This window comes from Notolabrus celidotus, chromosome 5, assembly GCF_009762535.1.
Source record: "Notolabrus celidotus isolate fNotCel1 chromosome 5, fNotCel1.pri, whole genome shotgun sequence".
NCBI lineage: Eukaryota > Metazoa > Chordata > Actinopteri > Labriformes > Labridae > Notolabrus > Notolabrus celidotus.
Window position 1 is genome coordinate 38201964 of NC_048276.1, and position 132500 is coordinate 38334463.

The 132500-nt window shown below is 42.3% G+C and overlaps 4 protein-coding genes across 5 annotated transcripts in view; 3 read left to right on the forward strand and 1 right to left on the reverse strand.

Moving 5' to 3' along the window:
- Window positions 1-23585, forward strand: part of trim37 (tripartite motif containing 37) — a 44131-nt gene extending 20546 nt beyond the window's left edge. For both annotated transcript variants that reach the window (XM_034684546.1, XM_034684547.1), the window contains 16 exons: window positions 296-420; window positions 2697-2747; window positions 3386-3467; window positions 5026-5102; window positions 5431-5610; window positions 5768-5882; window positions 7628-7819; window positions 8795-8928; window positions 9084-9166; window positions 12650-12865; window positions 14328-14627; window positions 15033-15167; window positions 16281-16479; window positions 16611-16702; window positions 18168-18278; window positions 20546-23585. In XM_034684546.1, the coding sequence (XP_034540437.1) occupies window positions 296-420; window positions 2697-2747; window positions 3386-3467; window positions 5026-5102; window positions 5431-5610; window positions 5768-5882; window positions 7628-7819; window positions 8795-8928; window positions 9084-9166; window positions 12650-12865; window positions 14328-14627; window positions 15033-15167; window positions 16281-16479; window positions 16611-16702; window positions 18168-18278; window positions 20546-20592 (2139 nt within the window). In that variant the 3' untranslated portion in view covers window positions 20593-23585. The remainder of the gene's footprint in view (window positions 1-295; window positions 421-2696; window positions 2748-3385; window positions 3468-5025; window positions 5103-5430; window positions 5611-5767; window positions 5883-7627; window positions 7820-8794; window positions 8929-9083; window positions 9167-12649; window positions 12866-14327; window positions 14628-15032; window positions 15168-16280; window positions 16480-16610; window positions 16703-18167; window positions 18279-20545) is intronic.
- An 18237-nt stretch (window positions 23586-41822) lies between these two features.
- On the reverse strand, window positions 41823-103418 carry ppm1e (protein phosphatase, Mg2+/Mn2+ dependent, 1E). Its single transcript, XM_034683660.1, has 8 exons — window positions 103272-103418; window positions 102968-103161; window positions 48287-48408; window positions 43819-44018; window positions 43395-43583; window positions 43141-43284; window positions 42831-42924; window positions 41823-42751 (listed from the first exon to the last, which is right to left on the reverse strand). The coding sequence occupies exons 2-8, from the start codon at window positions 103150-103152 to the stop codon at window positions 41823-41825; spliced, it is 1863 nt and encodes a 620-aa protein (XP_034539551.1). The 5' UTR covers window positions 103153-103161; window positions 103272-103418.
- Window positions 102932-117201, forward strand: smg8 (SMG8 nonsense mediated mRNA decay factor). The gene is made up of 5 exons (XM_034683184.1): window positions 102932-106063; window positions 108864-109764; window positions 110027-110172; window positions 110895-111779; window positions 115542-117201. The coding sequence occupies exons 1-5, from the start codon at window positions 105440-105442 to the stop codon at window positions 115752-115754; spliced, it is 2769 nt and encodes a 922-aa protein (XP_034539075.1). The 5' UTR covers window positions 102932-105439; the 3' UTR covers window positions 115755-117201.
- A 9511-nt stretch (window positions 117202-126712) lies between these two features.
- On the forward strand, window positions 126713-130695 carry kcnj15 (potassium inwardly rectifying channel subfamily J member 15). The gene is made up of 2 exons (XM_034684266.1): window positions 126713-126838; window positions 129601-130695. The coding sequence occupies exon 2, from the start codon at window positions 129666-129668 to the stop codon at window positions 130686-130688; it is 1023 nt and encodes a 340-aa protein (XP_034540157.1). The 5' UTR covers window positions 126713-126838; window positions 129601-129665; the 3' UTR covers window positions 130689-130695.
- The last annotated feature ends 1805 nt before the right edge of the window (window positions 130696-132500 follow it).

The window sequence follows — 132500 nt, forward strand, 5'->3', positions numbered from 1 at the left end:
GGTGGTGTAAATGATGCCAGTTGATGTATGGTACATTTTAAGGCTCTGCTTGAATTCTTCACAAGATGTTATTTTTTTGCTGCTACTGGAACCATATCATATAAAACTCAGCCAGAGCAAGATGCTAATGTAATCTGTTTCAGTGGAGGAGTTCCACATAACCTTTCCAGACAAGTACTGCATAAGCTGTTGCAGTCATTAAAGAGCATGTGATATCTCACTGTTTAATAATGTTTAAACTACATTTTGGTATCAATCAGTATAAGACTTATTTCCCTGTCTGTATTTTGAACAGCTTCACTCCTGCAGTAAGAGTGAACTGATCTCCAAGAGTCCAGAGATCCTGCTCATGTTCCAGCAAGTCCACAGAAAACCCATGCAGTCCTTCGTCACCACCCCGGTCCCTCCAGACTTCACCAGGTACTCAGCTCAGAGCGGGGAGAGGAAATGTGGCTCTCTGTGTTTAACATGCGTATTACTCAATCTCATTGCTTGTGGTGCGTTTGAAGTAGGGAGGTAAACAATGAATTGAGTATTGATGAATTGATTAAGAAATTACCCGAAACGCACATTTTTGTTTTCAATTTTCTGTCACGTGGGGAATGTAATATGAGAGCACATGTTGTTTACATGTGGACTCATATTACACTCAGCTATCAGGGAGGTGTTTTAAGTTTAAAGCATGTTTCGATGTGAATCAGCAGCATGCGTCAGGTCTCCACAAGTGTTTTTTAAAGAGAAGCAATACGCAACTGCTGCCTACAACGACACGGAAACAAAGGTAGACGACTTTAAACGGGACATTTCCCCACCTTTGGATACAAAACCAACAGACTGGGGGAATTGTTAGTAACAATAATAATAATAATACATTTTATTTATGGGCACCTTTCAGGACAGCGTCCAAATGCACTCGATAAAACAAACAATATTCAACATGAAAAGAACACAATGAATGGAAGGGTGAATGCAGTAAAAAGGTACATGTGAGGAGTTTACAGAGAATATGCTGTTCTTAAAAGGAGGGTTTTGAGGCAGGATTTGAAATTTGGAAGAGTCTGAGTATGCTATGTTTGCAGACCAGCAACAACACATGATTATGACTCGGTTGCGCTCCCGGCTGACACCTGACCGCGTACACATGCTTACTTTTCTCAATAAGAACGAGTAGGCAGAAAACTGGACACTGAATCTGAAGTACTTTTCTGTTAGTAGTACAAGCCTTCCCTTTATAAGACTATGTCCACAGAGAATATTTTCATGAGCCTGATCGTCAGTGTTAAACATGTTGTTAACATGTTGTACCCGTATTCAGTACTGTCAGTTATATGCATTTTGTTGCTGTGGAAAATGTAATTTAACAACGTATTTGATATTGTTTTTGACATAACAAAACTTAACTCGTTAACATTTCCAAAAATCGACAACAGAGAATACTTCAAACTTACATCCCTAGTTTGACATTTTGAGATCATAAGTGAATAAAATGATGATTCAAAATAGTTGTTGAATTAATGTCAGTGTAACAACTTGGTCAGTCTACAAATCACTAGTGCTCAACATTTTAAAATGCAGAATCTTTAAGTCATTATTGTCTGTGTTGCTGAACATTGAATAGTCATTTTAATTAGTTCATTAACCCATTCAGACCTAAGGCTGCAGAAAATCATCCTCTCAACTTAAGAATTGTTTGAAAACAACATCCCAACACCTGCATGTTTTCCGGAATGAAAGAGATATATACAGGGTGTTAAAGTGGCAGGGATATTGCACGGTGTATTGTACGGTTATTGCACAGAGTACAGGTTATTGTTCAGTGATCAGAGGGAGGAGTTGTAAAGTCTGATGGCCACAGGCAGGAATGACTTCCTGTGGGGTTCTGTGGTGCATTTAGGGGGAATGAGTCTCTCACTGAATGTGCTCCTGTGATTCAGCAGCACGTTGTAGAGAGGGTGGTGGATGTTGTCTATGATGCTGTGGAGCTTTGACAGAGTCCTCCTCTCTGTCACCACCGTCAGAGAGTCAAGCTCCACCCCGACAACATCACTGACCTTATGGATCAGTTTATTCAGTCTGTTTGGATCCGCTCCCCTCAGCCTGCTTCCCCGGCACACCACAGCAAACAGGAGAGCACTGATCCTCCACAGACTCAGAGAACATCCTCAGCATCGTCCTGCAGATGTTGAAGGACCTCAGCCTCCTCAGGAAGTAGAGGCAGCTCAGGCCCTTTTTGTAGACTGCTTCGGTGTTCCTGCTCTTGTCCAGTTTATTGTCCAAGTACACCCCCAGGTACTTGTAGTCCTCCACAATGTCCACACTGGCCCCCTGGATGGAAACAGAGGTCACTGGTGTCTCGCCCCTCCTCAGATCCCCAATCAGCTCCTTGAAATGTGAAATATGAAAGCTTAACCCCTCAAGTCCACTAAAGCTTGAGTGGCTGTTTTCATCATCTGCATTCACACAGTTTGAAGTGAACTCTACAGACGTAACCATAGCTTGACTGTAAACATTTGGTGCAGACTTGAAACGAAAAAGGAAAGGAGCCAGTTGTCCAGTGAGAAACACAAATAAAATCTGCCTTAAGTCCTTTCAGTTATTTTGAAATATTTGGCTGCGTCTGTGTACGGATCTGTGGTATCCTGTGAGGGTCTTAAATCTACATTTGGTTCTTTAATAAATGTGTCTGTGTGTTTCAGTGAGCTGGTTCCAGCCTACGACTCCAGCACTTTTGTTTTGGTCAACTTCAGGTAATCTACTTCATTCAGCCATCATTATGAAGTTAACATGGACACGTTTGTGAGCGATGTGTATATAAGTAAATCCACTAAAGACTGTTTTTTGTTCTCCTTGAAGCTTGGACAACATGTTCATATCTATTCTAGTGTAACAGCCAAACCAAAGAAACCCATTTAAAATTCCACTAAGCCCAGCATGCTGCAGTCAGACAATCACTGGCACAGATAGAATGTTCTCTCAAATGTTGCTGAGTTTTATGAAAGTCTGTAACATTCATCTTTCATCGTTTGCCACACAGAGAAGGCTGCAGGAGCTGTAATCAGTTTTCTGATATTACGACACAAAATAATCCAGATTGAAATATTTAGAAGCATATATTCACAATGATAGAATCACCATGAGTACAAAGTGGAGGATGTTGTGGTTGCTTTCAGACATAAGAAGATACTGAGGGCTTCAGAAGCACATCAGCCTTCTTCAAGATGTTTTTAAAGAGTTTGTTTTGCACTTGTGAAAGTCCAGTCCTGTGTAACCCTACAACAAGGAACACAGTGAAACAGTAAGGTATAGAATATGTTCAAATGCTGCTGTTCAAAGTAAGTGATTATCAGGTGTGTGTATCTGTGCATGTATGTGTTTGTGTTTGTAGCACTCTGAGGCAACGGGCCGACCCGGTCTACAGCCCTCCTCTACAGATATCTGGACTCTGTTGGAGGCTCAAAGTCTACCCAGTGAGTTTACTGATATGTTCCATCAAAGCCCGCTAACATTGTTTAACATCATCTTTAGCATGTATCGTACAGATGATTGAATTTGAACAGTTTCTATAGTCCAGTGTGATAATCTCATGTTAAACCAGGGACTCTAAAGTTGCAGTGTGTGGGCATCAACTGAACTTTCTTTACATAGCACCTTTCATACGTACAAACATGCTTCACAAAAGAGCACAGAGACAGAAAACAACAGAAATGATAAAATAATGAAAGACATAATCATATAGAATACTTAAAAATAAATAAAATCAATGCAATCAAATTAATAAAATAAGTAAGGGTAGAAAGCAAAATCAATTAAAGTAAAGGAGATCAGATAAATACAAGAGATAAATAGATAAATAAATGTTGTTAAAACAACGATTATAATAATGCAGTCAAGGGATAAAAATAAATTACTCCAAATTAAAAGCCAGATTAAAAAGGTAAGTCTTGGACATTTTGAAGGTAAAAACTTAACAAATAGAAGATCATGCTTATCAGGCATCACAGCAGCTTCTTGTCCTCAAAGGCCACCGTCCTTCCACCAAAAAGAGGGGTGAGGAAGGGAGCTCTTTCATCTAGATCAGATTAGATTCAACTTTATGTCATTGTGCATGTCCTTAAGCAGTAATTAAATAACATGATACAGTGTATATATATATATATATATATATATATATATATATATATATATATATATATATGCACTGTATCATAAGTGACTATATCTACAGGTATTTACAGGCTATGAACAGGCTATGACTATGATTATGGTATACAGTATACAATAGCTACAGTATGTTTTACAGTGTGTATATACTGTTTATGCACAATCTAGAATCTGGCCACCAGTATCAATCATTCAGTCAATTAATCAATAAATGAAACAATCAATCAACCAATCAATCAATAAATGAAACAATCAATCAATCAGACTTTATTTGTATAGCACTTTTTAGACAATGATATTTTAACACAAAGTGCTGTACGTAAAAATAATCATGGTAGTATAAAATGAAAAAAACAAAAAAAGAAGACCCCCCCCACAATAAAATAAGAAATAAAAATAAAATTAAAAATCCAAAAAAGGCCCGCCACAATCAAATAAATAAAACATTTAAAAAAAAAAAAAGGAAGACCAGCTACAATAAAATAAAATAGAATTTAAAAAATCCCAAAAAAAGAAGACCCGCCACAATAAAATAAAATAGAATTAAAAAATCCAAAAAAAGAAGACCCGCCACAATAAAATAAAATAAAAAATAAATAAATAAAGAATACAAAAAAGACGAGCCACAATAAAATAAAATCAAAAAAAGAAGACCGCCAAAACCACCTCATGATCCATATGCATGGTTAAAAACATGATTTAATAATAATAATAATGATAAAATAATAAAAGTAATTCCCATTTCTACACACTGAACCTTTAAACTGTTTGTTGAAACTCTGGATCTCTCTCTGCAGTTGAGCTAAAGTAATTTTAGACACCAGTCTACATGTCACTGTGTCTGTAACGTGATGTTCCCCTCAGGATGGTAATGGAGTGGTCCGTGGAAACTACCTGTCTGTCTTTTTGGAACTGTCTGCTGGACTCCCTGAAACATCAAAGTATGATTTTTAGTTTTCATTGTCATCCATTTTTTCCCTTTAGAGTATAAATTGATGGCTTTTAAATGTAATTCGATTGTCTTTTTTATTGAATAAATTGTAAACAAATCAAAACAAAAATACTCAGGTAATTATGATCATAACAATAAGGATTATTACTGATGTAGAGGTTCATTTTATTTTAAATATTGTGACTAAAACTAGTTAATTCATCTTAAAATGATTGGCTTTTCATAACAACATAATAAAGAACTTAATCTCCTGGATCCTCTCCACACGCCCTGTGATGTATTCTCCTGAGTCTAAATGTCGTCCTGTCTCTGTGTAGATATGAGTACCGTGTAGAGATGGTCCATCAGGCCTCCAGCGACCCCACAAAGAACATCATTCGGGAGTTTGCCTCTGACTTTGAGGTGGGCGAATGCTGGGGATACAACCGTTTCTTCAGACTGGACCTCCTGGCCAGCGAGGGATACCTGAACATGCAGACTGACACGCTGGTCCTCCGGTGGGCTCTCACACACACACGAACACACCATCACCTCTCCATAGAGCATGCTCCTCTCTGCACCTTCACCACTCTGATATTATAGAAACAAGCAGCTGAACCGTTTCGTTGCCAGAGGCTTACAGAGTTTAATTTGATTCTTGTGTGTGCTGCACAGCTACCAGGTCCGCTCCCCAACCTTCTTCCAGAAATGCAGAGATCAGTACTGGTACATCAGCCAGCTGGAGTCAGCCCAGAGCGGCTACATCCAGCAGATCAACAACCTGAAAGAGGTACATGGTTCTCACGTGTGTTGTCTCCATCCCTTTGAGTTTGAAGTGTGAACAGTTTGGGAAATGTTTGCTTCTCTTTAACCTCTCTGACTCATTGATGAATTATTCAGAACAAACTTGTTGTGCTCCCAAACACTTTTCACATCCCATAACTAGGTGTCTGTTTCATTCAGGATGATAAAGGTTAAGTCTGTGTATTTATTTATATTTTTTTGTAAAACTGGCTGCTGCAAGAGCTGATCACTCACGACTTCATTTAACAATGATTTCCTCCATTTGTCCTTTTCATGGTTTGACCTTTTTAAACTTCTGAATTTAGGAAATAAGTCCCACTCCAGTTTCTCTGAATCCAAAGAGCAAGGCTTCACATTAAAGTACAGAAGAGGATTAGGGCCACTGAAAAAAAATAAAAATAATTAAGGTCAAATTTATTTTTAAACTATTATTCTGAGATTAAAGTCAGAATTCTGAAGATTTTTTTTCTGACATTCAGGGAGAGTGTCACTTTCACTTTTTGACATGCAGGAGGAGTTCAGCAGGACTGCAGTCAAGCCAGCCTCCACTTTTGAAACGATAGTCAAGCCAGCCTCCCCTGTGTTCTGCTGTGCGTGTTTAGAACAGGCATTGCGGTAATCGTGTGGAATCATGGATTTTCCTTTTTCTAACTGAAAGCAATTTGAAAGAGTAGAACATTGTAATGGTTGAAGCTCATTTGAAACTGATATTACAACAACCCGAATCAATACACTAGTGTAAAAAAAAACACTGAAAGGTGTCCACACTAAATTGTTCTGACTCCACATCGGGACAATCTAAGGTGGATTTTCACAATAAAAGCTGTCTGAAATATAAAAATGTGCGTGGTAATTATATATATTTGGCATTACAATAAATCTCAGTTTCCACTGATATGTTTTGATTCAGACTGAAAGGAGAAAACTTCAAAATGTGATGCTGCCAATTACAGCTACACCTGGAATTTCAAAATAAAAGCCATTGGAAATATAGCATATTAGTGATGATTTTGGATATTTTCAAAGTGAGATTCTTAAAAATCCCTGTTTCTACTGAATAATTTCAGTTCAGACTAATAGTAGCCAGAATTCTTAAGTTTTTTGTTTTTTTTTTCAGTGGCCCTAATCCTCTTCCGTATTAAAGAGGCGGAAACAAGCAAATATTTATTATGTTTTCTCGAAAAGATAAACAGTTGAGCTTTCATTTTCTACCAATCAATTCATCAACTATCTTTATGATTTCTTTGAGATTGTCCTTCTGTTCATGACACATTAGACATTTTTCAACGCGTCTTTGTCAGGAACACAAAGTTCCATCAAAGCTCTATTTTCTGTTCAACCTCATAGCTTCTACATTTAAATACATCATTTTAAAAATACATCACAGACTTGGAAATGTGATGATTTCAACATTTTAAGATGATTACAGAGTCTGATCTTAACATAGTGAAATCAATAAAATGTGTTGTTCAATGTATTTACCGTCTCTAACATTTCTCCTCTGCTGTTAATAAGCTTTAATTTGTCTGTAGCAGCTGATCTGATTTTGTAGTTTAATTTGTAAATTTTTTAATATCTTAAATCTTATTTTGTTTATCTATTTTTATTTTTACTTATTTTATTTTTACTTATTTAAACGTATTCTTGATGATGCTTATGTCTGGGTTGCTGCAACAACCGAATTTCCCAACGGGGATCAATGAAGTAATATTTTATCTTATCTTAATTCAGAGGTTGGCGATAGAGCTCTTCCGCCGACAGACGTCACGCAGCTCCTCGCCGCCTGACATGAGACTCGCTGCGAGCACCACAACATCTGAAAGAGACCCTCGCTCTGTAAAGAGCGACGACGACATTCAGACCACTCTGAGCAACGCTAAAAAAGTAGAAGAAGAAGAGAGGACTCAGCACGATGACTCTAATGTAAGTGGGGATACACATCACACCAAACTGAGCTAGCAGCTCATCACTTCTTACTGTCCATATGGTCAGAGTTAAGCACATACACAGAGATAATTAGAGTACTTGTCTGATAAACGGCCAAATTCCACCAGATCATTGTCCGGTCCTTCCTCGGTCCGTCACAGCACCAGATCTGATAGGTTTCTATTCTAGTCAATGTGTCAACTTCCACTGGATCTGCTCCATTGGGTTCTGGCTGCGTCTCTGACCTGGCAGGTCGGAGTCCTCCGGATCAGATGAACAAGACTTCTATTTTTGCCGGATGCTGGAGCACGACGCATCAATCTCAACAGAACAGATGGAGCGGGACAGGAAGTCAGGTTTCACCAAAACAAAATGAAAACATCCGGTTAATTTTCAGAATAAAACACTCTGTGTTATCACCAGATCGTATTTCACTTAACTACAACAACAAACCAAAGTCATGATGAGCGGAGCCAGACCTGGAGTCAACAGGTCAGAGGTTTTCAGAAGACCAGAAAGACAACATGGATGAGGAGAGGAGGAGGAGAATCCTTGATTCAGTGATTATAGAGGGAAAACCTCGGTCACATGACTCCAGCTGTCCGGAGGTCCTGCTCCGTGCTGCGTTCCGAAAACACAACCGGTGGGTGTTGACGTACGAGAGAGGACAGAGCCGGACCGCAGCGGATCAGAGACGGAGCGGACACAGATCTTGGGGAAGTCCCGTGTTAGGGTTAAAAACTTGATGTCACCAACCCTGATAAACGGACTCAGGGGATCCTTCCCAAAGTGATTTTAAACACCAGCTGTGATTCATGGAGGAACTGGAGTATCATGGTGCACTTAAGCTGCACAGGTTGTAGAAAAGCATGTTTTCAGCCGATCAAGCCAGATATGTCCGTTTAAGAACGTGTTTAGTTGTAGCACACAGTCATGAGATTTTAGTCATCATGATAAATCTGGTTGGTTTAGGAGCTTTCTGATGGTGACCTGGAGGTAGACTGTCTAACAGAGGAGGAGGTGAACCCACTCGACGGCAGCAGCACCTCAGGGAGCTCCACGGCCACCAGCAACACAGAGGAGAACGACATAGACGAGGAGACCATGTGAGTAGAATCTGTCAGGCATAACATCTCTGTGAGAGGTGCAGCAGAGTGACAGTCACACTAAGAGGGACATTTGTACCTCCTTTAATTAAAGTGTTAAATGTCATAAAAGCTGCATCATCCTTGAATACATCCGTATGTGTGTGTTTCTGCAGGTCTGGAGAGAATGATGTCGACTTCATTGGAAACCTGGAAACGGAAGAAGGAGAACTTCCTGATGACTTGGCTGGAGCCACAGGTATGATTCACACACTCCATATCAAGTTTTTTTCCCCCTAACAATAAATTATAAATTTAGATTCTGCAGTTTTAATCTCTGCTGTGTGGGAGTCGGGTCAGCAGAGGTCTGTCTTCCTGTTCGTTAGCAGATGCTGTATCTCAAAAACTTCTCTGCTGAATTCATTTAAGTGGTAGAGTGCTTGGGTTGAGGAATGACGATCAGATTACATTTCAAGTCTGCAAAACCTCAGAGCCTGCAGGACAAACTCTCTGCAAGAACTCTCATGTACTTTTCTTTTTAACAGATTGTTGCAAAATTATCAACATGTAACAACAGTAGACTGTATAAACACACTGATGTCACTCAATGGTTTCTTGACCACGTATATGAAGTAGGGATGTAAATTTCAAGTATTTTCTTTGGAAATGTTAATGATCAATTATTTATTAATCATTAAAAAAACATAAATGTTTGCCTTCAAAAACAATGCCAAATGCGTTTTTTCCCCATAATCAAATTTTCCTTCATGACACAATGTATATAACTGACAGTATTAAATCTCTACAGATCATATTGAGGTGTTCAAAACGTTAAACACACTGAATATCAACATGTGGAGCAGACTCATAATCTCTGCAGACATGCAGTCATAAAAGTGAAGGCTCAGACTTCAACAAGGGAACTGAACAGAAACATATTTCAGACTCAGTGTCCAGTTTTCTGTCTACTCGTTGTTAATGAGAAAAATAAGCATGTGAGTGTGGTCAGCAGCAGCCCCAAGCTGAGCGTATCCGCTGTGAGCAACACCTTCAGTCAGCTGATTCACATGAAACATGCTTTAAACTTCAAACACCTCCCTGATAGCTGAATCAAATATGAGACCACATGATGTTTGTTCTACGTGATAGAAAATCCAAACAACAAAATGTGTTCCAGTAAGTTCTTCAATCAATTAATTAATCCATACTCCATTCATTTTTGACATCCCTAATATGAAGCCTTGAGTTTGTTTGTAGGCTCCTGCAAAGTCTGTTTTCTGGAGCAGGAAGTGACTGTATGTAAAGATGGTTGTGTTAATGTCGAGCAGAGAGCCGGCAGCATTTTTCAAGATGGAGGGTTGATCCTTGGTCACAACTTCACGTGCCAACGTTTCATTCTCTGAAGAAGATCCATCTGTTTTCTGTGCACAGTATTATTTTCTGTATTTTTGTCCTACATAATTTTAGAGGTCATATCCTGTGATGCCTTTGATGATACTATTGTGACCTGCCTTGACAAGGTTACCCTTTTGTAAAAGAGGATAATTCTCATTTTGACCTCCATACAGCAGATCAGTAACTCCCTGAAACGACAGAAGACATCTTAAGATAAAGACAAATATCTCAATTTAAACTTTTTATCCTCTTCTATTTAAGCCGCAGCAGATTTTTCCCCATTTGCCCAGAAACTTATGAACACAACTGTGTATATGTGTGTGTATATATATATATATATATAAATGGTAAAAATAAGAATAAAACATAACCTAAAGACAGACATTTCAGGCAAAGGGTCAGGGCCACTCGTATAACCACGCTCCATGGCGAGCTCAGCTACGTTATGCAGATCGCATGGTTACATGTCCAAACAAACACGAACACACTTCAATCTTTGCATAAAAAAGTTATTTGCCATTTTTTGTTTGGTCTCCTCTTTTCATCCCATCACTCCTCTTTTGGTTCAGAGCATGTGTGTATTTCTCTGCAGCTCTTGGTGCTTGTCTTATGAGCATGGGACAGGTCAACACTGCTTTTTTGCTGCCACCAGACATGAGCTGCACTGGGAGGGTGTTACAAGTCCACACCATACTGTGCATGGAGCCAAACCAGTGTGCTAAGCTTCTTCATGAGGAATCTTATTTTTTCAATAAATTGATGGAGTGGTGCTTCAGAACTGCTGGAAGTGCTGTAATACTGCTGTTTAGATTATGCCCAGTATCATTTCATCTAATATTTTCTTGTTTAAAATTTTGATCTAAAAGATCATACAGTAGAAACAACAGTCACTCCCAGATTCATAGATCCAGATGGGATCTCTTTTGAATATGTTGCAAACTGGAAAACTATCCGGACAAAGAAGTAGCAAATCTGGACATTTGTGAAGCAGTAACCATCAAATATTTAACGTCCTCCTCAGTTGAAGTCCTCACTCTCTCTTCAGCTTAGGCAAACAAAAGCCTCACCCACTGTTTGAGATTTACAGAATCAGATCTACGTGTGTTGTTTGGCAGCAGCACAAGTAGAACATAGTGATACAATGGTGGGCCTCAAAGCGGCTCCTTCTGTGTGTTTGACTGTGTTGGTGTTGAAAGGTATGAAGAGGGTGAGTCATTGTTGGTGCCTGTGCTGATATAGAAACACTCAGTGTCTGTGTGTGTACATGTGTGTGGGTTGTGTGTGTTCCCTCTTAGATGTCAGAGTGGAGCAGAGTCAGAGTTGCTGCTCTTCCTGTAGGTCCCTCAGTGTCCTGTTTTTTTTTTTTACAGTGACCTTTTCTTTTGATGCTGTTAGAACAATAAAGTTTAGCCTCACAGTGCCAGTTGAAACTTTCCAACCCAGATATGAAACACAGGTTTTCAGTCTGGCAAAGATTTACAGAGGATAAACTGTTCAGACTGAAAGAAACAAACGTGATAGAAAAAAAGGAAGAATTTTAAGAAATGGTCTTTTTAGTCTTCATGGAAGCATGCAATGAGTTTTATTTAATAATACTGAATGTAAGCAGTAAATGTTCACCCATGAACCACGCAACTATTATCATGATTAGAAGCAGACAATATTAAACATTAGGGATGTAAGGAAACACTCATCCCACGATTCTGTTCGAATCCCGATTTTTGGTTATCGGTATGAATCACTCTTGATTCTGTAACGATTTTCAAGAAAACTGGATTGAACTCAAAATTTAAATAACTATTTTATTTCAGTCCTCAGATATGGACAGTAGGGATATATTTGTTCTCTTATATTTCTTTGTAAACAAAGTCATCCTTTTTCATTTTGAAGGTGTGTTGTAACTCAAATAAAACCAGTGCACACTTTTTTTCAGCACCTTGTAAAAAAACTCAAAATGAGCGTACAAAAATACCTTGTTGGAAAATTTCAGAACAATTCTAAAGAAATTTAAAATGAATGATTCCCAAATGAAAGTAGCAAAAACAGAGCGTTTGTTTGTCCTGTTGCTTTAAATCCCTGATGTGGGCCACTGAATCCTGGGTCCACATATTTCAATCAAAGGCCTCGTGCTGAGATAACGAGTGGATAATGGATAAGAAGTATTGATTTAAGTATTATACATTTAACCCCGTCCAACAATGTGAAATAGTTCCTGAAGGTCAGGTGTGATCACGATAATCGCCTCCACCGTTCTTTCTGAAGACATCAGTGACGTAACGTTTGGGACCGTCTGTGAAGAAAGAACTCTATGTAACCACATGATCTCTGTCTCCTGCCCGTCCTCAAGGTGGATCCAGCCCCAGCATGCGCGCCTTACATCGCAGCACTGCGGCCAGTCGCAGCAGCGGGGCTGCTGGTGGTGCTGTGGGTCAGGGCAGTAACAGCCTCCTAGAAATAGACCCGGTCATCCTGATCCAGCTGCTGGATCTGAAGGAGCGCAGCAGCGTGGAGTCTCTGTGGGGCCTTCAGCCTCGGCCTCCTGTATCCCTGCTGCACAGCCAAGGTCTGTAAACACTCTCTGCCCACTGACAACAAATCACTGGCACTAAACTGAGGATCAATACTCTAATTCACACCCAGGGTCTGTCCACACAAAAACAGACTTTGAGAGGGAAACGTTGACTTTGGGTTTTTTGCCTCGCTGCCTCTTTCACTTGAGAGAAAATGTCTTTGTTAAAATATCTCTCAGTAGAACATCTTAATGCTACTGATTGCTGCGCCGTGCCTTCCTGAACTCTGACACATTTTGACATAAAACATGTCGACGGAGGCACAGCATGGTTTGAAAACCCTTCTACCACAACAGTCAAATTTAGCCACTTGTAAGGGAACACCTTTTAAGGACATAATGATTCAAATTCAAATTCAAAAAATGTAATTTGTCCCAGAGGGGCAAAATTAAATTTAAACCTTAGAATTGAAATGATGAATGTAGGGCTATGTGCCATGGTTGTGGGTGGAAGGAGAATAAATTAACTGAGCAAAAATATATATGTCAATAGAGCAGTATAAATTAGTGTAATACAGCGTGTGTGAAGGGGTCTAATGAACACAGTATGGAAAGAATATGTAGAAGTACGATTGGAAATTAAATAAGTCAGCAGTGTGTGAAAAAACAAATACTGATTAAACAAAGTGGTCACAGTAAAGTAAAAAATAAATGCTGATGGTAGGGTATAGGGATGTAAATTTCAAGTATTTTTCGTGATCGATCTTTTGGAAATGTTAATGATCAATTATGGATTAATCATTAAAAAAGTGTATTCGTTGTGTGTTTTTTCCGCTAAATTTTCCTTCAAGACACAGTGTATATAACTGACAGTATTGAATATCTACGGATCATATTGAGGTGTTCAAAATGTTAAACACACTGAATATCAACGTGTGGAGCAGACTCATAATCTCTGCAGACACAGTCATAAAAGTGAAGGCTCAGACTTCAACAAGGGAACTGAACAGAAACAGATTTTAGACTCACAGTGTCCAGTTTTCTGTCTACTCGTTCTTATTGAGAAACATAAGCATGTGAACGTGGTCAGGTGTCAGCCGGATAACCGGGTCATAATCAGTCCGGAGGCGGAGAAACAAAGCGCTCGTGGAGACCTGTCACTCAGCTGCAGCCCCAAGCTGAGCGTCTCCACTGTGAGCAACACCTTCAGTCAGCTGATTCACATGAAACATGCTTTAAACTTCAAACACCTCCCTGATAGCTGAACCAAATATGAGACCACATGATGTTTGTTCCACGTGAGAGAAAATCCAAACAACAAAATGTGTTCCAGTAAGTTCTTCAATCAATGAATCCATACTCCATTCATTGATGACATCCCTAGTAGGGTATTTTTTGACCCATTTGAGTCTCCTCCATCTTACCTGAGAGTTAAATAGAGAATCTGTAAGTGGAAGCAGTTTTTCAATCACTGTCCAATCCTTGACTTCTTCCTCATGTCTCATTTCTCTTCCAGCTCATCCACACTCCAGGAAAGACAGAGAGCGGCGACCTCAGGTCGTACGACGATCAGCTCCAGACTCGGGGGTCTTGATCCGCCTCAAAGCCCAGATGGCTGAAGTCCGCAGTAAAATGTCTGATGTCAAAAGTCAAGTGCTGGAGGCTCGAGATCCCCGGCCCGGCCCATCAGGAGGCTTCAGCGTGGAGGAGGTTCCCTCTCACCACACTGACTCAGAGTTGTCAGCCTGTCGTAAACCCGGGGAACTGGACCTGCTGGGGAGAGGAGCTGCTGCTCGGTCCAGGCCCTGCCGCCCTGGTGAGTAGTCCTGATGATGATGTTGAGTTCCTTTACAGCTAGAGGAAGATGTCTCACTTCATGAAGTTTACAAAAACATCAAGAACTGAAACTAAACTGGAAATCCTTTTATTTTCAATCAAAGCAAAGTTTAAGGTCTGTCTTCTCTTTTTACTTCTGTTGCTCCATCCACCCAGACATCTTTACCTTCAGTAGTTATGAAAAGTCATTTCTAAGTTCTCATCTCTTTATGATCCCGTCCTGATTTCCAGCATCAGTTAAAAAGTGCAAAGTTAAGGTCCTAGCCTGGCTCAGGAGGCTGGGTCAGAGCAGGTCTTCTTTCCTAACAGATTTGGCATGGCCTTGAGCAGAGTCATCTCCACACACCTCACACAGTAACATGTTTATCTGTGTTTTTATTTACAGCCAGGAAATCTCTGTCCCCAGTTCTGGACAGCAGCGTCTCCGTGGTGGTGAAGAGGCGGAGTCCTGAGGAGATGGAGAAGGACTTGGCCACAGAGCCCAGCCTGCATCTTAAAGACGGGCTTGGAGCTGCTGAAGGTCAGTACTTATCTTATTTATTACACTGATAAAGTTCCTGGGTTCCTTCTGTGGGAGGTGGGTGGGAAGGAGGGACATTATATCAGAGAGTTTCTATGGCAGGCTGCAGGGACATTAGTTTTGAATTCACTCTGAGTTCGCCGGGGGATTATCTGACTTTTTAAAGGCATCATCTTTCACTGAACAACAATTCACTTCATTTATGTTTCAGTTAGTAACAGAGTTACAAAGTAGGATGAGATAGAATAAATTAAAACACAAGAATAATTGACAGAGATAAACTGTGTTCACTAGCATGTTGCTCCGTGTGTGTTTCTCTTCTTGTTGGAGTGTGAACAGCCTTCTCTTCACTCTGCTCTGTACTTTCCTCTGTGCTGTTCCGGTGTGACTCAAAATAGTTCCTGAAGCTCTAGTGGCTGAACTTTGATAATCTGTGGGCTGTTTGAGCACTACATCCTCCTACTCACTCAAAAGTGTGTCAATATTTCAACCAGTGTTTACATCCAAGTTCCAGACGTCCACTGTCCCAGAAAATAAACACTGAATGTGGAGATTTCACACCACTTATTTCCCTCATTATTAAAACACATTTCACATCTGGTCTTAAGTTCAAACTAGGGAAGTCAACAATAAATCAAGTATGGATTAATTGATTGTTAAGAACTTACTGGGACACATTTATTTGTGTTGATTTTCTATTACGTGGAACAAACATCATGTGGTCTCATATTTGGTTCAGGGGAAAAAACACATTTGGCATTATTTTTGAAGGAAAACGTTTACGCTTTTTTAAAGATTAATCGATAATTGATCGTTAACATTTCCAAAGATCGATCATGGAAAATACTTGAAATTTACATCCCTATTTCCAACGCATTCAACCCTTGAGGTTTTCAGCCTGTATTAGGCTCCATTCACTGGAGTCTGTTAAGTCTACAAACTCATGGATCTGCAGTGGTATCACACCTGGATTTCACTCTATCATGAACCCACTCAGCCTTCTTTAATGCTCTGCTGCTCTTTGAGTTTGGTTGGGCTGGATTGAACTCAACACTAAACAAAAGCAGACCCATGATTTTCCACTGTGTGACTCTGCACCTGTTTCTCCTGCAGGACTGCTGAAGGCTGACGGCAACCAGAGCTCCCTTATGTCTCTGAGCGGCTCCTTGGCAGAGCATGCCTCCACCTCCAAGCAGCAGTACTCGGTGGAGCAGCAGCTTTATGGGGCCCAGGGGTCCAGGGACGACATCTTCTCTTTGGGAGTACCGAGCTACGTGACTTCCAGCAAAAACTGTGGCAGTCGGCCCCTCGGGTGCGTCTCACGGACTCACTCCTTTCACACACAGCAGATGGCCATGTTACTCAGACTGCGACACAGAACTCTTCATGTCTCAATCTTTCTGCCCTGCTGCTCACAGAGCCTGTCGCTTCTCTCTCCTGCAGGGCGGTCACGTTGGATGATGAACCTGAGAGCTCAGGAAACTGTCATCAGTCCATGCTGGAGGGACTTTCTGCACAACCGCAGTCCAATGAAGGTGAACTCCTCTTCTAACGGTCAGGACTTACTGAGTGTTTAAATCGTGCAGCATTGATGGAGATGAAGGAAACGCTGTCGGCTGAGAGTACAGACTGAGACTCTACCTAGGAGTATCTCCAGATCTAACTTCTGAACACATTCTATCTCGTCAGTTGGTTTTTGTTACATGAGGTCCCGTTTACAGGGCGTTATATAATGGATTATTTTTTGGCCTTAAGCTGTTTCTATCTGGAGACTCTGCTGGTTCTCTAAAGCCAAGAAATAATCTGGCGTATCCCCATCTATTAACTGTCACTTCTGATTTAACACTTCAGTGTTTGTCAAATCAAATATAAAAAGATAGAATCTGTAAATTAGTGAGCTTGAGAAACGCTGGTAGGTGGATCAGTTCTATGCTGAGCTTTGCTCTGCTAGCTGTAGCATTGCAGCTAATAGAAAAATCACTGTGGGGGTTATTGACCCTCACATCTGATTCTGAGTCCAAAAGCTTGTTTGCTCTTTAGTATTTGTATCCAAGTGCACTAAATATATCGTTCTAAACTCACTTACATGCATGCATTGATTGGTATTTGTCTGCAGATGTCAAAGCATTGTGTTGTTTCAGGCAAGAAGGAATAATAGAACACTGTCAGAAACAGACTAGGGATGGGCATTTCAAGCCAAAATACAATTCGATAATCATTTTGCATCTATTCAACGATTATTCAAATAATCACCCCACACACACACACACACGCACACGCACACACACACACACACACACACACACACACACACACATACACAAATGCACACAAACGCACACAAACACACATAAACATACAAACACACACACACACACACACACACACACACACACACACACACACACACACAAACACACACCTGTCCCGTTAACATCCCGTTTGTGTGTCAGTCACATTAACCAGCAGCAGGACGAGGTGCTGCTAGTAGCGGGCACTGACGGCGTCTTTCTCGATCTTTATGTCTGTGTTTCTGTGACGCAGTGTATGTGTTTACATGTTACAGCCATGCTCAATATCTGAAACACGTGTAGTAGCTTGAGATTCAAAAATGGAGAAAATTGCTGCAACTGTCGCCAATGTTTTCTTCTTCTTTTGTTATTTAATGCAGTTAGCATTCTTCTTCTTCTGTTACTTAATGCAGTTTGCAAACAGCTTTAAGACGCTCTATAGCCACCGTCTGGAGGGAATACCGTATTACAACCAGGCACCGGTAAAAATGATGAAAAATTATACTTTTAAAATGAGAAAATATTTAAAGTAACTATTCGATTTTTACAAAGAATATTTGAAAGTCATTGCCCATCCGTAAAACAGACCTCAGGCTGCGTCCATTAACAGAAGTTGTTCTAGCTCTAAATCTCTGAGTCATTTTATCTTGAAGTGAGTAAACAAAGGTCTTTGAAAGATCTGAATCTAGTTGTCTCTTCCTCTCTGTAGATCTGTCACCGGCGGTCCTCGTGGCAGCAACCAGCAGCGACAGCGACACTGAGGACGAGGCCCTGCAGAGCAACAACTCTCGCTATGACAACCAGACGCCCCCCTGCACAGGTAGCCAACACACACAGAGTCCATGAGAACACACACGCATACACCTGAGGTCACACACACATACACCTGAGGTCACACACACATACACCTGAGGTCACACACACATACACCTGACACGGGACTTCCACCAGATCCGTGTCCGTTCCATCTCTGATCCGCTGCGGTCCGACTCCGTTCAGGACCTCCAGACAGCTGGAGTCATGTGACCGAGGTTTTCCCTCTATAATCACTGAATCAAGGATTCTCCTCCTCCTCCTCTCCTCATCCATGTTGTCTTTCTGGTCCTCTGAAAACCTCTGACCTGTTGACTCCAGGCCTGGCTCCGCTCATCATGACTTTGGTTTGTTGTTGTAGTTAAGTGAAATACGATCTGGTGATAACACAGAGTGTTTTATTCTGAAAATTAACCGGATGTTTTCATTTTGTTTTGGTGAAACCTGACTTCCTGTCCCGCTCCATCTGCTCTGTTGAGATTGATGCGTCGTGCTCCGGCATCCAGAGAAAATAGAAGTCTTGTGTCTCTGATCCGGAGGGCTTCGACCTGCCGGATCAGAGACGCAGCCGGAGCGGATCCAGTGGAAGTTAACACATTGACTAGAATAGAAACCTATCAGATCTGGAGATGTGACTGACCGGACACGGATCTGGTGGAATTTGGCCGTGAGGTCCCACACACATACCTGAGGTCCCACACACATACCTGAGGTCACACACACATACCTGAGGTCCCACACACATACCTGAGGTCACACACACATACCTGAGGTCACACACACATACCTGAGGTCCCACACACATACCTGAGGTCACACACACATACCTGAGGTCACACACCACCTGTGTGAGCTCTCTTACACGGTGCCTCGTTGTCCACTGTGAGGACTCAAATGTTTGTCCCTGCAGCTCAGGAGGAATCAAAATGTGATTTGAAATGAGGCAAAATAAAATGTTAATACAGCTGCTAAAAACACACCTACCCTCAGACTCTACAGAATTCTCTCTTTTCCCGACCCTCACTGTGGTCCACACTTGACCCTCCTCTTTCTCTTCTTTTGAGATGATTTGCACCGTCGTGGTTGGTTCAGTTTCTTGCTGAGCAGTCGGATGGAGAGGCGGAGTCGATGACATTTCTGTTTGCGTCTGACTTATAAAGAGAAATGCAGCCATAGGAACACACACTGTGTTTTCATAATACCCTTCCCGTCATATGACAGAAAACGAGGTACAGAGATGGATGTTTTTGGTCCCTCTCCTCTGCTTTTACAACATAATCCAGTCAGAGCAAATGACCAAAACATCCATTTCTCCAGAAAGCAAGACACTTCAAGGTCACGCTGTCTGATTTCTTCGACGAGACAGTCTGAGCCTTCACTCACATCAGAGATGGCAGAGCCCTTTCTGAGTAATTTAACAGCAGATTTTGTGAAACTGTGATTGAGCAAGGTACACAGTCTGTGATCGTCTTCTACCACACCACCTTCTCTCCACCATATTCGTCTGATACGCTTCAAAAACATCCAGTCTGACACAAAGCGAGTGTCTCTGTGAGGCATCATAATCAGGTCCTGTGATGTGTGTTACAATGTGACAGATTAAAGATGGAGGTTTGCTGAGTCAGAGCACTTTAATGTTTTATTTACACTCGTGGTCAGTGGCTGGACCGAGGAGGAAAACCAGGTTTCAGTTCTTAGATTATAAATAACTTTTTGTTTTGGTCGGTTTGAAGAAACAGAAACGAGCCGTGACCCGAGCTTCAGAGATGGTTATATCAGCAAATACACACTTGCGGGCTTTGCGCCTTCTTCCCGCCTGTCAATCAGGTCAGCTGTGCCTCTCATAATGGAAAACTTGTTATCTTAATATCTTTGAAATTGCAGCGTTAGGAAAAAATTCACCCTGTACAGTGTGTGCCGATCGAGAAATGATCTATCCAGACTACACTTGTTTTCTGAACCAGGCTGTAAACATGTTTATTTCTGCTGTAAAGATCGGCTTCTTTCAATGGGTGTGTATGTGGTTTCCTGTACTTCCGGAGCCAGCCTCAAGTGGACACTCGATGAACTGCAGTTTTTAACACTTCCACATGGGCCTCAATTCTTGGGGCCGGAGTTTGCCGCTTGGATTCAACAGATACACATTTGGAAGCACGCAGGTGTTAATGATCAGATACAAATGCTTAGTTCAATGTCAGAATGAAAGTGTTTCATTACACATGATGAAGGAGCAGTGTTACAGATGGGTTCTTTCTCCTCCTCTTCTTCCTCCAGGTGAGCAGCTTCTGTCTGATGACCTGAGCCTGCCCGCTGACAGGTGATTCCCCCTGAAGCTGTCCAACGTCTGGAGACGACACACGCGCTAGCTGCACACGTCTGTAGAGTAGAACCTGCTTGTTATGCATGAAGTCAAAATGAAGATGATGCAACAGCTCACCTGCCTGACCAGAATCAGAAGCTGTTCTCTTGTTTTCCTGAATATTTAGAGAATTCAACTCTGACAGAAACAACAATGATGATGATAGCCTGTTAGTGAGGTGGGTTTAGTTCAGTGACAGAATAACTTCTAACACTATCACGAATGAAACTGCCCCTTTGAGAGGACATGTCAACCTTTCCTCGACCACTGCCGGCTGTGTCTCTTTCAATATTCAGGGCATCCAGACTTTCATTCTGAAGACCTTAGCCGTTACTTACCTGGAGCGCAGGGCGTTTAGTCACTTTAAGTATCCTTCAGCACAAATCTGTTACCTTCAGGTGTATGAATACTGTTACACATCTGACATGTCAACAACATATTAACAGGAGTCTGAGTTAAATGATGTGTAGGAGCTCAGTCTTTTATAACGGCTTGTTGTGGATGTTTGATTCAGACTGTCTGGGCTGTTGTCTCCACTCCTCCTCTGCTTCCTTCACTCCTGTCTCCACCTCTCACAGACGCCGCTCTAAAAGTCTTAATTCATTCCTTAAACGTTCTGTTCCAGCGACACTGCAGCCCGTTGACTGCTCTAAGTCAGACCTTTTTATTCCTTAAGGTGAGCCTGTAGCGCTCCATTAGCTTTCCTGGTAACTTATGTAAATGTCTCCTCTCTTAATAACAGCGGCAGCAGCAACCGCAGCGTCTGTCTTTATGTGACATTTGAAAAGGGTAAACGATCACTGAATCACATGGATTATAAAATAGCTGCTGCACTGATGTATGTGGGCTGAAACTTTGAAGCATGCTGCAGATCAGATGCTCCGTAATATCTGAGCAGGTGTTTCTGCTTCCACGTCTGCTTGGACATCACCGACTGCAGCCACAGGTTTCAACATGCTTGATGGATTCCTCCCACGCAGAGCTGCCTCAAGAACTCAGGCTTCACTACTCAATCAAAGAAAATGAAGCAGAGAGGTAGATCAGTCTATCATCTGTAGAGTCAATATGAAGCTTCAGCCTGCAGCTTAGCTTAGCTTAGGGACTGTAAACAGGGGGTGAGGGAGTCTCGCTCCAGCAGCTGTGTTGTCATGAAAATAGATCCTCTCTTTCAGACTGGAAGTCAACACTGAGTCAAACAGTGCTGCTCTCTCACTGAGGGAGGGGGGGCTTGGAGTTGCACCTCTGGCTTCAGTCTGTGACGCTCGAGCAGCAACAAAAAACAGACAATAAGACCCTGCAGCCCTTTATCACTGCTGATGATTGGACTTATCTCAGCAGTACAAACACAACGCGTCTCTTCACAGTACCAAGAGCTCTGTTGTATTGAAGTGTACGAGTTAACAGAGTAACAGAGTGTGACAGTGATTCAGCTCGCACAAGCAGGGCCTTGAAACTGAAGCAGCTGCATGCTGTGCTGTTAAAGCAGCAGAGCTCTCTGTTCAATAGTTGTTCTCCCAGATTACAAAAATGATCCAAAATCCTCTTTTCTGCTTCGGTACCTGTCCATTCAGACGCTGTTTCATTCGTTTGGGTTTCCTCCCTCCATATGAATACAACAGTTTAATGTTGGGCTCAGTCTTTTATTCTTGTGTGATCGATTAATTTATCTTTTTCATACCATTTTGTCTTATTAACCATCAATAATCTGCTAACTGTCATTTTAATTCTGACTGGAAGAAGTGAGGAAAAGAGAAAACATTCATATACAAAAATTGGACTTCTGTTCTGTGCCAAATGTGCTACTATTGTTAGTGGACACCTTTCTGAAATCACTATCTGATAACTTAGAACAATAAGAAGAATATAATGTAAGAAATGTAACAGCCGGATGTCTTGAAGAAGAAACCGTCTGACTGTAGAAACAGTGTGGACAGATTTACCCGTCGTCTCCTCCTTCAGTATAAAGTATTAAAAACTGTCGACATTGTTTTCTGCAGATTACTCAGAGCAGCAGCAAAGTCGTCTCTGGAAAGAAATGTTACTGATACATTTTTCAAATGTCATTTTTTGTTCTGTGCTGTGAGCGCGACAGATGGCACCACAGACAGGCATCTCCAAACCTGGACTAATACAGCAGATATCTGCAGCATTGTGGACCAGTGGAGTGAAGAGAGGAAGTGTTTTCTGTAATTTGGGTGAACAACTTGTGGTGCGTTCAAGGTCCTCTTTAATTCTCAGTAAGCTTCACAGCGAAGGTTTAAAAATCCCTGCGTTATATAACATGTTCTCTGTGTTTGCTCCGCTGCGTCTCCTTCATGGAAGCATTATTCATCACCTGAATACACTCAAACACGTGTGGGGCTGCTGATAAACGGTGCACACTGTTGGGAGGACGCAGCATCGTGCTGTGTTTAATAGAACAGACCCTCTCTGCACTTTGATAGACTGTTGATGGACTGAAATGTTCCCATGAGCCATATCTTGTTTTTAAAGTCACTGAGACTCTGAATGAGAGAAACAACATTATCGGACTCTTCAACAGTCTTTAGTTTACGTTGTAAATATGTTACAGTCATGGTGCTCGCTGTAAATGTGCCTCTTAACGTGCATGGCTTTACTGGCTGAATCAAGGAGGAAGGACGTCTCGTTTGCACCAAGACACCCGGACAAACTGAAAGAACCCCCTGAAGGAAGGTTAGGAGTGTATTACCTACAAACACAGTCACCTGATCATGTGACCCCCGTCTTTCCCCCTGTTAATGATGCGTTCAAATGTTAATGCACACGACTGAAACGCCAGGCCTTCACTGTTAATTAATCTTCTCTTTGTTCTGTGTGCTTGTTCTGTCCAAAGCTGCTTTTATTTTGAATGTTCCCAGAATGCACTGTGCGTCATTCGATGTGTACAATTCCTTATTGTGTATTAAATAAAATGTTTTAAGATCACAAAATCTCCACATTCTCCTGTCTTCTTTCTCCAGTGACTGCATCTGGATCACAGCATGCACAACAAGGTCTTAGTCAGAAGGAACGTTCAAATTGAAAGTTAGCATTTTTATAAAAATGAGCACCGGCTCAGGAGGGTTGAAAACGAGCCAGAGGTGACCATATTTAGACAACCTTGTGGGTTAGCATTGACCCGTTAACACATAAGACGTGTTACCTTGGTGGTGACTTATTCACATGTAGCTATACCTTTAAGCACACCTAACTTCAGCCTGATATACTCTGAATGGGATCATGAACGATGACATTTATGCTTTATGAAGTAAAACTTGTAAGTCGTGATCAAGACTTAACTTGCTGAGAAACCATTGTCTAAAGTGGTCACCAAAATATGGATGTTATTCTCTTTTTTTTTTAAATCAACTAATGGAATCCCCCCCTGCTGGTCATTAGATAGAATGCAGGTTTCGGGTAGTTCCTCTTTAGCCTCGCTTATAAAATCTTTAGGCTACATCTGTTCACGAAACGGCCTGCTACATTCTACCTACACATGTCTAGTATGCAGTAGGTACTGCCTACTACATACTGTGTTTGGATTTAGTCTGTAGTCTGTCTGTTCTGTTGGATCTGGTCTGCAGGATGCTGGGTCAGACATCACTGGATTTACGTTTTTGGAAAGCTGAAGTAAACAACGACCAAGCTGATAGATAAATTGCTTCTTTAACATCCAGTTAGGATTTAAAAAGTTAAGAAGTGGTTTATATGGAATTTAATAATTTTCACAGCACATAAAAACTGAGTTCCCCCGTCATATACAGACAAAAGAAGAGGCGTAATGTTAGCGCTGTGCATTGTGGGAAACAGCACGAGGCAGACTGGTCCGCTGCAGACTGAGACATGTTCCTGAATCAGTTCGACATCCGGGGAGTTTTGACATACTGCAGATTTTGCTCTTGTTCACATACTACATACTGAGTTTAGACCACATCAGTACATACTGCTGGTATAGTAGGAGGTTTGAAAACAGCCGGAGACTGTATGAAAAATGGATGTCAGCGGGTGCCATATTGGAAATGCTGAATTCAACGGCTGTTTTCAAACCTCCTACTATACTAGCAGTACGTACTGATGTGGTCTAAATTTAGTAAGTAGTATGTGAACAAGAGCAAAAATCTGCAGTATGTCAAAACTCCCCGGATCTCTACTGATTCCAGAACATTTCACAGAATACATCGGACCAGTCTGCCTTGCATACTGTTTCCCACAATGCACAGCGCTCGTTCAGCTTTTTCTTTTTCCTTCTTTTTTGACGGGAGGATATCCATTTTTAGGTGCTGTGAAAGTTATCAAAATACATACAAACCACTTCTTAACTTTTTAAATCCTAACTGGATGCTAAAGAAGCAGTTTATCTATCAGCTTGGTCATTGTTTACTTCAGCTTTCTGAAACCTGAAATCCAGTGACGTCTGACCCAGCATCCTGCAGACCAGATCCAACAGAACAGTCGGACTACAGACTAAATTCAAACGCAGTATGTAGTACGTACTGCAATCTACATTAGTAAGTATGTAGCAGGCTGTTTCGAAAACAGCCTACCTAACTTCATCGAATCTACTGGGAGGTAAAGAGGTGGGCCTTTAGCCTTTTCACTAACAGCTACATGTTGCCCGCCTGTCAATCAAGTCAGCCATGTCCTTATTTGGGCAAAACTCGTGAGTTTAATATCTTAAAAAATATTAGGCGATAAAAAAATTCACCCCGTACAGTGGGTCTGATTCATGAAGCGTGAGTAAATCTGTGTGTAGATTTGCACATAAAAGCTCACACTACTAAAACTCTACTCCGGATTCATGAACGGCGCGGGAAACTCAGATTTGAACGTAAACACGTGTGTGAGATCCTGAATGCCAACCCATCATAAACTGACAGCCCGCTCCCGGTGATCATCAATTAGCTTAAATCCACGCCCATGAATATCAAATAACCACCATATAAGGACACAGACCTGTGCGTCTGGTCGGCCTGCCCTGCAATCATGGTGCAAGGAAAGAAGGATAGAGAGTGAAAAAAGAACTTCTCCGAGGTGAAGATTGAAATGATTTTGGGCGAAGTGGAATGTAGGAAGCACATTTTATTTTCTATGGATATAAAATGATAAGTCTCTACATATAAAACATGCATTTGTATAGAAGACTACATTCTTACCAACAAGCCAGCCGTCTCTCACAGCTCCATTCTCCAAACGGTAGCCAACTTATAAAGCTGTCATGCGTCCCACCGGGTCACCGAGCCACAACGTTGAGCAACACACAGTTTGCATCACATAATTCAATAATGCCGGCAAGTACCGCCGGTAAAATGCGGCTCATTGATGGCTGGGAGATTTCAGATCTATCTGCCATCTCCCGCTGGAAGGTCCCTGTGGCCAAGAATCCCAGCACGGAGAGAACCTGTAAATGTATGGCGTGGCTTCTTTTAGTTGGCCTCGTCAGATCAGGCTCCAGTTAGTCTGTGTGGTTTTTAACAAGTAGTTCACATTCTAAATAAACCTGATCTAGATCTCAAAGCTTTAATTGATAACTTATTTGTTGTAAAAATATGTTTTATATATTTCTAATATTTTGTCATTTTTAAATTATATGTCTCAAAGGCAAAGGTTTACACAGAAATTCGTGCTGCTCACGTTTCATGAATGAGACCCAGTGTGTGCTGATAGAGGAATGAGCTATACAGACTACACTCGTTTTTTGAACCAGGCTGTAAACATGTTTATTTCTGCTGTAAAGATCATCTCTTTGAATGGGTGTCTATGTGGTTTCTGGTGTTTCTGCGGTCAGCCTCAAGTGGACGCTCAAGGAACTGCAGTTTTTAGCACCTTCTGCATGGGCTTCATATTTGAAGATCATAGGTTGATCCAATTTGCTCCAGGTACTACATTTGGCTTAACATCCACATTTGGATATAAGTTCCCTAAACTCATGTGAAGTCGGTGAATTATAATGGACACACTTTGGATTTGCAGTTCATCTGTTTCAGTTCTTTAATCTTCTAACTAAGTGAGAAGTTAGGGGAGGACTGTGGGCTACAAAAAGCGATGCTACTGTGCTAGCTAGCATCTACTCATTACACAGGTGTTACCAGTGTTTCCAACTTAGCCACTTTGTCTCTTTATTTATTGAGTTTTCAGACGCCTCTCACGACTCTTCTTCAAAAAAGCGACTAGCGACAAATCTAGTGACTTTTTCTGGTGTTAATGGAGACTTTTGGAGACTGACGTGAAAGCATGCATCGTTCTTACTCTAGTCAACGAGCAGTGGATGCTGCTGTGAGTCCCTCCCAGCTGCATTCAGAGCAGGAGGCGTTCACCCCTCAGCATCCAGACTGTTAATGTATCACGCATGTATGAAGACACCGCTGGCTGATCCCGTCTACTGTCTCTTCTTGGTCCTTTAGATAGTTCATGTAGATTGTAAACAATAAACATGTTGAACATGTTCTGGTTGAAAAATGTAATGTTTGACTTTGATTTGTTGTCAGCTCCTCAGTGTAGTTATAAACATATTTAGGGTGTTTTTTAACCTCTCTTTGTCTCTCCCTCAACGTTACACGTCTCTCCTGCAGCGTCCATTACAATTACAATTATGTAAATTAAACAATGATGTCATTTAACGACTTCTAAGACAGCAAAGAGCTACTCTCCTCATTGAGGAGTTGGCAACACTGGGTGTTACACAGATGACTCCTTTCCACAAGTTGGTTTAATTTGAGGTGAGGGATCAGGTTCTTCCCTGGTAACAGTTTTCTATCAAGAAATAACTGACCGTTCCTGTTATTTTTGAGTATTGATAAGATAAGATAAGATAAGAGAGTCCTTTACTCGTCCCACAACGGGGAAATTCAAGTCTCACAGTAACAAAGTAGACAGTGCAAAAAAATATAAAAGCAAACAAGAGCCTATAAAGTATCAATTATTAAAAAGTTATCAGCAATTAAATTAAAGAGGTAAAAATAAGCATATCTTACTATATATATATATATATATATATATATATATATATATATATATATATATATATATATATATTATTGGTTATATAGTGTGACCACTGCTTCTTCCTGTCAGCAGCAGAGATGCTGCTTCCCCAGCAGACCACTCCAAAAGACCTGAGTCTCCTGAGCAGAAAGAGTCTGCTTTGTCCCTTCTTGTACAGCGCATTTGAGTTTTCTGACCAGTCCAGTGTATTGTTCAGGTGAACACCCAGGTACTTGTAAGATTTCACAATCTCAATGTCTGTTCCCTGGATGTTCACTGGTGTGGGAGGAGGGGGCTTGCGTCTTCTGAAATCCACCACCAGCTCTTTGGTCTGTCCTGCGTTGAGCTGGAGGTGGTTTCTCTGGCACCAGACTGCAAAATCCTGCATCAGTTCTCTGTACTCCCTGTCGTCCCCATTGGTGATGAGGCCAGCAATGGCGGAGTCGTCAGATAACTTTTGCAGGTAGCAGCTCGCTGTGTTGTGAGTGAAGTCTTCAGTGTAGAGGGTGAACTGGAACGGACCCAGAACCGTTCCCTGGTGGGCCCCCGTGCTGCAGACGATGGTGTCGGACTGACACCTCTGGGCCCTCACATACTGCAGACGATCAGTGAGGTAGTCCAGAATCCAGGCCGTGAGGAAACAAGTTTTTAACACCGGCGTTTAGAAATGAGAGATAAACCAAATGATTTGTCTCTAATAAAACCACAGGTACATGGACATAAGTATGAATATGAATGTACTTTCTGTGTATTAAAGACAGTATTCAAATCCTCTTCATCTTTTTAATCTTAATCTGTTTTTTCAGTAGGTTTTCAGAATAGAATTTATTCTTCCAAGATTCTTTGTATTTTTCTGATGGGAAGTAGAAAGAGTAAATACACGCAGAAAACCCTGTAATGTATGGATGATTTTTTTTTTCATTGTTATTCAATTTATTGTTTTATATGTAACTTAATAATATCGGGCATACCCTCCCTCTTTACCTCACTGTGTTCATTGGGAAGGCACTGATGACGTCATGAAGTCCCCCTGTGAATATTTTGAAATCTCCGTACCTGTCGGGGTTGAAGAAAAATGATTCAAAGAGAATAATGTTACAAAAATGTTGTTAATGTTTAGTGAATTATTTCACTAAGTTATGATCATCGAACAACAAACAGTAGAATCACTCCCCCGGTGGTTCCAGTCACATCCTGCTGTTCTTTATTCCACCTGAATAAGAACAGCGTTTCCGTCCTTCCCTCCTTTTTCACCTTCAAACCCCAAACTGGTCAGAGCGGAGAATAAAGGCAGATTATGAGTGGGGTGAAATGATGAGTCTTTTTATAGTATGACTGTGGAGGACTGCTCACTTTTGTAAAGCTGTTTATGTAACAGCAGACATGAAAGCCCTGTTACGGCATCACATCACTCCTCCTGGCATCTCACTCCGCTACGTGAAAACTCTTTGCTCAGGATTTCATTTTTCCATCTTCATGTTTCTGTGCAGTGACTAAACAGAAACTTTGGCTTCCTGTTGACCCTCCTGCTGTTTGATTCTCTTAACCCTGAAGCCTGTTTATCCAGGCTGGATTAATGGGTTAGTAAGCTAATCTGCGTTATGTTTCAGCATAGCACAGATGGTCCTTTTATATTATTACACTGCAAGGAGAGCAAAGAGAGAGAGCAAAGAGAGGGAGCAAAGGAGAACCCATTTATAGTTCTAAAGTCCTTGAATTAGCTGTGATTTAGACTCAGCTCAGTCCTTCGGTGCACATCATCCTCACTCTGTCCTCCTAATATTTCCTCTCTCTCTTCATGTCCTGTTCATCAGAGACAAGCCAACCAACACTCTGAGAGAAGGAGAGGCTTGGAGAGGTGAAAACCAAAGAACCACATGTTACAAATATCTGTTACATGATTCCTGCTGTTGAAGTTAGCACTAGCATTAAGGAGTGCTCCTATTGGTTTTGAGGGAACAATGTTCAGGCGTTGCAAAATACTCAACAAACTTTTTTCCTTCTACATTTGCAACATTAGCACTAACTCCTAACGTACTGTGATGCTTAATGAGCCAGAGAGCAAACATAACAGTTAGCTTTTCATGAAGGTGTCGTCTCTGTGTATCGCTAACCTGGATTTCATTCTATTCTATTGAGAGTGAAATCACAACCAACACTATCGGCCTAAGCCTCACCCCTCATTGCACAGTGACATCACTTTAACATGATTGCCGTGCTCCATCCAACATTTGTTCACTCACTCACTTTCTAAAACTGCAGGCTAAAGATTGAATGTGTGTCGGTATAGCGATGCTATGAAAAGATGGATGACATGACAGCTCCCCCGAACTGAAGCCAGAAGATTTAGAGCTCCCACTGCTGACTGGCTGCAGTAAAGGGCAGGCTCCTCTCCTTTGGAATCATCTACCAGTCAGAGTCTGGGAGGCAGACACCCTCTCTACTTTTAAGAGTAGGCTTCAAACTTTCCTTTTTGATAAAGCTTATAGTTAGAGCTGGATCAGGCTTGGACCAGCTCTTAGTTATGCTGCTATAGGCTTAGACTGACACACTGGGATACTATCTCAACCCCTTCCCCCCAACCCCCTCATCTCTTACTTTAACTCTCCCTGTCCCATTAAAGTTACTAACCATAGACCTTTCTGGAGTCCCTGAGCTCCCTTGTCCCGTAGGTTCCTCTGAGCTGCCGTAGACGTCCTCCTGCTGTGGACGTTCCAGACTCCAGCTGATACGGACGTGCTGGACTCCAGCAGCAACAGCTACTACTACTCGTCTCATCACTATCACCGCTCCCTCTCTCTCTTATTCTCTTCTATCCCTCTTTCCAGACCAAGCGGCAACCTCCGGTCTCAAACGATGAAGCCCATGCGGAAGTGTTATAAACTGCAATACATTGAGAATCCACTTGAGGCTGACTGCAGAAACACCAGAAACCACATAGACATGAATGGGAAAAAGACGATCTTTGCAGCATTAATAAACATGTTTACAGCCTGGTTCAAAAAACAGCTTGGCTCTATGAAGCTAATCTCTCTAATGTCACTCACTGTACGGGGGGGGAATTTTTTTCTAACGTGACGGTTCAGAAGATATTAAGATTACCAGTTTTTGCCCAAATAAGGACATGACTGACGTGACTCCCGGTCGGGAACACATAGCTGTTGGCTAGGAGGCTCACACTGCGTCACACTCTGCCTGGTTGAGTTCAGCATTTCCAATATGGCTGCCGCCGTCGATTGGCTTCAAAGCAGCTCTCAGGAACAGATGGGTGACATCACGGATACTACGTCCATATTTTATACAGTCTATGTTGCAGACCCAACACGGTCTCAGCAGATGTCTGTCTAACATGAGTCTGGTTCTGCTCGAGGTTTCTGCCTGTTGAAGGAAGTTTTTCCTCTCCGCTGTAACTAGCTAAATACTGTGAGGTGCGCACCTTCCTGTTTTATCTATTATATTTGATTTATTTCTCCTCTTGCTGAATGCTGTGGTAGTGATATGGGTACATCCCTCTTATATGTGTATGTCTACATATTCTTGTATGTGTGCAGATTACACATATGCATACTTGACCTGTCGAACATATACCGTGCTCATGGTGGATTAAGGTGGGGTCAGACTGAGTCTTATCCTGTCTTGGTGTTGGGTCTCTGTTCTAGAGTGGTCTAGACCTGCTCTGTTTGTAAAAGAGTTTGTTGTGATTTGATGCTATACAAATAAAGATTGATTGATTGATTGATTGATTGATTGATTGATTGATTGATTGATTGATTGATTGAATGATTGATTGATTGATTGATTGATTGATTGATTGATTGATTGAATGATTGAATGATTGATTGATTGATTGATTGATTGATTGATTGATTGATTGAATGATTGATTGATTGATTGATTGATTGGTTGATTGATTGATTGATTGATTGATTGATTGATTGATAAGTATAAATCAGCCTTAAGACGACGTTTTCAGGCTGACTGTACTTTTCATCTGTTGGACAGTTGTTTGATATCTCTGCAGCATTGGTAACACTTTTCTTAAGAAGGCATTGTGACTCCCATTATTCGTTGGTCCTGATTTTTTTGCAGCTTTGTTCTGTTTGTCACTCCATCTTTCACCCCCTGGCACCATAGCAGTGAGCCACATCTGGCCTCAGTCATGAGGGATACACTCACTTCACAGCTAAGTGGTGCTATCTGTTGTGATGAATATGAAAGTTAAATAACTGAAGATCCTGCATGTTCAGGTGTATTTCAAGGAAAAAGAATGCGTAATAGATAGATAGATAGATAGATAGATAGATAGATAGATAGATAGATAGATAGATAGATAGATAGATAGATAGATAGATAGATAGATAGATAGACAGACAGACAGACAGACAGACAGACAGACAGACAAACACTCATTCAAAAGCCAATAAGCATGAGTGTTTGCTTCAAAGTAGAGCTGTGCAATATTGAAAATGATGGTAACACAATAAAATATTTTGCATCAGTCGATATCCATTATTTTCACGATAAATATCAAATCATTTTTTATTTAAACTTGAAGTCAGATTTTTGCTCCTGAGTGAAAGTTGAAGAAATCAGACAGTTTGTTAGTTTGTATCTGGATTTAGTTTCTGATGAACTTCTTGAATCCATCATTTGTGATGGTGCTAACAGGAAGCAGGTCTTTAATGGAAGATGAGATTAAGTTTGTAGATTCTTATTTTTCTCAGATTAAGCTCATTTTGCATAACTTACCTCAATTTAAATTTTCCTTTACCCACTTCCTGAAAGTATATTTAATGAAGTTAATAGTTAACTCAGAGTCGACTCAGTGTCAGACTAACGACTCTGCTTTGAGCTGCTAGGTTTTGAGTTTTCTTCAGTGTTGCTGTGGCTCATCTCAGCTGTGTTTACATTCAGCCCTGAACATCTTTAAGCCCTGCCTACCTCTCACCATGCAACATGATTGGCTGTTCAATGCAGTCTTCTTCTTCTGTCTAATGTTGGGTGGCAACTAGCGTTTAAGGCTCACTAGCATCCCCTCCCTTTTTAGTGGTCAGGAGGTGACATTACAGGTTTATTTATAGCGATTTTTATAGAATATTTGTCATATTTATATCAACAAAAATGATATCATGATAATTACCGTTATCGAATTATCGCCCAGCCCTACTTCACACCGACACAAGAATCTGTTACGCTGAGGTCTGCTCCGACCTGAGGGATGTTAGCTGTTTAATCAGTGAGTTAACTGAGTCAGGTGAGCCCTACTGCATATGATCTGGCTTCAGCACAATATAGCAATGCCTCTCATTTTGGTCTCACTTTTGTACGATATATTTTATTTTATTCTATTTTATTTTATACATTTATTTTATTTGATCTTTAATTAATTAATTAATTTTATCTTTATTTCATCCGATTTGATTTATTGATTTAATTACTTTATTTGATCTTAATTTTATTTTATTTCTATCTTATTTTATTCCTTATTCTATTATTATTATTTTGACTTTCTAACATACTGTTTATTAGAGCTCTGTAATGACTGAATTTCCCTCCTGGGATAAATAAAGTATTTCTGATTCTGATGAATAGGTGGAGATGTGTCGTCCATCTTTATATCCAGTCGATAGTCTGAGGAAACCACTAAATGGTAACACGTTAGAATAACAGCCATGAGGTTCAAATACAGATGTTTTATAAATTCCTGGGATGAGATGTCAGGTGCAGAGACTTCACCTTGGGGTGAAACAAAAGAAGAAGCAACAACCAATGACTTGTTCTAATCTTTATATACATGATAATTAGTCACCAGTTACATTACACATATTTATATACTACAGGAACACAGATAATACAGGTATTCAACGTGTGTTTTACTGTTTTTTTATATCTTTTTTTTCCTAACCTGCATGTTGAAGTAGATCAGATCTTAGGGTTTGTCTTCTTTCTGCAGACATTTGATTTCTTTTATCAAACGTACACAACCTGTTGAGGGATGCAGCTGTAACTGAAACGTTCTGCCTCTTATCACAGCTCCTTTGATTCAAGAAGAGAGCTCCTCAGTCATTCGTCCCTGGGTGTGCAGATCGGTTAGCTCTTTAACTCCTGGTCGTCCCTTAACTTGTTACAGGAGGTGAACCAGTGTCTGAGGCGAACCTTTCCACGGGTCACACACTGTGACTCAGAATCATTCCCTCTGTGGGGACAATGAATGAGACACTGACTTCAGGATCTCATTATTAATGCTCTGTGACCTTTCAAGTATGGCTGACAGAACTACTCTTTTTGCTGCATCCTCCAGCAGAAGACAAACCCTCAGAGAGCCTTTTAATGCAATGTCATTATTGCTTACAGAGAAAAAGAAAAAGCTTTTCTTGTGTACAGAGACACACAGTGCAGATTCATGGAGGGCCCTATACTTAGACAGTGATTATGGGAGAACAGAGCTGAACTTCTGCTTCGCTTACGTCATCAAGGGAGGGAAACATCCGACTCAGAGGAACCTTAAGTGCAAGCAGAGCGTGAGTGAGGGGGGACACGTGGGTTCTCGAGCTCGGGTAGACCATTTACCACAAAGTATGATGGTAAATATTTTTTTATTGCTCATACAGTGACAACTTCTGGCAGTTCTGCAATAAGATGAATTACACTGAGTTTAACTATTTCACAGGGATTTGGTGAAAGCAGCTCATGTCACACTCGTCACTGAGTCCTGCTGTCAGACGACTCTCCCTCCAGAGCTTCACAACAACACTGACCACCTGCTGTGACACTACATCAGTGAACCCACGAAATCAACAGTGAATCACAGAGGACAGAGAACTACTGCTGCACTGCACAGGTGCAACCACAACACAACAAACTCCAGTCCATACAGAGCACACGTCTGCAGCGTGGAGGCCAGCCGTCACTGAGGAAACACAGAGGTCTTGTTATAAAGACAGAGAGTCCTGCTGCAAGAAGACATCAGTGTTTTGGTCAGAGACTCTCTGAAGTTACTTTAGCTGCATCACTCTGGAATACTAATGTTGAACCACAGCATCTCTCCGAACTGAGACCCCTCATTATTTTGGATTACCAACAAATCAGCTCCAGTCAATCTGACAACTCTGCATGCTGATGCTCCGGCCTCTGAGTAATGTGTCTGACACTCCTCTGATCAAACAGACTCAAAGATGTTAAAGTCATCTCACCTGAGTCTCTGATAAAAGATGGAGGTTGGTTCTAAACAACTAAGATTGCTGCAACATTGAGTCTGCTATTGTGTCAATATGAAGTGACAAAAATACTGTTTCCAGTGATGTCAGTATTAAGTGTTAAATATTAAATGATGTAAAGCCAAATGTATATACACTACCAGTCCAAAGTTTGGAAACACCTTCTCATTCAAGGGTTTGTATTTATTGTAATGATTGTAAAGATTAATACTGAAGACATCCAAACTATGAAAGAACATATATGGAATTATTGAATGAACCAAAAAATGTTAAACAAAGCAGAATCTGTTTTATATTTTAGATTCTGTAAAGTAGCCCCCTTTTTCCTTCATGACAGCTTTGCACACTCTTGGTATTCTCTCAGTCTGCTTCATGAAGTGGTCTCCTGGAATGGTTTCTAATGAACATGAGCCTTGTCAAGAGTTCATTTGTAGAATGACTTGCCTTCTTAATGTGTTTGAGACCATCAGTTGTGTTGTTCAGAGGTAGGGTTAGTACACAATGGATAGTCCTATTTGACTACTGTTGTAATCCAGGTTATGGTAAAACCAGATTATTTCATAGTTTTGATGTCTTCAGTATTAATCTACAATGTGGAAAATAATTAAAATAAATACAAAACATTGAATGAGAAGGTGTGTCCAAACTTTCGACTGGTTGATAACATCCTCCAGATATCAAAATGAACCAGGAGTTTCCAGACTGTTACAGCTCTGTAGTTGGCTGGAAACAGGTAAAAATGACTCTCTGCAGAGTCAACTCAGACTCTTTGTACGCTCAACAATGTCCAATGGTTTGTAACGCTGTGATACTTTCAAAGCTTCTCAGAACCAACCTTTGTTTTCTCCAGAAGGTTTTTAAAACAGAAAAGTGAACCAGAGATGTTTCAGATTAGCATGAGAGCAGGTTCATCTTTGACACATTTTACCTTTCAATCTGCTTAAAGAGTCTATTGGAACAAGCCTGTTCTTAAAGAGACCTCTTCATTAAATGACCTGAACATAACCTCCTTCTAGTCCTGGATCAGGACTATCAGAAATGCTGTCAGTATAACAAGACCTCAACAGTTCTTCCTGTGGCATCACGCCTGATATCTACTGCTCTGTAGGACCGGTTACAAGATCAAATCTCTCATCTAGCGGATCAGCTCCCTCTTGTGTTCCTCGTCTCTATGCTAATAATCCAACACCAGAAGTGCTGGAATGAAAACCTATAAGCTACTGATATAATTTGATTGGCAAACGTTTTCATTTTAAGGCTGGTACTGATACAAAAAAATTAAAATGGAAGCTGCAAATTGGAGATACAATATTTGAAGCCGATATTTATGATCTTTATGTTTATTTTCCCCAGATTTGTATTCAAGTCAGGGTAAGAAAGCAGGGTTAAACAGCAGCTAGACCACAACAGGACACTACAACTCTCCAGTGAAAGCCAGACTGGTTCAACACCTTTTATATACTTTAGAAGCTCTTAAAGGCAGAGGCAGGGTTTATAGACTGATGCCCCCCAATCAGTTCAGCAACACCACTTCCTCACCTCCACCTCCGCTGGTGGGAGATATGGGACAGTCCAACATCTGACCGTTTACAGTCAATATCTTCCAACAGTCAAGCCTTGTTGAGCATGGATTAAAACCACTGATTTACAAGACAGAAATATTATATGTACACTCCTCCAGCACTCGCTCAACTCACGATAAGTACTCATAATATACATACGCATCAGTGCCTAAGTGAATATATGAAATGACTGTGACTCCATTGTTCCTTGATGCTTCGTCCATCTTCTCCGGGTATCGACAGACGCTTTTAGAGACGGTGAGGCGTGTTTCTTCCACTAATGGATCCAGTGGCGTTAGTTTGTTGTGTGTCTTGAACGTTACATTCCTCATGGATAGAAGACCCCGAAACAGTGAAATCTCCCAACCAAACTCCTCCTCCTCCTCCTCCTCCTCCTCCTCCTCCTCATGTCGACCCACTTCACTGAGTCTCCGAGGATGTTCTGGGACACGGGGTACATTCTGCTCCACTGACAGTCTGATGCTTTTCACCAGTCAGTCCACAGGATGGTCAGCAGGGAGTGGAATGGAAATATGAGTCTATGTCTACTAATAAGACCAAAAGAGGGAGGGGGATGGGATGTGACAGGGTTGAAAAGAAAGACGTATCTGCATTCTGATACTTCACCTGTTGTGATATTACTCCTCTTGGGAGTTTCATCAGGCAGACACCAGGGCCAGGGGACGGAGGCACGAATATCAGAACCTGGCCGTGACTGTAACATCCTGATATCTGGAAATCTACTTCATCAACACCGACACCACATCACTGCATCTCCAAGAACGGGGAACGACAACGTTGTAACATGTTAGGGAACAATTCAAATGACTGATCTGTTAACCCCACCCCCAAAAAGTGATTGTCCAATCACAGCGAAGCTAGTTAACTAAGCACAGCTATTCTGTCAAACTTTGAAGTAAGAGCATCTTATAATATCATGAGTTCAAAACAGATTCAACAGTGTTTGTATGATGTCACACGAATAGCTAGCAATAATGTTATTATTGGATTAAATTTTTTGGCGAATAGAGCTTGTGTTGTTTGGTAGTACTGCTAACATAAGAGGTTTTTAAAAGTGTTCTTGTTTAAAAATGACAGACCTTTTCACTGAATCCTGGAGCTAAGGTTAATTCACCTACCATCTTTTGAGTAGAATCTGTTAACATCCACAGCTTAAATTTAAGTAGAATTGAAATTCACTGGGCCGGTCGTTGACATTTGGTTTATGAGGGATGCATCCGGCTGAAAGTCTCCAGTTAACAGGGTCGCTGTTTAAACCAAAACACCGGTCGATCTCTGTCACGGCTTTTTGAGTTGAAAAGGATTTTAAAGGCGTGTTGAAACGTCTTTGCTACTCGCGCTTATCTCCTCTCACGTGTTGATTCAGTGAATCCATCTGTGATGAAATATAGCACCATCTAAAACAGACCAGCTGAGTCTCTTCATGCTAACAGGCTAACTGTTGTGTTGCTCATAATGATACCTGCCTGTCCGTCTGCTTCTATGGTGTCATCTGTGATGAATGGCATTCCTCTTTGTTTTACTGCCCTCTACTGGTCTGGTGGTGCATTGCAATTACTTTTATTCCCTCCATACGTCACTGGCCTGATTTGAACAATCTACCCGGGACTTCAGCCCGCAGTCAAAACGCAGACAACAATGGGGGACCAGGAACCGTTTAGTTCAGGGTAAAGTAGTTCTGGGGGCTAAAAGACCCCGGCACTCTTGGTCCAAATGCACCTCAAGACTTCATTTGAATTCAGAGGTTGTAATTTAACCATTATCACTATCTATCACTTCTCTCTCTTTTACTCCCCTCTATCTGTCTTTCCAGACCCAACTCAGTCGAGGCATGATGGCTGTCTAACATGAGTCTGGTTCTGCCTGAGGTTTCTGCCTGTTAAAAGGAAGTTTTTCCTCACCACTGTAACTAGCTAAATACTGCGATGTGCAATGCTCATGGTGGATTAAGGTGGGGTCAGACTGAGTCTTACCCTGTCTTGGTGTTGGGTCTCTGTTCATAATTTGACATAGAGTGGTCTAGACCTCCTATGTTTGTAAAAGAGTCTTGAGATAACGTTTGTTGTGATTTGGCGCTATACAAATAAAGATTGATTGATTGATTGATTACATTATTGTAAATATTAAATGTGTCGAGTCAAAATGGAATGCTGGAGAAAGGGGGCGGGGCTTCAAGAACAGTCATTGGATATATATGTTTTTAAATTAGAGGTAGCCAAAGGAGTGTAAACATGGTAGACAGAGAAGGGACACAATGAGCACTTTGAACGTGTCTGTCCTTCAGAGTCCGGGATGAGGATACTTATGAATTTGATTGTGTGGTATAGGGAGTCAATTGTCATTAAGTATGGGTCGATGCAGTGATGCTATTATGTTACACATTCATTTAAATCAGTCTCACAAAGTCAACTGGGATATTATTACATTTATCTTACTAATTAATAGAGGGTTAATATTTTGATGATTACACATTTTGTTTAAGTTTTATATGAATATGCATTACATATGAATGCCAAATAAATGGGATTATCAATCATACTCAGTGTTAGATTAAATGATCTAATGAATGTGTTGAACAGATTGTGTCTTGGCCAGGTGTTTACAGAGCATGCAGTCTTCAAGAAGAGGATTAAAGATCATTTTGAAAGATCATATAACATGCTTACATAACTGGAGTATTTCACTGTCAGCAACCAGTTTGAGGAGATAATGGGGGCAACCCATTGAATAATCTAGATCACATCAGGGACAGATCTGATTATTAAACACTCTGAAGTCAGTCAGAGCCGGCCTCAGTGGATTACTCTGACGGGGGTTATCATACAGTCCATGATGACGGGAATATTTGAGAGTAAACATTTGGTGCACGGTGACCATGACTCTGCTCTCTCACCTCGGTGTAAACGTGCAGATCTTTGAGTTTTATCTGAAGGTTCTTAATGGACACTTTGAGGCTTCTTCACTTTCTTGATGAAAAGTTTGATACCAGTGTGGCTACAGTCAGCAGCTTGTTAAGCTTAGCTTAGCATAAAGACGTGCTGGACTCCAGCGACAACAGCTACTACTACTCATCTCATCACTATCACCTCACCTCTCCCTCTCTCTCTTATTCTCCTCTATCCCTCTTTCCAGACCCAACTCGGTTGAGGCAGATGTCTGTCTAACATGAGTCTGGTTCTGCTCGAGGTTTCTGCCTGTTAAAGGAAGTTTTTCCTCTCCGCTGTAACTAGCTAAATACTGTGAGGTGCAATGCTCATGGTGGATTAAGGTGGGGGTCAGACTGGGTCTTATCCTGTCTTGGTGTTGGGTTTCTGTTCATAATTTGACATAGAGTGGTCTAGACCTGCTCTGTTTGTAAGAGTCTTGAGATAACATTTGTTGTGATTTGGTGCTATACAAATACAGATTGATTGATTGATTGATTGATTGATTGATTGATTGATTGATTGATTGATTGATTGATTGATTGATTGATTGATTGATTGATTGAAAGACTGAAACACAGCTCCAGTAGTTGGTTTCCTAAAAGTGAAGAAGCAAAACTACCAGAGGTTAAAAAAATTGTTAAATATTGAATATTGAAGTTTTGTGGCTTCGACCTGTTAAAGACTGAATCTGAATCTAAATGTAATCAATCTTTGGATATTAATGAGGTGGCCGCCCCACCTACTTCCATCCTCATGGTAAGCTGAGATAAACAGTGGTCAGTTGTAGCTTCGTATTCTACATAAACTTATGACTGTGTTGTCAATCTTCTCATAGAGCTCTTGGTGTGAAAGCAATCCAAGTTGTGACGCACAATTTTGAAGTATTGGAATAAATTCCTCTAAAAGTGGCACAGTCATAATAATTTGACCCAACACAGGCCAGGCTTGTACTTAATGGTGACAATAACACAGAGTTTAGTAATTCATGAATATGTATAGGAGCAGGATTTAGTGGTAGATATGGAAGGCACGTGTTCTTTTAACTTCCCTGACACAGCATGTAATAGTTTCCCTAATCAAGCCTGCTGGAAAAACTTCTCTTGGATGAGTTTCATGTCAAATGAAATACAGGTGGAGTACTTGTAAGAACTATAGTGTTTGGCCCAACCACTATAACAAAAATAGACTTTAAATACCCCCTCCCCCCAAAACAAACATTATCCAAGATCTCCATCTGGAGGGCTGGACTACATGAAGCATTTATTCAGGTAAGTGACTGCTAATCTTTTATAATCCCACGTTAAGTGCTTTTATCTGAAGACAAACTGTGGCTGGATAATGGCTGGGTGGTTGACTGTATGTGAGGGGGAAGAACAGCATGTGCCTTCAGTCACAGAAACCAGGAGCTGACTATTGTTCAGGCCGCTCCATGAACGTTATTCATCTGCTACCAGAGGATTTCTCAGGGGGCAAAGAAGCCAGCCAGTCCATTAGTGTTTCATTTAATGCTCGGTCGTTCCATGTGCTCGACAGCGAGAGAAAAGGCGACACATGCAATCTCAGCCTTCACCTGGTCAACATGAAATGGAGGGAAGGAGAAAGGATGAGTGATCGCTCAGTCCACCTCTTTCACTTTCTGCTGTGTGCAGGTATTTCTCTTCTCTTGGATGCACAGATAAAAGTAACCCAGATCACTTAGAGAGAGGGCCATTTTTAAAATATAGACTAAGAGTCCAGTATCAACTCTAGTCTACCTTGGTGATGCTTTGTGGCTAACTGGGGATAAATCCATGCAGCCAGCTTCCAACATCTTAGACACCACCTCAAAAAGAGCAAAGGCTGCTGTGACACTGAATCAGTGTTCCTGATAGATGAAGTGATTCACTTCCTGCAGTCTTTTTTATCATGTAGCATGTCTCCTTATCTCTTCTTTGAGCTAAATCATGGTGACTAAGAGTTACAAACTCGTCCCACATTTCCTTCTTGTGTTAAAACACACTTTCTGTCTGAAGATATCAGCAACATGGAGCCACCGAGCATATGAATCAAATTTTAAAATGTTTGCACAGCACTACTGACCTTCAGTGGTTTAATCAGACCTCAGCTTAGGTGACTGTTCATGCCCTTTGAATCCTTAAAGACTGATTTCACATTCAGTCTGAACTCTTCTTATTACCTGCTTTCACAGCTCCACACTTCACGTGGTCTGATCAATGGTTACAGCAGAGAGGATGCGGGTGAGCACTTTACCTGAAGCACTAAGGAGCAGGGCTTGTGTTTAGTGGGCCAGCTTACATTTTGAAACATTTGAGCTTAGGACAGAGAGCATCACTCCTCGGACAGAGAATCAATAATCACATAAGAGCTGCAGGAGCCGCACTGACCTACTATCAAAGAAACACGTGATGTTGAAGGCAGAGGTGGGTTGGATGGGGGGCAGGGAGCAGGACTGAAATAATGAAGGAGATGGTTTGGGTCACCTCCTCAGATGGTGGCATCATGAGGCAGGTGAGGCATTGCCACTCCGGGCCTCCTGTTGGAGCAGCGCTGCATTTGCGGCTCAAAGTGGCCGGCTGGCAGCAGGCCGAGCAGCTCCTTGGATGTGCCTGGCCACCTCCGGCTCCACCGGCGGCTACCGTAGCTGAGCCTGCGGGTTTGCCTCAGTGTGGGGCCTAACAGCACGGCTGTCTGAGGCCACATCGGGTCCGTGAAGCTAGAGATGCTGGACTCCTGAAAGGGGATACAGGACCTGTGCCTCAGTGGCTGTTTCCCTTGGTAGATGTGGGAACTTGTGAAGATGTCGGAGCCAAAGAAGGAGCTGAGCTTGCGTGGGCTGTGGTTGAGGGAGATGCGGCCCTCCAGTGATGGCCCCAGCAGGCTGAGGCTCGTTCTGTCCGTGAACGAGTCCGTTCGGTCTTCGTAGGCAAGGTCAGCGGGGGCCGAGCACTGCTGCAGGGGCCAGCCTCCGCGGTTCTTACCCCCGATGTCCGCAGCCTCACCACCCTCACGCTGTACCCTGACTGCCTCATCTTCCTCTTCCTCTTCCTCCTCCTGTTCCTCCTCTTCTGCCTCAGCTACCTCCTCCTCCTCCACCTCTCCCTCCACCACGCCCTCCTCCTCGTCCTCCGTGCTGGAGGGTGGGGGGCAGCGTGGATCTCGCATGAAGACCACTATGACAGTGATGTTATCACTGGAGCCTGCGTCACGGGCGGAGGCCACCAGCTTGTGGGCGACCATGGTGGTGTCTCCGCTGTTCTCCTGGAGGTGATCGCTGACCACCCGCACCGCCTCCTCTGAACTCACTGTGTCCCAGAAGCCATCGCAGGCCAGAATAAGGTAGTCCTCTGTGCCATCCAATGGGAAGATATCATGGTCTGCATCGCCGCAGATGTAGGGCTTATGTTCTGAGTCACCTGTCAACAAGGTAAGAGGTTAGCTTCATATCAGTGTTCATGGCGGTGTCACAGAATAGATTTACAGTCTGCAGTTTACCTATTGCTCTGGATACAGATAGACTGCCGTTAACCCTCCAAGTCCCAAACCAGATCACGCAGCCCCCCAGAGCCTCGATCCTCTGCTTCTCATCCTGCAGAAACAGGAAGTGCAGTTTGTGGTCATTTCACAGATAATCGTCACATGATGTGTAACAATCTCTTTCTTCCGTTCCCTTAATCAAACCCCTCGGTGCAGTCTACTTCCTGCTTCTGTTGTGCATTTAAAGTGACAGTAAACCAATCCTCAATCTTATGATAACAGAGAGCGATACACGTGAGCAGTGTTTGTTTGTGTGTAGGAGTGTTACCTCTCTGTCTGGTTTATGTGGTTTCATGAGCTCCACGACTTGTCCTTTCCTGACCAGGATGACCTGCGAGTCTCCCAGCCAGGCCACGTACAGCGTCCGACCACGCAGGAACGTCACCACACCTGTCGTGCCACAACGCAGGTGCTGCCAGACAGACACAGATCTTTGTTACAGCAGTCGACTGCAGCACTGCACCAACACGGCCTCATCCATGAACTGTGTAAAAGTCACGTCTAGTAATCGAGTTAGCTCACCTCCCGTGCCGCCTTCTTCACAAACCGTTCGTCTGTGACTTTGAAGGCTTTGCAGAGCGCCTCGATCGGGTCCTGGTTGAAGGATTCCTGTTGGACTAAGTTGACGTGGAGGTGGTTGGCGGCATAAATGGCAGCATCCACACCGCCATGACCATCAAACACAGCAAAGTAAGCCTGTTCCTCTTGATCCTGAGACACAAAACAAGTCCATCAGTCCTGCAGTTAAGAAACGCTGCTGGTGCAATAAACATCAAAACTCCCCTCAGGGCAGCTGCATGTTAGAAATCATATGTAACACATTAATTACATGAACACCAAATATCTTAGGTACTTAAAAATCAAAGACAATAAACATGATGAGGAAGACAAAGCTGACAACATTTCCCCACAGCCAAGAGGAGACGCTGTAACAGCCTGTTTCTACCTGAATGTTGAAGAGTGTGTTGAAATCAGGGATGATGACGTGCTTGTCTTCCATCTTGCGCCTCATGTTCTTGATGGCGTGTATCGATGTTTCGTAGTAGGGCTGCGGACGGCGGCGGAAAGGCAGCTCCTTCATCCAGAGGCAGCACATCTCAAAGAGTCTGTTGAACACCAGGCGGGCCAGCTTCACAGACTCCATCTCTAGAAAACACAGAGTCAGTCAGAGGTCTACAAGACAACAAAACCAGCTCAGTCTGGAGCTCGCTGCTGGAGTTTGTAGTCACGTCTTCAACAGTCCTCTCCTCCAGACATCCAGTGTGTCTGTATGAAAACACATTTCTGTATGGTTGTAGACAACATTTTAACTCTTAACTCTTAACTCTTAACTCGTAACCTGCCAATCCTCCTCTGACACGATGGATGAACTTTCTGCTTAGGGTAACAACGAAGAGAGGAAAACGCTCATATCAGTGTGAAGAGTCAAAGTTATCAGGCCCCTCTCCTTTAGATAGTCAGGGTCCAGGAGGCAGACACCCCCTCTACTTTTAAGAGTAGGCTTCAAACTTTCCTTTTTAATAAAGCTTATAGTTAGAGCTGGATCAGGCTTGGACCAGCTCTTAGTTATGCTGCTGTAGGCTTAGACTGCCGGGGGAACTGACACACTGGGATCATGTCTCACCCCCTTTCCCCCAACCCCCTCATCACTTTAAGTCTCCCTGTCCCATTAAAGTTACTAACCATAGACCTTTCTGGAGTCCCTGAGCTCCCTTGTCTCGTAGGTTCCTCTGAGCTGCCGTAGACGTCCTCCTGCTGTGGACGTTCCAGACTCCAGCTGATACGGACGTGCTGGACTCCAGCGGAAACAGCTACTACTACTCCTCTCATCACTATCACCGCTCCCTCTCTCTCTTATTCTCCTCTATCCCTCTTTCCAGACCCAACTCGGTCGAGGCAGATGTCTGTCTAACATGAGTCTGGTTCTGCTCAAGGTTTCTGCCTGTTAAAGGAAGTTTGTCCTCTCCACTGTAACTAGCTAAATACTGTGAGGTGCAATGCTCATGGTGGATTAAGGTGGGGTCAGACTGAGTCTTATCCTGTCTTGGTGTTGGGTCTCTGTTCATAATTTGACATAGAGTGGTCTAGACCTGCTCTGTTTGTAAAAGAGTCTTGAGATAACGCTTGTTGTGATTTGGCGCTATACAAATAAAGATTGTCGTTGCAGGTGTATATTTTATATGTTTCATATATGTATGTATGCATGTATGTATGTGTGTGTGTGTGTGTGTGTGTGTGTGTGTGTGTGTGTGTGTGTGTGTGTGTGTGTGTGTGTGTGTGTGTGTGTGTGTGTGGGTGGATGGATGGATGGATGGATGGATGGATGGATGGATGGATGGATGGATGGATGGATGGATGTATAGCACTACTGTGTGTCTAGTGTGTGTTTGGTTGGAGGACTCTGTTTACAGAGATGTAATGGAGTTACTTGAAGAGATTTAATGAGATATTTCTGCTGCGTCAAAATCAGAAATGTGAAAAGTCTCCTCTTCCCCTCCGACGGTTCAGTCCCTGTGGACTCTAACCAGCAGGGAGCCGTCATACTTCTCCAGAAAGGCAGATGTCATGGAGAGAAAGTGGAACAGAGGCAAGCCCAGAAGTGGCTTCCACTCTCTGTTATAACAAAGAGATAGAAGTGTGTGTGTGTGTGTGTGTGTGTGTGTGTGTGTGTGTGTGTGTGTGTGTGTGTGTGTGTGTGTGTGTGTGTTTGTGTGTGTGTGTGTGTGTGTGTGTGTGTGTGTGTATACATGATCTTGACCCACTAATGTTAGCTTCAGGTATAATAGTGGTTCAGCTTCCTCCCTGTGTTGTCCTGACTCTAGTATCTGTGAGGTTGAGACAGTCAGCACTCAGTTTCCTCACTTCACCTTAAAGAACATCAGACGCCGAACTTCACTGTGAGTATAAACCGTTCAGCCAGCCCCATCCCCCCCTCTCGCTCCAAAGCAAGATGCTTCAGCACTGCATCTGTGATGGAGGACTACCCATAACACCTTGCAAACAGCAGGAGAAATAAAAGGAACAGTGGAGTGCAGCGAGGCAGCATCAAACAGGATGTGATCAGCTGTTACACAACACAAGGAGCTCGTACTTTGAGAGGGCAAACAAGGCGAGAACTGTTTGAGCCTCAATGCAAGTCCATCAAAATTAAAACACGTTGCACAACAACATGATTTATTCACCACATGTTTCTTATTTGATGCTGAAGAGTCCATTGATTCAGCAGAGATGGCGTCAGGTCATCATGATCAGTATAAGTCAAGTCAAGCAGATTCATTATCTATCCCTCTCTGTGTGGGGGGGTTGTAAGTCATGTTTGACTCACTGTACAGGATCATATTTATATCTCTGTGTGTTGAGATCTGAAGAATGGACTTAAAACAATGATGTGTTTCAACAAAAGTGACACACACAGTTTTTACTATACATATAACTCAGAATAAAAGTAATGATCTGATGTGTGGCTCCCCATAGAATATAGACTATAATTTAAAATCCTTCTTCTGACCTACAAAGCTCTAAATGATCAGACACCTTCATATCTTAAAGAGCTCATAGTGCCCTATTACTCCTCTAGAACTCTACGCTCCCAACATGCAGGCCTGCTGGTCCTACCTAAAGTCTCTAAAAGTAGTATGGGAGGTAGAACCTTCAGTTATCAGGCCCCTCTCCTTTGGAATCATCTACCAGTCAGGGTCCGGGAGGCAGACACCCTCTCTACTTTTAAGAGTAGGCTTCAAACTTTCCTTTTTGATAAAGCTTATAGTTAGAGCTGGATCAGGCTTGGACCAGCTCTTAGTTATGCTGCTATAGGCTTAGACTAACACACTGGGATCCTATCTCACCCCCTCATCTCTTACTTAAACTCTCCCTGTCCCATTAAAGTTACTAACCATAGACCTTTCTGGAGTCCCTGAGCTCCCTTGTCTCGTAGGTTCCTCTGAGCTGCTGTAGAAGTCCTCCTGCTGTGGACGTTCCAGACTCCAGCAGCAACAGCTGCTACTATTCGTCTCATCACTATCACCGCTCCCTCTCTCTCTTATTCTCCTCTGTTAAAGGAAGTTTGTCCTCTCCACTGTAACTAGCTAAATACTGCGAGGTGCAATACTCATGGTGGATTAAGGTGGGGTCAGACTGAGTCTTATCCTGTCTTGGTGTTGGGTCTCTGTTCATAATTTGACATAGAGTGGTCTAGACCTGCTCTGTTTGTAAAAGAGGCCTGAGATAACGTTTGTTGTGATTTGGCGCTATACAAATAAAGATTGATTGATTGAATGTGTGTTTTGGTTAGCGGATGTGACGTCAGTTCTGCAGCTCCACGAATCAGCCACGTTCTTTCTCCTCTGTATGTTGTTTTTGTATTTCATTAAGAGGAGCTTTTGTCTGCTTTTTGTTTGTTTTGTTATGTTGTATTTTGTGTTGGTCTGAATGATTGTATATGTGTTGGACCCCAGGAAGAATAGCCGATGATTATGCTTGTGCTAATGGGGATCCTAATGAAGAAAGATCACTTCTGCCCATCGAGGCGGTGTTATAGCTTCACTTCTCACTATCTGAGGGGCACCAAGGTGTGTTGTACATTTAATAAACAGCCTATGATTTGAACATTGATAGTTGTTTACATGTCGTACTTTTACATGATCAAAGTTTTTAATTTTTCAAACATTTACACATTTATGGTTTCAGTAAAGTTGGTCAACTTTGCAAAAAACAAATAAAAGAAGGTCAGTTCCCATAATTTGCAAACTCTCTCTGTCATACATGAATGATAATGAGAAAGATGAGATGCTACATATGCTTTCTTATTTTGTAAATATAAAGTGGTTCAGTTCTATTTAAGTAAAACACCTGCCAGACTTTGAGCTCTCAGGTGTGCGCTCATCCTGACAGCGTCTCATACCTTTTATTGTCAGCTATTCATCATAGCGTCATGCTAGTACATTAAAATAAACACCAGAATAATCCTTATATATGAAAATCTACTTTGCAGTAGACCTGAATCTGGTTTTAACTTTGGCGCATTTAAAAGAAGATATGAAAGTATAGCTGTAATGCCAGGCTGGTTACACACAGCCTGGTGACCATTTCACTGAACCTCGGCTGGTCCTCAGGAGATAAAGCTCCAGTGTTTCTGAGCTTTTAGCTGTGAGTGTGTTTGTGAGTGGACTTCCTGCCCTCTAGCGGTCAAACACCACTTCATGCAGCTTTGCGGGGGAGAACTGGGACAAATCCCTGGTGGTTTTATGGCTGTGTGTGTGTGTGTGTGTGTGTGTGTGTGGGATGGAGTGAGTGAGAGAGAGACCTAATTTGTCTGAGCCTCTATATATACATATATATATATATATGTATGTATGTGTGTGTGTGTGTGTGAGAGAGAGAGCGAGAGCAGTCTCATGGGCTCCCCGGGGACTCACGTGGTAGTGGGTCAGCTCCATCTTCCACAGTCTTGTTGAGGTGGTGGATGGAGAGGTCCGTCTGCAGGAGGCTGTCTGCGGTGGCTCTGGCGAGAGCAGCAGCCAGGGAGCAAGGGCAGTTACTGTGGAGAGGAGACACCACACTGTTATGAATGGTACACAGAGACGACATCACACCACGGTTTCTCTCCTCTGTGGAGATCCATGAGGTCTTTGTTTCACCGGTTTGTTGGACTGCCACATACACACAGATTTAATAAATCCATAAAAGTAGTATGGGAGGTAGAGCCTTCAGTTATCAGGCCCCTCTCCTTTGGAATCATCTACCAGTCAGGGTCCGGGAGGCAGACACCCTCTCTACTTTTAAGAGTAGGCTTCAAACTTTCCTTTTTGATAAAGCTTATAGTTAGAGCTGGATCAGGCTTGGACCAGCTCTTAGTTATGCTGCTATAGGCTTAGACTGAGACACTGGGATCCTGTCTTTCCCTCTCTCTCCTCTCTCTGCCTGTCTCTCACTTTAACTCTCCCTGTCCCATTAAAGTTACTAACCATAGACCTTTCTGGAGTCCCTGAGCTCCCTTGTCTCGTAGGTTCCTCTGGATCTCTGCTGTAGATTCCTTCCTTCCTTCCTTCCTTCCTTCCTTCCTTCCTTCCTTCCTTCCTTCCTTCCTTCCTTCCTTCCTTCCTTCCTTCCTTCCTTCCTTCCTTCCTTCCTTCCTTCCTTCCTTCCTACCTACATTCTTTCTTTCCTTCCTTCCTTCCTGCTTTCTTTCCTTCTTTCTTTCATTCCTTCCTTTTTTTTCGTTCCTTCTCTCCTTCCTTCTTTCTTTCTTTCTCTCTTTGTTCTTTCCATGCTGCTTCATCCTTTATGTCTCCTTTTCTCAACCTGTCCTTTCCTTCTGTCTTTCCTTCCCCATTTATCCTCCTCTTTTTCTTTCTTCTCCTCTCCCTCTCTTCTCTCTTTTCTTAGACCTTTCTGGAGTCCATGAGCTCCCTTGTCTCGTAGGTTCCTCTGGATCTCTGCTGCTGTGGACGTGCCAGACTCCAGCTGCTACAACTACTACTATCCGTCTCCCCACTATCATCTCTCTCTCTCTTCATCTCCCTCTATCCCTCTCTCCAACTCAGTCTCAGCAGATGTGTGTCTAACATGAGTCTGGTCCTGCTGGAGGTTTCTGCCTGTTAAAGGAAGTTTGTCCTTGCCACTGTATTTATTTTTTATTTTTTTATTTAACCTTTATTTAACCAGATAAAAGACCCATTGAGATCGAGACCTCTTTCGCAAGGGTGACCTGGCCAAGAGAGGCAGCAACATACGTCATAGTAAACAAAACAGACAGATAACAACGACAACAAACATTAAAATATAAAATACAAGCAATTTGATCAAATAAAGTGCAGAAGTTATTTTACAGTAACAATTTAAGAACACAGGCACTGCTTGAAGGATTTCCGTTGTCGTTTTCTTAAGATAGAGCGGAAAGCTTCCAATGAAACAAATGCTGACAGCTTCAGTTCAGATAGGAGGGCATTCCAAGCAGAGGGGGCAGAGAAACTGAATGCTTTTTTTCCCGTTTCAGTTCGAACACGAGGAGTAGAAAGATGCAAAATGTCATTTGATCGTAGGGCATAACGGCTTCCAGTTCTCTGGAGAAAAGTGCATCAATAAGTAGGAGCCAAGCCAAGAAGAGCCTTATAAACCAGAGTCATCCAGTGTGTATATCTCCTTACATTTAAGGAAGGCATGCCAGCTTTAGCGTACAATTCGCAGTGGTGGGTGAGGCGGCTACAACCAGTGATAAACCTCAGAGCACAGTGGTAGACCGGAGCCAAGGTCTGTAGGCAGCTGGATGAAGCACACATATACACAACATCGCCATAATCAAGTACAGGCAAGAAAGTAGCTGTAACTTGCTAAATGCTTCAAAGTGCTCTGCTCATGGTGGATTAAGATAGAGTATGGTCTAGACCTGCTCTGTCTGGAAAGAGTCTGAGGAGAACGTCTGTTAGGATGTGGTGCTATATAAATAAAGATTGATTGGATCTTCTGAGGAACATGAATACATGGATCAAATCTAATGCATTAGCTGTGAAGGTATTTCAGTCTGGTGCGAAGTCGTGAACTGATTGAACTAAATAATAGTCACAAGAGGTTCAGAGGAAAAAAGAACTGGATATAAGAGTAAGTTAAGATTCACAAAACATTGATTGAAGAAAATATTCTATTCCTCTGAATCAAAGAAAAATTTAAGTCAACGTTAAAGCACGACACATGAAGCGTTTTCACTGCTCAGGACTGTGTTCAGGACTTCCTGTTCAGCAGCTGATCTCCTGTCAGCTGGAGCGAGCTGCTGCCAGTGCCCACTTGAAGAATGTTAAACTGATCTAACAGCTCTGTTTGAGTGCAGCGGTACATTGCTACATCTGGACAGAACTCTGTGTGCCAGAGGAGGAGGAGGAGGAGGAGGAGGAGGAGGAGGAGGAGGAGGAGGAGGAGGAGAGTCTCTTCTTAAGGTTAGCGACAGCGCTGGGGAGGAGGAGGGAGAGTAAAAAAGAGGAAGGGGGGTCATTTGAAGGACTGAAAGCTTGCTGGTATGTGAGTCACCAACATAACTAGGTCACCTCCAGATGCAGGTAACCATGGTAACCCAACTTCTGGATGTTCTCCCTCACATTCAGATGAAGTTAGAAAATGAAGCCTGAGCTGATGTTGGCGCCTTTATTGAAGAGCGAGGGCCACGTCTCGCCTCACTGTGGCCATGAAAGCTTCTAAAAGAACTGTTACATTATTTATTCATGTGTTCACAGGTCAAACATGGAAACCTGCAGCCTCGCATGCTTTATACTCTTCATTCATTCATTCATTCATTCATATATCAGATAGGTTAAAACGTCAGACTAATGTGGGGGTTGAATTAAGGCACATTGCTTATTCATGAAATATTTCAAAGATGGATTGATTTGGATGTCAGCAGGCCATTTTGACCTTCCGAATTATGAGGTTTGAATATCTTCTCATTTTGGAGGAATTCGTTATCTTTATTTTCGTTGTTTTGTCAGTCGATTAAGTCCATTTACGGTGTCGTCCACATCATGTGCTGCTCAGCCTCCTTTACTCTCACCATTAATCCCTCCATGGTTGCCTTCACTCCGTCTATGGAAGTTTGGAGTTCTGCAGTTTTCTAATCGATTTTCTGTGATAGCGTTTTGTTACCTTCATGTATTTTCCTGATTAGTACAGCGACCATACTGTTGGGATTTTCAGTTTTGGAAACAGATGGGTTAGCGTCTTCCATGGCGGCCTTGTGGACACTAGTGTTAGCCGCAGCAATACCAGCGAGATGGTCCTCGTCACCTTGGCAATTATTTTTTGCCTCTGGTTTGTTTTTTTAGTCGACGGTCCATCCTCCATCTGGTGTCCCAGCTCTTTAGATAAAACTAATCAAAAGTCCAATATAGCGTTGATTTAGATTGGATGATAGAATGTTTTCGGAGAGCTCAGCTCGTTCACGTCTGCTCAGCTCGCGTTGTTTTCCCGGTGTTGAATATCCTCTCATTATGACTCAACCAATGGAAGCTGATCTTCTTATGTCAGCCCTAAAACCTTTAGACTTGAAGCTCCTGAGAGGGACTGAGGGTTTGTGTTGAATTTGGCGCTCCCTGTGGTCAAAGCAGTACCTCTTATCCTTTACATCAGTTAGTGGCGTTTTCCAACATACACCTCATCCTCCTGTCTCATAAAGACTCAGAGTCATCTCTATTGGGGAAACACCTGACAACTGCCCATAGACTGTATAAATAATAGACCTAGATATTGGTAATTCTGAACTTTGATATACTTGTGCATCGATGTGTCCGTGATGCACAGAAATACTTCACCGAAACACTTGAGGGCAGTGTGGTCTCTCTGATAGTCGAGTCGCCAGCTTCCCCGGCCCTGCTACGATCTCTGCTTGCTTTTACGCAGGGATTCTGAACATATTGTGTAAAACACAGCTGTACATCCACTAAGTACGTAGGTCTCTGAGTAGAATTTAGAATGAGCCATAAGGAGCAGATCACTTTCCATAAAGGCCGCAATCTTGCACCTCCATGTTTCTACAGCAAGACAGAGGGGACAAACTGAGTAACATACAGGTTTTTGTAAAGAGTGCAAAATGAACCCAGTGGAAAACAAAAAAAAGAAGGGGAGAGCTTGTTGTGTGCAAAATAAATTGTAATGTTGAGAAGTTTTTGCATCTGATAAGGAGGACCCCCTGACGCATCCCTTTAGAGAGGCTTCGGACACGTTCAACTGGGGAAGGCCCTGGGGTAGACTCAGAACTTGCTGGAGGGATTACATATCCCACCTGGTCTGGGATGCTTGGTCGATCTGCTTGGAAGCAGAAGTAAATGGTTGGTTGGTTGGATGTATGGATGGATGTATGTATGGATGTATGGATGGATGTATGTATGGATGTATGTATGGATGTATGGATGGATGGATGGATGGATGGATGGATGGATGGATGGATGGATGGATGGATGGATGGATGGATAAGTTTTTGCTGGTAAAAATTTGACAAATGAAGGATGATGCTTATCATTCATCACAGGAGCTTCTTGTCCTCGAAGGCCACCATCAGGAGGATCGAGCAGGGGAGCTTTTCATTTAAGAATCTGAGGGCTAGATATCGCTACGTCTTCTGATTTCTACAGACTGTACCTTTAATTGGCGTTTTAACTCTTTTCAGACAAACCCATATTTCTTAACAAGAGTTCCTTTTATTGCTTCACAATGAAATAATCTCATAGATCTGCCCGGTGAAAACACGGCGTGCTGGTTCTTATTACTTTAAATGCAATAATGCAGCAGATTAATCCTGGAGGATAAACTCAATAATGAAGCAGTTAGTACGACGTTTCACAGTTATAGCCGCTGCTCTGTATTTAATTTAACCAAACAAATGAACAGGGATTGGCTGAGTGCAACACGGGGACATATTGAACACTTAAATACTGAGTGCTAAGTGCTAAAGGCCTCTGTGGGTCTTATGTGAAATGAGATGAGTTTAATCAATTAAAAGCCGAACCATCAGCAGCCGGCTTCATCGTCTTTAATGAACACAGCTCTCCTCTTACCCACACGCCCACACTGGGTCAGATTCTTGGATGATATGAACGTTGATCATTTGTAAAAATGTGGACAGACGCTGACACATGTCTGACAGATATGAGAGGAGATGTTTGCCTTAAAATCCATGACTGCTCTTAATAAACAGATTTCAGATTTTAATTTGTTGGTGGAGAAACAGATTATTCATTCGTTCAATCATCCTCTGAGCTTCTTCATGGGAAGGCAATAATAAAAGAAGAGAACAAATGCTACACTTCCCACATTGACTTATTCCCAGTCAGGACAGTAACACTCAAAGGGCCTGATCTACTAAGATCCCAAATAACGAGCGCTAATTTGCGTGTGCAAATAATCATTTTGCACGTGTTATTTCTGGGTGTGTTACGGGTGATCTACTAAGACTGCGTGCGCAAATGATAACGAGTGCAAAAGTGGTGTGGACCGCCCTTTAATGAGCATTTTGCGTGTGCTATCGGCTGTCACCATGGAGAGTTTGAGAGAACAGAGTGGTCTTAAGTGATAAATGAAGTTTGAAGTCATGGAGTTGAAGGTCTTTTTGGAGGAGGGAAATAAACACATCGGTGAACTCCAGCAAAGGTGAATGCTGTGAGAAAAAACAGAAGATCTGCTGATGAAATAAACACATCTACTCTTCTCCAAAACATAATCAGTGTTTTGATGGAGTTTAGAGAGCGATTTGATGAGGCCTGTCCCTGCTTTTATTTTTTACTCTTCCCGTCAACGTTGCACCTTCTGAGTGCTCATTCTCCAAGTTAAAACTAACTAAAAACCCCTTGAGGAGCACGGTGGGACAGAATAGACTGAGTGGACATGTCATGTTATCTATTGAGAATGACAGATCAAAGAAAATGGACATACAGTGCATCGTGGACAAGTCCGCGGAGCTTAAGGCTCCTTCAAACAGTGGTGAGTAGGCCGAGTACTTCATGTTGATTTTGTGTTTGTATGTGAAGATGTGGGCCGCTGTGCCAATTTTACTAAACTTTATATCTGTTGATACAGTGACCTACTGTGCTCTCATTATATGAAAAAGTTAAAGTGGGTGTCAGAATGACGCGGTCGCTATCCGTGGTGCTGAACTGCTTTGAATTTGTGTTGTTTTATTTATTTATTTGTGTTGTTCTCTTGGTTTGTTAGACTTCGTGTCTGTTTGATTGACTTCAAAATGACATAAACTGTGTGTAAAAACTGTAGTAATGCTTGTAAGCCCCGCTGTTGTGGGCATGTTGTAAAGTTATGATGAGCTTTACAGTGACCGCAGCCATGTGTGCGTAACGCTGTGCCAGTTTGCACCTGCCTTTCAAACGTGCTAAATATAGACATAAAAATACCGCTCGTTATCTGCTTCAGGTTTGATAGATCACATTGAGTGTGCTAAATGATTACATTTGCATCTCCTCCTCCAAGTATTTTGCGCGTTCTGATGATCTGCATGTATTCTGCATATTCATGAAGGCAAACACGCTAAATGAATAGCGAGTGCTATTTTGCTCATTTGACAGACGCAATCCTCGGTGCTCCCGGTTAGTAAATCTGCTTTGCGCGTGCTATCAAGTTTGCACGTGTTTTTATACACGCAAACCTTTAGTAGATCGGGCCCAAAGAGCACAGAATCAGAAGTTATAATCAGTGCCCTTCAAAATAAAACTCTCCTATGAGGAGAAACAACCTGAAATTAAAGCAGATATGAGCCACGAAAACAAACAAGACAATCAGGAAGGAGTTTACTTCCATGTACTTATTCTATGTGTTGTGAACCCCACCATGAGGAAGATGTTATACAGTATGGGAAGATTTACAGCACATTATCAATTCAGCCTTTCCCATGGAAAACATCTTTGTGAGCTGCATGTTAGACATTTAAAATACAGCAGAGTTATATTTTTCTGTCTGAAAGCTCTAAGCACACATGTACTGGATCAACAAACAGATAAATGATCCGACTTTGTCCTCAGGGGGCGCCAAAATCCACACATACCCTAAAGTAGCTCACAGAAGCTTTAAGTTCAGAAAATCTACTTCATCAAACATCGTTCACACTGTAACTGTATTTCTCTTACATTAAAACAAGCCGTTTAATAATACATTTCCATTAACCCAGGGCTAATGTGTTCATTTGACCCACTGTTGATTACACTTTAAATATCAGTGTTGGGGTCACTTATCCATAATTTCACTTAAAGCATGTTTTCATTTTGATTTCTTTAGGGGGTTATTAACCCAAGCTTAATGTGGCTCTTTGATCCACCATTCATTTCATTATTTTATTTATCTGCCAAAAACTCAGCTCAGATGATCATCATTCTGAGACAGATATCATTAATACAGTTTTTCCTTTAATGTTTTTTGGGGGGTTGTGTACCAAAGAAAATACCACTATTTAGACATAATGTAAATATCAAATTGTTTTCTTTTTATCCCTCACCTAAACTTCATTAAAGGTACAGGGTGTTGAATATTTAACAATATCTAGCAGTCAGATTCTAAACTGAATCGCTCCCTTCATCAGAATCAGAATCAGAAATACTTTATTTATCCCGGGGAAATATTCGGTCATTGGAGAGCTCTAATAAACAATATGTAAGAAAGTCAAAATATTAATAGAAGAAGGAATAAAATAAGATATAAATACGAATGAAATAAAATAGTATAAAATAGAATGAAATAGAATAAAATAAAATAAAGATCAAATAAAATTGAATAAAATAAAATAATAAGAAAGTATACAGAAGCACAGAACAGTTAGAATTACCTATGTACCAAAGCGCTGGGAATGAAGGAGATATATAAACAAGGATGTTAACGTGGCAGGAGAGTGACGGGAACTGTTGGTGAAGTGACGGTGGTCTTTGAGGACAAGTTGCTCCTGTGATACATGATGAGTATGATCCTCCATTTGTCAAATTTTACCATCAAAAACGTCTCTCAGTACAAACGATTTTGTGCACAACTACAACCACTCTCTTCTTCTTCTTCTTCTTCTTCCAACTGGTGCATTTTACTCGTCCACTCACTAAAGGCAAAAATGCAAATGGTTACTAGATTGTCCGCTCTGTGTTGCTGTAGGAACAGGGCATTGCAAGATGGCAGCCTCCGTTGAAGGGGACCCACTCCTACGTGGATAAAAAGACTCATTCTAAGTGAACAAAGACCAAAATATTTTCATATTCAGGTGATCATACACTAATTCAAACAGACTGATGAATATTATAGTACATTTCAAACAAATCTGTTTTGATACATGCTGCTGAATATTACACACTGCACCTTTAAGTCGATTCAATCAAGAGCTCAGCGATTTTTTCCAATTTTTTGGAAAGACAGTTACCCTGAACAAATGTGATTATGTAAGACACAAAACACACGAATTACCTCAAAACTGTCACATAATCATGGTTAGTTCAGCAGATTCATGATTTATGGATTAAATTCTAAACCTGCAGCTTTTGTTTGGACTGAACCAGGACTACATGGAGGGAAGGAACATAATGGCCACCAAGAGGACTGACTGTACTTATAGGAGAATTTCTTGTTTTAGAGGAATAAGCTGATATTATCTCTGTATACTACAATATACTACGTGCTCTATGAATGAACAGAGATGTATACAAAGTGAGAGCGGATGATAAATAAAGAGAGAGAGAGAAAAGGAAAAAGAGATCAAGCACTGCGGGGTGGGGAGGGTCTAGTATTTGGGTTTACTCATCTCAAGAGTCCTCTCCTCCATGTTTCCATTCATAGAAACATATTCTTCCCTCTCCCCTCCTCTCTCCTTTTCTCTCTCTTTTCACCACTGGCTGCCCTGTGGGGGCGGATGCTGAGCCGAGCCGCTCTGATTGGCTGCAGGTCACGCGGGAGAACACACGGTGCACCAATGACAGCTCCTCGCGGCTTGTGCATCACAGTGAGGTCATGTGGAGCGGAGGAGGATTAAAAGGGAGCTTAATCTTAGTTCACACTATCACACTGCAGCAACACAACAGACAGCTGAGATACACAACCAGCACAGGGTTAACTGGTCATCACAATCAAATATTAGAAATCTTATGTTATACTACGCTTCACTAATCATAATAAAAGCCATGTTTTAATGTTATGTTTAAAAATAATCTATGTGGAGAGGAAACATATGGGCTGAGGATCAACTCATCCAAATCTGTCCATCAACATTATTTTTAGTTTTTATCCAAATTCATTTTTTAAAATTGTATTTGATTATTTATTGCTTTAATTTATTTATCAATTAGTTAATAAGTATTCATTTTTTCATGTATTATTTGAATGTTCCTAATTTATCCTTTCACTTTTTCTAAATTTTCCTGATGTGATGTCGTCCTCTTATTCTGAAAACCTCTTTTATTGTCCTTTTAATGATTTTATTTACATATCCATTTTCATCTATTTATTTAGGTTTACTTTGTTATTCCAACCATGCTCTGTTTGTCAAAGCACTTGTAAATCTATTTTTTAAAGGTGCTCCATAAATAAAGTTATTAATATTATATTATTATAACATGCATACCAGAGCTGCTGCTTTAGACTGGATCATCCGAACCTGTATCAGGTGAATACACCAGGTTTCATAAAGTGTGTTACAGCCACATCTACAGACTGGAGACGTTACAGCATCCTCCATCTGGCACTCTATGCACCTGCAGAACCTAAGTGTTCAAAGTTCTGTTCTTCTGTTCTATGTGTGTGTGTTGAATACTTTACATTTAAACCTCTTCACTCTGAGTCATAATCAGCTTGCCTGAATCTGATTTGAACAAAGAAACATGGAGAGATGACATTTAGGCGTCTGATGTCTTTCATTTACCGTGATGATTACAGTCTCACCCTCCAGTGTCTCCTCCAGGTAATTGACTCGCTCAAATTAGAAGTCATGGCAACCCACTGCTATGACACACATCAATGTGCAGTCCATGAGAGGAAGTCATTTCACAAACTGTCATTATATAATATTTTTTTGATTGGAGCTCTAAAGTCTGGATTAGTCACCAGGAGATGTGACGTCATGATGGACAGCTCTGTGGACCAATGAGGCTCCTGCAGCGTTCTTTACTGGATGCAGAGAGAAAATGAACTCTCACACAAGAGTCATTAAACTTTCCTTACCCATGAGAGTCCGCTTCAACTCAACACTACAGTCACGACCTGAGGTCTCTGCAGTTTCATCTCAAGTTTAATGTGCGTTTGGAGAGTGGAAGAGGTGTGACGTCAATCCTCCAGCTCCGTCACCCAGATCTCTTCTGTGCATGCCTCACTCCAAATACATCTCTGCAATATGTTTGTGTGCAATATGTCAGAGTCAATGGAAGTGTTAATCCTGATTTATACTTCTGCCTTGAATCGACGGTGTAGCCTACGCCGTGGATCGGTGTAGCTCCCATACGCAGATGCCTACGCACGTACCTGATGTGCACCTCCTACAAAATGTAACTACCTGTAGAATCGACACAGGCGACCAGACTATCAGAGAGACCACACTGTCCTTGAGTGTTTCGGCGGAGAATTGCTTTGCGTCATGGACACATCAACGCACAAGTATGTGGGGCTCATGTCCGCGTCAGCCCCTGCTGCGTAGGGGAGATGCAGAAGTATAAATCAGGCTTAAAGCCGGCTGAGATGAGAGGAAAGATGGAGGACGCACTCGAGTCTGCAGAGAGAGTTTCATTCACCTGCCCTTGCTTGGGTTGCAGGACAGGATCCAATATTAAATTATCCTTTTTGGTTAAGGCTGGTTTATACTTCTGTGTCTCCTGTACGCAGCAGGGGCTGACGTGGACATGAGCCCCACATACTTGTGCTTCGATGTGTCCGTGTTGCGCAGCAATTCTCCTCCGAAACTCTTGAGGGCAGTGTGGTCTCTCTGATAGCCGGTCGCCTGCGTCCGGCCCCGCTACGATCTCTGTTTCCTTTTCCACAGAGATTCAGAGCGTGTTCTGTTAATCTACAGCTGATACATGTTGCTGTTTATCATACAGACATGATTACATGAAGAACAGAGAGGAGGAGATGAAATACACGGACGATGTGCGGCCGATGTCCAGGATCCCGGAAGAGCTGTGAATGCAGGAAACACAAAGCCGCCGAGCGGACTAATCACAAGGACTTGCGGCCCGCGTCGATTCTACGCCTAGTTTTGGAGGAGGTGCACGTCAGCTACGTGCGTAGGCCCCTGTGTAGGTACGGGAGCTACACAGACCCCCGGCGTAGGGAACGCAGTTGATTCGAAGTGTACATCAGCCTTTAGCCTACTAATTTAACTTGCTAATAGTAACTAACGTTTTTGGCCTCAGTGTGAACTAGCAGAAGTAAAAAGTGCCGGAGCTCTCTCAGCAGATTTATTTGCTGTGATGAGTATGGTCTGCTCGTCTCTGGTGTCACTCGTTATAAATTATAGACTGTATAAATAATGGACGTAGTCTCCGTGAAGTCACCCAGCTGTTCCTGAGCGCTGTTGTAAGCCAATCTTCGGCGGGAGCCATATTGGTAATGCAGAACTCAACCAAACTTAGTGTGAGGTAAAGAGGCGGGGTTTGAGCCTCCTAGCTATGTGTTCCCACCTGTCAATCAAGTCAGTCATGTCCTTATTTGGGCAAAACTCGTAATCCTCATATTTACTGAACCATCACGTTAGAAATAAATGTACCCCCGTACAGTGTGTGCCGATAGAGAAGTGAGCGATGTAGAACATGAACCAGGCTGTAAAGATCATCTTCGTTGAATTGGTGTGTATGTGGTTTCCTGTGTTTCTGCAGCCAGCCTCAAGTGGACACTCGATGAACTGCAGTTTATAACATTCTCACATGGGCTTCATACTTTGAGACCGGAGGTTGAAGCTTGGTTATAAAGGATTAATTCCTGTTGTTAAATGGTTTTGATCCATCAGAAGCAAGTATTTAGAACAGTTTGGTCGTTAATAAGAAAGCTGGGGTAAAATGTAACACAGAGACATTTAGCATGACATGATTCAGAAGCCAACATGTACCATTACAACCAGATCTACTGTTTGTTTGATCCACTTCAGCAGGTCTAGAATGCTCCAGGTGAGCTTAAGCTGGCTTTGTTGTTTCTGAGAATGACTCAACTGAGCTTAACACGGACTACTACTCGTTTATATCTGTCCTGAATAAGACCAGATAGAAATCTGTCTGAACAAGAAGGGGACATGAGAGATCTGTAAGAGGACATTAAACTCACTAAAGAATCTCAAAGTGTGCTCACAGAGAGAGGAGGAGAATCCACGGATTCAGACGGGGACAAAGGAAAGTGGATTATCAGAATAGTTTCCTTTGTATCAGCTCTGTGAAATATTTTCCCTCTAATTATAACAACATCACTCTCATCCCCTGAACTGGCTCAGTCTCTGACGCTGGATAGCGTTTTGTAGTTGAATATAGTGGCGTGCTTCAGTCAGAGGCGATTACTGCCTTCTCCCGTGGTCTTTAGCACAGTCTGGTGTTGCTTTTGTTCTCTCCCGTGGTCTCTGCGGCGCCTGTGTTTAGCTACAGTCGTGCGGGGAGCTTTGACAGGCTGCTTGCTGTGATAAAACTGGAGAGCTGTATGTGTTAGCAGATGACTCATGCATGCAGCCATGTTTTTTCTTTCTTTCTCTCTTTTTTTTGGTTTCTTTTTGTACCATTGCTTTCTACACGCTCGTTCTTTCTACAGATTTAGACCCGGAGTGGAGCAACAAGGTTGTTCCCATAGCAACACAGAAGCGAGTGACTGACAGTCAATGGTGTCAGTTGTCTTGCTGCCAAACCCACATAGTTAAATCCCACTTCATTATTCCAAATATTGAATATTTTCCGTGCCAAGTGGAGTTGAGAGTGTAGATCATACAGCTCTATTGATACGCTGTGTTTGGGCAGCGCTCCCTCCTATAACGGGCATTCCTCACATTAAACCAGGACGACTGCAGGAGAGAGAATCCTCTCTGTTTCCACTCTCACGTTTTATAAATCACATTTTCAAAAAACAGTTTTCAGTGTGTCTCCAACAACGACTGTTATGTGAACAGAGAATTCTCAAGAGGGCCTAACAGGATTACATAACACAGAGAGCGCCAGTCACCCTTAAATCAGAGCATTTTGCTGCTGCTTCCCCCTCAAGACGGCTTTCAAATGACTTTGATGAATTAATTTGTCTCCTCGGTCCACACACACACACCATGTGGCGCTTTTGGTCTGTTAGTCGGCTCTCTGCCAGCTGATGGTGAGTGGCAGGAATCCACTGATGCTGTGTCTGAACTGCTTTAAATCAGGGAGAAATTCTAATTGTGTCTTTGGGGGTAAACCTTTTTGTCCTGTCCTCTCCGCTCAGGAGTTTAAAAGTGATGAAATTAAAAAATGGAAATAAAAATAAGCATTAGGTGCATTTCGACCAAGAGTTCCGGGGTCTTTTAACCCCCAGAACTACTTTCCCCTGAACTAAAAGGTTCCTGTGCCCCCATTGTTGTCTGCATTTCGACCGCAGGCTGAAGTCGCGGATAGATTGTTTAAATCAGGCCAGTGACATATGGAGGAAATAAAAAGTAAATGCACTACACCACCAGACCAGTAGAGGGCAGTAAAACAAAGACAAACAGCATTCATCACAGATGACACCATAGAAGCAGATGGACAGGCAGGTATCACAATGAGCAACACAACAGTTAGCCTGTTAGCATGAAGAGACTCAGCTGGAGCTGTTTTAGATGGTGCTATATTTCATCACAGATGCATTCACGGTGGGCTGAGAGAAGACTACTGTTACAAGCTGCTAAATCAAGAGAATCACAGCTTCTTCTTTTGAAAAGTACACACACATACAAAAAAGATAGAACAAATAAAAACTAATGAAAGAAAGAGAAATCAAGTGAATCACAGATGTGTGTGATGTGATTGTGGACGGAGGGAGGAATAAAAACACTACAGTTAATCTACCAATCAGACATGTTCAGCATTGCAGGCCCTGCCCCCCAAAGTCCCGGGACCTTTGAAAAGTACTACCCCCCTAGCAGGGGCTTTTTAGGGGGGAGATTACCTACCCCTGAACTAAATGTAGACCCTGGGTCCACCGGTTGAAACGCACGTAGTTCCAGGCTAAAGTTCCTCCAGTCGACAAACGCCTATGGTCATGAGTGCATGTCTACAGGTATTGAGTGTTGCATAAAAGTCACCTGAATCACAGAAATCAGTTTGCACATGTTAATGTTTTTTTATTTTAATGTTGTTTTCTCTGAAATAGAGTCTGCGGTTAACAAGCTTACGGTGCAAGATATTTTATTAGTTCCCGAAGGTAGATTTGTTTTTACATTGAGAGTCATTAAAGAGGGGGTCTGGTGTAAAAACAAACATTCAGTTATAATTTTGGATGTCAATACTTAATGTGGTTCAGGTTTCAGATTATGAAGTAAACCTGTGTTAAAGTAATCCCAGGATGAGACTGCAGCTGCTCTGAACAGCTGGTTCAACAAGTCACATGAGAATTATGTGAGAGGCGTGAGATTTGCTCACTTCATGACATCACAGATTGGTGAATCTGCTTAGTGAACACAATGTTTACCAAACAGAAAAGTCCCACTCTGTTCTTTGTTGCTGAGGATTTTCATGTTGCTCCTCTTCTAAACTTTCCGGGTCAGATTCAGAGTCAAAACATTTTGACATTGTTCATAGTTTGCCATTTCTAATCGAGAAACACTGGTTAGCTCATTATCAAAGACTCTGCGGCATGGCAATGGTCGAGGAGTCTTCCAGGGAGCTGGCCAATCAGAAGAAAGTTGGTTCGTAAAGGAGGAGGGAGGGGCACCGCTGAATTGACGTAATTCAGATAGAAGTGAAATGAGGACTTTCAAAGACACAGGAAACCAAATGTGTGAAGCTTCTACAGAGGTATCAGAGGGATGGCATAAAGCCTGAAAATGAGAACAGTACCCTGCATCTTAAAGAAAACTTTATGTTTTGATCCACCATATACATCAGTTAATATGTATTTGTGAATTTGAACCAAGCGGCAACCTCCAGTCTGAAAATATGAAGCCAATGCTGAAGTGCTAAAAACTGCAGTTCATCAAGGATCCACTTGAGCCTGGCTCCAGAGCTACAGGGAACCACATACACACCAATTCAAAAAAGACGATCTTCAAAGCAGAGATAAACATGTTTACAGCCTGGTACAAAAAACAAGTGAGATCTGGATAGATCATTTCTCCCTCGGCACACAATGAGGCTCAAAGCCTGCCTCATTACCTCACACTCACTCGACAGCAGTTATGTTGAGTTCAACATTTCCAATATGGCTGCAGCCGATGATTGGCTTCAAAACAGCGCTTCAGAAACAGATGGATGACGTCACCGATACTACGTCCATTATATATACAGTCTATGATGTTAACTCTAGTGTGTGTCACTCACCATGTAGTCGCTACGATCACAACGATTGTGAGCAACATGCACAATAAACTACACAATGACGGGCTTAGCGTTGGTGATGGAGTAAACCAACCATGGTATATTATTCGAGGCCTCCTGTGAGCTGTTTACTTCTACAAACTGCATTTCAAATCAGAAGAGTGATGCTGATTTGTAGAGATTATGCCTAACATTAAAGTTTGGTAAACCTCTGTTCTCCTTGGAGTACATTTTGTGCAATGTTCTGAAATCCAATGGAAAATCTCAACTAATAACTAACCGTCCAAAAGAATATGTCTAATGAGCAGCACTCTGACATTCATCTTCAGTACTGCAGAAATAGATATATTTTTAAGTTATATTTTTGGGGCAGTTTTCCCTTTAATGGAATCAAGCCTTGCGACGAGGGCTATAGTCTCTGTATATAGGGCGCACGCTTAGACTGCTAGGCCAATGGTGCCCCAGTATTGCAGATATATTGAGTAATAGAGGATGAAGGACGGATTTTCACAACCTGCGACTATCTGAAGGACAAAGCTGGTTTTCTTTTTATAAACAAACTCCATGTAAAGACCCAAATCTACAATGTCAGCATGCCCTGAATGCTTTCTATTGGTTCACACTGAAGGCATTAATATTAATAACGAACAGGTCAGAATCATTCGTTTTCATTTGTAAAGATGTCACATCATTTTTCAAACAGCTGGTCTGATGAGGTTCCGTCTTTCAAACTGAGTACAAGGATGTTTTTGTGTGTTTGTTTGGGACTATTTCCAGCAGTGGATCATTTGGTGCTCTAGTGCAGGAGTTCCCAAACTTTTCAGGCAGTGACCCCCAAAATGTAGGTGCCAAAGACTCAAGACCCCCACTGTCTCCCTAAATGTAATTACATGTTGCTCCATACTTCATTAAGAAAATTAGCCTAGCTTCAAGCACAAGTGGCTGTGTTTCCTGTGCTGTTATGAATTAACCCACTGCTACTGAGGCTTTTGTCTATATATATTTACAACAATGGGAAAAATATGCAATTTTAGATTACAATCCAAATCTTATTTTCATTTTTTAATCCTGAAAGAATTGTCGTGACCCACATTTAGTGTCTCCCGACCCCCACTTTGGGAACCCCTGCTCTAGTGGGTTAAAGGCAGCAGAACAGGGGCCACCCATACACTTTCAGTCCAAAGTTTGGAAACACCTTCTCATTCAAGGGTCTGTATTTATTGTAATGATTGTAAACACTGTAGATTAATACTGAAGACATCAAAACTATGAAAGAACATATATGGAATTATTGAATGAACCAAAAAGTGTTAAACAAAGCAGAATCTGTTTTATATTTTAGATTCTGTAAAGTAGCCCCCTTTTTCCTTCATGACAGCTTTGCACACTCTTGGTATTCTCTCAGTCTGCTTCATGAAGTGGTCTCCTGGAATGGTTTCTAATGAACATGAGCCTTGTCAAGAGTTCATTTGTAGAATGACTTGCCTTCTTAATGTGTTTGAGACCATCAGTTGTGTTGTTCAGAGGTAGGGTTAGTACACAATGGATAGTCCTATTTGACTACTGTTGTAATCCAGATTATGGTAAACCAGATTATTTCATAGTTTTGATGTCTTCAGTATTAATCTACAATGTTGAAAATAATTAAAATAAATACAGACCATTGAATGAGAAGGTGGGTCCAAACTTTGACTGGTATTGTGTATATATCTATATTTATATATGATGCATACAAAACTGCTACACATAAATAAGTAGACTGTTCCAGACAAAGCTCCACACATGGTTTGCAGAGCAATCCAAAGTCATGGTGTGTGTTAAAATGAAGACAATGTTAGAGGAGTGGAGCTTCTCTCTCAAAGTCCATCACACATGGTCAGGGTTAGGAGAGGCCGTGGTTAAAAGGAAGCTTCAGTGAAAGCAGAAACAAACAGCATTAAGGTTCAGTTTTTTGTTGACTTGCACATCAAACCAGATCTCCTTCTGCTGAACACTTCCTCCTTTGCTTCCTATGGACACGTATCTAAACTGGCCTCTGGAGGGATCTGTCTCTTTGATACCCTTGCTTTTTCAAGCCCTTCCTCAGGGTGGCAGAGCAGATAGAGGTTACGATACGGAGGCGATTAGCTGCGTGTCAACATTTCTTGTGGCTCAGTGTGGTAGTGTAAAACAGGCGTGTGCATGTGCACCCTGTGTCAGAGTTACTGAGGTTTATAAAACCAAAGGCGTATAAACAACAAGAGGACCAGAACAGACATTTTTGTATATGGCTGCAGCAGGACTCTATGTTTAGAATAAAGCACAGTTTGTTGGTTTATGGTAAACATGTCACAGAGTGCGGCAGTGTGGCTCAATGATGTGCTTTTGGACAACAACAGAGCTCTATGTCAGAATTGGCTACACAGAGAAATCAAATCACAGTTTATTTTCTGTTTTTGGTCTTTGGGTTTGTTGACAACAGGAAAATAAAGGTTACCAAGAGGCCATCTCTTTAATAAAAAGCTCTCAACATGTTTTAGTGGAGGTGAAGTGAAGCTGTAGATGTTGATGAGTACAAAGCAAATGTTTCTGGATAAATACGGCACTCAGGCATGAAATAAGTCATGAGTTTAGCCCATGACTGTGTGTCTGCACAGTTGTGTTTCCTCCCTTGGTTATCTGATGGCTGAAGATAACAGCAGATGTCAACATTAAGTGAGCGGCGGTGTTTTGCCCTCTCAGCACTTCCACCTTATAACCTGAGTACCCTCCTGGATGTGTCTCTGCTGATGTAACACCCCACGCTGCACACAGTGTGGAAATGATTGAGCGACTGTGACTGCGGACGTCACAGAGTGCTGCCGTATGCATTTGCAATGCCGTGTTCCACTTACGATGAAGTGCACAATGTTGGCTGCAGAGAGGCGTGTCTAATCTGTCATAAAATTAGAAAAACCTCCACAGCCACTGAGACTGAAACTACAGTACATGCAGGACTGTTGTGTGGGCGGTGGGTCTACTATTTCAGCGAGACACGACAGCAAGTGGAGATTTAAAGGTGACACACTGCGAGGAGAAGGAGGCGGAAAGCTCTGCGTGTATCTGAAATGGTTGTGTGTCTGTTGGAGCTAAGTGTAGTCAGTTTCCAGATCAGCCTGCAGCCTCAGCTCTGTCTCCACACATAGAATGGGGAACTTGCATGTAATTCCTTCTGAGGTTTTTGAGCAGGCCCAGTGCTACTCTGCACAGAGCCTTAAGGCAGTATTATGTAATCTACCAGCTGGATCATTGGTGGAGTGATGAGAGCCTATAGGGGAGCAACATCATGTCCTAGCCTGAACTAGCTCTGGAAGCTACTTTAATTGAACCAGTTTCACATAAACAAATTGTGTCGTCTGTGTGAATGATGAGAGCAATAAAAGTGTTACTGCTGACACATCGTGTGGAGTGATCTACCAACACAGCAGTTCACACTCCCCTTACAAGTTGAAGAAGTCACATTCAAAGATGTTTATCTGCAAATACTCCTCACACACTTTAACCCGCCTGTCCTTTAAGAAGTCACCGTCTGATGTTTTGGAAGTGAGGTGGTGACAATGAGAAGATGGCCATCACTTTTTTATGAGTACGTTTCCCTGAAAATTAAAGATGATTAGCTTAACCTAGCTTAGCATAAAGGTTGAAGGGGAAACAGCTAGCCTGTATCTCCTCAAAATCACATCAACCAAACCTCTAAATCACAAAGTAGAACTTAAGCCAGAGGTCACTACAGTCACTAGCTTCCCCGTCAACCACTAGAGCTGCATGGACCCATACCTGATACAACACTGTCAGACTCCACAGAAAGGAGTTGCGTTCCTGCATTTACAGAGCCAAAAAAAAAGAAGAAGCACATGTTGTTCAGAGACCAATGATCTCAGAAGATATTTAAAAATGTGGAGTTTGCTCTAAGAGTCCAGGGCCCGTGTGCACGTCCAGCCATTACACAAACGGGACCATTCGTCTGAAAGTACCGTTATGGAACGGCCCATTTGACCATAGCGTTAGCCGCATGCACGACTGCAAATAATCAGCCAATTAACTAACTTTACCATGAAAGTGAGGCTGGTGCAAAACGTCATATGTTCAGGGAACCTCCTGGAAAACCCCTATCCAACAAATTCAAACTGCACATGCCTACTACACATAAACAACAATAAACATGGCGAGCAGTCCCGCTGTGACTGAGAGAAGATAGGAGAAAGGAAAAGTCGGGCTTCAGATCTTGAACCGGGTAAATGCGTGTGGTGTTTCTGAGCACACAGTAGAAGACCTAAACAATTAAATAAGCAACATGAAAGCGGCTTTGAGTAACAAGCAACGCCATCAATGTGGTCCAGGTGGAGGACCACCTGTCCCCCCATTGAAGGATGAGGACTTGTTAACACAGTTGTTTGGGAAGGATTCACTTCACGGTGTTGCTGGTAGATTACCTAAGAGTTATGTTGTGTCTCCTAAATCTAGATTCGCTGTATATTTCGACATCGTCATACTTTTCCAAAGGATTCATTCGATCCCTAAATATCTGTTGTCTTCTCATATCCGTCTTAAACGGCAACACATGAGCACGATGTCCTCCATCCTTTAAACATCCTAAAAGGTGTGTTAATCCTGCAGTTAGCACCTCTAATGGTGGGGTTTACCTCCATTAAATGTAATGCTTTGTTGGGGTGTTAACCTGGCTCATGCAGACCGCTAATCCATTTCTTTTTCACCATTTTTCACCATTTCCACCAGACTGTATAAAATATGGACGTAGTATCCGTGATGTCACCCATCTGTTCCTGAGAGCTGTTTTGAAGCCAATCGACAGCAGCAGCCATATTGGAAATGCGGAACTCAACCAGGCAGAGTGTGACGTAGTGTGAGCCTCCTAAACAACAGCTATATGTGTTCCCAACCGGGAGTCATGTCAGTCATGTCCTTATATGGGCAAAAAACTGGTAATCTTAATATCTTCTGAACCGTCATGTTAGTAATAAATTCACCCCCTGTACAGTGTGTGACATTAGAGAGATCAGCTTCATAGGGTCAAGCTGTTTTTTGAACCAGGCTGTAAACATGTTTATTAATGCTGCAAAGATCGTCTTTTTCCCATTCATGTCTATGTGGTTTCCGGTGTTTCAGCAGCCAGCCTCATGCGGATTCTCAACGTATTGCAGTTTATAACACTTCCATGGGCTTCATCGTTTGAGACCGGAGGTTGCTGCTTGGTACAAACAGCCCATTTTCATTGCTGATGGCTGGACGTGCATACGGGCCCTTGTCTACAGAAGAATTGACCGTTCTGTGTGGAGAGTGTTGAGAGGGTAAGGTCTTAACAAAATGTTGATGGATGCTCAAACACTGCCTCAGATGCAGATTGTGTTAAATTAGCTCTCTCCCAACAAAACAGTGCTTAACATTCTTACAGAGTTAGTGTTCACTGCTTTCTAAACACTCATCAGAAGAGAAAACAAACACCTCCTGAAAAATAATTTTCACTAAAGATGAAGCTACGTTTGATTCAGTAGTTCTTCTTCTGTTCAGGTGATTTAAGCAGGAGATCAAGACTGAGCAGAGCTCTACCTGAGAGTATGCTGATATCATCTGTGATGCAGATAAATGGGGTTTTTATGTACCGCAGCATAGATGTCTGAAATGGAAAAACACTAAACCTCTCAAGAACGAAGAGACACTGTGATATGAAGTTGCTTTGAGCAACACCATTTATTATACTGTACTTTGGTTGTCACTTAAAAATATTGCTCATAAAACATTGAACTGATGTGATCTTACTTCTGCAATTTGAAATGTTGTTTAGCTGGGGGAATGGTGCCAGAGTCCAAGGGGAACAAAAACTCTCCAAAGGACGAGTGTTTAGAGGATCAGTTCTTTGTTTTTTTGTTTTTTTAAGACTCATCCATATTAAACATCTTATCAAGATGTATATTCATATACAACCTCTCAGACATCCTGCTCTCAGTCTGTTCATCCTCTTTGCTGCCGCCATGTTGGAAAAACACCCCGGATTTCACACACCGTCTGTGGAACAGACTTATTTATCATTCATTATACGTTGATATACGACCACAGGGCTGGGCACACAACATTTCCTTCATGGCTGTCAAAAGGGAAATGTTTGGAGCACAAAAAATGTCACTTCAAGCCCAGCCGTGCTGACTTGATCCTCTCCTCACCATCTGTTTGAACAGAGAATTCAATTGCTCAGAGGATGAGATGCTGGTGATTGTGAAACACGCCCTGCACACGGGCTTAGAGGAGACAGCTGTTGTCAGACCTCACTTAAATAAATGCAACCTCGCTGCCATAATACTTAACAAAGTTTAATTACATTTGAAATCCTTGTTTTATAATGTCAATCATAGAAAGCAGCTCATTGCTTATGTAATATTTGTAGTATTGTAGAGACGGTGATAAAAGGATTTGAAGTAAGTTATAATTATTTAAGCTGTCCTAAATAAAGTCGTGTTCAACCGTTGGCGTTCACGTTTTGTTGTTATAATTTCATTATTTTTAGGGGTTGGACTCCAGCTGACGCCATTCTCCAGATTTCACAATGTTGCAATATGCCTGTATTAAAGATAACAAAAGGAAATATTGATACAGTGTTAATAATAAGCATACTGGGATCTGGGTTTACGGTAGCCGGTATTTACCGACTATTAGCCAGTTTCACATGCAGCTGTCCGGCATATAGAGATATCATCGGCCAGAATGCCAGGCGGTTAAAATTCAAATTATAAATAACCATATTGTTCATAATTTAAGCTGAGGGTTTTCCCTTTAAACTGCATGTGAAAAAGTGGACTAGTCTTATATTCAGAGTCTTCACTTTTACATACCAACATTCTCTCGTGACCGGGCCGTGAAGCAGCAGATTTTATTGCGTGTCACCCAAACGCCACACGTTACGTTTACTGACTGACAGCGGCACAGAGAAAACAGTCAGACCTGAATGCTCAAAAACATCAGGAGAACACTTCAACACTGATGACAGACGCATGACAATGTGTGTAACCACAGCTCCTACTTTGAGAAGTGTACAGAAGGTTATGATCATATGCTTTATGAAGAGTTTAATCAAGTTTATCCTCCCAGCATGATGAGGTATGAATATCAAAACATACTCTGTGATGACCACCTTCCAAGACACTTAAAGGGGACTGAGAGCGTGCACATGGATTACTCCCTTCAGTGCAGTGTGCAGAGGACATAACCAAACATTCACCTGTTACTTGCACGCAGAATTCGGAGCAGAGAGCACGACAGACACCGGACAGACATGACGGGTCACACCTGTTGGCACCGGACCAGAGGAGGCTCAGGTTAGAGTGAAAGTTAGACTAAATAAATAAATCCACCATGCTGCGGTCATACGGCCCTATCTGACAGCTGCCAACCATTTTAAGGTGGAGTGTTTTCTTATTACTCAGTGCATGATTTCACGTCGTGAATCAATCAAACCACCTTAAAGGTCAAAATGATTACTGACCAGTGTTCATTTAAATCGCTCTATATTGTCCATGTGAATGTAAAGCGGATTATAAATTTCACTTTAAGAAAATCCACCATGCTATCCACCATAAATTAGTAAAGAAGATGAAGCAGCAGCAGCAGAGGAAGAAGACTCAGTAATCAGCTAGCTAGCTATCTGGTTACTGAGCACAATGTGTGGCTACTACTGAGCGCAGATCACATGGGGGGAGCTGACAGATGACATCAAAGTTTCCCCCCCCTGCAAAGTTTCCTGTTACCAGTTTGGGATTTCTTTTGAAATTTGAAAAAAGACGGGATGTCTCTTGAGAACGTGTAACACAGAATCACACGCAGGAGGAGACGGGGAGTTTTTGATAATTAGACTTTTTTTGTCACAGAGCTGATGACATGGATAAAACATAACTTTAGACATCATTAAAAATGGATGATCAATCAATAAATCTTTATTTACATAGGGTCAATTGACAACAAATGTTATCTCAAAACACTTTACGATGATTACGGAAGTGTTTATTAGGAAAGTTAGTGCAGTAACGTGTCGCTCCACCCTTGTTTGGCCTTACCTTCATTTTATCGGTAGTATCAGGTTTTTTTATTATTACGGTGTTTCCATGGACATCGGAATAATATTTATTAGTTATTGTGAATTCTTTGGGTATGATTTCCACAGCGCTTTGTACACAGAAAACTAACTATTCTGCGCTTCTGTGTATACTTTAGTCATTTTTTATTTTATTCTGTTTTATTTTATTTGATCTTTATTTTATTTTATTTGATCTTATTTGATCTTTAATGTATTTTATTCCATTTTACTTTATTTTAATTTATTTCATTTAATTTTATTTGATCTTTATTCTATTTTATTTGATATCATTTGATCTTTATTTTATTTTATTTGATCTTTATTTTATTTTATTTGATCTTATTTGATCTTATTTGATCTTTATTTTATTTGATCTTTATTTTATTTTATTTGATCTTATTTGATCTTTATTTTATTTTATTCTATCTTATTTGATCTTTAATGTATTTAATTCCATTTTTCTTTATTTTAATTTATTCCATTTTATTTTATTTGATCTTTATTTTATTTTATTTGATATCATTTGATCTTTATTTTATTTTATTTGATCTTTATTTTATTTTATTTGATCTTATTTGATCTTATTTGATCTTTATTTTATTTGATCTTTATTTTATTTTTATTTTTATTTATTTTATTCTATCTTATTTGATCTTTAATGTATTTAATTCCATTTTACTTTATTTTAATTTATTTTATTTTATTTGATCTTTAATGTATTTAATTCCATTTTACTTTATTTTAATTTATTCCATTTTAATTTATTTGATCTTTATTCTATTTTAATTGATATTATTTGATCTTTATTTTATTTTAATTTTATTGTATTTGATCTTATTTGATCTTTATTTTATTTTATTTTATCTTTATTGTATTTTATTGTATTTTATTCCATTTTATTTTATTGAATCTTTGTTTTGTTTTATTTGATCTTTATTTTATTTTAGTCCATTTTTTTTAAATCTTTTTTTTATTTTATTTGATCTTTATTTTATTTTATGTGACATCATGGCAGCCACGTTTCTACCACTATCACTATGAGGCAACAGACATTTCCCCCAAATGTCCCCAAGGATGTTCCTCCAGGAGTCCTCTCTTAGTGTCTCTTATGAAACATAAAATGAAAAAGTCCCTCTTCTGTTTTAAACAGTTCTGTCTGTTCACAGAAACCTCTCACTGTGAATGTGTCTGAAGGCGTACACAGAGACTGCATGCTATTAAACGTGTTAAAGTCGCAGCATTCACAGGCACCAGATAATAACTATATGGAATAAATAGTAATTACTCATAATTACTGCGGCCACTAAAGGTCTGCAGCTGAATCTGAATATAAAAAGAGATAATATTAGACTGCTCTTTAGCACAGATAGCTTATGCTATGTAAAACACCTAGATCAAATGGACATTTTCCACTGTTTTCTGACATTTCAACACAATAAAGTATAAAGTATAATCATTCTTATCCTTCTTTATACTAACCTAAAGATTTAAGAGTGTTCAGGTCCAGTTAGAAGACACTCAGATTGTACCTGTATGGGATCTAGCATCATTAAAAAGCTGTTTGCCCTTGAGTTGTCTCTCTTTTGTGCAGCTCTTCATTTAGAGACAGATTCTTTATTCTCTGTAATAATGCTGTACGCAAAATCTGCCGTCTCTTCCCTTCATTCAGCAGCTTTCAAAGACACTTCTCAAGGTCGGGCAGGTAGGGGTTGTGGGCAATAACGTGAGCTGAACTGCTTTGCATTCAGTTCATCTGCCACAAACACATGACTCATCATTTGAATTATGGGCACTCTGTGTGAAGAGAAAGCCCGGCGCTGTGGAGCAGCAGCAGCAGCAGACCGTAAAAGCTGCTGCTGCTAAGTGTCGATCCATAAAGCTGTAAAGAGGGAAAGGAGGACACTGCACACTTTTGAAGGTCATTGCACTTCCAAAAATGGGGCCTCTCCAGAGCTGGAATTAATGAAGGCACCGGTTTTAGAGACGGCAGAGTGAGGTGCTGCTGGAAACACTGCTGGTGTTTGATGCTTTACAGTCCAGTGTCAGAGAAACACAAACCATAAACCAATAACAGACAAGTATACTAAAAACAGGCGGTAAGAAGAGTCTCTATCTGCTGTCTGACTCTGTTAAACTGCAACTTCTTTATCTCCACTGTTTGTCTTCAAATCTTTAAAGACATGGAGTCATTTTAATTTCTATCATCCATACAATGTGACAGACAGTGATCCACACACCATGAATACATACTCTATTTTTTAACTGTGTTTAAAATGTACAGATCTACAGTCAGTGCACTTTATGAATAAAGGTTATTCATATTTTTAAAAACACCAAAAAGCTTCCCTTCATTTAAAGCAGAGCACCAAGGACTATAAATGAGAGAAGAGCACCCTGATGACACTAATTATCTCCTCCCATTATAAATATAACTTAAAAAGCTGGACTTGATATAAAACAAGCAGAGTCCTGTAAATTAGATTAGTCAAATAGAAGTTATTGGCACAGCAGATGGTGTGTGGCTCATGAAAGGAGGGCTGTAGTCCTGCCAGGGTGCGGTTTGCATGTGCTCTGTGTATTTGCATGGTTAGCCTCTGGTTCTCTGCTGTCCTCCCACAGTTGTGATGAAGAACAGGAGACCTTAAAATACTCCTGACGGAGTGTGTCAGCCCCGTGATGGACTGTCATGAGTGTTTCCTCCTATGACAAATGATGGAGCGGTGCAGCTCAGTATACAACTGTACACTTCAGCTACACATCATCTCTCCCTGAGTGAACTACAGGTAGAACTGATCCCAGCAACCCTGACAGCACAGAGGGGTTTGAGTTCGATCCACTACAGGCATGCTATCAGCTCTGTTAACAGGCCTTCAGATTAAAAGGGCCTTTTACTTTAGGATGCTAAGTTACTATCCCCTCCACACACTCAGTGTGGAGTCTGACAAAGTTACACATGTTAAAATAAGAAACAGAGAGAAAGAGAGAGAGAGAGAGAGAGAGAGAGAGAGAGAGAGAGAGAGAGAGAGAGACAGAGAGAGACAGAGACACAGAGAGAGAGACAGAGACACAGAGAGAGAGAGAGAGAGAGAGAGAGAGAGAGAGAGAGAGAGAGAGTTTCCTCTTTGAATCTTTATATTTTAATTTTACATTTCTGTAAATAATCTATAGTCATCTGTAAAAGATAAATGAAATTATTATTATTATTATTGTTGTTGTTATTAGCATTATTGTTGTAATTATTATTTTTGTTGTTGTTAGTATTATTATTGTTATTTTTATTTTTATTATCATTATTATTTTTATTATTCATATATTTTCTTTCTTCTATACAGCTCTGTTAGTTTAACATTGAATCTTATTATTCTGTAATTGTTCGTAATTTTGTGTTTTATTTCTTTTTAAGCTTTAGCAATGATTACATATGTTGTCCATGCTAATAAAGCCCTTTGAATTGAATTGAATTGAAATTAGAGAGGGAAAAAAGAAAGAAAAAAGACAGACAGACAGAAGGACAGAAATAAGAAGGAAAAACAAAGAAAGATAGAAAAAAAAGAGAATGAAAAAATAATAAAGAAAGACAGAAAAAGAATGAAAGATAAAATATAGATAGATGGATAGAAACAAACAAACAAACAAAGAAAAAAGAAAGAAAAATAGAACAAAAGAAAGAAAGAAAGTAGAAATAAGAAAGAAAGAAAGAAAATAGAATGAAAGAAATAGATAGATAGATAGATAGATAGATAGATAGATAGATAGATAGATAGATAGATAGATAGATAGATAGATAGAGACAGACAGACAGACAGACAGACAGACAGACAGACAGACAGACAGACAAAAAAGAAAAAAGAGAAAACAAAAGAAAGGTGGATAGAAACAAAGATAAAGAAAGAAAGAAAGAAAGAAAGAAAGAAAGAAAGAAAGAAAGAAAGAAAGAAAGAAAGAAAGAAAGAAAGAAAGAAAGAAAGAAAGAAAGAAAGACCTCAGTTTGACAGAGGTTCTCTGAGTAGTTTGAAGATTTCTTCATTTAGACTTTAAGTTTGAAACCAGTTGAGCATTAAAAGAGCTTCAAACACTAACTGGTGTTTTAAAAAAGGAGAGGTTTGTTCTCCAAACAAACTTCAGAGAGCTTGTGTGATGCTAGCAGATGCTACTGTAGCTTTCAGACACAAGTTAACAATGAAGGTACGCTCTTTTTGTAATGAGTAACTTTGACCTTTAAACCTGTTTGGACTGAACCAGAACCGGCACTTGATGAGACGTCAGAGGAATACAAGATAAATAAATGATCAGTTCCAGAAAATAACAAGCTGAGCAGCTCGCCAGTCACGCTGAAGCAAAGTCTCATTTGGCAGAATTAGAGAGACGGTTTCTTTATTTCTGCTTAATTAGAGCTACACGGCGCTAACGCTGTAAATAATAAAGTCAACAGGATGACTTCCTAAAGGATCGTGTTTTGATTGCCTTTGGCTCACAACATAATGTTTATTACTCTGACCTTTCAGAGAGTGAGGTTGCACTAATTCATAACGCTCTCCCTGATTGCTTCATGGTGGACACTGAGTGAATCACACACTGCAGGATCAACAATTGCCAGTGGTGGTGGAGGCCAGTAAGTGAGGCTGGCCTCTGTGGTAATCCCAGCGAGACGCTCTGATTAAAGGATTACTGCTGCAACTAATTTCAAAGGCTGGGATAGCCCAGGCCGGAGCTCCAAGGCAGGAGAGGAGAGGAAATTGGACGGATGACTTAACTGAGGAAAAACTGCCAAAACAAAGATGGCCGAAGTTTAAACACCAAAAACATATTGCAGGTAAGCACCGGGAACTTTGTTTCCAATGCCTTCCCTTCAGGTCTGTGCTTTCCTCAAAAATGATGCCTCAAAGTCTCAGAAAACCCCCCTTAAGAAGAACCAGGGCCTGACGGAGAACCAAACTGCTCCTGTTTTCAGGGAGCTGCTCTAGAAAGCCATACAGTTACTTCCCAGAAGCCTCCGAGGATGTACATCTCCAGAGGGATCAACTCTCCTGGCTTCATATTGCTCTGATTAAACAGTGAAAAGCCAGTGGATAGACAGATGGTAGCGTGAAAAGTAGGACTTTCAAAAATACCACGCACACAGGCTTTCTGTGCCGCAGTGTATGTGGACTTTAATTTAAAGCTGCTCACAGTATGGAGCTTTGTTCCTGGTCTCAGGAAGCTACCGCAGACGTGGTTGTGGATGTCTCTGATGTTGTTTCAAATACACTGAATGTGACGAGAGCTGTAACCATTGTCTTTGAAACTAGTTCAGCTCAAAAGGAGGCCACTTCATTCTGAGACAGTACATGTGGGACTTCAGCGGATGGTCTGATTTGTCTGCTGTTGAGTGACAAAACCATCCAGCATTTCCTCACTGCAGATCCATTTTGAGGCCTGGACTGCTCCTCTATAGCTGTGGAACCTTTGGTCTGCTGGGTCTGGTCTGGCCTGTGACCTCAAATGTTCTAATTAAAGCAGAAAGGGGAACCTATTTTCAGATATGCTCCAGTGTCTAATCTATGAATACAGTTTCCTCCTGCTGGTGGGCGGCTAACGGATATCTTTTATTAAATGAAAAGCCCAGGGTGCCTACTATTAACCACCCTGTCAGAGGACCTGGTTTCATGTAAATCCCTTTGTCTTGGCCCTCACTTCCTGTCTCAATTTAAGCACCAAATCTCCTGCAAAGGCATACAACGTACCAAAAGTAATGTGAAAAAGCTTCAAGTTTCTGTGCAGAGAAATACAACCAGAACCTCTCCTCGCCTCAAATCTGGAAATGTCACAGTGTGTGTTTGATCGTTTTATTCATAAGAAAGCTTGGAGATAAAATCAAGCAAAACTGTCAGCAACACACGAGCTGATCTGCAGCAGTTTCATACCCCTGTAAGAGTTACTACATCCTACCACAGTCTTCCTTTACAGAACATTTAAAACATTAGAACAAAGCAAAAGAGGAGCAGCGACTGTAAGAGGTGTAAAGCTGAAATAAAATCAGAACCAGGTTTATTATCTTGAGTAAGCAGCTGTTCTTGAACTGTTGGAAAAATGAATAAGAAGAAAATAACCTTTGAAAAAAGAAATAAAATTACATTAAATATGTTCAAACATGTCTTGAAAGAGTTGTTCAGTTTGTCTGTAGAGCTAGAAGCAGCTAGAGTCTTTGTCAGACAAACTTATGAAGAAATAAACATGTTTACAACCTGGTTCAAAACACGGCTTGGCGGGGCGCTGGTGGCCTAGCGGTCAAAGCACCCCACCTACAGAGGCTACAGTCCTCATCGCAGGGGCTGCCGATTCGATTCCCAGCTGGTCGACCATTTCCTGCATGTCTTCCCCTGCTCTCTACTCCCCACACTTCCTGTCTCTCTTCAGCTGCTCTATAAAAAATAAAGGCAAAAAGGCCAAAAATATAACTATAAAAAAAAACAGCTTGGCTCTACATAGCTAATTATCTAATCATCAGCACACACTGTACGGGGGTGAATTTTTTTACATTTTATTTTAAGTGACGGTTCATAAGATATTAACATTACAAGTTTTTAGCTGTTATATAGGAGGCTCAAACCCCGCCTCTTTACCTCACACTGAGTTTGGTTGAGTTCAGCATTTCCAATATGGCTGCTACCGCAAATCAGCTTCAAAACAGTGCTCAGGAACAGATGGGTGACGTCACGGATACTACGCCCATTATTTATACATGTCTATGCATGAGTACTAAGGTCCTTTGAAGGAGCTGGGATAGCATCTCTACAAGGGGATACTAGCTACATGTATCATGGCTAACACTGCTGTTTGTTCAGATCTGGACTCCAGCTGATACGGACGTGCTGGACTGCAGCGACAACAGCTTCTACGACTCGTCTCATCACTATCACCGCTCCCTTTCTCTCTTATTCTCCTCTATCCCTCTTTCCAGACCCAACTCGATCGAGGCAGATGTCTGTCTAACATGAGTCTGGCTCTGCCTGAGGTTTCTGCCTGTTAAAGGAAGTTTGTCCTCTCCACTGTAACTAGCTAAATACTGTGAGGTGCAATGCTCATGGTGGATTAAGGTGGGGTCAGACTGAGTCTTATCCTGTCTTGGTGTTGGGTCTCTGTTCATAATTTGACATAGAGTGGTCTAGACCTGCTCTGTTTGTAAAAGAGTCTTGAGATAATGTTTGTTGTGATTTGGCGCGATACAAATAAAGATTGATTGATTGATTGATTGATTGATTGATTGATTGATTGATTGATCTTAATATGTGCATAGTTCTGCATTTATCACAGGTAGGTGTTGTGATTACTGGCACTGGAAAGGATTGTGAATAAAGTTTAAAGCTGCCTCTCACTACTGTTTTTAGCTTGGTAATGCTAACGCTGCTAGCAACAATGTTCGCTCTTGCACTGCACTCCTGAACTGGTGGAACATCACCTGGAGGGGTTTGTATGGGAGAACGTAAAAGTCAGAATCAGCTGAACAAGACACTAATGGACTTTACCCTGCACGCTCTGTGGAACAACAAGCCAGGAGCACTTTTAGCTTAGCTTAGCACAAAGTCTGGGGTTTTGGGAAACAACCAGTCTGACATTTTCTCTGACTGTATTTGTTCTCAGCACATTGTTATTGTTATACTGCTGCTTATTGTGACTGGAGCTCATTGACACCACATCATGCCAGATTTAGTGTTCTCTCTTTTTTGTGCAGATTAAAGGTCCTCTGTATTTCCTCATAATTATTCACCTGTCTATGTAAATCATGTTTCTGGTACTTAAAGATTTATTTGTACACTTGAGGCTCAGTGAACCTCTCTGCCATAGATGGGCGATGTAATTTCAAAGAACATGAGCATCTTTTCTTGAATTTTTGCTCTTCTGCTAATAAAAGGTGATAAACGTCCCCCCTCTGCAGCCTGAGCAGTCGTCCTTTTAGCCAGTGTCCTGAGGGAGGAGATGATTTGTGAAGATCTTCATTCTTTAACGCAGTGTTATCCCACAAAGAACCAACTGTGATCATAACAGAATCATAAATTATGACAAAGTGGTCCACTAGCGGGACATCCTCAGACATGATTAATACTCCAGGAGGGATGCAAGTGATAAAACGCGTTGTTCTGTGACTACTGCATGTTAGCCAGCTTGAAGTGACAAGAGATGGTTAAAAGGAGAACACAGTCCCCAGCCTGCCATTCATACAACCCAAAACTGGGACTGGGTTCTTTCATCACACTCCAGTCTCACAAGAACAAAAGTTGTGCCCATAAAAAACACAGAAATACCACTTTGAAAAACACGACCTGACAGGACGCATCCTGTTTTACCGCAAAACAAAAACAACTGAAGCAAGTGTGCTAAAATAAACACGAGGTATTTTAGGCTGTGTTTGTGGGGTAGAAGGCCAAACTGAGGATTACAATCCCAACATAGCAAATATATTAATAACACCACTCCATTCTGATCTCTCATTCCCATTATTTTTTATTCATTAGTAAATATTTCCTCCTCAATCAGCACAAAATGTTTCTATTTGTCATCTGATCAAACGCTGTCTTACAGCCCAGAGAGCGTTTACTGCTCATTAATCAAGATGTCTTTATTCTGCACAGATTACGCTGCAGCACTACAGCTGAATTGGTCACTCAGATTGTTCGGCTTCATGTGAGTACAGCCCCAGGAGTGTGGGAGTGATAAGAGTGTGTGGGCAGGTGGACATTAATGCTGCTACACGCTCCTGTGTTGGCAGTATTTCCTCTCTCCTGTGCAGCATCCTACTTCTGCAGGACGGCCTGAGGGAAGCCCTCATTAATGAAGCCCTTTAGGGGTTTGCTGTTCCAAACAAAGCATGCTCGACCTTGAACTAGAGGACAAGACATGAGTGGTTCCACCATTACTGAGTGTTGATGTTGTTGATCATCCTTATAAAACATGGTGGGACACTATAATACCATCAGGGCCAGGGTTAAGTACAGTGGTCGACCCATATCGGTTTCAGTGATTACAGAGCAGGTCGGCCGATGGCTGATTTATAATGCTGATATCATGTTGTTGTTTGGCATTTGATAAAAAACAACACTTTAATAATAACAACACACATTTAAATCTAATATACATGTTTGTCTTAGCCAGCATCATGTTTTAGATGGGTCTTTAATTGATTCAGAACATAAAAGTACATCAGTTTATGTTATAGATTTCAGAACATGACCAAGATTAATTTAGAGGCAATAATAAACGGCATTATTCAATCCAAAAATCTGTCAACATAAATCATTTAAATCAATAAAATCATCTTTAATCAACGTGTTTGTATTCTAAGTTAGTAGCTGGGTAATAAGCAGGATAATGTCTGGTTAGCAGGTTGTTATGCTGCTCTCTCTGTATTAATCCACAACCACCAAAGAAATGATTGAACTCAAAGTTCTGACATGAACAGATTGTTCTGATCTCTGGGGATTATGGCTTGTCTGCTTAAAGACATAGTCCCTGTCTGTTCTCTGAGGCTCTCTGACTCAGTGGTTAGAACCATGAAGTCTGTGGTTGGGGCTGTTCACTAAAGCTGTGATACTCAAGTTGATGATGATAGTGAGACAAGCTGAAACTGCACATAACAATAACAACAAAAAAATAAATACTGATATTCTGATAAATGACTGATAACATTATTTCACATCTGGTTCATATATTCACATCAGAGTGTGATTATATGTCCCAGTGTTTATATTCACAGTGTCATTGTTTATCCTTTATTGCTCCCTGTGTTTTTCTTTATCAGTAACTTGTTTTCTTGATGTGTTTCATAATTGAATGTTCTCTTTTTTTCAGCGATAAGATCTGAATTCCCCTCATAAGGGATCAATAAAACCTCAATATTGATTTAATAAAAACAACCCTTCAGCCCTAGAGTCATTACTTCTTGTGAAGCATGTTTCTGTCCATTTGGTCCACAGTACCCAGTTAGCAGAAGGGATCCTGTCATATTCAAACCCATAAATGAGTCATTTTGATCATTGTTGTTAAAAATAACACGTCAGGAAAAGCAGCTGCAGAGATGGCGGTCATGATGTCATGATGAAGAAAATCAGCTCCAAACACAGAGTCATCCATGTCTTTGTTTTACAGTCTGTGGTTTATCCTTCAATAAATCCACAACCAGCAGCTCCTCTGAAACCACTGTCTCACTAATCGTGTGTGTGTGTGTGTGTGTGTGTGTGTGTGTGTGTGTGTGTGTGTGTGTGTGTGTGTGTGTGCGTCATGTGTGCTGGAGGAAGCCGGATCTACCCCCTACTTCTTTACAGCTGTGGGAGACATCTCTGTTTAATGAGGTCTAGAAAGGCTCTCCCCTCAATTACTATCCATCAGATCTAAGTGTGTGTGCGTGTGTGTGTGTGTGTGTGTGTGTGTGTGTGTGTGTGTGTGTGTGTGTGTGTGTGTGTGTGTGTGTGTATGTGTGTATGTGTATGTGTGTTAAGGGTAATTTAACTCCCCCACTTACTCCTCTTCAAGTCATCATCAATTCATCAGCAGTCAGGGCAAACACTCGGTGAAGTCAGACCTCAGTGCAGAGCTTCAAACTTATTGCACATTACACTTCAGTGTGTTAGAATAATAAATAATGGTGTGAGCTGAATCTGATTACCAAAGCTGCTTCATCAAAAATTTAAGAACTCAACAGATTTATGTTTCTGCGTGATCCAGCACCTCAAACCTGTGACTCCATCAGAACACAATAAACTTAAAGGTTCCCTGTGGAGACGTAAACATCCCCAATCAACACCCATGACCACTGCAGACTTTAAGATAAGTACAGTTGTATAAAAGTTTACACAAGCACGTTAATATGTAATTATTGGTAAAACATCCTGGTTGAATAAATCAACTTTGAGTTTAGTTCAAATACTTAGACACAAAGCTGAGACTATCAACTCCGACCTTTCTACATGAACTTTGCATTCTTTGCACAACAAAGCCTGACTCCTGTGTTTGTTCATACATATTAAAGCCACTTCATGTTTCCCTCTACAATGAACAGGTCACAACAGGCCACACACATGTATGTGCGGAAGAACAGTCATGCATGAGTTCTGCTTTATTACACAGGACTTCCACCAGATCTGTATCCAGTCCGTCTCTGATCCGCTGCGGAACCACCAGACAGCTGGAGTCATGTGACCGAGGTTTTCTCGCTGTAATCACTGAATCAAGGATTCTCCTCCTCCTCTCCTCATCCATGTTGTCTTTCTGGTCCTCTGAAAACCTCTGACCTGTTGACTCCAGGCCTGGCTTCGCTGTTTTATTCTGAAAATTAACCGGATGTTTTCATTTTGTTTTGGTGAAACCTGACTTCCTGTCCCGCTCCATCTGCTCTGTTGAGATTGATGCGTCGTGCTCCGGCATCCAGCAAAAATAGAAGTCTTGTGTATCTGATCCAGAGGACTCCGACCTGCCGGATCAGAGATGCAACCGGAACTCAATGGAGCGGATCCAGTGGAAGTTAACACATTGACTAGAATAGAAACCTATCAGATCCGGTGCTGTGATGGACCGGACACTGATCTGGTGGAATTTGTCCGTTAGCTGTCCAATCACAAAAACCGTCAAAGAACTGGCCTCTTAAAGGCAGATTCCATACATGCTTTTGAGATGCAGGAGTCAGAAGTACCCCTCCTACTCTGCCTCCTCTCTGCTAGCTTGATAGCTTACATGCTATCTCAGGGTTAGGGTCAGGTCACAAGCACTTAGTCCCACCAGGCACGAGTGGCGCAGAGATACTATCTGCCTGCCAAATCATTTCAGGCTGTCTTCCTTGGGATTTTGAATAACTGAAATATGCCTGCCCCTTTTTACCCTCGGTCAGTGTACACAGAGAAACAGAAGAGCACAGCACAGCACAGCTGAAAGCTCCCAGAGACTGTCACAAACTGTGCTGTAATAAATGAATGTAAAGGAAATAAGAACATACTCATAAACACAACACAGAGGAGAAACTGAGAGGGTTAACAAAGACTTCCTCCTGTTAATGGAAGGAAAGATGCATTGATGAAAAAGGAGCAATTATAATTTCAAGATTTTTTGTAAAAGAAACCAAAGTTCCCTCCTCTGGACGATCTGCCTGCACCAACCTAGAGTTTAAACCATTATTGTGTTAATATCACTTCTAAAGGCTGATGACAAGAAAAAATTAAATAATATGTGAAAGCTCTTTTTGCACACAAAAGGTTTGTCAACTTAAAAAGGGAACATTAAATTCTAATGGTCCCCGAGGCCACTTTAAGCTTTCAAGAGATTTTTCAGTGAAGGAAGTTTGTTGACCCTTTTGTCGAATGTTTGAAAGGTAAAAATGTTTTTCACAGAATGGGACGAAAATTACTTCAGTCACCCAAAAGCTCTTTGCCGTAGATTATTAGGATCTGAACTCTACTGGGAAACTGTTTCTCACTGGTTTGATTTCAAGGGTGTTGTGCCAAACTGCTCTGGATGTCCACTCTAGTTCAGTTTATGTTCATGGTTGGGATTCTGTGTTAAAGTCTAATGTATGTAAAGCCCCAGTTAGGGCCTGTTCCCACTGACTGTGTTTTGTGCTGGCAGTGCTTTTTTCTATTGAAAACCAATGCAGCTCAGTGTTGTCAGTGCTCAGCGTTCTCAGTGCAGAACTCCCTCAGTGTCAGCTGTTTGCTTTGTCACTGCACTCACAGCACTCTCTGTTGGGACACCGCCTGGCAATATCACATCTCCACCATGGACCAATCAAAATAAAGGAGGGGTGGGACTCCTGATATCAACTTTGATCTCCATACGAACATCTACCATTGTTGTTAAAAACCAAACCAAACTTCCAGGTCAAGAGCTGCTGCGGTATGCTTACATCAACCTAGAGAGAAGTGCACTGGAATTGAGGTTGAGTGTTACCAGCGCAGACACTATGTTAATGGACACAGGCCCTTAGAAATGTTTCCTAATATCTTCTTCAATCTCAGATGTAACACTTCAGTATTTCCCCACACTGTAAACACCAACAAGTTGAAATGACTCAAAATGTTTATGGTAACTGATCACATCAGTGTTTTTAAGTAGCGGAAATACCATTTTTGAGTCTAACTGAAATTATAAACTATGATTTCAGTTTAATCAATTGTTTTCTCTCTTTTTTTTTATTTTGAAGTTTCCCCAACTCAAATGTATTAGTTACATTTTTTATATTTTTAATTCATACGTACTAGATGAAACTGAGTGCATGTCATGGTTAGTTTAGTCCTTGTGTTTCATGCCTTGGTTCCTCCCCGTGTTTATTCTGTATTAGTTATCCTTTGTCTCTCTTCAGTGTTTAATGATCCATGTCTCTTGTTGTGTTTTCTTAAGGCTGATTTATACTTCTGCTTCGAATTGACGGCGCAGCCAAAGCCGGAGGTCCGTGTAGCTCCCGTACCTATGCAGGGGCCTACGCAAGTAGCTGACGTTCACCTCCTCAAAAATGTAACTAGCCGTAGAATCGACACGGACCGCAAGCCCTGTGATTGGTCCGCTCGGCGGCTTGTATTTCCCACATTTACAGCACTTCCAGGATCCCGGACATAGGCCGCACATCGGCCGGAGGTCCGTGTCTCTTGTTGTGATTATTGCGGTGAGGCAGTGATTTGTCGTGAAGATCTCATCTGTATTTCATCTCCTCCTCTCTATTCTTCATGTAATCATGTCTGTATGATAAACAGCAACATGTATCAGCTGTAGATTAACAGAACACGCTCTGAATCTCTGTGGAAAAGGAAACAGAGATAGTAGCGGGCCAGCAGCAGGCGACCGGCTATTAAAGAGACCGCACTGCATTTTGTAGTTCTGAATCCTTGTGTTTCCTGTTTCATTTTGTAGTTCTGAATCCTCGTGTTTCCTGTTTCATTTTGTAGTTCTGAATCCTTGTGTTTCCTGTTTCATTTTGTAGTTCTGAATCCTCGTGTTTCCTGTTTCATTTTGTAGTTCTGAATCCTTGTGTCTCCAGTTTCATTTTGTAGTTCTGAATCCTTGTGTCTCCAGTTTCATTTTGTAGTTCTGAATCCTTGTGTCTCCAGTTTAGTTTTACGTCATGTTCTTGTGTGTTTCCCTCCTCTTGTGATTCCCCTCATTAGTCTCACCTGTGTCCTGTGTCCTCACCTGTGTTGATGACTCTGTGTCTTCAGTTCCTACGTTTCCCCTGTCCCTTGTTGGATCAAGGGACAGAGCGGGGGTTAGTGTCTCTGGAGACGGTATCTACAGAGCCTTGAATGATCAGACTCAATGGTTGAGTGGTTGATCACTGGAAAATACTGTGTGGCAGTTCACTTTGATTCTATGCAGTATCTGAGGTATCAGCAGTCACTGCTGGGCCCTTCATCCCTCTGCCATCATATCACAAGGAACTATTGATTCAGGAGAGGAAAGTTTCCACTGTTAGTAAAATGTTAGAAATTGAAAACATTTGATTTGTTTTTGAGGTCTCATATTTCATCCTAAAGCTGCTTCTACGAGATATAAAGACAGAACAGGGAAATCCTTTAATGAGGCTGTAACAGTCGACTGTAGAAATGACTCTCCATCTCAGGAATGGTGGCTCACTTCTGCCAACATCCTGGATTTACATACATGTCTACGCTTGTTTAATTTACACAGCAGCATAATTCATACATGGGAGTAAACCTTCCACGCACACATTCTCTCCATCTCTCTCCATCTCTCTCCATCTCTCTCTCTCTCTCTCTCTCTTCTCTCTCTCTTCTCTCTCTCTCTCTCTCTCTCAAGTGTGATCAGGGGGAGTGCACTGCATCCTCCTCTCCTCAGATGTGACTCCCAGCTGCCTGGAGGAGAATGGATTTAAACCTAACAGGCGTAATTTCACACTCGCACACACACACACACACAAGCTCTGTCCACACCCCCAAACTCGTTCTAGCACAAGTGCCTCGCCCGCCCCTTATTAACACTCCCTCTCACACAGAGGGGATCTCTCTTCTTGCAGAAGTCTATTATTAGCTGTTCAACCCAGAGACAAACTAATGACACGTTGGGATGAATCACCAGAGCTGCTGCCTCCAACTATCGCTGCACTTACCGTACAGTTCCTGTAGACATCCATGGAGGATGCCGGCCACCACACACACACACACACACACACACACACACACATACCATCAGTCTGCCTCACGAACTGTGCAGTGAAAGTTCTGATCCGTGAACTGCAGAGGCACACACGTCTGGAGGTTTCCCTTCAGACACGAGCGAAACGTGATTCAACAAACACCCTCCATCTGAAGTCCGATAACCGCAACACTCTTCTGTAGCAGCTGAAACGTGTCCATGGAAAGAAGTCTCACTTCATTTGTCCTCACATCTCTCATATTTTACATTCCTGGTATGTTCCTGCTCTGGCTCTTTATTGGTGCCGGTTTCAGTTTGCTGTTAATTGCATTGCTTGGTTTCATGACACATTATTTCAGCTTGTTTTAATTTGTGCGTTTTGTTTAACTCATCTAAGTGGCATTCATCTAATTGCAGAGTACTACTAGTTTCTCTCCTTGTATGACCCGAGCTTAATAAACCAACCTTCTCATCACACAAGTAAGATGTTATCAAATGTTTGGTGTGATTCATGACCAGAGGTGGGAATGGAAAACCTGATTCGACTTAGAAACGGTTCCATTTAATCAATTCCATTGGAATTGTACACCTCAAATGTTATCAATTCTTCTTAACGATTCATTTCCCAGCACATCATGTCACGTCACATCAAGGCACGTCATGTCTTGTCACGTCACGTCACGTCACGTCACATCCCGTCACATCACGTAACGTCACATCACGTAACGTCACATCACGTAACGTCACATCACGTAACGTCACATCACGTCACGTCACGTCTCGTCACGTCAAGTCACGTCACGTCACGTCACGTCACGCCAAGTCCTGTCACATCACTTCACGTCACGTCACATCACGTCACGTCACGTCACATCACGTCACATCACGTCACGTCACGTCTCGTCTCGTCACGTCACGTCAAGTCCTGTCACGTCACATCACGTCACGTCACATCACGTCACGTCACGTCCCGTCACATCCCGTCACGTCACATCACGTCACATCACGTCACGTCACGTCACGTCACATCTCGTCTCGTCACGTCACGTCACTTCACATCCCGTCAAGTCCTGTCAAATCACTTCACGTCCCGTTACGTCACGTCACGTCACGTCAAGTCCTGTCACATCACTTCACGTCCCGTCACGTCACGTCACGTCAAGTCCTGTCACATCACTTCACGTCCCGTCACGTCACATCACGTCACATCACGTCACGTCACGTCACGTCACGTCTCGTCACGTCACGTCACTTCACATCCCGTCAAGTCCTGTCAAATCACTTCACGTCCCATCACGTCACGTCACGCCACGTCACGTCAAGTCCTGTCACATCACTTCACATCCCGTCACATCACGTCACGTCACGTCAAGTCCTGTCACATCACTTCACATCCCGTCACATCACATCACGTCACGTCACGTCACGTCACGTCTCGTCACGTCACGTCACGTCACGTCAAGTCACGTCACGTCATGTCAAGTCCTGTCACATCACTTCACGTCCCGTCACGTCACATCACGTCACATCACGTCACATCACGTCACATCACGTCACGTCACGTCTCGTCTCGTCACGTCACGTCACTTCACATCCCGTCAAGTCTTGTCAAATCACTTCACATCCCGTCAAGTCTTGTCAAATCACTTCACGTCCCGTCAAGTCTTGTCAAATCACTTCACGTCCCGTCACGTCACGTCACGTCACGTCCCGTCACGTTACGTCACGTCCCGTCACGTTACGTCACGTCCCGTCACGTCCCGTCACGTCACGTCACGTCACGTCACGTCACGTCCCGTCACGTTACGTCCCGTCCCGTCACGTCACTTCACATCCCGTCAAGTCCTGTCAAATCACTTCACGTCCCGTCCCGTCCCGTCCCGTCACGTCTCGTCACGTCACTTCACATCCCGTCAAGTCCTGTCACATCACTTCACGTCCCGTCACGTCATGTCACGTCACGTCCCGTCACGTCCTGTCACGTCCCGTCACGTCACTTCTTGTTGCAGTACGTTGCATTACGTCACACACTCTGCGATGCATAACTCCTTCAACCACGAGGAGACATGGAGAGGAAGAAGCGGTCTAAAGCGTGGCTCCATTTTAGTAAAAGAGATGAGAACAATGCCGTGTGCAATCAGCGCAACGCTGTCATCTCATGTAAAGGTGTAAATACCTCAAATATCCTGAAGTCATTGTCAACTTTGCCTCGAAGCTTGGGGTTCGTGTCGGGTCGAAGTGGAGAAGGGTTCCATGTGAACATGTTCACGTCAGGGAGGCGAACCTCTGCCTACCTCTCCCCTTTCAGAGTCAGGACGCTTTCCCTCAGGCTCGAGGGTCCATGTCCAGATTCACGCGGCCGAAAATGAGGCACCAAGTGGGGGTAAAATACCTCAACAATGATCCCCAGAGGAAAAGCGTTTTTTTTCTCTCCAAAAAAATACTCAGGAATGGTTAGGAGAATTGATAAGGAATTTGATTGATAAGCATAATCGACAATGGCATTGACATTGATAAAATCTTATCAATTCCCACCCCTATTCATGACCTGCTTAGCTCCTTCTTCAAAGTGTAAAGTGTTTAAAATCTGCATGAGAATAAAGCCGACATGAAACATTCAAAGCTTCTATCAGGACTCGGGCTAGCCAGAGGGCCTGCACTGTATAAATGAAAACTTCAAATTGTTGGCCTGAAAATGATTTTTTGTTAAGTAAACAAAAAATGTTCCATTTTGTTTCAAACTCCATCAAAGTAGTTATCTACCTGTATTCAGTTTGTTGTGTAAAGTTGGTCTCATTTCATAAGTTAGGTTGGCAGAACTTGAAATTCTGGGTTTGAGGCTCGGCTAAATTATTAGAGTCTGCTTCAGGCAAAGAGCGGGGTCTCCAACTCAAATCTACAGGGGTCTTCATCCACACTTTCAATTCCCCACATGTGGCGCCATCTCTCCTGTCCTGTGTGGATTTGATCACCCTAAAGGTGAGTGTGTGGTTTGAGTATTGTGTTGAAACTCTATCTTTACAGTTGGTCAGTTGATGGTGAGTTGATTAGCGGTTATTGCAACTTTAATTTGTTTAGTTAGTTTAATAAGTCATGGTCATTACCAAGAGTTACCTTGAACATTAGCTAGCTACCTTGCAGGTGTGAAAACGATGCAGTAACGTGCAATAACAAAGGGACACTTTGTGAACAAACAATAATAAGTTGGCACATCTTTCACTTCTTAGTATGTAGAACTCAAAACTTTTAGTTACACTACATATGAATGATAATCTCAACAAAGACTCATCAGTTGGCTCAAATGTAAGATTTCTAGTTAGCCTCAAAACTCAAAAATCTAGTGCAGACAGTTGCCTTGACTTTTTGAGTTTTCACAGCTTTTTCGTTTTAACAGTGTACTGCAGTATTTTGTAAAAGGGATCAAGATTTGAGGCAGCAAACACACACAGATTGTGGTTTTGTGTAGCTCTGTAACACTTTAAGGAAGACATGACATAAAGTGATTGGTTATTTCACGCTTGGTTAGCACACACTATGTTTTGTTTTATTGGATTTTGAGCTCAGCATCCAAAGAAGTGATCATTGTTCTAGACTCGCTGGTGAAAGGTCACAAGATGACCAACTATGAGGTTTTCAGGATGTCTAGTAAGGATACACGTATTGATCCTGACCCTCTAAGGTGGATGAGGTCTCTCCATGACTTCAAACTCAATATACAGTATGGATGGGTTGTTTATATGAGACTCAAGGTTTCTCCTTCAGTTATGTTCATTTCAGTCACAGCACGCTGTTGAATGTGTTCATGTTGCGGCAGCAGTGCAAGGCTTCACATTAGCATAAAACATCTCAGTGAGCTCCTCGCAGGGAGGAACAAAGCAGAGCTCTGACACTAACTCAATCCTTTCTATTTTATCCAGGAACAAATCACGACTAAGAAGAAAGACAATAAATGAAACTTAGAGTCATCAGTACAACATTAACGCAACTTAAAGTAACAGCTAGTGATTCTTTGTTACAAAGGCAAGCGTCAACTAAAAAATGTGTTCACCAATAATATCAGCATTTACTGGATAGGGCAAACACTTCTGTTAACCACCAGATTTTTTAATCTGAATAATATTCAAAGAAAAACAAATGTCAATCAATCTTGCTTTTCAAACAATCAAACTTCTTGTGTCTTTCTTCATCCATGAAATGACTGAGTATCTCTGGCTGCGGACAAAACAAGACATTTAAGATTTAGAGCTTTGACAGACACCAATAGATAGAAAAGTATCTAATAAATGATGATTTCAGTAGTCTCAGAGTTCATATTCCTCACCCTGAATCAACAGTAACCAGTAACCTAACACAGATCATCCAATGAACCTGGTGCTCTGCTGCTGTCTCCAGACACCTGGCCATCCTGCTGCCTGCTGTATTCAGACTATACAACAAACACCACAATTATGACTCTGTGCAAGGACGCCAAGGCTGCTGCTACCATGACAACTGATGTACATGTAAAGAAATGTCAAAGAAACACAGGGATCAGACTTTGTCACAGGAACATGTCCCTGTACTCTGAAAGAACACAGCTTTAACTGGCAGGAGAACCACGCTAATAGGGGCCTAAGTGATACATTAGATCCAGTATCAGCTCTGAATACGAGTCGATACATGATCCCTGAGACTCCTGTATCGGAGGAAGGAGACTGCAGGTTTGATTCCAGCCAAATACTGCCGGCTCATTTTACTAATGTCAAAACACTTTAAGCCTGAGCGTGCTGATGTCTGAGAGAGAGGCTGTTCAAGGGACGGAGTCAAATCAAACAGCTTGTGTGCTCTAACAGAAGTCTGTCTGTGCTCGTCCTTTAATATAAAAGCTCCAGGAAATGATTTTACACTAACCTGCCTCTTTAGCATTAAACATAACACTGCTTACACGGCACCACTGCTGGTTCTAACTTAGTTGTTTGCATACCTCGATGTAGGCCTCCTTTATGCCCCGTACAGTTAAACTGTTCAATACTGCGATATCCCGCTGTTCGGAGGCCAGGCGGCGGCGGCAGCCATATTGGAAATGCTGAACTCAACATAACTGCTATTGAGCGATTGTTACGTAAAGAGGCGGGCTTTGAGCCTCCTCGCCAACAGCTTCAGTGTTCCCGCCTGTCAATCAAGTCAGCTGTGCCTCTCGGAATGGAAAAATTGTAATCTTAATATCTTCGAAATTGAAGTGCTATAAAAAAATTCACACCCTGTACAGTGTGTGCCGATCGAGAAACAAGCTATCCAGACTACACTCGTCTTTTGTACCAGGCTGTAAACATGTTTATTTCTGCTGTAAAGATGGTCTCTTTGAATGGGTGTGTATGTGGTTTCCGGTACTTCCAGTGCCAGCCTCAAGTGGATCCTCAATGAACTGCAGTTTTTAACACTTCCACATTGGCTTCAATTCTTGGGCCGGAGGTTGCAGCTTGGTCAGAACTAAGATCACCATCACTACGGCCCTGTGCTTACATGCTGAACTGTGCAGTGATGATTTCACATTGCATATACAGCGTTGCAAAAGCGCACAAGATATAAACACACAGCTCTGCCCTTCAGGCTCTGATTCTGCACCTTGCCACCGTCCCCCATTACACCTACTGTTACATGGGACATCCACTAGATCCGTGTCTTGTACGTCTCTGTGCTCTTTCGTCCTTCAACACCCACCGGTTGTGTTTTCAGAACGCAGCAAGGAGCAGGACCGCCGGACAGCTGGAGTCATGTGACCGAGGTTTTCCCCCGGTAATTATTGAATCAAGGATTCTCCTCCTCCTCTCCTCATCCATGTTGTCTTTCTGGTCCTCTGAAAACCTCTGACCTGTTGACTCCAGGCCTGGCTCCGCTCATCATGACTTTGGTTTGTTGTTGTAGTTAAGTGAAATACGATCTGGTGATAACACAGAGTGTTTTATTCTGAAAATTAACCGAATGTTTTCATTTTGTTTTGGTGAAACCTGACTTCCTGTCCCGCTCCATCTGCTCTGTTGAGATTGATGCGTCGTGCTCCGGCATCCGGCAAAAATAGAAGTCTTGTTTATCTGATCTGGAGGACTCCGACCTGCCGGATCAGAGACGCAGCCGGAACGCAACGGAGCGGATCCAGTGGAAGTTAACACATAGAATAGAAACCTATCAGATCTGGTGCTGTGATGAATCAGAGACAAAAGGGACACAGATCTGGTGGAATTTGGCCTCTGATGGTAGATCAGAAGCAAACGACTTGGCTCCGCCATGTTGCCTCTGTGCACTACACACTGCAGTCATAAAGGGCCTAAATATCCAGCCTTGAACTACCATGTGTAAGAGCCTCAAGTGTGTCTGCTTGTTCTTCATGTTTTACAAAATATCCATGTTTAACAATTCTCTGCTGAATCCTAAATAAATCCAAAAAGCATTTTCTTCCATCGCTGCATTAGCATAAATTAATCCGAGGGTAGCAGCTCGCTCCTCATCTCAGTCTTTATCTGACTGCAGCCTGAAGGCACTGCCGTTACACTCAGTTCAGGGGTGCTAACCAGGTACGACCAAAGGCTGATTTATACTTCTGCATTAAATCGGTGGGGTAGCCTACGCCGGAGGTCCGCGTAGCTCCTGTACCTACGCAGAGGCCTGCGCACATAGTTGCACCTCCTCCAAAATGTAACTACGCGTACAATCGACGCAAACCGCACGCCCTGTGATTGGTCCGCTTGGCGGCATTGTATTTCCCACATTTACAGCACTTCCGGGATCCCGGACATCAGCCGCACATCAGCCGTGTATTTCATCTCCTCCTCTCTATTCTTCATGTAATCATGTCTGTATGATAAACAGCAACATGTATCAGCTGTAGATTAACATAACACGCTCTGAATCTCTGTGGAAAAGGAAACAGAGATAGTAGCGGGGCCGGAAGCAGGCGACCGTCTAAATCAGCCTTAACATCACCAACTGGTTTGCCGACTAACTTATGAGGCTTGAAATGCGACATTTAAGACACTGCCATCTATTTTTTGGTCCCACAAAAATACTATATGGACATGTTAGATATCTACCCTGATAGGCTGGTAAACCTAAACAAAGTGCTGAATATCACTTTCTATCTCTGTAACAGAGAGGAACTGTAAATGGTAAATGGACTTGTACTTATATAGCACTTTTTGATTCTTTCTGACCACTCAAAGCGCTTTTACACTACTCATCACATTCACCCATTCATACCCATTCACTCACTGATGGTAGAGGCTGCTGTGTAGTGAAGGACCATCAGTGTTAGCTAATCTCATTTGTTCACATTCACACACCTCTGAACAACAGAGGGAGCAATTCAGGGTTCAGTATCTTGCTCAAGGACACTTCAGCATGTGACTGTCGGAGCTGGGATCGAACTGCCAACCTTCAGATTGATAGACGACCGACTCTACCCACTGAGCCACAGCAGCTGTAACAGGGAGGAGTTGTCATTAGGTTGACTGAGAGGCTGCTCCTCTGTCTGTACATTGTGCCTTCCTCTTCCTCTTTCTCCTTTTCTCCAGACAGACAATAGTCACCATTTCCACAGCTCTTAGGTTTTTCTGGGGGATGAAATGAGTGATGCGCTTGTTTCAAGATGACAATATAAGACAACCATGATCTTCGTCAATGATTCCCTGTGATTTGTAAAGTTCTCACCTTCCTCTGATGAAAAATCATCAGCTTGAAAAGTGTGCATGCATTAAAGAGCTAAAGACGAGCGTCCTACTTGACCTTGTGAGCAGCAGCAGCTCCTCGTTGGGTCTCTTAAGATAAACGGCTCTGTGGACGGGGGCCAAAGAGTGAATCATAGACTCCAAAGAGCCAAATGCACTGAATCAGACGCTCGCCAGAAAAGAGAGACGGATGGATAATTTACAAAGCACGCTTGAGTGGTATGCTGCAGTTATTTCAGTGTTTGGCTAATAACTATTATACAAAGCCAGACTGGATGGACTCCATTTAAATAACTGAAGCATTCACAACTTCCAGCCAAACCGGATCAAGAGCAGGAGCAACACTGACATCAGGAATCACACACTTTGGAATTGGAAAGCTGTCCACCAAAGAATTACAACACCCAGTCATCGTGCAATCACACGTTCTTTCCTTGTCTCAGCTTTGTTCAACATCTAAAGGACGGGAGTTGTCAGGGAGCCCAGAGAGTTGACGAAAACCAATTTTTGAGCTTTTCTTTTTGTATTTTCCTGCGGGAATAAAAGAAGCACTCAGATCCTTTATTTAGACACACTGAAGAGAGAACGATGTAAAACACACACCATCACAAGCACCGGCTCTAAATGAACATTTAAGTACTGTCGCCAAGATGCATCCAAAGTATCACGGTGCCTTTTATGATTCAGTATATGATGAGAATAAAGCGATTATGGATCACAGTTGTTAGCAGTGAGGCTTAAACATTTTTGAAGCATTGTGTTGTTTCTGCTGGCTGAGTTCAAAACCATTCAAACCTTCTAACTGGTTTTAACAGACGACATCACATCACTCCTGTCCTCTCCTCTCTCCTCTGGCTTCCTCTGTGTTTTAGATTTTAAGGTTTTACTGACAGCTTTTAAAGCTCGTCTGGGTCTACTACATTGCAGAAATGCTAACAAATTACGAGCCATCTCGCAGACTTAGATCCTCAGGTGGGGCATTTTTGGTTGTTCAAAAGTCGAGGCTCAAATCCAAAGAGGATCGAGCTTTCTCCATCAGAGCCCCTCGACTCTGGAACGACCTCCCTGAGGAGATGAGGCTCGCAGAGTCAGTGACTGCTTTTAAATCTCTTCTTGAAACCCATTTTTACAGACTTGCTTTTATGTGACTTCATCCTTCTGACCGCTTTTACTTCTATTATATTATCAGTTTTAGTTTTTATCCAACTAGTTAATTGTTTTTAATTTTATTTGATTATTTTTATTTGATTATTTATTGTTTTAAATTATTTATTTATTTTCATTTATTGTTTCAATGTTCCTAATTTATCCTTTTCACTTTTTCTTATTTTCTGGATGTGATGTCATCCTCTCATTCTGAAAACCTCTTTTATTGTCCTTTTAATGCTTTTATTTACTTATCCATTTTTATTTATTCATTTTTATTTATCCTTGAAAAACCTCTTAAACAAGGATTTATTGGTCTATTGTCTCACCACTTCATTCTGTTTAATGTACGTGTGTTCTCTTTAACCTCACGTTGTATTCTGTGTGGTTTAAATTCCTCCTTCCTCCCTGGTAAAATGTTTACTTTGTTATTTGAACCATGCTTTATTTGTCAAAGCACTTTGTAAACATTTGTTTTTAAAGGTGCTAAATAATAAAGTTATTATTATTATTATTATTCAAACCTCAAATTAACATGTAACAACAGATAGATGCAGTACAGTCAAATGTCGTAGGTAGCAGAACACACTTGGCAGAAAAAGATAACAATTTTCATAAGTATAGTTACATTATTGTATAATAGGCTGAATATAAAAAAATGTTATATCCTATGAGGATCCCTGGTCCCCACACATAGCACTAACATGTTTCTACAGCAGCACAGAAAGGACAAACTAGTAAGGGCCATACATGTTGTTGTGTTCAGTGGGTAGTTAAGTTACTAATCATAGACCTTTCTGGAGTCCCTGAGCTCCCTTGTCTCGTAGGTTCCAGACTCCAGCTGATACGGACGTGCTGGACTCCAGCGGCAACAGCTACTACTACTCATCTCATCACTATCCCCTCTCTCTCTTATTCTCCTCTATCCCTCTTTCCAGACCCAACTCGGTGGAGGCAGATGTCTGTCTAACATGAGTCTGGTTCTGCTAGAGGTTTCTGCCTGTTAAAGGAAGTTTGTCCTCTCTGCTGTAACTAGCTAAATACTGTGAGGTGCAATGCTCATGGTGGATTAAGGTGGGGTCAGACTGAGTCTTATCCTGTCTTGGTGTTGGGTCTCTGTTCATAATTTGACATAGAGTGGTCTAGACCTGCTCTGTTTGTAAAAGCGTCTTGACATAATGTTTGTTGTGATTTGGCGCTATACAAATAAAGATTGATTGATTGATTGATGAGGACTGGTGATAAAAACTTGACAAATGGAGGATCATACTTATCAGGCATCATCAGAGCTTCTTGTCCTCCAAGGCCACCATCCTTTCACCAATGGGAGGGGTGAGCAAGGGAGCGTTTCAATCCTGAATCTGACTGCCAGATACTTCTAAATATTCCCATGTCTACTGAACCTTTACTGTATGTTCCACACATGGTATCTCTCTTGGACATCTAAGAGTTAATGCTCAGTATAGTTGTAACCTAATAGCTTTGTACACTTTAGCTGACATCATATTGGACCAGACTGGAGGGGCACTCACACAGTGCAGACCTCAAGGGCCTGTGTGATGTACTTGCTAATATTATTGCTGCTCCATGAGTTGGACCTGCTCCTAAAATCAATGGGTTCTCTCTTGGCACATGTTTTACCCTTCCAGCAAGTATGATGAAAATTGGACCTGAAGTTTCTTTCCATTATCTCCCTGACAAATAGACTCAGCTAGTTTTTAAGTTGGATCTGCTATTACTGATATTGGATCTGGGTCTGCTCCAAAATTCAGGGACTTCTTCTGTCATTGCGAGGCTTTAAAATGTAGCACCGTCTTTAGCCTTGAGTTTAGTGTTAAGGATGTAGCTTCTCATTTGGAGAGAGAGGTAATCGTACTCAGTACTCGTCTCAAGGTCGTGTGGAAGCAACATGTGATCATGTTTACACGCTCTGAAGATTACCATACTTCATCATTAGACTCTTGATTTTTTTTTATTTACAAAATGAACAATATGCTAAATTGAATAAACTTTGAAGCTAGTGATTCAGAACATAAACTCAAGAGGAAAATGTTTTAGTGAAAGAGATTTAAAAAAAAATAAGAAACATGGTAATCTGATCAGTTTCTAAAAACACCAGACTTCACCTACCAGCAAAGTCGAATGCAGGTTGAAGGCACTTCCACAACAGCCTCACTTTAGAAACAAAGTGTTCACTTAAGTATTCAATGCCTCTTCCTACACCTTCAACCATGTTTTCATTCAAATTGTGTTGCTTTACAACGACACAGCTGACAACAAGACGTATAAAACAGAACCTCCTCAGGAGAGTAAAATATGCATGGCTTATCAACAGGGGTACCTCAAGGGTCAGTGCTTGGTCCCCTCCTGTTCTCAATTTACACCACATCACTTGGTGCAGTGATCCGCTCCCATGGCTTTTCCTATCACTGCTATGCAGATGATACACAGTTTTTCCTGTCTTTCCCACCTGACAACACAACTGTCTCAGCCCGGATCTAACCCTGCCTTGCTGACATTTCTAAATGGATGAGGGAACGTCACCTACAGCTCAACCTGTCCAAGACTGAGCTTATTATCATTCCAGCCAGTCCCACTATGGACCCACAGATCAATATCCAGTTTGGATCTCAAAACCTCATGCCCACTAAGTCTGCCCGAAATCTGGGTGTCATGATCGATGACCAGCTAACCTTCAGGGTTCATGTTGCCTCGATTGCTCGGTCCTGCCGTTTTTCCCTCTATAACATCAAGAGGATCAGACCCTACCTGACAGAACATGCAACACAGCTCCTGGTTCAAGCTCTTGTAATGTCACGCATTGACTACTGCAACTCTCTACTGGCAGGCCTCCCTGCATTCACAGTTAAACCTCTGCAAATGATCCAGAACACAGCAGCACGTCTGGTCTTCAACCAGCCTAAGACAGCTCATGTCACTCCCCTGCTCATCTCACTACACTGGCTTCCAGTTGCAGCTCGCATCAGATACAAAAGTCTAATCATGACTTACAAAGGAGTCACCAAAACTGCTCAAGTTTATCTGGAACCGCTCATCCAGGTCTACTGCCCTTCTCGCCCGCTACGCTCAGCCTCTGAAAAGCGCCTAGTGCTTCCAGCACACAAGGCCTCAAAATCAAAATCACTAGCTGGACTCTTCTCTTCTGTTGTCCCTAAATGGTGGAATGAACTGGCGAACTCCATTTGATCTGCAGAGTCCCTCTCTACTTTCAAAAGACAGCTAAAGACCCAGCTCTTTAGGAAGCACTATGCACTTAGCTAGACTGTTCTCCACTGTTGTCCCCAGTGGCAGATCATGTCGTCCAGCTGCAGTTGACTCACACTGTCCTGCTCTACTCTGGGAATCTGTGTTCAGCTCTGGAGTGACCCAGCACTTGGTACTTTGGTCATTATTGTGGTGATGTTAATTGTTGATGATGATAATGGAAGGTCTTGAATTGTTTGGTTGCTTCATTGTAGATGTTCCTTATTTCGAAAAAAAAAAAAAAAATTCCTTACTTATTTTTGTGCATTGCCTTTACACTGCTTGGCAGTACCTGCACCCAAATTGACTTGAAGCACTTTGTTACTCTTACTGATCTTGTTTCCTCTTGTCTAGATCTTTGCTTGTGTTGTTCTTGTTCTCGTATGTACGTCGCTTTGGATCAAAGCGTCTGCTAAATGACATTGTAACATTGTAACATTGTAAGGAGAGGTAACCAATTATCTATTCTCACCAATGCTATGAGGTTTGCCAAACACTCCCTCTGAGTCTTGGAGACGGACACAAAATCTGAATGTTGTGGGAAATGTAGTTGTTAGATACAACTATCAAAATGAATATCTTAAACATGTTTTGTTTTTTACACAATCTAAAAAATCTCCCTCCGTATATTTGTGCAGGGATGCACAATATTATCAAGATCATATTGATGTTGATAGATTTTGGCTGATAAACAGCCGATATGGTGATGCATTAATTGTGCGCACGCAATGATGGCTTATACGGGACTTCCACCAGATCCGTGTCCGGTGTGTCCTCTCCGTCTCCAATCCGCTGCGATCCGGCTCCAGAGCAGGACCTCCGGACAGCTGGAGTCATGTGACCGAGGTTTTTCTGCAGTAACTACTGAATCAAGGATTCTCCTCTTCCTCTCCTCATCCATGTTGTCTTTCTGGTCCTCTGAAAACCTCTGACCTGTTGACTCCAGGTCTGGCTCCGCTCATCATGACTTTGGTTTGTTGTTGTAGTTAAGTGAAATACGATCTGGTGATAACACAGAGTGTTTTATTCTGAAAATTAACCGGATGTTTTCATTTGGTTTTGGTGAAACCTGACTTCCTGTCCCGCTTCATCTGCTCTGTTGAGATTGATATGACGTGTTCCGGCATCCGGCAAAATAGAAGTCTTGAGTATCTGATCTGGAGGATTCCGACCTGCCGGATCAGAGACGCAGCCGGAACGCAACGGAGTGGATCCAGTGGAAGTTAACACATTGACTAAAATAGAAACCTATCAGATCCGGTGCTGCGACGGATCAGAGACGGACCGGAAACAGATCTGGTGGAATTTGGCTGTTAGGTGAGCTTCAACATGTCAGCTGAATGGAAGTACGTAGGTAGTGTGAGCTCCAGGTTAAAGCCAGGTGCTCTTAAAGAATGAAGCGTTTCTGTCGATATGTCAGGGGATGTCTTCAGGCACACAAGCTTGAGTCAAATAATACGCTTAAAACGCCTTTAATAGTCCAGGGCATAAAAACCATAACAACCAGGAGAAAACGCTGACTGGTTTTGACCCTCATTGAGTTTTCATCAGGGCGTGGAGAGAAAAACAGAGACAGGCAAGGTTCATTGAATGCATCACGAGGCTGAAAACTACGTCAGCAGATTGAAAGACGTAGACAGACAGAATTAGACGACATGATACCGATGAAAGTTAATATAGGAGAAGTGTAACCTAAATGTAAAATATAATCAGTCAGTATCAACGCTAAAGTAATCATAAAGAATGAAAAAGCCATAATCAGGTCATGTTAAACATGACAAACAACAAGATGATTGAACTTTTAAACCTTTTGATCAGTTAAGAGGGATGAAGGGACCAGTATATGTATTTATGTATCAGTATATTTATCATTTATTTATGATATTATCATTAAATGTTCTGTTTCTAAAGGCTTTTTAAACATATTCTTTGGCTCAAGCTTGCGTGCATGAAGTATTTTGAGGTGTGTGAAAAAGAGAGAAGACACATTACTGAACGTCTTTATTTGAAAAATTATATTTTTATCATTTATCTTTGAATCAAATGTTGTTTGTCTTTATGTCTGTTTCTAAAACAGAGAGGCTTTCAAAATAAGATTGAGATGTGAGTTCTGGTACAGGGTAGACTTGGTGTTCATTATGATTTGAAAAAAGTGTGTGTGTATAGATCAGTATCGGGATCACCCAAAACAATATCAGCAAGAATCCAGTATTGTGCATCCCTAATTTTGTCTATCAGCAGGCGTTTGTGTGTGCATGTTGTCAGCACATAATTGGAGGGGGAAGGGAGGGTCTGCTGTGCAGGATGTTTAGTGTTGGATGCTCAATGACCTTACATTCACCAGCCAATCAAGCCTGGGCGTCATGACAAAGGCAATACAAACGTGTTGATCTGATCCGCTCCAACAGGTCGAATGTGTGAATGCATCCCTGCTCTCCAGCTCGCTGAAAACACCTGACAGCCCTACTGGCTGCATAAGATCCATCCTGCCACTTACATATGCTCGCAGTCACTGCTGGAGTGCATCTGACCTTCTGTGAGGCGCTGCACACATAATGTGTATAATGTGTCTATAGGGGGGTCTGTGTGAAACTGGGCGGTAGAGGCACTTCTTTTTTCCTGGGACATACGTACATGCATGCAGCAGTCCCCTAGCCACTGGTTGCCCTAGATGAAATCCTTCCAGCCTGTTCTTCCCAGCACAGTTTCTGCACCTATTTTGGATTCAAAACCAGGCCAGGCATCAGAGCTCAGGGCAGAGCGCTCTCAGCCCGACTCAGTTTCACTGTTTCTGCACAAGTTCACCCGTGTATTAAAAACACTGGATTGTGCCAAATTGTAATCATGAGCGCTATTTTGGGATTCAAACGCATATGGAATGAGTTCTTTCCTTTGCAGGCTTTTCTTTAAAGTAATACAATCCTGTGTGTCCATGTCTTACACACTTGACTGTGCGGTGTTTGAAGAGTTAAAATGTGCACATTATCTATGTCTTTTTTTCTGTAGCTTTCTTTTACACCACTATTTAAATGCATACATGATGATTTATATTCAAAAGTTCGTCCATGTCTTCAAACACTTGATCATGCAGTATTTAATTGGTTGTGTGATTTTCATGATGAGTATGATCTTGATTAATATCATGCGTCTTGAGATGTGTTTTCCTTTGAAGCCCTCTTTGAGGATGAACAGTCTGAGATTTAAGTGCAAAATGTCATGAGTAATTACTTCCAGAAAGCAGCATCTCAGTCCGTGACATTTCAGTGTGTGTCTCGGATCCTGAGAGCGTAACGACCAGTCTAACGATTGAGGCTAATAACGTAACCGGTGAGCTATTTTTAGCCTGCATGAAGATGCGCTCAGCAGTGATGGCGATGGCTTCCTCCCCCTCCTACACCATGATGACGTCGTACTGTTACGCAAATCCAGGGGTTCACCTTTTGTGGACCTCCAGCTCTGTCACCACTGGCGCAAAATTGGTGGCACGACATTTCGAGCAATGCACAGATATTAAAAACACCGTGTGGCTCGACGCAGACATGGAGTCCGCGCGTCACTTCTGCTTTCTTTGTAAGTCTTCACAACATTTCAGTGGAGACACTTTGACAAACTTGGTGCTGGACACACCCAGAGAGGTATGAGGCAGGTGGAGCGGCTGGAGCTTTGACCTAAAGTGGACCCAGACCGGGTCGCGGCTCGCGCGCCTCCGCACAGCTCCACACAGTCTTTATAAATGTCCAAACACACGGCCGTGAAGGCACCACGGGGAGTTCAATAAACACAGATTAAAACACAACAACATGCCATGACAGAAAGTGATCACTTAACTATTTGTAGAGATGTTGGAGACACAAGTCCAAGCATTCCCCCTCCACTTCGTCCTCGGTCACCAGGTCTGACAGGGGGCGCATCGGCACCGGGTCGCTCTCCTGCAGAGGCATCCTCATCTCCCGGAGAAAGAGCTCCAAGAACCGTCGGAAGGTTTTCTCCTCTGCTGTAGAGCTGGCCATCATTTCTCATTCCTGTACAGACAGAGTCCGCTCCGCCCGTCAGAATCACTCTAACTTACCGGGCGAAGAAGAGAGGAGAGTCTAACGGAACTAGTTGGACTGTGAGTGCAGAACCAGACTACCTGGATGAGTGCGTAATACCGGAGGAGCAGAGTCTTGGAGGACCGGTGAGACTGAGGACAGCGGACCTGACGGGATGGAAGGGATTGTGGCGTGTACGGTTACACTACCGGACTCGACTCGCTGTCAGAAGCCGGACTGAGCCCCCATTCAGGTCTGAGCGGGAGCGCGCATCGCGTTATCAGGGATTTCGGCTGATCAGAGGGCAGTGACGTCAGAACAGACGCAGCGGTTTAATGTAGGTCGTGGACGCGCACGCAGCGTCGTCTGACGTCTGACCTTTTAGCAGACACGCAATTAATGAAGGTGGCCTGTTTCGGGGCTCTCTGCAGTCTGGACCGGATCAAGTGTTTCCTATACAAAGTTACTGAAGTGCTTTACCTGACTGAGCGGGGATTTAAACACTTCAGGTGTGCACTGAGGCAGAGTATCAAATATAACACATATAACACTACCTTTTTCATTCTGGATTATTAAACCATTAAACGCATTGTTGGATATATATTGATTCCTGATGTTTGAAGTAGTATTTGGGGAGTTCGGCCTATCAGACTACCACACAGTAGATACCCTCACAATATAATTATTTTATGCATGGGAAAATAACCAGCTCTTACATAATCACTATATTCACTCTAAAAAACAGACTTTTTGCACGGCATGGAGCCTGTTTGTTTATTGAAAGCAGATATTGTTTTGCTCTTTCTCTATAAACCATCATTTACTTGAAAATATTTTGATTTTACCTACTTTGGTCATTTAAAATAGCTTTATTAACACCTTGAGCTCAATTGTACAAATGAACATTCAGAGTGTGGAGGTTGTGAAACAGCAGTAATGACCAGTCAGTAGCTTTCAGCTGTAAACTGAATTTTAACAGATGAGCAGCCTTCATTATTTCAGGGCGATATATATAGCAAGTGATCATGTGACCTGTCTCAGAGGCTTTTAGCTGCAGCATTGAAAGTCTTGAATAACTGATGAAGGAGGATGATTGCTTGAATGGTCTAATCAAATGAATGCACAAGAAGAAGCAGGGAAGTGTTCTGCTGTATTTCTGTTGTTTTCCCAGCTTGTTTTTACACATTTGAAAAATCATGGGTGTGTGTGCATTTCCTACTCAGACAGACGTTTAGTTGTTTGCATATTTAAAGACTTCCTCCATCATATAAACAAAAACAGAAAGAAATGTGTTGTGGTTATACTTATGGTGAACGATGAAGGAGATGATCGAATGGCATAAAACCATCTATCAACAACTTTGATACAAACACACTTAGTTTCCCTTTTCTTTGTTAATGTAGCTGAATTCTGTCAGGTGTTTGGGTATAGAACAGTCTTGATATCACAGGTGTTCTGTTTCCAGGACTGAATCCATCAATTCTGAGGATGCTCAGCCTGATTCCTACTAGCTGTCCTCATCCAACGTTGTTTACTCTTTGCATTATTAAGATTACACGTTGTATGTTTTATTCTCTAAGAATGCTCCCGTGTGGAGACAAAGTATTTTGAGAATAAACTAAAGAACGTATCACAGTGGATCGGTTATAAAGAAGTTACAGCCTTCAAAAGACACACAGGGAAATGATAGATAAAATAAGTAGGCTATTATGGTATATGGATGGATCAAGCACGTACATAAACATTACCCATGGTCACAGTTATTCATTCACAGTTTCTATTTAATTAAAAAGCCCGTTCTAGAAGTATTAGGTGTGTATTAATTAATACAAATAAACACATATAAATGTATATAAAAAGCTCAACCTCTAATACTTTTGTGTATTTTAGATATGATATTTACGTTTCATTCAATACCTACTATCCATTCACATGACGTAGTACGTCTTATTATTAAATGAGCTATTCTGTATTTTTAGCCTACATTATTTTTTTACTTTTGAATAGATGTTTAATAAATAATCAAGTGTTTCAATATTGTAGTATTTATTTCATTCTTACTTTTTCTATGTATACCAATCTTAACTGTGTAATAATACCTTAATGATTTCATTTCTATTTTAAAGTGAAGTTAATAATCTTCATCCGGTACATGAAATAGAAACCCGGAACCGTTGAGCATTGTTGTACCTACCCGGACCCTTAATAAGAAGAACCCGGACACACCCGGAAGTGGTTGCATCATTATTTTTATTCCCTCACTTCCAACATGAAGGAAGCAAACATGGCTCTCCCTGTCAGTATGGGGGCTCTGCTCCAGGCAGACGTCCTGGAGGACGCTGCTTACCGGGAGGACGGGCTGTGTGTGGTGGGTATCTTCGGGAAAGGCTCCATGCAGCCCGGGCCCATGAAGGAGTCTCTCATTAACAACCTGGCGGACAAACAGATCTTCTCCCTCTTCAGCGGGACGGAGGACGACGGCTCGGCGGACAGCCTCATCCAGGCTTTCTACCACCAGGAGAGCCGGGTCCTGTACCTGCTGCTGTCCTCCGTGTGTGACAGCCAGCAGCTGCTGCGGGCCTGCCGGGCTCTGAGCACCGGGGCCGGACACTCAGACTCCCACGACTTCTGGAAAGGTCTGGACCGACAGCACTGCCTCCACCTGCTCTACATGTTCTCCGTGTGCCACGTTCTCCTGCTCGTCAGCCCCAACCAGACCTTTGATGTGACCTACGACCGGCTCTTCAGAGCCCTGGATGCCCTCCGACAGAAGGTCCTGCCTCTGATCCGGGCTGCCATCAAAGACTGCACGGTGTCCAAAGAGTGGAAGGTGAACTGTCGGCCCTGCCCTCCACGCCTGCTCTTCGTCTTCCAGATGAACGGAACCCTGAAGGTGTGTGTTAATGAACTCTTTTCATTTCATAGAAAACAGCTGATTCATGAAACTTCTGTTCAAGCAGTTTTCAGAGACTTCCTCTTATAAACAAGCCAGGGGAGGAAAAACCTATCCAGGTAGATCCCTCGAGCAGGACCAGACGTAGTTGTGAATACCCCTCTGTTGCAAATGTAGCCGGGTCAAAATACCAGAGGTGGGAGAAAGTTATTGTTTTGCAAGTCTCCAGTCAAGTCTCAAGTAAAGACGTGCAAGTTCAAGTAAGTAAGTAAGATTTGTTTAAAGAGCACCTCTCAAGAACAGAGGTCACAACGTGCTTTACAACAACAACAATAGAAAAACATTAAAAGGTAAAACAGAGATTGAGATTAAATCTAAAAACATGACATCAAAACAGACAGATTCAACAAAGTCTAAACAGACAGGTCTTCAACTGCTTTTAAACCTGTCCACAGAGTCCACAGTCCTGAGTTCCAGAGGGAGACCGTTCCAGAGTTTAGGACCAACAACCTGAAAAGCACAGTCTCCTTTAGTTTTTAACCTGGTACGAGGCACAACCAGTAAACCCTGATCAGAGGACCTCAGAGTCCTGCTGGAGTTATAAGGCTTCAGCAGCTCCCTGATGTAGACTGGAGCCTGACCACTGAGTGCTCTGTACACAACAACAAGAATTTTGAACTGGATCCTAACTTTAACTGGAAGCCAGTGCAAAGATATGAGGATCAGTGTAACATGAGACCTTTTAGATGATTTGGTCAACAGCTTAGCAGCAGCATGTTGGACAATTTGAAGGTCTTTCAGAGAAGCATTGCTAAGACATGTGAAGAGAGAGTTACAGTAATCCAGCCGAGATGACACAAAAATGTGAATAATCATTTCCAGCTCAGCTGTGGACACTAAAGGTCTGAGTTTGGAGATATTTCATAAGTGATGATTAAGTCATGTCGAGTCAAGTCCGAAGTCATAGGCTTGAAATTTTAGAGTCTTTACAAGTCATAAGCACTGTTTACCAAATAAAATGCCATTTGAACAATTTAACTACCTATTAAATTTGAAAAATACAATGAATGCATTTTGAATTGTTCCATTTTTTAAATAAAATAAAACCGTGTGACAAGACTTAGTCAAAGAAAAAAAGAAACTGGTCTTCATTCTGTGCTTAAATTGACTCTTATTGACATTTTGTTGAAAGAGGTAGAAAACTCAAATAAGACCAGAGCGAGTGACAGCATGCTGACATAGCATTCAGGATATAATCATTGTGAAGCGGTGCAACAACAAATGAACTTCTGCAGACGTTGTTCAGTCACTTTAACACATCTAATGCTCAAAATAATCTCAAGTATTTTCAAGTCATCAGACTAAAGTCCGAATCAAGTCCAGAGTCATTGATGCCAAAGTCCAAGTCGAGTCCAAAGTCATCAAAATTGTGACTCGAGTCAGACTTGAGGTCAAGTCCCGTAACTCAAGTCCACACCTCTGCAAAATACACCTGTATGTTTCCCTTCTTTAAAGAAATACACAAACATGAAACCTTGAGGTTGTCTGTGCAGGTATTTACAGCCTCTCCTTCCTGTTTATCTTCAGGGTTGTATTCATGTACTCCTCGTAGCCCCTCAACCCCCTCTGACTAAGATTCCCCAGATCACAACGTTGTGCAGTTATTCCGCAATTTGGGAGAGCGTTTAAAGCCTTGTGGGTAAATTACATGGAGGTTCTGTACCACTGAGTCTTTGTCAGATTGAAAAGCAGTCAAAGCATCATTCATTCCCATTCAACACAACACAGAAAACCAGAGGTTACACCCACGATGATCACGATGAGAAGAAGTAAATGTTAGAGTCCCAACTTAAGACACATATTGTCAAATGATAGTCTTCAGACTGTTACTGATGCAGTAACTCATCTTCTGAAATAGATTACTGCGCCATCAAATGATTACAAATCCTTAGACTAAAGCAAAAACTACAGCTGTCAACAGGGTTTACAAATGATGACTTCATTTTCAAACATCCATCCATTCATCCATCCATCCATCAATCAATCCATCCGTCCATTTTCTTCCGCTTATCCGGGGTCGGGTCGTGGAGGTAGCTGTCCAAGCAGATCGACCCAGACATCCCTCTCCCAGCAACACTTTCCAGCTCCTCCTGGGGAATCCTGAGGCGATCCCAAACCAGGCGGGAGATCTAATCCCTCCACTGAATTCTGGGTCTATCCCAGGTCTTTCTCCCAGTTGGACGTGCCTGGAACAGCTCTAAAGGGAGGGATCCGGGAGACATCCTTATCAGATGCCTGAACCACCTCAGCTGACTCCTTTCACCACGAAGGAGCAGCTGCTCTACTCTGAGCTCCATCCAGATGTCTGAGCTCCTGACCCTCTCTCTAAGGCTGAGCCCAGACCCCCTTCAGAGGACACTCAATTCAGCCGCTTGTATCTGAGATCTTATTCTTTCGGTCAAGACCCACAGCTCATGATCATAGGTGAGGGTTGGAACGTAGACCGACTGGTAAATTGAAAGCTTTGCCTTCCAGCTCAGCTCCCTCTTCACCACGACGGTCCGGTACAACGTCCACATCACTGCTGACGCTGCACCAATCCGCCTGTCGATCTCACACTCCATTTTACCCCCACTCACGAACAAGACCCCGAGATACTTAAACTCCCCCACTTGGGGCAAAGTCTCGCTCCCCACCAAGGGCTCATTCAGAAAACATATTCCTCAAAGTGCAGATTTAATTGTCCCTTTAGTGACACATGTTGTAACTTTGACTGATTTCTCTTTGTTCTTCATCCCAGGTCTCTTCAAACGGCTCAGACTCTGGAGGAAACCTTGACAAACCTAAGAAGCACTCTCCCAGGAGGAGGCTGCAGCACGCACTGGAGGACCAGATTTATCGTATCTTCCGTAAAAGCAGAGTCCTGACCAACCAGAGCAGCAACTGCTTGTTCACCGTCCCCGCCAATCAGGCGTTTGTGTACGTGATACCGGCGTTAGAAGAGGATCCTGTTGGGACCTTGCTCGGTTTGCTGCGATCAAACTGCATCCTCGGGGAACAGGACACGCCCACGATGGTGACGGGGCCGAGGCGCTACCACCAGATGCGACGATCAATTCGGCAGCCCAGCTTTGGAGATTCATGCGGCGGTCTGATGGGCGGTCAGCTGGTGGACTGCAGCTTGAAGGAGTTCCTCTGGCAGCACGTCGAGTTGGTCTTGACCAAGAAAGGTTTTGATGACAGCGTCGGACGCAACCCGCAGCCCTCACACTTTGAGCTGCCCACATACTCCAAGTGGGTCCAGGTTGCTGCGAAACTCCACCAAGTTCTGATTACAAACACAGAAGAAGAGATCGCAGAGCTGGCTACCAAAGTGCAAAGCCAGCTGAAGGTTCTGGAGGGCTTTTTGGATGCTGACACAAAGTTCTCTGAGAACAGATGTCAGAAAGCTCTGCCTCTGGCTCACAGTGCCTACCAGTCCAACCTTCCACACAACTACACCACCACAGTGCACAAGAACCAGCTGGCACAGGCGCTGCGGGTGTACAGCCAGCACGCCCGAGGGGTGGCTTTCCAGCGATACGCACTGCAGCTTCACGAGGACTGCTACAAGTTCTGGAGCAACGGGCACCAGCTGTGTGAGGAGAGGAGTCTGACCGACCAACACTGTGTTCACAAGTTTCACCTGCTGCCTCAGCCAGGTCTGCACTTTAACCTGCCCTCTGTTTCCCTGCATCAGATTCAAAACATGTGACACTGAATACTGAAAATCTATCTTCATACTGGAATATTTCATGTAGTCCTTGGAGACGGTTAGCTTACATTCACTCAGGAAATAACAGTAAAACTTGTGGACTGAGCGTCCACACACATACTTTATATATCCCTCAATGTACACACACAGATACATATTTACCTGTTCTTTTAAATATTGAAATATATATATATCTGATACCTCTGTAGGAGAGAAGACTGACATGGATCGCAACCCACCCATCCTGAACCACAACAGCAGGGGGCGCTCCACCAGCTCCTGTAACTGTGGCAGGAAACAGGCTCCCCGTGAGGATCCGTTTGACATCCAGGCCGCCAACTGTGACTTCTACCAGGTCAGGACTCACAGCACACTCTCTGTTTCACACAGCACATCAGAGCAGCTTCTCTCAGCTGCATGCATGAAAAGAGTTCTGCTCCAGCAGAGACTCAGAACAGAGTTAAAGGCTAAAGCAGCAACGTTAATAGAATCTAGAGCAGGTGTTCCCAAACCTTTCAGCCCGCAACCCCAAAATATAGGTGCCAAAGACTCGTGACCCCCCACTGTCCCTCAAAGTGATTTAATGTGTCTTCATTTAGCTGGTCTGCAGAAAATGACCCTACCTATATGAGCATGTGTCTGTGTTTCCTGTGATGTTATGAATGAACCTGCTGCTACTGATGCTTTAGATAATTAACTGTTCACAAACCCTAAACTTAGGAGTCATCTGGAAACAAAGAAAGTCAGAAAACTCATTACATTTTCTATTTTCAAGGTTTTATTTCAAGTTTAGCTATTATTTTTGTCCATATTATTTACTATGAATGAGTCAAATGTACTATTTTTAGATAACTTGGAAAAAAAACATTCTGGGAGACATCTCACGACCCCTCATTTGTGTCTTGCGACCCCCACTCTGGAACCCCTGATCTAGAGAACTGTTATTTTTGTTAAACAGTCAGAAGCTGCATCATGTCAAACGTTTGTTATACAATGATAACAGTTCAGTCTTCTGCTCGCTGCCCTGGTCCTCCAGGTGTTCTGTCACATGTTCAGCTTCCTGTTTGTCCCGATCAGATGCTGGAGGAGAAATGCTGCGGGAAGCTGGAGAGGATCGAGTTCCCCGTGTTCCAGCCGAGCACTCCAGACCCAGCTCCCGCCTCAAACGAGGCTCCCAAACCCCCGAGTGAGGCCTCAGGGTCCGGAGAGGCAGAGAGGCTGAAGGAGCCAAGCACCGCCCAGAGCCACACACCCGGGGACCCCAGCCTCAGCCTGGCCCTCAGCCTGGGTCAGTCCACCGACAGCCTGGGGCCGTATGGGGATGGAGATGGAACCGAAACCCAAGTTCAGCAAAAGAGGCCAAGCCTTGTGGACCGCCAGCCCTCCACTGTGGAGTATCTCCCTGGTATGACGCACTCAGGCTGCCCAAAAGGACTGTTGCCCAAGTTCTCCAGCTGGTCTCTGGTCAAACTGGGACCAGCCAAGTCTTACAACTGCCACACGGGTCTGGAGCACCCGGGCTTCCTGCCAGGCTCGTCCTTCCTCTTGCCATGGGACTTAGTGATCCGTTCTCGGTCGGAGGAGGACACAGGGCTGACGGACGCTCTGGATGGAAGCACCTCATCTTGGCCTGCTCCGAACAAGACCCTGGTGGGGAAGCGAGGGAGCACTGGAGGTCTGGGGAGGAGTCGTAGGAGGGACGACATGGCTCGGGTGTTCGTGGGGTTCGAGTACGAGGACAGCAGGGGGAGACGCTTCATCAGCTGTGGGCCGGATAAGATTGTCAAGGTCATGGGACCAGGAGGCGCCAAAGACCCCGCCACCAGGGTGCTGAACACGGACATGCCGCTGTACATCCCGTCTCCCTCACAGGGCCGCAGCCTGAAGCCTCACTTTGCACAGCTCGCTCGCCTTTACATCGTGGTGCCGGACGCCCCGCTGGAGATCACCCTCAACCCACAGGTAACTGTAAACTGAGCTGTGATAGGAACAAGAATCAGTTTATAGAAACTTCATTTAAAATGACGTTAAGAAAGAGAAGCTTCTGTTTCAAAGTGTGTCTTACAGTTTGATACAATTAAACATCAAACGTCAGTGATCAGTAAAAGAAGTTATAGAAACATGACTGAAGCATATCAGAGCTTTGCCTTAAAACTACTCAAGCTAATAAACTGTTTACGGCCAAATTCCACCAGATCCATGTCCAGTCCATCTCCAATCTGTCACAGCACCGGATCTGATAGGTTTCTATTCTAGTCAATGTATTAACTCCCACTGGATCCGCTCTGGCACCAAAACAAAATGAAAACATCCGGTTAATTTTCAGAATAAAACACTCTGTGTTATCACCAGATTGTATTTCACTTAACTACAACAACGGTCGAGAGAACACGGAGCCGGACCGCAGCGGATCGGAGACTGACCGGACACAGATCTTGTGGAAGTCCCGGGTTAGACTGTGCATTAAAACTGAGCAGCTCCTAATGTAAACAGATATGAATCGTTGACTTCAGGGTGTCAGCCTCTGAAGGCATTGAACCATCAGTAACCATTGATATTAAGAATCCAGTTTACAAAACTCTTAAATACATCCAACAGGGGGCACTGGTTGAGTTCAGTTGGTAGAGCAGGCGCCCCATGTACAGAGGCTACAGTCCTTGCAGGTTGTAGGATCAACTCCTGGTCCTGATAGTATTTCAATCAATCAATCAATCTTTATTTGTATAGCGCCAAATTACAACAGTTATCTCAAGACTCTTTTACAAACAGAGCAGGTCTAGACCACTCTATGTCAAATTATGAACAGAGACCCAACACCAAGACAGTATAAGACTCAGTCTGACCCCACCTTAATCCACCATGAGCATTGCACCTCACAGTATTTAGCTAGTTACAGCGGAGAGGACAAACTTCCTTTAACAGGCAGAAACCTCGAGCAGGACCAGACTCATGTTAGACAGACATCTGCTGAGACTGAGTTGGGTCTGGAAAGAGGGATAGAGGAGAATAAGAGAGAGAGGGAGAGGTGATAGTGATGAGACGAGTAGTAGAAGCTGTTGCCCCTGGGGTCCAGCACGTCCGTATCAGCTGGAGTCTGGAACGTCCACAGCAGGATGACGTCTACGGCAGCTCAGAGGAACCTACGGGACAAGGGAGCTCAGGGACTCCAGAAAGGTCTATGGTTAGTAACTTTAATGGGACAGGGAGAGTTAAAGTAAGTGATGAAGGGTTGGGGGAAGGGGGTGTGATAGGATCCCAGTGTGTCAGTGCACCAGTTCCCCTGGCAGTCTAAGCTTATAGCAGCATAACTAAGAGCTGGTCCAAGCCTGATCCAGCTCTAACTATAAGCTTTATCAAAAAGGAAAGTTTGAAGCCTACTCTTAAAAGTGGAGAGGGTGTCTGCCTCCTGGACCCTGACTGGTAGATGATTCCAAAGGAGAGGGGCCTGATAACTGAAGGTTCTACCTCCCATACTACTTTTAGAGACTTTAGGTAGGACCAGCAGGCCTGCATGTTGGGAGCGTAGTGTTCTAGAGGGGTAATAGGGCACTATGAGCTCTTTAAGATATGAAGCTGTCTGATCATTAAGAGCTTTGTAGGTCAGAAGAAGGATTTTAAATTCTAGTCTAGATTTTATGGGGAGTCAGTGTAGAGAAGCTAACACTGGAGAGATGTGCTCTCTCTTCCTGGTTCTAGTCAGTACTCGAGCTGCAGCATTTTGAACTAGCTGAAAGGTCTTTAGAGACTGATTAGGGCAGCCTGATAGAAGGGAATTACAGTAATCTAAGCTGGAGGTCAGATTAGTATTTGGTGCATGTCATCCCTCTCTCCCCTCATTTCCTGTCTGTTCGAACAGAGACAAAAAAGCCCAAATATGAAAGTTTGTTTTTCTCCCTGGTTAGTTTCAGTCAGTAAAAACTCTTGTCTGTTTTGCTGCAGCAGCACGGACGCACAGACACTCAACATGAAGAACTGTAGATTGTACCTCAAGCTGCTGTGAGGCCCTTTGAGTTTTTGATTGTGGCGCCCCCTGCAGGCAAAGATGCACATTTTATAGCTTTGTTGACTTTGTCCTGCACATGTCAAGGTCAAACATCTCATCCTACTTCCTTTAAACATTCAGATCTATCACTCATAGAGATTATTTGCTGTTTAAATGTAGAGTAAGGTTGTTTCTGCAGCTGTCAATAATCTGGTCTGACACCCTCCCCCTCGCAGTGCGCCCAGGTTTTAAACATCACATTACAAACTGTCAGTTTGCTGCTGATGTTTCTCTTTGCTTTTGTGGTCCATCAAGAGGCCGCAGTATCACTTTCAATCTGTTTCACAACCATCCACAAACTCCTCACAGGAGATTTCAAAGGAAAAGTACTTCCGATGAAGTAAAGTTCTCCTCTGTGAATACACCATAATACATCCGTCTATTTGCAGCTGTGTGTTTGGATCCAGATGGCGTGAATCAGTCAGAGAGGGATGGTTTCTAACACTCTCCCAGCGACAGTGACAGAGTCTGGCACTGCTCTGGAAATTTAAACACACTTGTTTGTTAGAGATCGATGATGCTGATGGTGTGGAACATTTCTCACATTCTCTGGAAGCTGAGCACGGTGTGGAAGCTCGGAGGTTTACTGGAAGAAGATTTTTTAGATTTTTAGAAAATACTTTATTTACAGAATAAAATTAAACAGGCAAACTTTTATGTTAACACGGAATCTTACTGACAAACAAGTAAATTCAATGAATGCAGTCAGAGAATTGCAGTTCTCTTTGGTCAGACACCTCACAAAGAGTATTATCAACCTCCCACAGATGACAGATAAAAACATGTTGGAGGCGATAGCACCATGTCAAATCCTCTACTGAAGGTCACCAGTCTGCTTTTTTAGAGGGGGTTTGTACACAGTCCTCCACTGGGGGGTCTGACCCCCGAGTCTGTCCGTCCACACAAAGGGAGCTCTGTCACACAGGATCTTCTTGTGGATTGTTTTGACACAGTTCATGTAAAGAGTCTTTTTGTACAGACTGTGCAGGGTCAGTTTATCAGTTTTCAGCAGGGGACCACTGAGCTCTGTGAACTCAGGGCTCAGGCTGAGGTCAGGGAAAAGGTCTGTGGGGTCAGATTGAACCCTTCCCTCACTGTACTGAAGGAGGAGGTTCCTCTGAGACAGAGCCTCTGTCTGCAGGGCTCCAGGCTTCTCTGTACCAGCAAGAAGAAGAAGAAGAAGAAGAAGAAGAAGAAGAAGAAGAAGAAGAAGAAGAAGAAGAAGAAGAAGAAGAAGAAGAAGAAGAAGAAGAAGAAGAAGAAGAAGAAGAAGAAGAAGAAGAAGAAGAAGAAGAAGAAGAAGAAGAAGAAGAAGAAGAAGAAGAGAAGAAGAAGAAGAGAAGAAGAAGAAGAAGAAGAAGAAGAAGAAGAAGAAGAAGAAGAAGAAGAAGAAGAAACTTCATTATATGTAGCACTTCAAAGTAAAGTGCTGTAAACATAAACCCCAAACAGGATCTGCAAGTTGCTGATTTGGCATCAGTGTTTATAATATGTGATGTAAACAGGGTCTTTATGGTCCAGGTCTCAAATAGAGGCCTGGGGATAACTCAGTATCTTCATGGTAACAACATGCATTCAAGGGAAGAAGGGCTCTAAAAGGAAGATATCAACACGTCTCAGATGATAGATATTGTATGTTGTATGTAATGTATTGTAACGATGGTGTTCTGCTGTGTCCTCAGGTGCAGCCTGGTCCTCCTCCCTGTCCAGTGTTCCACCCTGAGCAGACTGATCTGGTGTTACCGCCCGATGGTCTCTGGGTGCTGCGGTTTCCTTACTCGTACTCGACAGACCGCGGGCCCTGCTACCCCCCCAAAGAGAACCAACCGCTCAACAACTACAAGGTGCTCCGAGGCATCCTGAAGGCCAGCACTGCTAACCCTCCACCGCAGTGATACCTGAACCTTTCACAGCATGAAGGGGAGGACTGAACCTCCTGGGACACAGGTTGATGTGTTTACACCTCCTCATGAGGCCGGTCTCAGACCTGCAGACCTGGCTTTGGTCCATAACAGTGGGGTTGGAAAGGAGCCTGGCTAACCATGAAAGGTGCTGTAGTCTTTGCTGCCATCCTGAGACTCAACTCTGCTGTTATTACTCAACACCATCATGACCCCAGCAGGAGATCCTTTCAGTGGTGCCATATTTTGTTGAGGAGGGTGGAATCATCAGTGAGGCGTTAGTCCTCTCACTCTGTGGGTCCTCAGGGTGAGACGGACGCTACAGCGGAGCTACATGCTGCCATGAACACATCTGAAACATGATCACACAGCGTCTGACTGTCTCTGTAACTTCTCTGAACAAACTATTGGACGTTTAGAATCCCTTCACACCGTTACCAGCCAGCTGTGTGGAGGCGACTGATCAAGCATGATGTGAGCTTCTCCTCTCCTCTCCTGATACATCTGTGTCTGTCACTCTGCGTGTGTACAACGCAGGGCAACACCAAGAACGCCTTCCAGGAGAGACTGTCAGAGAATGTGTGCTGTCATCCTGAATTTAGACTTTCTCTGACAGACGACTTTTCAATTCAGCTTGAAGTTCGGAACGACTGCAAACCCTCTTCTCTCATGACATGCTCTAACAACAGGGCATGTAAGATGTCGGGTGTCTTCTGGACGCCTGTTGCTGACCCTGACCTGCAGCTTTTCAGGTGTGTCTCTTAAACACCTTGTCAATCATCATTGGTCATTTGAGCCTGAATTTTAGCTGCAGAGTCAATCAGCATGAGAGGAAACCTTCTAACTGAGTGCAGGATGAACATGTAATGGTTGTAAATGTAATAGTTATATCTGATTTGAGTAGCACTGTTTTATTTGAAAGCCTGAGTTACAAACAAAAGCAAATGCATTCGTTCTCCTCCCTGCAGCCTGAATTTAGATTTAACTTCAGTAAATGATGACGGAGTGAAACTGATTAATTTACAAATTAAAGCGCCTCAATGTAAATCAACAGAGAAGAAACAGAGGCTGAAATCAAAGCTCAGCTTAGTTTATGAAGCAGCACTTTCCTTTAATCCCAGTTTTTTATTTTTAAGCAGCAGACACATTCAGTGTTTGATAAACTGTAATCTGACTGTCAGCAGATCTGAGTTTAAAGTCATGTATTTGGTAAAAACACAACTCATGAAAGAGATCACAGCTGCTGACAAACACAAACACAGTCTGTCATGAAATGTTTGTTTACATTTACAAAGGTGAAGTATGGGCGTTTACAGTAAGGTGTGTTGTGTTGTGGTGATGTCGTCCTACTACAACACTGAGTACTTCATTTCCCTGTCACCCTGCACCTCCGGAGAGTAACGGGATCATGATTTCTCTAAATAAAAGTCCCTCTCGGTGATGCTGTGTCAGGTGTTCCTTTATTAATGTACTCTTTGAGGCAATGTACTTCTATGTTATACTACATCATACTTTAAAGGTTCAGTGTGTAGAATATTTAGGGATATCTAGTCTTCTTCTTCTTCTCCTTCTCCTTCTCCTCCTCCTCCTCCTCCAATGGGTGCATTTATCAGATCCACTCACTACAGACCAAAATGTGTATGTTTGTTTCAATCTAATCCACTGTATTTATATAGCACATTTTAAAGAATAATCAAGTTCAGCAAAGTGCTGCACAGTGAGGTCAAATAAGTAAAAAACACACAGAACATGTTGAAGCAAGATGGCAGACTATGTGGAGGGGGACCCGCTCCTACGTAGATATAAAAGACTCATTCTAAGTGAACAAAGACAAAATGATCTTTATATTAAGGTGATTATACACTAATTCAAACAGACTGATGAATATTATATTTCATTTCTTACAAATCTGTTATGATACATGCTGCTAAATATTACACACTGCACCTTTAATTTCCCCCAAATGCAGAGGAAAAGGTTCATGCATACTTTAGATGAGTGAATATTCTAAAAAGGTCATCTTCCATGACATAGAGAGCTTCATAATTGAACACTTTAAAGTGTGTTTTTATTATGAGAACTTAAACTCTGAGATCTTGACTGAACTGTCTCCCATGGAGGACTGTGGTCTCAGCTTTATTCATTTATATGTTTTACATTTATATTGAAGTCATTTTTTTTTGCTCAATAAATAGAAAGCTAAACAAAAGGCAACAACAGTACTCATACTTTGAGAAGCATTTTTTCTTACCTTAATACAATATGTAAGACTTTAGGCATCACACATCACATCCTGTTTTCAACCACTAGATGGGGCTAGGCTCCTCAGTTTACATGATCATCATCCATTAGGAGAGGTCAGCATCTAAATCTGGAGTGAAACAGATATCCTCATTCGTCAATCCATTTTGTTTGTGACTGCACTCCACTTTTGTTTCTGTGTTAAATGTTAGTTAGTTCAGTGTTTCCCTGTTTTAATGTACATCTCAGTCAATCAATCTTTATTTATAATGCACCAAATCCAAACAAATGTGATCCTCAGACTCTTTCCAAACAGAGCAGGTCTAGACCGGACTCTATGTTCTATTATAAACAAAGACCCAACATCAAGGCAGGATCAGATCCAGTCCCATTTTACAGACAGAACTCAGTCTGAGCTCATCTTAATCCACCATGAGCAGAGCACTTTGCAGCATTTAGCAAGTTACAGTAGCAAGGACAAACTTCCTTAACAGGCAGAAACCTCCAGCAGGACCAGACTCATGTTAGACACACATCTGCTGAGACCGTGTTGGAGAGAGGGATAGAGGGAGATCAAGAGAGAGAGAGATGATAGTGGTGAGACGGATAGTAGTAGTTGTAGCAGCTGGAGTCTGGCACGTCCATAGCAGCAGAGATCCAGAGGAACCTACGAGACAAGGGAGCTCAGGGACTCCAGAAAGGTCTATGGTTAGTAACTTTAATGGGACAGGGAGAGTTAAAGTAAGAGACAGGCAGACAGAGGAGAGAGAGGGAAAGACAGGATCTCAGTGTGTCAGTCTGAGTCTATAGCAGCATAACTAAGACCTGGTCCAAGCCTGATCCAGCTCTAACTATAAGCTTTATCAAAAAGGAAAGTTTGAAGCCTACTCTTAAAAGTAGAGAGGGTGTCTGCCTCCCGGACCCTGACTGGTAGATGATACCTTCAGAGGACCTTCATCATCAGTAGTCTCAGGTAATAACAGTATTTATCACTAAACATACTGCCTGGTAAGAAGCACTCATATTTGTAGTTTTAGACTTTAGACTTTATTGTCCCCTTGGGGAAATTCTTTTCCACATCACCTCTCTAATTATTTAATTTTGCAAACTGGACTTATTCAATGAATACATAATGTCATGTTTGAGTTCACTTTGTGTTATAATTTGATTTTAAATGATGTATTCATTGTTTTAAGGGTGGGTCTGTTACAGCTGTATGTTTGTTCTGTCTCCCTCCCTCTCTGTCACCTCCTTCTCTGCAGGTTCGTCATAATAAAGGAAATGAGGTTCACCTGGTCTTGGACCTTTAAAAGTCCACTGGTCCCTGCAGTAGGGGAGAGGCTTTATGAGTGTGGGACTGCTGTCCGTCTGCCTCTACTTCAGGGGATTGCTTATTCTTTTGTTGTTGTTGGAGCTTTTTACATTGTTTCGTATATTTGATCATTTTTACTTTAATCAATTAATTCATTGTTATTTAATTTAAGTTCATTCTAGGATTAACTTTGATGCCTTAGGTGTTATTAATATATTCTGTTAGTAACTTTTGTAGGTTGATAGTTTTGCACCAGGTGACGTGTATATACAGTCATGGCCAGAAATTTTGAGAATGACACAAATATTCCATTTTCACAAAGTCTGCTGCTTCAGGGTTTTTAGGTATTTTTGTCAGATGTTTCTATGGTATAATGAAATACAATTAGAAGCATTTCATAAGTATCAAAAGCTTTTATTGAGAATTACACAGAATTCATGCAATAAGTCAATATTTGCAGTGTTGACCCTTCTTTTTCAAGACCTCTGCAATTCTCCCTGGCATGCTGTCAATCAACTTCTGGACCAAATCCTGACTGATGGCAGTCCATTCTTGCATAATCAATGCTTGGAGTTTGTCAGAATTTGTGGGTTTTTGATTGTCCACCCGCCTCTTGAGGATTGACCACAAGTTCTCAATGGGATTAAGATCTGGGGAGTTTCCTGGCCAAGGGCCCAAAATCTTAATGTTTTGTTCCCCGAGCCATTTTGTTCTGACTTTTGCTTTATGGCAAGGTGCTCCATCATGCTGGAAAAGGCATTCTTCATCACCAAACTGCCCTTGGATGGTTGGGAGAAGTTGCTCTCGGAGGACGTTCTGGTACCATTCTTTATTCATGGCTGTGTTTTTAGGCAAGGTTGTGAGAGAGCCCACTCCCTTGACCGAAAAGCAACCCCACACATGAATGGTCTCAGGATGCTTCACTGTTGGCAAGAGACAGGACTGATGGTAGCGCTCACCTCGTCTTCTCCGAACAAGCCTTCCTCCAGATGCCCCAAACAATGGGAAAGGGGATTCATCAGAGAAAATGACTTTACCCCAGTCCTCAGCAGTCCAGTCCCTGTACCTTCTGCAGAATATCAGTCTGTCCCTGATGTTTTTACTGGAGAGAAGTGGCTTCTTTGCTGCCCTCCTTGACACCAGGCCTTCCTCCAAAAGTCTTCGCCTCACTGTGCGTGCAGATGCACTCATACCTGCCTGCTGCCATTCCTGAGCAAGCTCTGCACTGGTGGTGGCCCGATCCCACAGTTGTAACACCTTCAGGAGATGGTCCTGGCGCTTGCTGGACTTTCTTGGGCGCCCTGGAGCCTGTTTGGCAACAATTGAACCTCTCTCCTTGAAGTTCTTGATAATTGGATAGACGGTTGACTGAGGTGCAATCTTACTCGCTGCTATAAACTTCCCTGTTAGGCCCTTTTTGTGCAATGCAATGATGGCTGCACGTGTTTGCTTGCAGGTAACCATGGCTAACAGATGAGGAACAATGGTGTCATGCACCATCTTCCTTTTAAAGTGTCCAGTCACTCAATCATGACAGATTGATCGCCAGCCTTGTCCTCATCAACACCCACACCTGTGTTAATGTGTGTGACACCTGTGTGTCATTGAAATGATGTTAGCTGGTCCTTTTGTGGCAGGGCTGAAATGCAGTGGAAATGTGTTTTTGGTGATAAAGTTCATTTTCAAGGCAAAGAGGGACTTTGCAATTAATTGCAGTTGAGCTGATCACTCCTCATAACATTCTGGAGTATATGCAAATTGCCATTATAAAAACTGAAACAGCAGACTTTGTGAAAATTAATAGTTGTGTCATTCTCAAAACTTTTGGCCATGACTGTAGATGAGCAGGTAAGATAGGAGGGGCGGACACCGGGGAAGGTGAATGTTTTTTTACCTGAAGATTTCAAAACACAAAGACGTTCCTTTTTGTTTGAGAGAAGCTTTTTTTTGTTGAACAATAAACCACCAAAATACTGAATACTTGGCTGGACATTGGCAAACTTTGGACACTGTGTATGATCCACTCTCTCCGTGGACAGTTTTTGATTTGAGTTTTGTACAGTTGACCAAGTCAAATAGACACTACAGTTGAGTTTTGTTAATGTAGACATATTAATAGTTTAATTAATAGAATATAATTTATAGTCATTTATTATTAAATCCCTTTGTGAAGTGTTTTTGTGTTTTTATATGGTCATGTGCAGGATTGTTGTTAGCCACACAGGGCCGCCTCAGGGCGAGGCTAACAACTCCACATTATGTGGAGTTTTGGGAAAGTGTAGATACGAAAGAAAGATTTATAAACTTTAAATTCTGCTGCTCACTCACAGGACGTGTTATTTATGTGTAACTTGGGTCAACATAAAACATGTGTTGATGTACTCTGAAAAATACACAGCTGATCATCATCGTTCTGTTGTAATAAAGGATAAACTCAAGGCCCTTACTTTAGTAAGATTACTGACAGACCTCTTATAAATACTCTGATACAGCTGAAAGTTACTCATCCAAAATGTTTCAACAGTAAAAGTGAACGTAGGTTAAATGTTTCTGAAGAAGCCCAGTAACAAGAGTAACATATGGGGCAGCTTTAGCTCAGTCCATAGGGACTTGGCTTGGGAATTGGAGGGTCGCTGGTTCAAGTTCTAGACTGCTTGGCAAATAGACTGGTGGATGCAGAGGTGCTGGTCCATTTGCCTGGGCACTGCCGAGGTGCAGGGCACCAAACCCCCAACAACCAGCCTCCACTCTCTGACAGAAACTGAAAGAAGTGAAAAGAAGTGAAAAATTGAATTTCTCATTAATAAAGTACGGTTACCTTTAAATACAGGGGAGTTATAAAATGACATGGAATAAAGTACTTCAATACAATTACCTCTTTCCATCCATCCATTATCTGTTGGGTCGCGGGTCCCAGCTGTCATTGGGCGAGAGGTGGGTTCCACCCTGGACATGTCACCAGCCTATCACAGGGCTAACATAAAGAGACTAACATTTAACTTAGAGTGACCAACTAATCTAACGAGCAACTTTAGACTGAAGGAAGAAAGTGGAGAGAACTCAGTCCATCATGCAGTCTGCACTCAGACAGGGTCCAGATTTAAACCTACTTTGGTCCAAGTCTTGCAGTTCCAAATAATGAGGATTTTGCTGATTTATAATCAAAATAATGACTCTATTAACCAAATCCTCCTGCATGAATCACTGTTATCTCTGGATGAAAGAGAAAGCTGCTTTAAGTTGGTTTAAAGTCTCCCTCTCATGTTGCTTCTGGAGCTTCCTCTGTCATCTGTGATGTGGAAACAGAGATCATCGTGTAAAGTACAGGATGTGTTATTCTTTCTGTTTCTAAGGAACAAGGAAATCAATGAGCAATGTCACAACTCAGTAATTCACACACACACACACACACACACACACACACACACACACACACACACGGACGCACGCACACTAAGCCTTCAGGAATGTGGGTTATAACAATGAAGTTAATGACAAAGCTCAGGAGTGTGATTCAAGGTCATTAACTGCTGGTGAAGATTGAAATATTCAACACATGATGTAACAGTAGAAACTGACTTCTGTCTTACTTGTGCACTTGTACTTAGACTCTACACTTCTTACTTCAACATGCATTTCTGTTAATAATCAATCAATCAATTAATCAATCAATCTTTATTTATAATGCTCCAAATCACAACAAACGTTATCCCAAGATAACCCTGCCGCCTACAAATCAGCTGGTGTAATATCAGCACTGAAGGTGACAGGGAAGTTTTTGCTTATTGTTACAGTAAAACTCATGACCTTTGGTTTCAGTGTCAGCAGCTGGCTGCTGTGATAACGTTAAAAGCCATGTGAGTGAGGCACAGTAAGTGTAGCGGTCTAAGGGCTTGATCTACTAAAGGTTTGCGTGTATAAAAACACGTGCAAACTTGATAGCACATGCAAAGCTGACGTACTAACCGGCAGCACCGAGGATTGCGTCTGTCAAATGAGCAAAATAGCACTCGCTATCCATTTAGCGTGTTTGCCTTCATGAATATGCAGAATACATGCAGATTATCAGAACGCGCAAAATACTGGGAAGAGGAGATTTAAATGTAATCATTTAGCACACGCAATGTGATTTATCAAACCTGAAGCAGATAGCGGGCGGTGTTTTTGGTGTCTATATTTAGCACGTTTGAAAGACAGGTGCAAACTGGCACAGCGTTACGAACAAATGGCTGCGGTCACTGTGGAGAATAGGAGGCATAAATGCAATGTCAGACGATGGAGAGAGAGAATCCTCGGTGCGCGTGTCAACATATTTGGACTGTCAGAAATAAAAATAGTAGAGACATATCGTCTATCCAGCAATGCTATTTTTGAGCTGCTGAATGACCTGATTAAGGGCTGATTTGGAGCCAGTCACAAAAAGGAACCATCAATCAATCAATCAATCAATCAATCTTTATTTGTATAGCGCCAAATCACAACAAACGTTATCTCAAGACTCTTTTACAAACAGAGCAGGTCTAGACCACTCTATGTCAAATTATGAACAGAGACCCAACACCAAGACAGGGTAAGACTCAGTCTGACCCCAACTTAATCCACCATGAGCATTGCACCTCACAGTATTTAGCTAGTTACAGTGGAGAGGAAAAACTTCCTTTTAACAGGCAGAAACCTCGAGCAGAACCAGACTCATGTTAGACAGCCATCATGCCTCGACCGAGTTGGGTCTGGAAAGACAGATAGAGGGGAGTAAGAGAGAGAGGTGATAGTGATGAGACGAGTAGTAGTAGCTGTTGCCGCTGGAGTCCAGCACGTCCGTATCAGCTGGAGTCCAGATCGTCCACAGCAGGAGGACGTCTACGGCAGCTCAGAGGAACCTACGAGACAAGGGAGCTCAGGGACTCCAGAAAGGTCTATGGTTAGTAACTTTAATGGGACAGGCAGAGTTAAAGTAAGTGATGAAGGGGTTGGGGGGAAGAGGGTGAGCTAGGATCCCAGTGTGTCAGTGTGCCAGTTCCCCCGGCAGTCTAGGCCTATAGCAGCATGACAAAAGCTGGTCCAAGCCTGATCCAGCTCTAACTATAAGCTTTATCAAAAAGGAAAGTTTTAAGTCTACTCTTAAAAGTAGAGAGGGTGTCTGCCTCCCGGACCCTGACTGGTAGATGATTCCAAAGGAGAGGGGCCTGATAACTGAAGGTTCTACCTCCCACACTACTTTTAGAGATTTTAGGTACAACTAGCAAGCCTGCATGTTGGGAGCGTAGAGTTCTAGAGGGGTAATAGGGCACTATGAGCTCTTTAAGATACGAGGGTGCCTGATTTTTAAGGGCTTTGTAGGTTAAAAGAAGGATTTTAAATTCTATTCTACATTTTATTGGGAGTCAGTGTAGAGAAGCTAACACTGTAGAGATGTGCTCCCTCTTCCTAGTTTTAGTCAATACTCGAGCTGCAGCGTTTTGAACTAGCTGAAGAGTCTTTAGAGACTTATTGGGGCAGCCTGATAAGAGGGAGTTACAGTAATCTAACCTGGAGGTAACAAATGCATGGACTAGTTTTTCTGCGTCGCTCTGAGATAGGAAGTGTCTAATTTTAGAAATATTGCGCAAGTGAAAATAGGCTGACCTTGAGATTTGCTGAATTTGGGAGTTGAAGGATAAATCTTGATCAAATAGGACTCCTAGATTCCTAGCAGAGGTGCTGGCTGCCAGACTAATGCCGTCTAAGGTACTTATATTATTAGAAAAAGTCTCTCTGAGGTGTTTGGGGCCGATAACAATCACTTCAGTTTTTCCTGAGTTTAGCAGTAAGACATTTCTGGTCATCCAGGTCATATCTCCTATAGGAAAGCTCCTTCAACACTGCATTTCCTTGCGTCTGGATCATTCCATCGCACCATCACAGTTAGTGCCGGCGTCTCCCAGTGTCCACCCGTGCATAATGAACATTCACCTCCTGTGCTCTCCCCTCCCTCTTCATTCACTGGCGGCTCGGTTGAAGGACTGCCACTGAATGACCTCCAGACTGTTGCCAGGGTATTGACGTCCATTGTCAGCCCAGACACAGCACTGACCAACTTCCTCGTGTGCGCAAAGATGGTCCGAGTGTCACGGCGGAGGGGGTGCGTCACATTGGACACAGCTCTCACCTCCTGATCAATGGCCTGTAACGCATCCGTCTGATTTCTTTGTTGCTACAGCAACTCCCGATCAATGTCATCATAACAATCTGGACGCCTGTGGGGCTCTGCTGAGGTGTTTTCTGGTCTGAGCTGATTCAAGGAGTACGGCGGGGATTGTCGGACATCTGATGAAGATTCTCCATTTAAGAAAAAAGAGATTCTTATTTTTTACGGTCATGACGGACAACTTACAAAAACACTTCAAATAATGAAATCACTTTATTTTCCATTCTCCCAAATCCAGTTTCTTCTGTCAATGCTGAGATGTCTCTGCTGGAGTTCACTGATGTGTTTATTTGCCTCCTCCACCAAGACCTCCAACTCCATGGCTTCAAACTTCATTTTTCTTTTACGGCCACTCTGCTCTCTCAAACTCTCCATGGTGACAGCCGGTAGCACACGCAAAATCCTCATTAAAATAGTGCGGTCCGCACCACTTTGGCACCTGTTATCAATTGCACACACAATCATCGTAGATCACCCACAACACGCCCAGAAATAACACGTGCAATTGTTTGGTTTGCACACTGAAAAGTCAGTTCCATCCAGCACCTTCCTCTTCTCACCACATCACCTACTTTCTTTCTCTCTGTTAACACTCCTCACTTCTTACACTCTTTATATAAATACTCATCATTTAAAGCTCACACATAGTTTCTTTTTTTGGCATTTATACACAGAACACACTGATTCCCACTCATTTCCCTTCAAATACTGATAAACCCACACTTCAGCTTCTTTCATGACTTTGCTGACATTACAGATGTATGAATTTTATTCATATATATTTATTTTCATATTATGTTATTTTATAATGTTATTCAGCTAGTATGCCTCTATGTTTCTGACCTTCTTTCAGTCTTTCACCTCAACTCAACTCAAACTTGGTCGCTAAACACATCTCCAGAGTTGAAATGCCTCACAGTGAGGAGGATTTTAAATGTTTCAGCAGCAAATTTCAGATTCAAACTTGAACACATTTAGTTTAGACCAACACAGAAGCGTCTCAGTGTGTCATAACGCCCTTTAGAGAACAATCACTGAAGCAGTAAATGTGGGTGTGTGTGTTCAGCACAACAAACTTCAGGTGTTCAGTGTTGTTGTTCCTACCTGTGGACAAGTGGGGGGAGGCGGAAGGATAAAAGCCGACCCACATGCAGATCAGCGTTTACAGCCCGGCTTTGTCTCTCATTTATGTTCGACTGTGCCAAAGTTCAGTGTTCACAACCTGCAACAAAAGGAGAAAGAGGACACTGAACTAGATGTTCCCGAGCAGCTTCATCTTACAGATTTTTACTGTGTGGAGAACTCCTGAGACTCTTCAGAGAGGCAGCACTCAGAGATGTGAGTATTAAACACTTTGTCATATTTATGAAGGAATTAATAATTATTGAACATGTCAGCAGAGCTCTTAGGCTCCTGTAATGGTTTACTTCAAGGTTAACTTTCAACTCTGTCCCTGTGAGCCAGGACAAGGAGCAGTGTGAAGGCTGTGTGGTGGAGACACTGTAAGCTCTGCTGTACATGAATGTTGTGAAATCTTTTAATAAGCAGGTCAGTGTGTTTCTGCTCCACTCTGCTTCACTCTGTCACCTTCAGATGACATCTTGATCAACTTTAAAGGAGCATACCAACAATTTTTGCATGTTTCAGCCTAACAGAAACAACCAACAGGCACCATTACTCTAGTACTCTAGTACTCTAGTACTCTAGTACTCTGGTACTCTGGTACTCTAGTACTCTTGTACTCTGGTACTCTAGTACTCTAGTACTCTAGTACTCTGGTACTCTGGTACTCTGGTACTCTAGTACTCTAGTACTCTGGTACTCTGGTACTCTAGTACTCTAGTACTCTGGTACTCTAGTACTCTAGTACTCTGGTACTCTAGTACTCTGGTACTCTGGTACTCTGGTACTCTGGTACTCTAGTACTCTAGTACTCTGGTACTCTAGTACTCTAGTACTCTGGTGCTCTGGTAGTCTTGTGCTCTGGTACTTTGGTACTTTGGTACTTTGGTACTTTGGTACTCTGGTACTCTGGTACTCTGGTACTCATGGTAAATTCTTCCCACATCCAAGATTGTTTAATCATCTCTTCTATGGATTTTTCTCAGAACTGTAAAAAGCTTTAGTTTGATCTCTGACGTGTTTCTCACATTGACAAATATAAATGTGATTTTAAGGACTTTCTCTGCCTGTAGTAGAAATAATCCAAAGACACTTATTTGCTGGTAATTTACACAGAAATTCAAATTCCAAATTGCTGACCAGTCTAAGGATAAAAAAAGAGAACAATTTAACATTATGGTTTCATGCTCTCACAGGGTCTGTGAGTACATTATGTTGAATTGGTTGAGAGGGGTCCAGCTGCAGACCTCCACTCTCAGCCAGCTTAACAGCTTCTCCAACGTGAACCCCTCCCCTCCATGGTAGGACGGAAGTGATGTAAATCTAATTCTCCTTTGCGGTCTCAGCCGTCTGATAGGCTCCTCCCCCTCTAGCTCCTCCTCCTCTATCATCGGACGGAACTCACGATAAATACGTCCGCCTAACATAAAACACAGTCTTGAAGGTTTAGATACTGTTGCATAAGACAATTATCTTTGGACTGTAGGAATCACTTTAATCACCATCATATAAAAATAACTAAATAACCGTCAAATAGTTCTCATGAAACTGACTTAAATGAATACATTTACCTGCATGTGTTGTATATAATATGAAGTGAATCATATTGCTGTGAATCTTTAAACCTTGAATGTATCCTCCCTCTGTCCCCGTGTTACGGTTCAAACAACAATGAATGTAAACACAGAGGTTGTGATCGGACCGGAGCGCAAATCAAACAATCGTGTCTCTCTGGAGGAAATGAAAACGCTCGAGATCATTACAACAAACGGAGGTGCCCACCAATTTATGTTGTTATTGATGACGTGTTTTTTCAATGTAAGACTATTGAGGAATCAGGTTATCCAAGGTCATCAAACCCAGAGGGGTCCAGCTGCAGACCTCCACTCTCAGCCGGCTTAATCCTGACGTCACTTCTTTCTGAAGATGGAGGGATCTCAGAGTGGAGCCTGCAAGAGAGTCGGCTGAGAGTGGAGGTCTGCAGCTGGACTTTCTTGAATTGGTATGCTGACATTAGCAGAGTTAGCACCACCAGCCTTCAGTCCTCCCCGCAGGTTAACATCCACATGCCAGCACTGGTTACATTACTTTGATTGAGTGTATTGATACTCTCTATTGTCAAACTTACTTTACCATGTTTTGTGAGTAACAGTCTGATGGATGTATGAACTATGACTGCAACCTCGTGTGGTACAGTATCCTTTAAAGTTTATCCTTAAACCACACACAGCCTACAAACAACTTTATCTCCATTTTCTAAATGAAACACTGCAGACCTGTGCCTTGATACATGACGTTATCTGACATCTGTGTCCTATAGTAGAGCATTATAGCACCGTGGTAGTCACCGTGAACTGGAGCTACAGCCCAAACTAGTGGTAGGTGGCTGTACTGCAGCTTAGACTCAATGACCAGCATTTCAAGGCTATGTTAATAAAAATATTTATGACTCACTCAACCGACATGTTATTCTGGTGCCAACTAGCAAGAGTGATGAAGTCTTATTATTCAGTTGACTAATACACAAATCCTTTGCCTGTAAAATAATTTAAATCCTCCGACATTGGGTATATCATTTTCCCATGTATAGTTACTTTATAACACACCTCTGTGTGTAAAACTGAAAGTATTTGTATCAAGCCAATTCCACTTGTTTCTGTTAGTTATGCAAAGCTAAACTAAGTAACTTCTGGATCTGACTTGAAGTGTTTCAAAAAGCAACTTACTTCATTATGAAGCAGTTCCATGATGAAAGAAAGGTTGGGCTGTTGATTAGAGAGATAACTCAGTGAGTGAAAGCTGACCTGTCTTGGAAGACAACACTAGAGAGTACTGAGAAAATGTGTTTTCATTCTGTTGTTACCTGGACAAACACCAGACATCCAGAGAAAGTGTTGATGTTAATGACTACTGAAAGCTTCAGGTGATAATTATCACTTTGGAGGATATTAACCAAATCTTGATTTGTCTTTCATCAGTCCTTCCATCGGTGATGCCAAACTAGAGAATCAGAAGTCTTCAGCTTTAACTGACGCAGATCAACATGGCCGCCAGGAAGAAGGAGGTCCAGCGAAGGATTGTGTCCAAAGATGGCCACAACAACGTGCGTATTGACAATGTGGAGGGCATGGTGAAGCTGTACCTGCATGACATCTGGACCACCGTGGTGGACATGAAGTGGCGCTACAAGCTGACCCTCTTTGCCTCCACCTTCGTCATGACCTGGTTCATCTTTGGGGTCATCTTTTACTTCATTGGCATGGGCAACGGAGACTTTGAGGCTGGTTTGAGCGCCAACTACACACCCTGTGTACAGAACGTGGGGACCCTCACGGGAGCCTTCCTGTTCTCTCTGGAATCACAGACCACCATCGGTTATGGTTTTCGGTACATCTCAGATGAGTGCCCGCTGGCTATCTTCACTCTGGTGGCTCAGCTTGTCATCACCGGCCTGGCTGAGATCTTCGTCACCGGCGCCTTTCTCGCCAAACTGGCGAGACCCAAGAAACGGGCGGAGACCATCAAGTTCAGCCAGTTGGCGGTGATTTGTCGGCGCCAGGGCAAGCTGTGTCTGATGGTGAGGGTGGCGAATATGAGGAAGAGTCTCCTGATCCAGTGTCAGCTGACAGGAAAGCTCCTCCACTCCAACGTGACGGAGGAAGGTGAGAAGACTCAAGTCCACCAAAGTTCTGTGGACTTCTTCATGGACTCCAGCAGTGAGTGCCCCTTCCTCATCCTCCCTCTGACCTTCTACCACGTCCTGGATGAACACAGCCCTCTGGCAGGACTGAACGCAGAGAACCTTCAAACTCGAGACTTTGAGCTGCTCGTCACACTCAACGCCACCATGGAGTCCACGGCGGCCACGTGCCAGAGCCGCACCTCCTACGTCCCTCAGGAGATCCTCTGGGGTTACGAGTTCAAGCCGGTCCTGTTTAGCACAACAGGGGGGCGTTACGTGGCAGATTTCAACTTTTTCGAGAAGGTTCAAGTGAGCAACGATGCAGCTTTCCTCAGTAACAACACGGAGAAGCTCAAACTGGAGGAGGACTACAAGAAAGAATAAAACATACGCCTGGTTTATTATTAAGATTGAACTAACAGTCCTGGACTTTAGTGTTAGCTTGGAGATGTAGTGTATCAAAAGTCTTGAAAGTCTTGAAAAGTCTTTGCTCATTTTGGTAATGCGGTCATTTTTATTCAGAAATGTGATGACTATTTTTAGGGACCATCATTTTCCAACATACAGAAAACCTCACATGAAGGTCGTCTACATTTGAATCGACACATTTATCACCTGTATCACTCCAAAATGATGTTTTCTAAATGCTCAGTTTAGATTTCATTGCAGTAACCCGGTAATCTTGGATTAGGTTTAATGGCCCCTAATGATAAATGCCTTTTAAGGCTAGCATGTGTTTTGTGTGTTCAGACCTGTTCGACAAACAGTAGCTACGGCAATTACAGGGATTATGTTCCATACACTACAAGTCAAAAGTTTGGAAACACCTTCTCCTTCAAGGGTTTGTATTTATTGTAATGATTGTAAACACTGTAGATTAATACTGAAGACATCAACACTATGAAAGAACATATATGGAATTATTGAATGAACCAAAAAGTGTTAAACAAAGCAGAATCTGTTTTATATTTTAGATTCTGTAAAGTAGCCCCCTTTTTCCTTCATGACAGCTTTGCACACTCTTGGTATTCTCTCAGTCTGCTTCATGAAGTGGTCTCCTGGAATGGTTTCTAATGAACATGAGCCTTGTCAAGAGTTCATTTGTAGAATGACTTGCCTTCTTAATGTGTTTGAGACCATCAGTTGTGTTGTTCAGAGGTAGGGTTAGTACACAATGGATAGTCCTATTTTACTACTGTTGTAATCCAGATTACGGCAAAACCAGATTATTTCATAGTTTTGATGTCTTCAGTATTAATCTACAATGTTGAAAATCATTTAAACAAATAAAAACCATTGAATGAGAAGGTGTGTCAAAACTTTTGACTGCTAATGAATATTTACCATGAGCAACAGCAGGGAATCAGTTAGCTTAGCATTCAGACCCAACCTTGTCTAAAGTTAAATACGAGGTGAGGTTAATATGTTATTGTGTATTGGATTTATTAGACGGAAAATAGATTTTGGTCCCATCTCATTGGCTCGACTTTGACCATGAGACAGTTTGTGGTTTCACCAGAAACAGCCTGTGCCCCAGATATTAGCTTGCGTCATATGGTAACAAAATTAGTGCCTCTACATCTTTTTAAGCAGCAGGCCAAATCTTGTTTGTTCAACATGTTGACAGAATTTGAGTGTTTACTGGAGGTTTGGTGCCAACCATAGACTATAAAAAATGGACGTAGTCTCTGTGACCTCGCCCATCTGTTCCTGAGCGCTGTTTTGAAACCAATCGTTGGCGGGAGCCATATTGGAAATGCTGAACTCATCCAAACTTAGTGTGACCTAAAGAGGCGGGCCTTTAGCCTCCTAGCCAACAGCTATATGTATTTGGGCAAAACTCATAATCTTAATATCTTCTGAACCGTCGCGTTAAAAAAATCACCCCTCGTACAGTGTGTGCTGATAGAGAGATTAGCTATGTATAGCCAAGCTGTTTTTTGAACCAGGCTGTAAACATGTTTATTTCTGCTGTAAAGATCGTCTTCTTTGAATGGGTGTGTATGTGGTTTCTGGCGTTTCTGCAGCCAGCCTCTGGTGGACACTCGATGAACTGCAGTTTTTAACACTTACGCATGGGGTTCATATTTTGAGACTGGAGGTTGCCGCTTGGTGCCCACAGGTCAGACAGGTTGTCTTTAGCTGAGCATAGAAGGATAAGACTCAACAGACCATCTGTGATGTTGCTAGCTGCCA

Coding starts and splice junctions, on each gene's coding strand:
- ppm1e (XM_034683660.1), bottom strand. CDS start 103,152: ATGATGGCCAGCTCTACAGCAGAGGAGAAAACCTTCCGACGGTTCTTG. Junction 42,925..43,140: donor CACATAAACCAGACAGAGAG/GTAACACTCCTA, acceptor CTGTTTCTGCAG/GATGAGAAGCAGAGGATCGA. Junction 42,752..42,830: donor ATCTGTATCCAGAGCAATAG/GTAAACTGCAGA, acceptor CCTTGTTGACAG/GTGACTCAGAACATAAGCCC.
- smg8 (XM_034683184.1), top strand. CDS start 105,440: ATGAAGGAAGCAAACATGGCTCTCCCTGTCAGTATGGGGGCTCTGCTC. Junction 106,064..108,863: donor AGATGAACGGAACCCTGAAG/GTGTGTGTTAAT, acceptor TCTTCATCCCAG/GTCTCTTCAAACGGCTCAGA. Junction 109,765..110,026: donor TCACCTGCTGCCTCAGCCAG/GTCTGCACTTTA, acceptor ATACCTCTGTAG/GAGAGAAGACTGACATGGAT.
- kcnj15 (XM_034684266.1), top strand. CDS start 129,666: ATGGCCGCCAGGAAGAAGGAGGTCCAGCGAAGGATTGTGTCCAAAGAT.